The sequence below is a fragment of the Lygodium microphyllum genome, chromosome 7, assembly GCF_053477565.2.
Source record: "Lygodium microphyllum isolate KBCC chromosome 7, Lygodium_microphyllum_v1.1.10, whole genome shotgun sequence".
Lineage (NCBI taxonomy): Eukaryota > Viridiplantae > Streptophyta > Polypodiopsida > Schizaeales > Lygodiaceae > Lygodium > Lygodium microphyllum.
In genome coordinates, this window is record NC_141141.1 from 92,895,810 (window position 1) to 93,039,988 (window position 144,179).

General features: G+C 41.4%; 3 protein-coding genes across 3 annotated transcripts; 1 reads left to right on the top strand and 2 right to left on the bottom strand.

Annotated features, from left to right (window-relative positions):
* The first annotated feature begins 21,440 nt into the window (after positions 1 to 21,440).
* On the top strand, positions 21,441 to 119,839 carry NUP155 (nucleoporin 155). The gene is made up of 14 exons (XM_087681680.1): positions 21,441 to 21,739; positions 60,370 to 60,539; positions 60,666 to 60,792; positions 61,077 to 61,339; positions 61,430 to 63,053; positions 63,144 to 63,356; positions 64,025 to 64,272; positions 65,872 to 66,292; positions 99,275 to 99,489; positions 99,682 to 100,045; positions 117,321 to 117,539; positions 117,635 to 117,963; positions 118,094 to 118,226; positions 118,524 to 119,839. The coding sequence occupies exons 1-13, from the start codon at positions 21,584 to 21,586 to the stop codon at positions 118,200 to 118,202; spliced, it is 4,458 nt and encodes a 1,485-aa protein (XP_087537806.1). The 5' UTR covers positions 21,441 to 21,583; the 3' UTR covers positions 118,203 to 118,226; positions 118,524 to 119,839.
* On the bottom strand, positions 55,183 to 58,647 carry LOC148033709 (uncharacterized). Its single transcript, XM_087682252.1, has 3 exons — positions 58,271 to 58,647; positions 57,324 to 58,206; positions 55,183 to 55,299 (listed from the first exon to the last, which is right to left on the bottom strand). Exons 1-3 carry the CDS (start codon positions 58,645 to 58,647, stop codon positions 55,183 to 55,185), a joined length of 1,377 nt encoding a protein of 458 aa, XP_087538378.1.
* On the bottom strand, positions 67,010 to 69,774 carry LOC148033710 (uncharacterized). Its single transcript, XM_087682253.1, has 2 exons — positions 68,082 to 69,774; positions 67,010 to 67,077 (listed from the first exon to the last, which is right to left on the bottom strand). The coding sequence occupies exons 1-2, from the start codon at positions 69,406 to 69,408 to the stop codon at positions 67,010 to 67,012; spliced, it is 1,395 nt and encodes a 464-aa protein (XP_087538379.1). The 5' UTR covers positions 69,409 to 69,774.
* Positions 119,840 to 144,179: the final 24,340 nt, after the last annotated feature.

Sequence of the window (144,179 nt, forward strand, 5' to 3'; positions counted from 1 at the left end):
TGAATCATGCAAGGGTTCAAGTGATGGCTATGCTAGCCATCCATTGGGTCATGCTAGGTGTTAGGCATGGTTTCACACTCCATGTATAGTGCCCTTAGCATGGTTTTACCTTAGTCATGTTAGTTCTATATGTGAGGTAGCCCTTACATGCATCATGAAGTTATGGTTATGATAGCCAGTTTTTAGCGTGACCTAATGAGGAAAATTGGTATCATTCTTGTTTTGGGGATTATCTCTGATGTTCATGACATGTGTATGATGGATTCTCATTATTATATAGCAGATCTGATAGTTGGTGCCATCATTTATTATGTTCCTATTTTATTCTCAGCATGTTCTCTATATTCTACCTCTCATTCTTTGATTATTAGTGTTGAAGTATATGTTCTTATGTATCTATGTGATTATCTTACGATTTCTATGAGTTGCATGATATAAGATTATGTGTTCTTTCTATGAGGCATTATTTGTCCTACTATGCATTATATATAGATTAGAGCAGCAACACATCCGCAATGGATAGTTTGATGTATGCCATGATGGCCACTCGTCTTGACATAGCATTTGCAATGGGGATTGTGACATACTATATAGCTACGCCCAGGTGGCATTGGGATGTCATGAAGGGCATCATGAGGTACCTTATGGGCACTACAGATATGTGCATATGTTATGGTGGGTTGAGATACAAGATTTATGGTATATACTTTGATTATGTAGAACATGCAAATATAGTAGGAATTCCACCTTTGGTGATATATTTACCTTTACTAGAGGTACTATTTCTTGGATGTCCAGGGTGTAGAAATGTACATATCTATCTATTACTAAGGCAGAGTATGTTGCAGCCACCATAGAGGCTTGCAAGAGGCTCTCTAGTTAGGCCATTTGATTACAGACCTTGTATTACTAATGTGGTCCCTACATTGCATTTAAATTCTAAGTGTGGGAGCTCTCGCTCAACCGCCAAGACCTACGGACCACTTATTACTTCAAGTGTTCCAAGCTGAGCACTAATGACTACCTCTCACATAGCTGAAGCACCATCCATCTCTATGGGTGTAGTGAGCTTACCTCCATGCCCGATCGAGTTGCCTCCTCTCCCGAGCACTCCGGTAGCTCCATGATCCAAGTGCAAGCTTCATCCTCAAGCTCCACGCTCCAAGCTCCATTGCCGTGAGCAAGAGAAGAGAAGAGAAGAGAAGAGAAGAGAAGAGAAGAGAAAAAGAGAGGAGAAGATGGAGAGCTTCTCCTCCCCAATCCCTCATCCTCACACATTCACTTCCTCACACTCTCACACTCCCTCTCTCAAGCACAAGCTCAAGCAAGAAGAAGAAGAATAATAAGAATAAGAAGAAGAAGAAGAAGAAGAAGAAGAAGAAGAGAGCCACTTTGGCCACACACAAAAATGAGCTTCTCATTCACTTTTCAACGTTATATACAAAACCCTAAATCCCTTTTGGGTACTTATCACCCTTTTTACATGGTCGGCCATAGCCTAGGCCCTTTTTCCATTGTCTTCCTATCTTCCTAACTTCCTTTCTACCGTCCATCTACCTTTACAATTTACAAGGTGAGAGCTCAGCACTCTTAAAATAAATTGTGATGCACCTTGCGTTATTTTACAAAAGCATTGACTTGCACTTTTTCTTGTACGCCTTTCTCCTTGATCCATGACTTTTCTGCACTTCTTGTGTTTTCATATTTCTCGTGGCATGCCTTCGTCTCATGTTTCACTTTTGCCTTCACCTTATCTTCTGCTTTAGATTTTCCTGATTTTCTACCTTGTTTGCCTGAGAGTTCCCTCCTAGACGAGTGCCAGTCCCATGGCACTCATCGTCGTAGGTAGCAGGCTTTGGCATGCATCGAAGACGTGGATAGAAGGGACATCTGTGGTTTGCCTTGGAGGAGTTTTGGTGGTGGTGTGGATGAAGGTTGTTGGGGCACATTGTTGGCATGGTTGGCTAGTGGTAGGGTTGTTGGAGTGGGTGATAGGGTTGTTCTTTGTTGGCAATTGCACTGAGGGCTAGCACATGTGTTGTTTTTTGGGGATTCTAGACGTGACGATTCTTTGGTGGGTGTGCATGGTGATGAAGGATAAGAATTTAGAGTTGAGTGTTGACGAAGAGCTGACGGAACTTTCGTTGGATTTTTCAATACCTGCAATTGAAAACCTCTTATATGTGGTCTCTCCTTGGGGGTAGTGCTAGTCTTCTTATTGTGTACAAGACGTAGTTTGATTAGTTTGGGAGGCAGGTCAAACTCTAAGCAGGCTAAGAGTATTGCTCTACACTTGAGGACCCAAATTGTGTATATATTGTGGTGTAGATATTATGTGAGTGCATGTCCATACTTAGATATTACGTAGTTAGAAGGCTGCTAGTCTGTTTCCTCGTAGCAATGGGTGGATGAAGCAAGGGTTCGATGGGGTGGAAAAAATTGTCGATGTTGAGGAGAAGTACACTTGAAGGCTTCTTGAGACATCATTTGTGATTTTGACAACAGGATGTAGTATAATTGAGCACATTGATGCCTTAGCTTTAGTAGCCGGTGGCTACTTGTAGTAGCTGGTGGCTACTTGTAGTGATTGAAGAGTACAATGTACTTTCCATGGTCTTCCATGCCTTGCTTACCACTATTGATTACAATGGCATTGAGATGGAGTGCAAAAAAGAATGGGAGCTTTATGTTTCTGTAGTGGGCTTATTTGGTACGCCTATTAGGGCATGCACCTCTATCTCTGTCACACAGGTTTGTCAGTTTTGTATGCATCTTGGATGGTTGTGCATTGAGCTTCTTGATCTATCAGTTGTGCTTGTGCTTGGTCTCTTCTCTTACCTCAAGACCCATTATATGCATAATTTCTAGACCTATGAGATGTCTCTTGCGTGACAGGTTATTGGTTTAATAGTTCTTGGTACCTTCTTGCCCCTGGACACTCACTATTGGATGTATCTTGCTACCTGGCAGTTGTAGTGACATATGTATCAATGATTGCTTCATTTTGGGAGAGTTTTACATACTGATGCCATTTATTACAAGAAGCTGAAATCTGCAGATTTTGAGCACTTCGATGAGGGTAATGCTTACTATTTGATGTTATCTTGGTCATATTTTGTGGACAGGTGCTTCTCTTGGTGATATCCACTCTTTCATTCAGTTTTAGCAGTGGTTTTAGTGCGTTTTTCACTAATTACAACAACCTGTAATTTTACTTTTTTGCTTTGATTTGGGACAGTATGGCTAGTCATTTGAGAGACACAATTCTCTTTAACATTGCCAAGTTGGATGGTACCAACTATGGGTAATAGAAGTCCCAAATATGGCAGGTTTTGGTGCAGAATTTGCAAATTAAATCCTTGCGTTTCAAGGGTGTTAAACCTGAGGATATGGATGATGATATTTGGATGGAAGTTGATGAGCTATGCAAGTCTACCAAGATTTTGTCACTCTCAGAAGAGGTCCATCATAATGTTGTTGAAGATGAAAATAAGAGTGCATGGGATTTATGGGAGAAGATTTAGGAGCTCTATGCGCAATAGAGTCCTGTGTCACAGATGTATTGGCTGAAGCAGTTAATGGATCTTCGCATGAAGGAGGGGACCTCCCTTTCATCTCATTTTAATCAGTTTCATGCTATCACGAAGAGTCTGTTGACACAGGGTATTGAGTTCAAAGACAACTTGCACCCATTGTTTTTGCTTGGTACCTTGCCTGAATTATGGGATGTCTTTCGTACTGCCATATGCACGAACAAGCTTGATGGGTTGAAAATCAAAGATGTTGAGAGTTCTTTATTAACTGAGGAAATCAATAGGAGAAACAATGATGCCTCCCACTCTTCACACATGCATTGACCATTAGAGGTGGCAAACATGGCAGGCATGATAATGATCATAAGGGCGTGGACTCTCAGAAGTCCAGGTCCAAGTCACTTGGTCACAGTAAGTCCCATGGACTAAAGTCTGATCTTACATGTCATTATTATGGAAAAGCAGGATATATTAGGCCGTAGTGCCATAAAATGCGCGATGATAAGAGCAAGGAAAATGGAAAAGAAAAAGTGCAAGAAAAGTCTTCTGAGCACAATATTGTACCTGCAAAGTCCACTGTGAAGATAGAAGAGGTGAATATCATGCATGCCACTGATTCAGATTATGATTACATGCAGCTTCTTCATGCGATGCCTTACAGACTTCTGAGATACATTCTATGTATGCATAGTGCTGGCTCTTGGATTCGGGTGCGTCCTTTCATGTGACACCTTGTAGAGATTGGTTTCATACCTATTGTACCATGTCTGGTTCTGTGCATCTTGATGATGATAGGTCTCTTGACATTGTGGGCATTGGAGATGTTAGGGTGCAGTTTCCTTTTGGCAGTTCTTTTGTTTTGCATGATGTACGCCATGTATCTTCGTTGACTCGTAGCCTTATGTTAGCTGGACAACTTGATGATGCAGGGTATTTTGTGTCTTTTGGAGACTCTGCATGGAAGATTACTCGTGGCAAGCTTGTGTTTGCAAGAGAGGTGTCAAGTTTGGAAGCCTCTATCCCTTACTTGTATCTAGAGCTACATTGGATCATGTTTTGTCTATGGGTTCTATCCCCCATGTATCCCTTTGGCATGCTTGTTTGGAGCATATGTCTCTTAAAGGAATGAAAATGCTCCGTGTTTTGCAATATCTTCCACCTTTTGACTCTTCGCATTTTGATTCTTGTGATCATTGTTTGTATGGCAAGCATACTAGAAATACGCATAAAAAGTCCGGTAAGAAACGCATGGGTGAGCCCTTGGCTCTTGTGCACTCAAATGCATGTGGGCCCATGCCCTGTCAGTCACTCGGTGGGGCAAAGTACTTTGTTACTTTCATAGATGATTACCCATTTAAGGTTTGGGCTTATCCCATAAAGAGAAAATCCAATGTCTTCAACACATTTCAACGTTGGCTTGCATTGGCAAAGAACCAGTCTGGGAAAAGGCTAAAATGCCTAAGGTCAGATAATGAGGGCAAAAATGTATCATGTGCTTTTGAGCAGTTTTGTGATGAGTGGGGTATTAAGCGTCAGTTGACGGCCCCTTACACCCCTCCCCCGAATGGTATGGCTAAATGCATGAATAGGACCATTTAGGAAAGGGTCCGTAGCATGCTTAGCTAGGCTGGCTTATCGCAACACTTTTGGGTTGAGGCAGTTACTACTACAGTGCATCTCATTAACAGGTCACCTAATAGTGGCATTGACTTTTTGGTTGTAGAGGAGGTATGGGCAGGCAAGCCCCTCTCTTATGATCATTTGTGCAACATTGAAGATATCACAACTACAATGTGTCTGAAACCATACATGTAATAGGCATGGACGTCATGCATAGGTAGGTCTCAACAATAAATGAAGAGAACTACCAAATGCATAACCCATTGAGCAAAAGCTCAATACATAACCTAAAAGCATATAAATACCATTGACAACACCATGACAAACATAAGTACTAGGTTCAAGCCAAGAGATCAAATTAGTCGATGATAGTATAACTACATCCAATAAATATCAAGAGAGCATGTACATGTCACAATTAGTCCCACTATCTTACTGTAATAAGATCAAGCTTAACTACATTAACCTAAAATACTCTATAGTACATCAAAGTGCCAATGTGGCCTCGTACATAAAGTTGAGTAGCTCGCACTGAAGTAAAAGTCGAATGCCAAATGAGCAAGAAACCATCATGTGAATGATATCCGAGTATCCAAGATACATGAACCATAAGCTAGGAGCATAAAACCTAATAGATTCTTCAAGCCTCTAACTGCATAAGCCACTGAAAAAGCCAAGCCATGTAACCACAACCAATATCAATATAACAAAGCTCAAATCTCAACTTAAAAGCATGCCATAGCATGTCTCGAAGTATAGATAGCAATCAAAGTAGTGGTACATCCACTAAGTATATTGTAATGCACTAACAAGCACTAGGCATAAGCTTTTCACTGATGAATACTTGTTACCCTATAATTATAGTATTAAAATGACAATGAAATCTGAGCTAAACCATACCATTTGAGCATCAAAATGGCATCCTTGAAGCATAAAACATATATTATGAAAGTTATTATTTGTTGTCCAAACTTCTGTGAAACAAAGAATAGAAAGTGACACACAATCAACTCTATGACTACCTAGATTTGTAGCTCTTATCATGCTCTTCATTTTTAGCTATAGAATGTCTAAATCTGATACCATATGCAAAGTTATGGACAAAATATGATAGTGCTATCAAGTTGCCATAACTATCCATGACTTCTATAGCAAGCTCTGTATCCACTCAAAATGGATAAAATGGCTACTCCTCGATTCAATACGCACTCAACAAGGCTCTTGAGAAGCTTTTCAACAAGCTCAGAGCAAGCTATAACAAGCCGGAAGAAGGAAAGACTCAATACATACCTCGAGAGAGAAATAAACAATGGTTGCCATGAAAACTTGAGTTGAAGCTTTGAATTTGGGTTGAAGCAAAGGATGAAGAAGCTCCTTGAATGGTTGGCTCTAATACCAGTTGAAGGGAGTGAGCTTGGAGTGGAAGCACACAAGTAGAAGCAAGAGCTATGGTGGAAGAAGAAAGAGCGAGCGAGAGAGAGAGAGAGAGAGAGAGATATATATATATATATATATATAAGATTTGAAAACTCCTACAGTCACAATGTGTGACTGGCCTTTCCTTTATTCAAATGTCACTAAATGAATAAATAATAAAGTGATGATGATGGGCGCCCACCAACCTACACTATACAAGTGTGCGAGCACTATCAGTATAGTGATACACATGCGGCTAAGCACAAGTGCCTTTACCCCCAACACATAGAGGGTGCAAATTGATCAAGTTGACATCTATATCTAGTAGACCACTACAAAATAGATTGTGGGGCATGTACATCATATCTAACATCAGGGTCCTGGGACACTAGAGTGTAGATATTGTAGGCTATCTAATTGGTTATACAGTAACATGAGACCCCTCCAAAAATATCACGATGTGTACGTCAAGAATATGCTCATGCTGCTTATGCATTTTCTCCTCTTGAAAAACAACATCATGGCTGTGATGACCTTCCAAGCCTATAGAACTTATAGATGATAGCCCATCTCACATGTATACCCATAATCAAGAAAGATGCATTTCATAGACTGAGAATCCATCTTATTGCACTTGTCCTTAGAAACATGGTAAAAAGTCTCCCAATCAAAGACATGCAAATGAGTATATGAGTTTTTCAAACCATACCTTCTCACAACCTAATTATCAAGAGCAGTGTATGGGGATTGATTAATCAAGTGTATGGCAGTAGTAATTACCTTGATCCAAAAGTGATATGGTAAGCCTGCTTGGCTAAGCATAAGAGACTCGCTCATGAATCGTCCTATTCATGTACTAAGCCATACAATTTTGGGGTGGGGTATATGGGGCGGTCAACTGATGCATAAGACCCCTCTCATCACAAATTTGCTCAAAGGCTTTAGATACATACTCACCCCCATTATCAAATCACTGGTATTTCAGCCTATTTTTGATCAACAAGAGCAAGCCAACATTGAAATGTAGCTAAGACTTTTGATTTCTACTTTATGGAGTATACCTAGACCTTATGTGAATAATCATCAATGAAAGTAATGAAAGGTCTAGGTATACTCCATTAACATCAGAATGAAAGGCTCACCCATACGCATAAGACACAAACATTAGAATGTAGGACATAGGTCCACAAACATTAGAATGAAAGGCTCACCCATACGCATAATGCCAAACTTCTTATGCAAACTACGGGTCTGCCAACCACCATTAAGACAATGATCATAATAATCAAAACATTTGTACTCAAGGTGTGTAAGATACTAAAAACAGTTAAGCATTTTCATTCTTTTTAACGACATGTGCCCAAGGCGACAATACCATAACAATACATCTGGTATTGCAGCCACCACCAAAACATGATTGATAGACCTAGATATAAGTAAGGTATACAAACTGCCAAACTTGGTACCTCGTGCCATGACAAGTTTGCCACATGTAATTTTTCATGAGGAATCCCCAAAGGTTATAATATAATTTACATCATCCACATGTAATTTGTCACGAGGAATCCCCAAAGGATACAACATAACTTACATCATCCAACTATCTAGTACAAAGTAAGCTTTTAGTCAAAGCTGGAACATGGTGAATAACATTCAAAGTAAACATATTGCTTGAGGAAAAGTACAATTGGATATCTCTAATGCCAAGTCACTACCCAATTTGAAAAATCTGTCACATTATGATAGGAGTGGAATCATTCTCAACAAGGGATAATGTGAAATGAAGCCCCTGAATCAATCAGCCAATACTGAGCATAGGTGGACGAGGCATCAGTCAATTGCGAAACATCAAGAGAAGAAACTACAAGTATGTAATCATCATAAGAATTAGTCTTCATGACATCAATCTCTTCTATCTTAATATTGGATGGTTTGCTAGGGACAATGCTGTGATCATTTGTTTTTTCTTACACTTTGCCCTTTTAGTTTGCCTTGTACTTATCGTCATGTATTTTATGGCATTGTGGCGGAATATGATTCTACTTCCCACAATAATGACAAGTCAATGCAGACTTATAGCCACATGACTTACTGTGAGACTATCCACGTGTTTGAGAATGAGACTTTTGAGAGTCTCTCCCATGGCATTCATTACCACTCTTACCATTATTGCCTCTGACTGTCAAAGCATGAGAACTACGGGAAGGATCAACTTTATTTATATTAACCTCTTTATTCCTCTACATTGCAATTTCAACCCATTAGTAGGCATATCTACACACATAGCAATATGGAATGTGTCTCATGACTCATGCAATATAACCAACAAGAACAAGGGAGGAAGATTCTCCTTAAAGTTAATCCTCTACAAAGACAAGTGGTTGAAAATAGAATGAACTCATTCAAGTGGGTGGACATGAAAATCCCCTCCTTCGTACAAATATCCATGAGTTGTTTGAGCCAATACATGTGTAAAGCGGGACTTTACTTGTCATAGATATCATGAATCTTCTTCCATCATTGTTAGGCAATCTACCCTTCAAATATAACATTATAGAAAACTTGCTTAGAGAGTGACAAAATGATTGTATATTTACACAACTCATCCAATTCAGCTTAATGCTCTACATCAAAGTGTTCAATCTTTACACTCTCATGTCGCAATGACTTAGTCTGCAATTTTTGCACTACCAGTTTTGTGCCTTCCAATAGTTTTAATTTATGCCATCCAACTCGCCAATGTTAAAGATAGCACTATCATTTGACCCACTAGTCATCATAATGCAATGAATTAAAGCATAAAGATAATGACTAGATACACATTTGATTGAGCAAGTGCAAAGAAGCCCAATACATAACCAAGCAGGATGAATACATCATTGACAACAACTTGATAGAGATAGGTACTGACTCAAAACATGAATCAAACCAATCCTCTAGGCAACAACTGTATCCAAATAGTATCCAAAGAGCATAGACATAACTCAAGTGAATCCTACGGTCTCATTGAAGTAAGCTCAACTGATGCAAAATAGCTAAATAGCTCAAGTGACTCCCACTAGAATAAAATAGAATTACAAATTGAGCAATTCAAGCTCAAAACATCAAGTACATTGCCATAAAAAATCCTAGATATATCAAGCATAGAGCTAGGAGCATAAAATCCAAGAGAATATTTAAGTTTGTAATGTTAATGATAATTGTAGCAATTAGCCAAAGCTCCAATACATGTAACAAAAATCAATGAGAAGCTCAAGACATTCCATAAGCATATCTAGGTGCATAATATTAATCTCATACATCAATGCATCCATCGAAATATCCGAATATCTATTAGCCCTTAGACAAATAAGGTGGAAAATCGAGAAAATCTAAAGCAGAAGATAAGGCCAAGGCAAAAGTAAAATGAAAGACGAAGGTGCGCCAAGAAAAATCTAGAAACACAAGAAGTGCAAAAAAATCCAGGAGAGAGGCGCACAAGAAAAAGCGCAAGTCAGTACTTTTGTAAAAGAGAGCGAAAGGTGCACCACCATGATTTATTTTGTAAAAGAGTGTTGAGTTCTCGCCCGTGCAAATTGTAAATGGTTAGAGGCACGGGTTGAGGCCATACCAATAGGGAAGAGGAGGAGAAGGGTTGGAGGAATGGGGACTAAAAAGGGAATGATCGACCAAAGGGAAATAGGGTTAGGATTTTGTATATAAAGTTGAACAGTGAATGAGAAGCTCATTCTTGTGTGTGGCCAAAAGTAGCTCTCCTCTTCTTCTTGTTGTTCTTACTTGCTTGAGCTTGTGCTTGAGAGAGGGAGTGTGATAGTGTAAAGGAGTGAATGTATGAGGACGAGGAACCGTGTGGTGGAGAAGCTCTCCATATTCTCTTATCTTATCTTCTCTTCTCTTGCTCGTGGCAATGGAGCTTGGAGCATGGAGGTTGAGGGATCGAGCCCACTTGAAGCTTTCACTTGGATTGTGGAGCTATCAGAGTGCTCGAGAGAGGAGGCAACCTGATCGGGCATGGAGGTAAGCTCACTAAACTCGTAGAGAGAGATAGCGTGTCAACTATGTGAGAGGTAGCCATTAGTGCTCAACTTGAAATGCTTGAACAACAACCAATCCGTGGGTCTTGGCAGTTGAGCGTCGCCTCTATATTTTGGTTCTGTTCCGAGACCAACGGATTCAAGCCTCGAGTGCTTGCGTGCTCCGAATCAAGCATTGAAGTAGGGTTTTTCCTGAACCGATGCTTGACGTAGATAGGTAGGAAGTGAGTGAGTTTGAATAGGTGTTCAATCTCTTTAGCAAGTAAGTTTTTGGTTTTTTGGATTTGGAAAAGTAGGTTGGAGTAGTGTAGGTATTTGCTTTATGATTTGGATGCATTAGGGTAGGAAAAAAAAAGAAAAAAAGAAGAAAAATAAGCAATAGGGTTTCTGATGTCATAACAGGGCAAGAGAGTTTGATTTGTTTACCGATTTGTATTTTGGAGTTTATTTGCTATTCCAGGTATATACAATCCTTCATTAGGGTCTATTCTTACATTCTGGAAGTTTGTACGACCCCTCATAATCAAAATCGTTAGAATCGAGTTGATTTTCGTCACCCCTAAAAACTCATCTGCAAGAATCAGACATTGTTACTAGAGTCCGATTCCCAGAAATGGAATCGAACCGGTCCGATTTTCAAACCCAAATACCCTAAAAACCCATCCGATCGAACACATATGACTTGTCCGATTTTGACACTTAGACAATCAGACAACTAGACGCTCAAAATCAAACTACCTAGGAATTGGATGCATGAAAATCGGACATACAAAAATTGGACCAACCAGGCCACTTAGATCTGATCGGCCAATCGGACCAACCCAGAATTGGACTGTCCAATTTTGATAATCAGATCTCTGAGAATCATATAGAAAACTATCAAAATGAGATAGGTGAAAAAAATACAAATTTGACACATCTAACCCCTGAAACCGACCCAGAGAGTGTATAGAGCCGAAAACACATCATAGATCTATCACTGGGTTGAAATCTCGAGCAAGTAGTTCAAAACTTAGCTACGAACGGTCCTTCATATCACACATGGTATTTAGCATAACGGCCGACTGCCCCCCCAGACCTCCACAGAGGGGGCTCTGCCCCCCCTCTGCATCTCCCCCAAGTAGACTGGAGAGAAAATGCGTGCCGTGACAGGTCCTTCAAATTAGATCCTAGTGTAGTAATGGCTCTACATAAGCATAAATTCTCACTTGCAAAACAACAACCAAAAGTCCATACCTGACAATGACAAATAGAGACCCTAAAACCTCAATGGGCCAATCTAGCCAATAAGGGCAAAAAGGCCACACCACAAAAATATGTATGTGTTGCATTCAGACTGTATCTATTCAAAGTAGAATGCAATAACATCAAGCTACAACTGTGAGGATGACTAGACATGATAGTCTTGATAATAGATGCACCTTGAACGGCACTACACAGACAACCCAAGATATCAGTAGAGATTCCACATTTGGTTGTGCAGTCAGGGACTCAAATGCATATATCAGAAGGCTTGAACTTATAAGCCAAGACCCAGAAGATGAAAACATAGTATTGCCTGCTTATCTTAGGGTCAAACTCACCACAAAAAGAGAGTACAATATCGATGCTCTCATTGATGTAGGAGCATATTTTAATATCTTAACCTATGAAGTATGGACCCTACTAGGCCAACCAGAGCTCATACCGACTAATGCAACTCTTAATCCTTACGGGGGACACCCACAAGCACTTATAGGGAAGTGCAAGATCCTTGTAACTGCTGAAACAGAAAGCTTGTCTATCCTATTCCATGTTCCTCCAAATAGTGCAAATTGTGGAAAGGAAACCCCCCTAGGAAGACCCTTCAAAAAGGGCAACGAAGTGTAAGGCTGATTATGTAGCACAAAGGATATACTTGACACTACCGGGTGTGAGGATAATCACAACTTTTAGTAAGGGTGACCTCATCAAACCTCGAGGGAAAGACAAGGAATATTCTGACATACCAAGCAAGCCTAATAATGAGAGCAAGGACTTGTTAAAAGAGATATACAAGCACATGTTGAACAGAGAGAACCAGTGAGCGAGGCCATGCTTGAAACAATAAGGTTAAGAGACAATGCCAATGATAGGATTTGGACTTACAAATATCATAGAAGACCACAAAAGAAGCCAAAGACTTATAGACAAAGGTATTGATTGATAGCTAGTACAACGGCGCGATGGATATCCAAGTGTTGCTACGTGCTCAAGGGTATTATATAAGTAATCGATGGATTTGGATACCAAAACCCCCTACTAAACCACCTCTGTCAACTGAAGACCACATTGTATCAAAAGTGAAGAAGCGCAGAAGGAAATCTAAATGAAAATCCAAGTCTCAAGTCAACAACATTGGAGTGACTAAGCCCCTTACGATTGAAATCAAGAAACCAAACATGAATATTTGAAAGGCAGATCCTCAACCTAGCAGGCTTAGCAAGCGAATGCCAAATGTAACCGTCAAGCATGCACAAAGACCACTAGTGCCCAAGGAGCCTTTGACTTCCCAAGAGGATAATGAGCACCACATGCACAACATTGCTCATAATAAGGCTAATTGCTCAACAAAGAAAATGGCAGAATCGTCTAGCAGCCTTAATAATGCACCTGGCTATGAAAGAGATGTTGCAACCAACATCCTTGACACCCCATCACTTCCAAAGAACCTAAAGCCTAGGCTTGAGGACAAATCCCCTGAAGATTTGGCCAAAGAGATAGCACATCTATCCAATGAACCAAAGATGAAGTGCATGATGAAGCTTGATCACAAGTTGATAGCCATCACACATGTGTACATCCGTGTGGGCATCGGAAGGCCAACACCAGAGCACACAAAGCTCATAGCCGAACCCTTGACTTGGGACGAGAAACAACATGTTTACTCTTACTATGTAGCTATCACTGAAGAAGTCATAAAGGACATCCCAAAAGCCACAACTAGAGAATTGTGCTTGATACCCTCACTCTATACTGCTCAATGCGAGTCAAACAAGAAAAAGCTAGAAGCAATCAAACAAAAAAAGAAAGGACAATGTAACTTTGTGTAGAAATGGTACTCAAACCAAAGTTTAGTAGCCAAAATTGGCCATCAACTAATGACACTCGGTGAGCAAAGGAAATCCCTTTAAACATCAGTACATGATCCAATGTACACCGGCCTCATTAAGAGTGTTGGCAACAATCCATGAGGTCTAGCTTTCTGCCACTGTCCAAAAACATCCCTTATATGATAAACTACTTTTAGAAGAAGATCTACATGTGACTAGCAAGTTAGGAGTAGGGAGCATGGTACTTGATGTTAGTGCATATGTCTTCTGCCTCACTCAAGTCCTTGCAATCCTAGATCTCTATGCTTTCTATCAATACAACACTCACTTCTTCACCTGGTTTCGTCCAAGCCTACATGATAGCAATCCTAAACCGTCTCTTGGTTCTACACTAGAGTCACCCAAACCTCCAGAGCAAGAGAAAAATAGCTCTAAACACAACACCTGCTATGATAAGAAGCAATGGAGGCATGTTTCAATGGGTAGGGATAACAGTCTACATCAAACGCTTGACTAGAAGCAACTGCCAATGCAATTGAATGAGGGGCTAACCGGAGGGGAATTAGCTGAAGAGCTAGACTCTCCAAAAAGAGAGGCAGTTGTATCCTCATAGCCTAGCAAGGTTGTTCACTAGGCCGCGGCCATGTCCCACGAGGACACACCAGAAAAAAAGAATGCTGAAACCCAACCAAGCACATCAATGTCTGACCTAGTTTAGGGCCTTGAGTCTTTAAAGGATACACCTCAATTGCCCAAGAAAAAGAGGAGAAAACAACGGAAACAACGGTAGTTGCAAGTGGCTGTAGACGCTGAGAAGATTGAGACCAAGAGTGTTGAAGAGCTAAGGAATAAAGCATCGAGTCCACCCACGAATGAACCCATTGCCATCTCTCTTAACGTCAATGAAACCTCAGACACATCCGTGTGTTATGATAAATCAAAGCAACCATTACCATCAATGATTGCTTGCAATGCTCAATCCATCGACATTAGAGCCTACATTGACCAATCAAGAGTGGATACAACATTGTCACAATAGGTTGACGAAACTATACCAATCACATCCGAGGAAAACCATGACACAAATGCAACAAAGCCTCATGAGAAACATGAAAACTGCGAGGACATGAGCAATCCTAGCATTAACCAATCTTGCTCATCTAGGCATGAGCCCCTAGCTATGCTAAAGCTTAGGGAAACTCCCAAAACCTTGCATGAGATAGCAACTGAGCAAGCCCTCGTAGAACATAGAAGTGTCACAGAGTGCTTGATCGAGTTGGATGCTAAACTCAAATTATTTGCACGTGCCTGCATCCTTGCGGACATGGGCACATTTCCTAGGGAGCAGTTTGAGGAATATTTGTCATATCCGCTATCCTAGGAAGAGCAAGAATATCTTAACGAACACTATGATGAGCTCCTACATGAACACATGCAACTCATCTTTGGCGAGGAAGCCGACAAACTATGCTTAACTGTGACATTCAACAAAGCGCTTTACCAACCAAATCTCTTAGAGATAGAGTAGCTAAAGTGACAATTAGAGGGTCTAAGTCAATTTGAAAAACATTGGTTTGAAAACCGCGCTACAATGACCGAAATTGGAGCCTAGATTATGACTGTCTCAGAGGAGCGACTGGTCCAATGGTGGTCTCAAAGAGACCCGATCTATGTGGCACCAACTTCCTTTCGAGTACTGACTATCGTTTGAGGTATGGACTTAGTTGGAACTAGCCAAGAGAACTCTCTGATTGATAAAAATCTCACTGAGGAGGAGCTACATGTTACTAGTAGACTCAGACAAGGCATCATTCTACTCGATATTGCAAAATATCTGTTGTTACTGAGTAGGCTGCCACAATTACTAGATATGTATGCCACACTCCAATACAATCATGAGTTCTACAATTGGTTCTTATCCTCACAAAGTGACATGGACTCATAAACGTGTACATAAATAAACAATGTGTTTTGTGACTGTGTACAAATAATACCAAAAAAAGCAAAGCCAGCACACACATAAGCAATGATAATCAAGCGTAGGCGATATGCATCGGAGTCAACACTATGGGATTCAGATAAGTGATGTCTCCTTGAGCTGCACCTGTTCATTATGGCTGAAGCATATGACTTGTATGTACTCTCATGAGTTGCCAAGTGAATGCAGGATGACACAGGTCTCTGTATGAAAGCATTCAATGTCCAAGTCACCGCAAGATCACCAACCCCACAAAGAACCATTATGGAGAAAATAATATAAATACCAATAACAAAGAGCCATGGCGGAAGCCCTACTGCTGGAAGAGGAAATTACCCCTGCAAAAAACACACATTGCATTTGAGCATGGCCCAAAGCATAGTCATTGGCTACTCTCTCTTTCTTGGCCAAACTCTACATCCAGGCAGGAGCCACACTCTCAACAATAACAAATATTTTTTCATCAATCAGGATTCAATTCGCTAAATGCTTTATTCCTTCTCCATGCATCACTCTAGTTGCTATCTCAATTGTTCTGATGTCTCACATCTTACAAAGAGGTTTGCAAAATCTCCAAGTGTATCTCTTCATCTCAACAATTGTTCCTCTAGCATTGAGGCTAGTAGCACAATCATCTTTGTAATATCCATTTTTCATAGCCTTTGGATCTCGACATTGCTCAATCCAAATGAAAGGTTGATAGCCTCAACATATTGCATTGACTGTATTCATTTATCCAAAAAAATAGAAAAAAAAGAGAAAAGAAAAAGAAAAAAAGACACCCATGATCACACCACAACACCTAGGGGTTCGCAAATTAGGTATGTATAGGACCTTGGTTGGCTAGCTCCATCCCTAGTCCCCTAGCCCTTTATACATCTCCCACAATTGTTCAGGGCACATCAAGGGCAAGACATACCTAGGAAGCTCGTCTCACCTATGATTAGACTTGTCACCTTGAACCATTTGCACAATTCCTTTTCGCACTCCATCTCAATCAACAATGGTAAGCAAGGCAAAAAGACCATGGAAAGTACACCATACTATTCAAACAATACAAGTAGCCACCAGCTACAAAAGCTAAGGCATCAATGAGCTCAATTATGCTAGATCATGTTGTCAAAATCACAAATGATGTCTCAAGAAGCCTTTAAGTATACTTCTCCTCAACATTGACGAATTTTTTTACCCCATCGAACCCTTGCTTCATTCACACATTGCTATGAGGAACCAAACCAATAGCCTTCGAACATGTATACACGTGCACTCACATAATATTTGCACCACACTCTACACACAGTTTGGGTCCTCAAGTGCAAGACAATACTCTCGCCCGACCTATCTCCCAAATTAATCAAACTATGTATTGTGCATGATAAGAAGACTAGCACTAACCCCTAGGGAGAGATCATATGAGAGGTTTTCAATTGTAGGTATTGAAGACTCAAACAAAAGTACTGTCAGCTCTTACATCAACACTCAACTTTGAACTCTTATTCTTTATCATCATGCAAGCCCACCAAAGAATTGTCATGCATAAAATCCCCAGAATATCAATACCTGTGCCAGTCATGAGTGCAACTCCCAACAAAAATAGCCCTATCACCAACTCCAACAACCCTATCACTAGCCAATCAGGCCAACAACATGCCCCCAATGACCTTCATCTACACCACCACCAAAACTCCTCCAAGGCAAACCACATTAGTTACTTCTAGCCACATCTTCGATGCATGCCAAAGCTTGGTACCTACAATGGAGAGTGCCATGGGACTGGCACTCATTTAGGAGGAGGATAATGTTAACCCTCAAATGAACAAGGTGAAAAATCTGAAAAATCTAAAGCAGAAGACAAGGCCAAGGCAAAAGTAAAACGGAAGATGAAGGCGTGCTAACAAAAATATGGAAACACAAGAAGTGCAAAAAATACCTAAATCAAGGAGAGAGGCACACAAGAAAAAGCGCAAGTCAATACTTTTGTAAAAGAGCACAAGGCGCACCATGATTTATTTTGTAAAAGAGAGTTTACACGGGCTCTCACCGATGCGAATCGTAAATGGTTAGAGGCACGAGTTGAGGCCATGCCAATAGGGAAGAGGAGGAGAAGGGTTGGAGGAATGGGGGACCAAAAAGGGGATGACTGTCCAAAGTAAAATAGGGTTAGGGTTTCATATATAAAGTTGAAAAGTGAATAAGAAGCTCATTCTTATGTGTGGCCAAAAGTAGCTCTTTTTCTTCTTCTTCTTGCTTGCTTGAGCTTGTGCTTGAGAGAGGGAGTGTGAGTGTGGGAGGGTGTGAGGGTGAGGGACCATAGTGGAGAAGCTCTCCATCTTCTCTTCTCTTCTCTTCTCTTGCTTGCGACAATGGAACTTGGAGTGTGGAGCTTGAGGATCAAGCTCGCTTGAAGCTTGTACTTGGATTGTGGAGCTACCGAAGTGCTCGGGAGAGGAGGCAACTCAATTGGGCATGGAGGTAAGCTCACTCTACTTGTAGAGAGAGATAGCACGTTGGCTATATGAGAGGAAGCCATTAGTGCTTGGCTTAAAATGCTTGAAACAATAAGCGGTTCGTGATCCTTAGCGGTTGAGTGTGAGCTCGCCTCTACAATATCATCGAATGGCAATATGCATAGACTTTCACAATTAATTAGCTTGTTGTGATCGTATACACCAAGTATATCCCGAATGGTAGTTAATAATAGGTCTATCTTGAACACAATATTTAGTAGGTCTGTCCTCAATGCAGTGAATAACGGGTCTATCTACAACATAGTGAACAATAGGTTTGTCCTACATAGAGTAGACACCAGGTCTCGCCTGCACATAATAAACAACATGTCCATCTTACACAAAGCAGATAGCATGTATGTCTTCAGTAAATAACATGTATGTCCTGCACAAAGTAAACAACAAGTCTGTTGCCATGCATAGAGTAGATAGTAGGTTTGTTTTGCACATAGTAAACAACAAGTCTATCCTGCACAAAATAAATAGCAAGTCTATCTTGCATAGAGTAGACAATAGGTCTATCATGCATAGAGTAGATAGTAGGTTTGTCATGCACAATAAAGTAGGTTTGTCGTGCACAATAAATAGCAAGTCGGTCGTGCACAAAGTAGATAGTAAGTCTATCATACACAGAGTAAATATTAGGTTTGTCCTACACAAAATAAACAACAGGTCTATCTTGTTTGCTACTATTGCTGACCACACTGCAACACTTTTTGAAGCTCAATCAAGTCTACTTGATGCTAGGAAGGAGCCTACACACAAGTCAAGAAGAGGCATGTGAAGCATAGGTCTGATGCATACCTTCTTGAGGGGTAGCCATTAAACCTTAAGTTGTAGGTTTCAAATTTGAGCTAAACTACACTAAAAGGAAGCTCCTTGAACCAAAGCTCTAATACAATTGAAGAGAGAACCCTAAGTGAGAGCACAGGCAAGTGAAAGCAATGGGAGGAGTGAGCTATGGTGGATGGAGCAAGAGAGTAAGAGAGCGAGACTCAAGATGTGGAAACTCCAACAATCACAATGTGTGACCAACCTTCCCTTTTTCAAATGTCATTGAAAGAATAAAAAATGAAGCGATAGTGATGGGTGCTTACCACCTGCAATGTACAGGTGTGCAAGTATGTCAATGTAGGCACAAACACATTTACCCCCCAAAGGATTGCTTGGTGGCTAACTTTTTAAGATGGAATGGCTATGTCAAGGTTGCTCTCTTATGATGGCAAACATGAGGACCGAACCAAATTTAATCATATGGCATGTTTGGGCTTGTCTTCTGTTATTGCTAATACCATTGGTTAGTCACCAAAGCCAAATGGGGCTTGCATAAATCTAGGGCTTGGTGAAAACAGACTATTATGGAAGGCTAGCTAAACAAGACTCTATTCAAATACAAGGTCTTTCTTTGGAGAGTATTGATTAGTGAGCTTCCCCCCCTTGTCTTAGGTCTTTCAAAGCATTGAATCTCATCGGCCAATTGCTTATTTTGCACTACCAATGTGGAATCCTCTTGTTACATGGATTTATTTATTGCCATGTAGACAATAAAATTTGGACCCTCCTATTTGATATTTGGAGACTTATGGTTGGCCCATCGTTATATGCCCCTTTGACTGGGTCTTTGCTAAGGCAAAATGTCCCAGTTAAGCGTAGTTAGATATGAATATTTTATTCCACTTTGTCGAATTTTGGTGTTAATGACATAATTAGGTAACTTGAAATGTATTTAATTTGGACTCGGTCATTGGTGTCCAAGGAGACAAAGAGCACAAAGAGGAGAGAAAAAACAAAGATGAGAGACATAAAAAAGAATATGCAAGTGGAGAGAAAACATCAAAACAAAAAGAGTAAAGAGAGAGGAAGAGACAAAGAAAAAGAAAAAATAGAGAATAGGTTGCTTAAGGGTAAGTTGTTTTCATAATATACTTTTATAAGGGTGGTTGTATACAATGGCTACATGGCACTACTTGAGTATGCAATGGTAGTAGGTAGTATAGAATGGTACTCAATGGCACTAATGGTAATGGCGAAAGGGATTAAAGTTTGTTTTCTTTTCCAACCACACCACACATCTTTAAGTGTCAAAATAAAAATAAAATGAGAGAGGAAAATATAAAAAGGGAGTGGAGCAGAGAGAGAGAGAGAGAGAGAGAGAGAGAGAGAGAGAGAGAGAGAGAGGTGGGGAGAGAGATGCCACACCACAAAGCGACAAAGAGTTCCTTCTTGTGCATGAAGCACATAAGGAATGCTAGTAGCTCTAAACCAAGCTCGAAGAAGGGATAATGCGAAGTGAATCACATGCAACTTTATTTCACTCACAAATGAAATATTGCTAATGAAGCAATGAAGCCTTGCATAATAGCTTCACACAACAATGTATACGGGCAAGTACTTAACTATTGCTCAAATAGAAAATCATGATGTTTCCTACACATTTAATATTCCATATCATGCATCTACGATGGAACAAGAAGTTGTCCAACTTACGATAATTCGTTATAGAAGAAGATTCTCAATCATTCCCATGAAGACAAAGCTACTACTTTTGTGAGAGAGTAATTTTTGTTGCATGCTTCACACCATTTCCTAGGATTCACTCATAACCTAATAAGAGCTAAGCATGGTAGAACCATAAGGGTGTTTCCTTCTAGATCACAAGAAGTTTTAGACAAATTCCCATCATCATGACAACATTATAAGCTTTTGCTTGGGAGTGATTGCCCATCTAGCTAGGTGTGTAACTGGGGTGACTCTACCCCTTGCCCCCAACTACACCTTGCTTTTGCTTAGAAGGCACTGTACATCTAGCTAGGTGCAGTTGGGGGAAGCTTGGCTCCCTAGCCCCAATTGTACCTCGCTAGGTTGTAGTGTCTCTAGAGTAGAAGCTCATGATGTTGAATAGTGAACGCTAGAGGGAAAAATAAAGAAAAGAGCCCCTTCTCTCACATGGGGGAAGGTAAAAAACTTATTGTGAATGGGAGGATTGTTTTGTCGCTCTCTCAATGTTCATAAAAAACCAAGGTATAATGCAAAGTGAACTGTAAAATTGTCAAAAAATCTTCCAAAATTGAAGGAAGAAGGTTTAACACCTTAAACATTTAAAAAACTTTTAGTTCTTAGAATAAAAAATATATGCAAACTGATAAAAAAATCTCTCCAATATTTTTTTGTTATCTACTAACATAAAGGTTTTTCGTAAACAGTGCGCCGCGCCCTCTGTGTCACGTGCCTTGAGAGCGTCACGTGCCGAGTGATGTGCTGCTACCCTTTCTGTGTGTTACTACCTTCAACGTCAAACGTGGTGGTCTTTTCCCTCCATGCCAGGTCCCCCCCGTAGAGAAAAAGAAGCTCGCGTCCGTTCATTTTCCTGCTCTGTTTGTGTGCGCGCGCGCTCTGGGGTTGCTGCAGGACTGGGACGACCGCCATGAGCTGGGACGACGAAACGATCGGCCCCGACGTTGCGGCAGCTGGTCGCCTCATCACTGAAACCATCTCCAGGGATTTGGCCACCTCTGACCTCTATGACGCCCTCGACTCTGCCCGTTACTCCAGCAACCCTTATTCCTCCCCCCCAAAAGAGGTGAATTCTCTCTCCCTTTTTTTTTTCTGTGGCTGCCATTTTTACTGTCAAACTCATTTTTTTTGTGAGAATTCTGTACACTGACTTCAGGGTAGCCGTGTTTAATGCTCGTTTGCCATTCACTTTGGCTGTCGTTACCATTTACATGCGGCCGATTTGCAGTGTCATCTTGGGAGAAATGTAAACGACCTCAATAGTCAGAGCACCTTGTGCCCCGTTCCATAGGTGAAGCTCATCAATCGAAGAGGGAAATCAGTTGTAGAGAAGTTTGTAGAAGCATTAATTTCCTGGCATGAATCCTTCTTAATTGAAATAAAGTGCATGCTGTTAAGTATGCCCGGATGATAACATTAAGATTCATTTACCAGTTGCTTTAAGCACCCATTATATAGCTACTCAAAACATTGGCTGCAATGATGAGACAAGGAGAGAGCACAATACTATGTGGCAGGCACCATGCAGGTCACGAGGTGTGGCAGTTGCACTTCAGCAAAAGCTAGGCAAATATGAAGCACTGATATTTCACAATTGGCCGACAATGGGCCTGTTATGGCTGAAAATCCTTGTGAAACTTTGCAAGTTGAGAAATGTAGTCCTTCTCAAAATTTACCACAAAATTTTGTATCTTGTTGCATGTTTAGCAAGGTTGCACTAGGCTAGAGACTGTAGGAGAGCAGGGGACAACATTATGTTGGCTGTGTTCAGCTGCTTGTCCACTTGGAACAACCTTAAGCCATCCTCTATTCCATTGATTTTTTGTTTGGAGCAAGAGGGATCAGTTTCTAGCATTGAACAAGCTAGACAAGCATTGAGGGCTATAAAGATATGGCATGGCAAGCTGAGAGGAACACAAATTGTATGACAACTTGATGAATATGGTATGTAGAATGCTCAATGAGAACGAGTAAATGAGAATATAAATAATACAATGAAGAGGCCTTGAACCTTTATGTCTCAAGGACTACGGGTAGAGGTGAATGGTGTTGAATTGTTTGTACTTGTCTGATGGATCCCAAAATGTAGTAGTAATAGTAGTCTATTGATGATAATGATGTTGGGGGTAGTAGTGGAGGGGGCAAAATGTAGTCTTCTAGGCAATAGGATGTCAATGAATACTCTAGGTAGCAAAACGCAAAGTTAGGTAGCTAGAGAGTAGGTCGGTGAATAATGGATGAGTGACATGATGATGTCAACTAGCAACCCTTGAAATAGTACAACATAGGTTAGAGGATGAAGAATGTAGATTTCACTTCTCTGAGATTGATGGTGATTGTGTAGATTAGTAGCGCGGCAGGTGGTAGCTAGGAAGGTTGACAAAGTGCTCTAGATGGTTGGTGATGACTCCATACAATCGAGGATGATACCCAAGTAGTCAGATACCCCACCTAGGCAAGTGGATAAAGCACTCTAGATGGTTGGCCCAAATAGTTGACGATAACACCCAAACTACGAGAGTCCACAATGAAAGAGGAACATGAATACTTAGAGAAAAGAAGAAGAGAAAAGACAATAGGAATGAAATATAAATTTGCATAGAAACTAGAAAGAATGCTGAATACTATGATGGATTGGTTACTCCTTGCACGTAGTCTAAAGTATTAGTGCGGGCACTGGATCAAGTTAAAAAATGATGACAACATTAAAGACAGATATGGGGACGATGGAATTGAAGACAGTGTGTGTTGGCTGCCCTTACAAGAGGCGAAAGAGAATGCTAAAGTTAGTGTGTGCACTTGTAGAAGAGAAGGAAGAATGATGTGTCCCAAAGTGGTGATCTAAATAGTCAAAATGTCCCTAAGATGATTGAGCAACGTATAGTACCACCGCGGTAGTTAGCTAGCAAAATTTGGCTGACTAGCACCTAGAAAGGCCGAAAATGCTGACACAGCAAGCAATAAATCCTGATAGCGGATGTGGAGTTGATTGTAGCTTGGCAAGGTTACGCAAGTTAATCGGTGCGTGGCAAAATCAAGAAATGCACATTTACAAAGGAAGTGCTTACTAATCTAAGTGGAAATGACATTAGAGCTCCAATGTCTCCGTTAGACTTTTATTGAGCTCATGAGATGATAGACTAATAGAATAAAATGGCAAGCTAACACCTCCTCAAATCGTGGGAGTCTTTGAATACCCAATGATCTCATATAATGTAGCATAGAAGAGCATGTGGAAGAGGCTTTGTGAAGATATTTGTCACATTGTGAATGTGGGATAATAGGCCACAGCTAACTCAAAATCCGCGATTTGCTCTCAAACAAAGTGGTACTGAACCTTGATGTGCTTCATGCAAGCATGAGATATATGGTTCTTTGTATGAGCTAAGGCATTTTGGTTATCCACGTATAGTTGAGTGGGTCATGTTTGTGGAAAGCCAATCTCTACCAACAAGCGATGGAGTCTAATTGTCTCCTTAGTTGTGGAACAAAGTGCATGATGCTTAGCTTTTGTAGAAGTTAAGGCCACAGTAGGCCGCTTATCGTCGCTTTATGAGATAGCTCTCGAGCAAAGGGAGAAATTGAATCCTGTAATGGAGCATCTTGACTTTGCCGGAGTGCAACGATGCGGAAGCATAGGACAAAGACTGAGAGAGAGTGAACACAGAGAGGAGAGAGAGAAAAGGAGAGTGTAATGCAGAAAATCTGCAGTGTAATATGCTGTATAAGAGTGCAGAAATATACAGGGGGCAGAGGAAATATTTGCGTGTGTCTCCGTCTTGAAGACCTTGATCTCCGTCAGCCCGAGCACAGTCAGTCTCAGCCAACAGATTTCAAGATCAGAATGAATCTGAATACTGGAGTGTGCCACAAACTGGCTATAAATAGCCAAAAAATAGAAAATACCAGCACCAGGTCAGCTGCATTAAATGCAGCCGACTGTAGTAAAAACTGTCCGACTGCAGGCAGTAAACTGTTCGATTGCACTACTGATGTGGCGCTTGTTGACGTGTCTTCTGCTGTACTGTGCTGACATGGCATTGCCGTACTGTGCTGACGTGTCCGACTGCCTCCAAGCGATGACTCTACCTCTAACACCCCCTCTCAGATCCTAGACGAGGCATCAGACTAAGGGATCTGAAATGTTGACGAAGTAAAGCCTTGGGATGCGCCTTTGTAAACAAATCTGCAAGATTATCTTCCGTCTTGCAGTACTCCAGGCATTGATTTCCATGATACTTTTGCCCCCACTACTTGTATGGCAACTATTCGAGTTGTTCTGCCTTGGCTAGCCATAGGAGATGGCCTGTCTATCAGTTGGATGTGAAGTCGGCTTGGAAGGCTACTTCACACTCAGATTCTCCCTTGACAGATGCTTCTCGCTACCGTCAGTTGATTGGATCCTTGATTTGGCTTCTCAACACTCGTGTTGATCTTTGTTTTGTTGTGGGTCTTTTGGCAAGGTTCATGAGTGAACCCAAACAAGTGCATTGGCAAGCTGCCCTAAGGATTCTTCGGTATTTGCGGGGGACCTCTGACTTAGGGATTTCTTATCCAGCAAGCACAGATACTTTAGATCTTGTTCTTGCAAGTTGGAGTGACTCAGATTGGGCTGGCGATGTGGACCACCGGCAGTCTACTATAGGCTATTGTTTTATCTTGGGTACAGGTGTTATCTCTTGGAGTAGCAAGAAGCAGCCCACGGTAGCCCTTTCTTCTACTGAGGCAAAGTACCGGGCTGCGACTTCCACCACATGTGAGGTCATGTGGCTTCGGAGATTGTTAGAGAATCTTGGCTGCCCCCAGACTCGTCCTACTCTTCTGTGATGCGACAATGAGAGTTGCATTGCCTTGGTACGGAATCCTATATTCCATGCCCGGACGAAGCACATTGAGATCCAGCATTACTTCATTCGGGAGAAGCTTCTGGATGGGACCCTTTAGCAACAAGGCGAGCCTTGTGCTTGTCCAAAGAACCATCTCTAAGGTACTTGGTCTTGAAGATCCACTTGATGCCAATCACCTTCTTGTGAGAGGGACGAGGTACAAGAGACCAAGTGCCATTCCTCTCAATAGCCTCCAACTCGACTTCCATAGCCTTCCGCCAATGGCCAGACTGCAAAGCCTCCTTCACTGAAGTGGGCTCACGATCTTGCATAACACTGGTCATTTTGACCCTAAGTTAGTTATTTAGCCATTAAGTGTCAGTGGTGACCCTAAGGATTGGGCATTGATTAATTAATTAATGCTAGCCTAAGGGTCAATAGAGATTGGGGACCACTTTAGGTTGCAAATGACCTAGCCAATTTAATTATGGATGGGCATATTTAATTTTGGGTAGGGTTAGAAGGGTTGAAATTAAATTTTATTAATTTTAAAATTTAATTTAATGATTGGATAACATTGAAAATGGGATTTAGAAGGGTGCCACCTTGCACAAATACCCATGTAAATCGAGAAAACGTTCTTTAGGTCTGGTTTCAGCCATTTAGTCAATTTTCAGCTTGTGGGAGAGAGAGAGAAGATTGTTGAGAAGAATTTGCTGCTGTGGAGACATTTAGGAGGTTGTCAATTGTTGCAAGAGACCCGAGTGATGTAGCTGACAACATTTATCATGCCTACAGATGTAGGCGACAGCAGCTGGGTGGTCACTTTCGTGGTAGTAGGCGGCATCGAGTTTTTGGACTGATTGGAGTAGGAAGCAGTCAATTGTCAATTTCAGCCATTTCCTGCGTGCAAATAGGGAATTTCTCTCTCCTCTGTATTCTCTCATCTTCTCCAGTCAATTCTCAAAAGATCTCACCATTTCCCAATAATTTGGAGTAGATCTCAATCAGATTTGGTGGATAGCAGAGGGGATTCGGTTGTAAACCCTAAATTTCTACAGAAAGTAGGGTTTAGCAGCCACCTCGGGACTTGTGCTATCAGTAGAAGGCATCGCATACTGAAATTAGCACCTGCAACTTGTGGAATTGTCAGGGATTTTAGATGCTAGCCCATCCATTGTGAATTTTGGGAAGCATTTGGCCACTTGGGGTTCCATTAGAGTAAGTCCTTGGTAAAAATCAAGGGGCACATTGCCCAATTTGTTTACTGATTGTTGGAACAAGAAGGGGCTTTTGGATTAGCCAAGGAGATAGTGGAATCTTGGCTTGTAATCAATCCATGAGCAATTAAAGTTGAAGAAATAGTGAAAGGGGCGCCAGTTTTGGGGCCAATAAGGTGTCCATTGTCCAAGAATTTTAAGATAAAGTGTGCTTTTCAGTTTGTGATTATTTATTGATTGTTGTAATTAAGTGCTTAATCAAGTATTACCACCCTATCCGAGAAGGAAGGTGTGGGATATGGAGAATTGAAGCTTAGCTGAGAGTACATAGTTGATAGTGGAGAGTGAGAGAGTGAAGACACAATGCGACTTCCAATGCAATTACCAAGAGTATATTGAAAGTACAAAGTACAACCCTTAAACCTTAGGGTTGTTAATGTGCGTTCACACTTGAAAGGTGTAAAACATGTACGCGAATTGTGTAATATAAGCACATAAAATAGAAGATAATATAAGTGGGGAAAAAAAACTCTCATAAGGAGAGTAAAAAGTGCCCCAGTGTAACTCTATGAGCGTAGGCGTGAGCCAAAACCCAACAACCCCCCCTAGAGTGAAAAGTGATTGTCATACAAGGATCGTCCACCAAAGGAGATTAAATTTAAAGCATTGTGGAATGCTTCAAATTTGTTGCGAGGAAGAGCTTTGGTAAAGATGTCTGCCACATTATTGGCGGCAAGACAATCAACCAGGTTGATGTCTCTTGCATGTAGCCTCTCTCTAACAAAGTGATAGTGAATCTCCGTGTTTTGTACATGTATGAAATACTGAGTTTCGTGCCACTGCAATGGCACTGTGATTGTTAGTAAACGAAGGAGTAGGCTCCATGACAAATGCATCAAGATCAGCCACCAACAAATGTCTCAGCCATACACATTCAAGTGTGGTAGTGAAGGCTGCCTTATATTCAGCTTCACAAGATGATGGGCAACAATGGATTGTTTCTTTCTATTCCAAAAGATACAAGATGAGCCAAGAAAGAAACAATTTCCACTCGTAGAGTGATGTAAATCAAAATCACCAGCCCAATCGGAATCGTTGTAAGCATGTAATTGTAGTGGTCTCCCCTTGGCATAAAGCAGTCCAAGAGTCCTAGTATCCTGCAAGTAACAAAATGCACGCTTCATAACTTGCCAATGTGACATGCGTGGGCTGTGCATATATTTGCTTAGGGCTGAAACTGCAAACTGAATATTTGGCCTTGTGTTGCATAATGAGACATCCAATTGTTGGAGCATATGTATGAATGTCAAACAAATCACTATCATCATGCAAAGACAACTTGAGTCTAGTCTCCATCGTGTGCTAACTAGCTTGCAATCCTGTAAGCCAAACCTCTCAACAAGGAGCCTACCAATATGTCTGGATTGTGACAATCCAATGCCTCTTGCATCATGAATGAACTGAATGCCCAAATAGTAATGCAAAGGCCCCAAATTTGACATTTCATAGTTTGCTGCGAATTTTTCTTGAATGCTGAAATTTGATTAGCATGTGTCCTTGTGAGCAGAAGATCATCTATATAAAGACATATGACCAGCAAGTATCCCCCTCTTTGCACATGTAAAGAGTAGACTTTGATGGGTTGTTAATGAATCCTTGGCTGAGTAAAAATGCATCAATTTTTGCATACCAAGCTCGTGGAGCTTGCTTTAAACCATATGAAGCCTTTTTCAGCTTGTATACCAAGTGTTCGGATTCCTTAATTGCAAAACCAATGTGCTGCTGTACATACACTTCTTCTTGAAGTTCCCAATGTAAAAATGTAGTCTTAATGTCAAGTTGGTGCATAGTCCAACCATGATGGGCAACGAAAGCAACCATAGACCGAATGGTAGTCATACGGGATGTAGGAGCAAATGTCTCCCCATAGTCAATGCCCTTCTTTTGCCCGTAGCCTTTGGCCATAAGCTTGGCTTTATACTTATCAATGGATCCATCCACGCTTCTTTTTAGCCTGTAGACCCACTTTGTACCAATGGCTTTCTTTCCAACAGGCAATGTCACTAAACCCCATGTTTGATTCTTTATGATAGAAGTAAATTTAGCTTGCATTGCTGTTATCTAATGCACACTTTGTTGTGCATCCTCAACATTCAGGCTCCTCATAATCAAGTGTGTGTGCTGCCATAACAAACTCCATTGTATTAGCATGATCATGCAGATGAGCTTGTCTTCTAGTACGACCAGCAATAGGAGCATCCAAATGACTATCTTTCATAGTCTCCAAGTACCATCTAGGTATCTGCCTACTAGCTTATTGATTATGTACATACTGAACCTCAAATTTAGAATCTTTTAAATATTCAGATTAGCCATAGGCTGAAATTTTGCATTGCTCAAAGGAGCAGTTGGCTGAACATTGTGTTCATTTATTGAAACTTCAGTTGTATCACCAAAAGAAATGGGCAACAACACTTTAAACACATCATTTGCAGCCTGATATGTATCAAAACTAGCAAGAGACAATTTTGATTTTTCATAAACAATCACATTCCTATTGATAAAGATGTTATTGGAAATGGGATCATATAGTCTATATCCTTTGCTCTCACTGTTGTACTCTATAAAGATGCATTTGATAGCCTTGTTGTCCAACTTCTTTCTTAGTACTTTGGGAATATGAGCATACACAAGACACCCTAAGGTACGAAAATGGCCAACTGAAGGTTTTCGACTATTCCAAGTCTCAAAAGGTGTAATATTATTTTTTAATGCCTTGGTAGGGCATGTGTTCAAAACATGACAAGTACACATAACTGCATCCATCTAAAAGCCATGTGGCAAACTCTTAGCTTTCAATATATATCTGGCCACCTTCATGAGTGATTGATTTTTTCTTTTTGCAATCCCATTTTGTTGTGGAGTATACGCAGTAGTATATTGATATACTGTATTTTTGCTTTAAAAAATTATTCAGCAAGGAAGACATGTATTCCCCTCCTCGGTCCAAATGGAGAGTCTGAATCCTATAGGCAGATTGATTTTCAAGAAGTGCAACAAAAGCCAAAAAATGCATTGTACACCTTTGACTTTTTCACCAATGAGTAGACCCTAACAAAAACGAGTAAAGTCATTAATGAAGGTGAGTAAATAATAACTTTCACCCAATGACTTTATTTGCATAGGTCCAGATACATCCGAATGCACAATTTATAATTAGGTTGTTGCCTTAAAAGCACCATCACAAAGAAACGAAAAACAATGCATTTTTTCCAAAATTCATCCCTCACATATATGCTTAGGTGGTCTCTTCAAGAGAGGCAAGTCATCTAGCATTTGAATACGTTGCATAATCATTAAACTCCCATAGTTGACATGCCCCATGTGAGCGTGCCATAACTCTCCTTGTGATATAGTAGGAGTGAGAGTAGATGCTAAATAGATTGGCTGATCAATCGAATAGGTATCTAACTCATAGAGTCCATGACATAATGTGCCAGTCAAAACCAAAGTCAAGAATTCTTTATTCCTAACTATACATTTGTCATCATTAAATGTGACTTGCATACCACACTTTGTTAAAGAAGAAATGGACAACAAATTCTTCTTTATGCTTGGCACATATAATGCATCCTGTAAAAAGAGAGTAGAGCCATCAATGGCTTTCAAGACCATAGCAGCTAGAAATGTCAGAAACGTTTAGAAACAAAACATTAGAAATGTGCTTCAGAAGTTTCTTTCAAGAGGGGGTAAAATAAGAAATGTAGGTTTTTTTATATAGGGATTTTTGATAGTTTTGACTAGGGAAAGAGGTTCTAAACCTCTATGGAACTCTCTCTTAAACAAAGAATGGCCAATTGAGCTTGAGTGATAATAGAGTCAATTGAGAATAATACGTCACATATCCATGATCCATTATTGACTTATCACTTATGTCAAAGTTAGAGCTATACTATGGTTTAGAACTCAAACATTATGATTTATATATATCATACAAAGAAAATTGAAATAAACATGTAAGTAGCCTATCTACAATATGGACCGAGTCAAGTTGTAACATCATGATTCTCATTTCAAAATAAACCGATAAAATATCAAAATCGAGGATGAATCATAGTATATCATAGATAACTCATAAATGAGACTAAAGTCATATAATAATCAACTCTCAAGACAAGAATAGATACTAGATTGATAAAGTCCGATAACTAGACAAAATCACAGAAAAATTAGTCTTTCCTTTTCCCCCCCTCCCCCCACCTTTTTTACTCTCAAAAACATTTTGTACTTTAGGAAATGTTTTGTAAGTTTCAAAGTGAAAGAAACTCATTTCTCAGCTGCTATGTTTAAGACAATCTCCTCAACACCTCTAATAGGATAAGATACATTGTTGGCACATTGCAGACTTGCCAATAGGAGCTGCAATAATAGAAGAAAACAAATCCCCGAGGGATGTAATGTGGTTGGAAGCACCACTTCCAAAGAACCAAGTGTTATCATTCTTAGTAGAGCTAAATGCTCTATTAGCCGAAGAAGAGTCATAACTGCAAGTGTAGAAATAGTACTTACAGTCTACAACGAAAGTTGCAGACTTTGTAGCAGTAGAAGGGGCATCAGAAACAGACATCCCTGACTCCTTTTTCTTCTCCTTGGCAATGCACCTCTTACATTTCGTGATTTAATGACCTGGTTTCTTACAATATTGGCACTTTCCCTTCTTGGCTTTCATGTCCCCTTGTTTCTTGTTGCTTTGTGAAGTACTTGAACTTCTAGAACTTTGCGAAGCATTTTTAGACTGTCTGCCCTTGCCCTTTTACCTTGCCATAAAAGCTTGTGCAATGGCTATAACATCCATCCCATTGTTCTTTCTTCTTTGTTCTTCTTCTAGGAGCAAACTAACCAATTGAAGAAAGGTAAGTGGCTATTGAGAAATTCTCATGGTGAAATTTAGGGCTATATGAAAGTCCAAATAAGAGAGCGGCAAATAATTTAGAGTAGTAGAGATCAACTGTGCATTCAAATAATACTCATCTACATTCATTAATTGGTCACGCAAGTCCTGTTTTTGTTAAGATGATCCTACATGGCATCACCTTTATTCATCTTTACATTTTCAAGCTCTTTCTTCAAGAAAGATCCATATCTCATTTTTTCTAGCAAACATTTGCTTAAGTGTGAGCCATGCTTCTCGTGGAGAAGCTGCAGACCGTATATGCGGGATTATAGACTGCTGAACTACCAATGCAATCAGGGGCAATGCTTGAGCATCCTGTTTGTCCCAAGCCTTTTGTGCTATTGATCTTTGGGGAAGTGGTTGAACTAGAGTGGGCCTTTGACCAAGTCCTCTTGGAGGAGGTGTTGCAGGAGCCATAACACCAAGAAGGACTTCTTCACCACTAACATAATCCCAAAGCTTTTTTGCAATCAACACATTCTTCATCATTAAAGACCATAGAGAATAATTATTGCCGTCCAATCTATCCTCCTTGCTTCACATCTATCCGTGATTGCCCATAGTAAATGTCATTGTTTCAAAGAGCACAAGAGCAAGAGCTAAAGCTGAAACAACTAGGAAATTTGGAAATTTCCAGAAATGACAGTATGCACCATGTTGTAATTGACAAATCTGTGTCACACTTTGTCAAAATTGTTCAATGCACAAATAGTGCTCAGTAACACAATCAATGCAAAAGCCCCAAAATTTTGTTGTCCAAAATGCACAATTTCAGCGTATTTCAGATTGAACCTGTAGTACATGTGCTAGTGTGTGCACTAAACCCAAAAGGCCCAAATTTTTGGGCTCGCTTTCAAAGAAATCTCTACAATAAGTGTGTCCAAGACATGTCCAAGAGCAAAAATAGGTTGCTTGGGCAAAAACCATTTGCTGTGATTCGAGTTTTTGAATAAAAAATAGATCAATGTCTCCTTTTACCTTTTGTGTTGGTGGTCTACTGGTGTTGATGGCCTAGAGGAGCAGCAAAATGCTAGCGGGCCTAGCGGATAGGAACGTCAACGCCTAGGTTGCGCAGGGCGCAAGGCAGAGAGTGCTGGTGTTGGAGGTGACTGGGACGGATGTGCAGGCTCTGCAAGTGGTGATGACCAAGCGTTGGCTGTTGGCGAGGCTGAGCTAAGCTAGGAGGTACAGGTGCTACAAGTGGCCGGGCTGAGTTGGTCTTGGAGGAACAAGCACTGCGCAGGTGGTGCTGGACTGAGGCTGAGCTCAAGATAGAGGCTGAGGAGCCTGAAGAGTTGGGCCATACAAAGCCTGAGCTCTGATACCAATTGTGGGATATGGAGGATTGAAGCTCATATGAGATTATACAATTGATAGTGAAGAGTGAGAGAGTGAAGACACAACATGAGTCCCCATGCAATTACAAAGAGTATATTGATAGTACAAAGTACGACCCTTAAACCTTAAGGTTGTTAATGTGCATTAACATCCGAAAGGTGTAAAACACGATAAGTGCCCGAACTGTGTAACATAAGCACATAAAATAGAAGATAATATAACTGAGGGAAACAAACTCTCATAAGGAGAGTAAAAAGTGCCCTAATGTCCTACTACGGATCACCGACACTCCTCTGTGAGTGTAGGCGTGAGTCAAACCCAACAGAAGACTAGTTTTAGTTGTTCATAGAGTGTGGGCACTTGGGCTTAGACTTCTTCTTATCTTTCTCCTCATCCTATTTATTGTTGTTATTTGCCTTCTTGTTTCCCCCCTCTTGTATCTATAGTAAAAACTTTAGAAGAGCAGGATTCAGCGGCTCCCATCTCTTTATGGTGCTCATTATGCTCCAAGACAAGTGGGGCTAACTCCTCTTAAAGAAGAGTCTCATGCACTCTCGATGTTAGAAGATTGGTGTCGAAGACATCGTACTTAGGAAATGGCAATTGGGTAAGAACCATGGCCATACCCTTCAAAGATATTGTCCATCCAAGGGGTGCAAGCTCATCCTTCACATCCTCCATTTTGTTGATGTGGTCTTTCATAGAAGGAGAGTCATCAATTGAGAGCATGCTAAGTTTCTTCTCCAGGGTGATGTGGTGGGCAAATGTCTTCTAACGGTAGAGTGAAGAAAGCTTTGTCCACACTTTTGGCGATGTCTTTAACTTGCACACACGAACAAGGATGGAATCCCGAATGCTCATGAGGAGAAAGGATTGGGCTCGAGAGTTGAGCCTATCCCATAGGGTCGCATGATCCATCGAATAGCCAATAGCGGGATTCTCCACGGGCATAGGGGTGTCAAAAGATGACGTACCAGCAAGACAGTAGGGTTTGCGGGGAGGAACACAGAGTGAACTCGGCAAACATGGAGAAGAGAAGAGAAGAGAGAAGAAACTCTAATGAATGGAATGATGAAGACAGCCACGAACCACGAACCACAATGTCCTCGTGAAGGGGTGTGAGGGTAGTGGAGAGGTTGGAGAGAAGAGGTGACGGACTGAATGAATCAGCCGTGAGGAATGAATGAGAGAGTGGCCTATAAATAGGCACAGTCAGTCAAGGATGGCGCCCCTTTTTGGGGCTGCAAACCCTAAACGCACACCCTAAACGTAAAACGTAGAAAGGCAAAAACGCAAACTGCGGGTGAAGGGTTTCTCAACAAGGGGTAGTTACGAAAGCCCAAAGGTCAAAGGTATCAAGAATACACCCCACTTTGCAAGACCAAAGGGGGTAGTTTGATTTGTCTAAACCTTCTTCTTTGGGTAGAGAAGGAAGAATGGGCACCTCTACAAAAGGTGCCATCATAAGCATCCTAGGGCCAAAAGGATAGGCCCTATGGGAGACATGAAGAGAGGGAGGAGGAGATTTGCTCTAATCTATGTGATCGATCAAGAGAGGGTTTCCATTTAGAAAATAGCTTGGACCTCTAATCTTTGTGATGATCATGCCGCCTCTTAGAGGGCGTATTAATAAACACCTCATTTGAGTCATCAAAGCCTTTTGTGTCTCTAAACCTGCAAACACACTAAATCTGCTGCATTTGGTTGTAGAAGAGCCCAAATAGAGAGAAACACCTACAAGAAAAGAGTTGTAGATGTTGTGTTTTTGTCGAAAGCACCTATAAAACACAAAAAATCTGCATTTTCTGCAGCAAACAGCAGGTTGGAAATTTGGGTTTTCAGTAGTAGGGTGCTCTTCTCTAAAGGAAACCTCCGTATCCTCACATAGGTGATGATGTCATGTGAGTGTGCAATGGAAGAGGAACACAAACAGGGAGAGAAAACAAGAAGAGAGAAGACAACAGGAATGAAAGAGAAATCTGCACTGAAATTGGAAAGAATGCTAAATACCATGATGGACTGATCAGTCCTTGCATGCAGCCCAAAGTGTTAGTGAGGGCACCGAATCAGGCTGGAAAATGATGAATACAATGATGGATTGATCAGTCCCTGCATGCGGCCCAAAGTCTCAGTGAGGGTACCAGATCAAGCTGGAAAATGATGACAGCATTGCAGATAAGAGGGAGACAGTGACGGAGTGTGCAACCAGCAGCCCCTACAAGAGATGGAGGAGAATGCTGAAGTCTGAGTGTGCATCTATAGAAGAGAAGGAAGAATGATCTGCCCCAAAGTGGTGATTGGCTATAAATAGCCAAAATGTCCCTAAACAGGCGGACCAGCCTGTAGTGCTGGTAAATGTGGCAGTTGGCCAGCCAAATCTGGGTGACCAGCACTGAAAAAGGCCAAAAATGCTAACATGGCAGGCAATAAATGCAACAGGGGAACCTGGAGCCGATTGCAACCTAGCAAGGCTGCACAAGTTGATAGGTGCCTAGCAAAACCAAGAAATGCATACTAACAAAGGAAATGCACATTAGTCTAAGTGGAAATGACATTTAGAGCTCCAATGTCTTCATTAGACTCTAACTAAGCGTACGACCAAGAGATGATAGACTAACAGAACAAAATAGCAGACTAAAAAAACGAGGAGTAATGACCTTCAACTTGAAAGCATTTGCACTTATGGATACCAAGTGTGTTGGAGACACTTTCAATAGTACGGGGCAACTCCAATTGATGGTGTGGCAAGTTGGAGGGAAGAGTGAATTGATGGTTGAAAAAGCAAGCATGCAGGGTGGAATGGGTTTTGGGCATTATTCCTACTATTAATAAAGCCTTCTATTTTTGGAAATCCTAGATATATCTACTACCTTTGTGTGTGAACACATTGGTATGTATTAGTGTGTGAACATACCTAGGTGCGTGTAGGCTAGGATTAGGTTTGGGAAAATCTCAAGGCTACAAATAACCCCTATGCTTGTACTTTCATTTCATCACCTATTACATCAACCTATTCAACGTGTTGTATGTATAAGGACTCACTTACACACACACACACACACACACACACACACACACACACTCTATCTCTCTATGCCATCTTTCTTCTATTCTCTTTTGGTCATGGAATTGGATCACTTTAGCTCCACACCTTACACGAGGGTGTGCAACCCTACAATGAAAAAGTCACTTTGTTAAGGAACATGCTACTATCTAAATATTTTCAATTTCTTGCCACAGATTATCTCACAATTCGAGTTACCCACCTTCTATGAATTTGAATTTCAACTTTTGCATTCACAAGGTTGTTCGATCAAGTTTATAAGAAATCCCATTTTGCCACATTTAGAGGGAGCCTTGACTTTTAGCATGGAAAAGTAGGGGGTGAAGAGAATAACCACAAGACTCAATCAAGAACTGAGGAGCAAAGTATCTCTCCTCTAGGATTAAAATTGGGTTAACAAAATGTCCCTAGGAATAATATGTACTATCAACATTGTGAAAAGTGTAGCCATTTTGACAATGAGTATCGCTCAAAGGCCAAGGGTAATCCGCCCAAAACTTGACCCTTGTCCCTACTTGAAAACTTGTGCTAATTGGGAGAGAGCACTTTTGCCCCTTCTCGGTAGCCAAGAGAGGGTCATTCTTCAATACCTTTTGGCTACACACTAGATGTAGATGGCTTCAGAACCAATCCCTCAACTAGTGCCTAGCATATCCAAGGGGTTCTTCGATTTGTTCGCCAATCTTGCCGTGGACTTTGGTCTTAGGTGCTCCTTGTTTTCCTCAAGAATAGATTGGATGGAATCTTGTCCTTTATTTTTTAGTCACCATTGACATCTTGCATGTAGGTAGAAGCAATCAATCCCACTTCCCCAAGATACCCTCTCATCTAGAGGATTGTGGAGCCTCATGCCTTACTCGGTTCAAATGTTTGTGACATTGATTGAGATACTATTACTCTTTCCACTTGTAAATCTTCAGATTCTAGGAGGGCTAGCTTGGGTGTGTCTTTTATATTTCCTAACCTCTCTAGCTTGCCTTTTCTTTGAGAGTGGGAAACCAACTTATGCTACACTAGAAAAAAAGGCAAACATCTTTGAAGATTTCCTTAGCGAGAAGGCTTTTGAGACAGATGGTATTATGGCTGCAAAGGCCTATCTTAGCATGAAAGGTATCAATGTTATTGATGCAACTAAGTCTATGAAAGGTAACATATCACCTATTATTTGAGGATCCACCCAAGTGGTGACTTCAATCATATACAAGTTGCCTTCTCTTGTTTCAAGAATCCCTCCATGGAGAAGAGCAAGGTGAAAGTCAAAGAATTAGCTATTTCTATGGTAGTTGAATCTCTAAAGATGCTTTTAGCAAAGGAAAATGATGCTAAAAGAGACTTTAAGCCTAGAGAGAAGGGTGTCAAGTTTGATGTTTTCTATGGTAAGAGAGATTCTGAGAAAGTTGTGTCTTTTATTAGACAATTTGATGTTGCTTTTGGTGGTGAAGATTATACATAAAAAGGAAAAATTAGGATGGTTAAAATGCATATAAAGGATGCCACTTTAAATTGGTAACTCAAAGTTTTTCAAGAGGGAAAGAAACACAAGCCTTGGAAAGAGTTTAAGGAGATGTTTAACAAGAAGTTTTTGCCTTCATTCTTTGAAGTTGATGTGCAATAAGAATGGGATGAGCTAAAGCAAAGCCATGGAGACAATGTTGAAACATATACCAACAGGTTTGCAGTTGTGTTAAATTTTTTTTTACATCTCTTAATGAAGTTTATTCCAATATGGAGATGAGAAAGTTTATCCATGGATTACATCTGACGTGACGGTGAGCTGTGAAGATGACAAAGCTAGATACTTTGGAAGTAGCCCAAGATGCGGCCTTAGAAGTTGAAGGATTGCTTGTGCTATGGATGCTTGGTAAAGCCTCAAAAGAAGAACCACAAAGAAAAAAGACCAAGATGTTTGACCAAAAGAAGTCAGATAAACAAAAACCAAAGCATAAGCATGGATGTAGATCACCTTTGCTATCCAGAAAGAAGCTAACACATCAACAATTAGTAGAATATACAAAGAGTAGGAGGATGTTTCTCTTATGGAAAAAAAGGACACATGGCTGGCCAATGTCCTAATAAGGCAAAGAGGAAGAACTAGTCCCAAAAGATACCTCAAGCAAATGTTGTACTTAAGGAATCCTTGCAACAATATGAAACTTCGTTGGAGAAAAGGAAGCTTTTTATGGCTTAAGTTGCTAGTCAACTTGTTTTCATTCATTTTGATATAGTAGCTATATATCATTATATTCATCCTTGGATTGTTGAAGCTCTTTATCTACCAAAGGAGAGCTTTGGAACACTAGAAATGTGTTAGAGATTGACATTCCTTGGACAGGAGGTGTAGATTTGAGTAGTTTCCAGCACCTGCATCAGATAGTCCATGTGGCAAGAGCGAACGTCAGTAGGCGATAGGACACATGGCAAGTCTACGTGGCAAGTTGGATAGCTAGAGCAGATCAGACTACAGTTGTTCGGACAATTTTTGTTTAGTCAGTTGTATTTAATGCAGCCGACCTATATTATTCGATGTATTATTTGTGGCCTATTTATTACCTCGGTCCTCAGTCTCCACACTCTTGTTGAGTTGTGCTTTGAGTTTTCAGGTTGCAAACTGTGGAGATTGCCCTCAGGGTTCACGGAGTGTGAGATCTTCGAGGTGGAGACATATGAAGAAATACTCTTTGCACCCGTGTACATATCTGCATCCTTATAGAACATTCTTCACTGCAGATTTTTTGCTTTTTACTGTCTCTTTTTCTCTCTCTAGTCTTTATATTGTGGAGGGTCAGCCACCTCTTCCTGACCCACTTGAGCCTTGTCGAGAGATCACCACTTTCTTTACAGAAAGTAGGGTCCAAGAGGCCATTGACAGACTTAGCAGAGGAAAGGCACAAGATCATGATGGATTAGTAGCTGAGCACTTAATCCATGCTAGAGATTTGGTGGTAGGATTTCGAGCTTACATATTTAACAGAGCCATGTGTGAAGGCCTACTAGAAAGTTGGAGCACGAATAATATTATGCCTATCCTCAAGTCAGGAGACCCTACTCTACCTAGTAACTATCAGACTATCATGGTTGGACATACACTGTCTAAGTTATATGCTTCCATCCTTGAGCATGAGTTAAGCAGGTGGGCAGACATGTGGGGTCTTAGAGCACAAGGACAGGCTGGCTTTAGGAGAGGCTTCTCCACATTGGATCACATCCTCACACTCAGAGCGATCATTTAGGAGGGAAGGGCCCATGGCCGATGGACCTACTACTGCTTTGTGGACTTCCACAAAGCCTTTGACACAGTACTGAGAGACAGGCTGATAAATAGATTGCATACCATGGGAGTACTGAAAGAGCTCAGTTGGGGTATTTTGGCACTGTATGAGAGAGTTGTGGACAGAATCCGAACACCTGCTGAGGGCCTTTCGGCACCTATTTACTCCACCATTGGGGTGAAGCAGGGATGCCCCCTCTCTCTGACATTATTTGGCCTGTACATTGATGGGATTGTTGATTACATTTCACAGGAAGGAGATAGAGGAGCTCCACTAGCTGTCACTTGGATACCTCTCCTATTGTATGCAGATGACATTGTATTGATAGCTGACTCTCCAGAGGGTCTACAGAGACACTTGGATGCACTACACTCCTATACTTTGGACAGTGGGCTTTCAGTGAACCTTGGTAAAACCAAGGTGATGGTATTTAATACTACACCACAGTGGGTCAGGAGATCAACACCTAAATTCACGTATGGATCTAAGGAGCTGGAGTATGTGGATTCTTATACATACTTGGAAGTCTTATTCACAAGGCCCACCTTTTTTATGCGAGAGGCAACAGATACTAGACTGACTCGCGGATACATAGCACTAGGTGGTTTGGAGAGGATGTGCTCACAAGTGCAATTCCAAGAACCCCGCACCAAGCTATGGCTCTTCGATAAACTGGTCACATCCACACTACTTTATGGAGTTCAGATATGGGGGCCTAGTCTTGACCATCTTTGCAGATTAGGGCACTCTTATGACGGATGGAGTTCGATGGAGAAACCCCTAGTGTCCATGATATCCCGGACGATCAGATGTAAGGCCTCAGTGCCACATGAGATTATCAGAGCCGAGCTAGCAGCTACACCGATTGTGGTAGAGGCCCTCGCCCGATCGGTCGCATACATACATAGCCTATGGGACTTACCCAGACACAGATATGCACGGTTGGCCCTTGAGTCCTCTAGGCAGCTTGCCAAAGAGAGTGATACTTCATGTTGGTATGCACAGATGTCGGCTTGGTTTGAGCTGCATGGCTTTAGCATAGACAAGTTACTCCCCTTCTAGTACTTCCTTGATGCACCATCTCTTGATCTGAGCAGGTTAGAGATCCGCAATATCATCAGGATGGATCTGTTGAGATATCGAGCTCCACTCGTGATATGCCAGGGTGACCGTTGTGCATTTATGTCACCGACGTGTCAGTTGCAGACGCGGTTGGTACACCGCCCATGAATAATAGCTACATGATAGCTATCCTTATCTACTCTAGTTCGTGGCTCAGTTAGTATGCCACCTTAGTTATTTGAGTTTGGTTTGAGACCCATATATAGGGTTCTTCTATTTCTTTGTATGAGAGTTCTTTTGGCTTACACAACTAAGAAGAGGAAAACTGTTTTCAGCCTCCACCCTTGTGTGTATTCCCCCATTGTGCAAGCAAGAAAGCTACAAGTGAGACTCCTTCCTTCTCTCCCACAATCTTGACATGGTATCAGAGCCTTGTTCGTGGTAAGGAAAGAAAGCAACCCAAGCTCGCGGTGTTCTGGTAAGAGAAGCAGTGTTGCTTTTATTTTCTGTTTTGGGAGCAGATCTCTGCAGGTAGCACAGCCGGAAATTGCAAGAGTGCATTGTCTCAGGTTGAGACGCCCTTTGCGGTGAAGCAAGAGGGCAGTATATGCTGCGGGAAAGAGCTTTAGCTCTTGGCGACCCTGTTTTTTTGATTTGAGGCCATTTCGGGGCCTGTTTTGGAGGCAGAAGTTTTCTGCACGCACTCAGGAAAAGGCTCAGTTTTATGCTGTGCAGTCACTGTTCTACAGGTCGGTGAAAAGTTACTGTAAAAATTGCATCGTATGCTTGTGCGCAGAGACATTGGGAGTTACAGAATTATCCCTGTTGCCTGTTGATGCAAAATCGTCACTAGGAAGTGATTGTGTGGTCAAATACCACTTTCGTCAGTTTTGCAGATTTGCCTTTGTGAGGCTGAAGCTGTGTTTTTTGCAGTGACAGAATTGTTTGCAGTGTTCTGTAATGGCGTCTGATTCTCTCTCACAGATTGTCACTGAAAAGCTTGACAAGAACAACTTCCAGGCATGGAAGTTTAGAATGACGAATTTCCTTATGGGAAAAGGATATTGGGAATTTGTTGCAGGAAATGAAGAAGAACCAGTTCTTTCTGATGTTCCCAATCAAAAGCAAACGCAGGCATTCAAAGCATGGCATGAGAGAGCCAGGAAAGTTATGTACTGGCTGTCTATCAGTATTTCAGACTCTATGATTGTGCATATTCAGGATGCAAGTACGCCAAAGGAGGCATGGGATACTTTGTCAAAAATGTATAGCACAAATACGCAAGTCAGGAAAATGCAGCTCAAGCAAGAGTTGCATAATGTGCAAAGAGAAAATATGAGCATCAATGACTACCACATGAAGGTGAAGAAGATTGCAGATGCACTTGCTTCCATTGGGTCGCCAGTGGAAGATGATGATTTAGTTTCTGTGACCTTGAATGGTCTAGGAAAGGATTATGCACAGTTCCGAACATCCATTTCCGTCCGTGAAAGATTTCCTGATTTTGAGGAGTTGATTGCTCTTCTAATTTCTGAGGAGCAGAGAAATGGTGGTGCATCTTCTTCAGGAGGAACTTCAAAAGAAGCTGTCTTCTACTCAAATGCTGGAAGAGGTAGAGGCAGAGGTAGAGGAGGCCGATTTGGAGGCCGTGGTAGAAATCAGAATATGCAGCAATCTCAAGAAAACCAGTCCTATGGAGGAGGACGTGGTAACTCTAGAGGCAGGGGGAGTCAAAGAGGTCGTGGTGGATGGCAAAGAGGCCAAAATGCAAATATCAATGTTGAATTCTACTTCTATGGTAAAATGGGTCATATGGCTAAAGATTGCTATAAAAAGTAGAATGACATCATGAATGGAAAATTGCAACAAGGGAATTATGCATTTTCTAGTAGACAGAGTGATGACAGAAATGAGCATTTATTTATGGTGCAGCACATGACCAATTCTGTGACAAGTGTAGAAGAAAGCAACGATGTGTGGTATGTTGACTCGGGTGGATCAAACACATGACAGGTCATGCAGAATGGATGCAGGATGCAAGGAAAATGGAAAAACCAGGATTTGTGGAGACTGGTGATGATACTGCACATCCTATTGTGCAGATTGGAAAAATTCCCTTGTCTATGCAGGATGGGAAAAAGAAATACCTGTCTGATGTATTTCATGTCACGAATATCACCAAGAATCTGGTTTCTGTTGGTCAAATGGTTGAGCAGGGCTTGCAGGTCAGATTTAATCCTCATGGATGCTTTGTTGAGGATATGAAAAATAGAGGTCGCTTGATAGCAAAAGGAAAGAAGAAGGGCAGAATGTTTACGTTGGATGCAGACATGTCTGAATTAAGTGCAGCAATGTTTGCACATGGGACCGGTGTAGTTGCAGATATTGATATCTGGCATAAACGCATTGGTCATGTTAATGTACAGCGACTTAAATCAATGCAGGCCCAAAATATTGTTGCAGGTTTGTCTAAATTCAAGGTTGCAGAAATGTATAAGGTATGTGAAGCCTGTCAGTTTGGAAAACAGGCAAGGAAACCATTTCCTAGACATGTTCAAGAGAGTGAGAAGCCATTGGAATTAATCCACTCTGATGTGTGGACTACTAAAGCTGCATCTCTTGGAGGCTGTCATTATTTTGTCACTTTTATTGATGACTATAGCAGAAAAGTTTGGGTGTATTTTATGAAAAAGAAAAGTGAAGTTTTTGGGCATTTCAAAACTCTTAAAGCTATGGCTGAAAAAGAAACAGGTCTGCAAATAAAATGCCTAAGGTCAGATGGAGGGGGAGAGTACCTCTCAAATGAGTTTGCAAGGTTCCTGCAGGAGCATGGCATAAAGCAGCAATATTCATGCAGTCATACTCCACAACAAAATGGAATTGCAGAAAGGAAAAACAGGCATATTGGAGAGGTATCTCGTGCCATGCTCAATGAAAAAGACCTGCCAGATTTTTATTGGGCTGAAGCAGTTGCTACAGCAGTCTACATAATGAACAGGACTCCCACTGCAGCAATACATGGGATGACTCCAGAGGAGAGGTATACTGGTAGGAAACCAGATATTTCTCATTTGAAAATTTTTGGTTGCATTGCCTATGTACATGTGCCAGATGAGTTGAGATCCAAGTTGGATCCAAAAGCTGAGAAGTGCATCTTTATTGGTTACTCTCTGCAGCAAAAAGGGTATAGATGCTATAACCCTTCTACTCGTAAGTTTACAGTGAGCAGAGATGTTGTTTTTGATGAGATGAGTAGCTGGTATAAACAAGTAAATGTGATTGATGATGTAGATGCACAAAATGGTAATGCTGCACAGAATTCACAGCAGCAGTCACAAAATATTAGTGGACCTGGAGCGTCCTCTAGCAGTGGTTCACATTCTTCACCATGGACAGGCAGATTGAGATCAGGAGAATCTTCTCAAAGTAATGCAGATAGTGGTATGCAGGTATCACGAAAAGGAAAAGAGAAGGTTGATCAGCCCATGTTTGATGTGAATGCAGGTCACTCTTATGTGGATGGTGAATCCAGTGGCTCAGAACAGAGCATTGATGATGAGTTGGGTATTCTTTCTATTGTTACATCTGGAGTAAGGAAGACCAGGGATGTTTTGAGAGCACCTGGGAGTGAACCTACTTTGCGCAGGTCTACCAGAGCTAGGTATCTTGTGGATAGGCTGAAATATGATGGATTTACAGCCATTCACTATGCATATATGGTCAAAGTGATACAGGAACCAGAACCCACTTCTTTTGAGCAAGCCATGGGAAAAGAAAAATGGGAGAAAGCCATGGATGAAGAAATGGATGCCTTGGAAGCAAATGCTACATGGGAATTGGTACCTTTGCCTAAAGGTAAAAATGCAATTGGCTGTAAGTGGGTTTATAAGGTGAAGCACAATGCAGATGGTTCTGTGAACAGATACAAGGCAAGATTAGTAGTCAAGGGGTATGCACAAACATATGGCATTGACTATGAAGAAACATTCAGTCCGGTTGCAAGGATGGCAACCGTAAGAGCAGTCATTGCTATGGCTGCATCAAAGGGATGGTCTTTACATCAGATGGATGTAAAGAATGCCTTCTTGCATGGTGATTTGCAAGAAGAGGTCTATATGGAGCAGCCACCAGGTTATGTGCATGCTGTTCATCCTGAGTTTGTTTGCAGGTTGAAGAAAGCCTTGTATGGCTTGAAGCAAGCACCTAGAGCATGGTCTGACAAGATAGGACAGTATCTTGTCACTATTGGCTTTCAGATTTCCAAGGCAGATTTCTCACTTTATGTGAGAAAAACAGAGAAAGGTATTATGCTACTTGTCATTTATGTTGATGACTTGATTATGACAGGTGATAGTGATGAAGATATCCTTCATGTGAAAATGCTATTGAAGCAGAAGTTTGAGATGAAGGATTTGGGAGAGCTGCGTTATTTCTTGGGCATTGAGGTGATTAGATCACCAAGTGGGATACAGCTCTTGCAGAGGCAGTATGGATTGGACATGCTGTCCAAATATGGGATGACAGGCTGTAAGCCTATTTCAGTTCCTTTGGAGCAGAATGTGAAGCTGAGCACAGATACAGGTGAGCTTCTAGAAGACCCTACTATGTACAGACGCATAGTAGGAAGCTTGATTTATATGACTATTACCAGGCCAGATTTGAGCTATGCTATTGGATTGGTAAGTCAGTTTATGCAGGCTCCAAGGAAACCGCATTTGGATGCGGCTAGACGCATACTCAGGTATGTGAAGTCCACATTGCAGTATGGACTATTTTATGAGACTGGGGTTCAGATACAGTTGCATGGATACACTGATGCTGATTGGGCTGGTAGTATTTCTGATAGACGATCTACCAGTGGATATGTGTTCTCTTTTGGGAGTGCTGCAGTCACTTGGAGCAGCAAGAAACAGCCTACAGTTGCCTTGTCGAGCACAGAGGCCGAGTACAGGGGTGCAGCAATGGCTGCATGTGAGGTAGCTTGGTTGCATAAGCTACTTTATGATATGCATCAGTCTACAGATGGACCAGTTGTCATTTATTGTGACAACATGAGCAGTATACACTTGGCAAATAACCCAGTCTATCATGCTAGAACAAAGCACATTGAGGTGCATTATCACTATGTGCGGGAGAGGGTTTTACTAGGTCTTATTGATCTAGTTTATGTCAGCACAGAGGATCAGGTAGCTGACATATTCACGAAGGCATTGGGCGCAGAGAAGCTGCGCAAGTTCAGAGACCTGCTTGATGTGCAGGAATTGGGATTGAGCTCGAGGGGGAGTGTTGAGATATCGAGCTCCACTCGTGATATGCCAGGGTGACCGTTGTGCATTTATGTCACCGACGTGTCAGTTGCAGACGCGGTTGATACACCGCCCATGAATAATAGCTACATGATAGCTATCCTTATCTACTCTAGTTCGTGGCTCAGTTAGTATGCCACCTTAGTTATTTGAGTTTGGTTTGAGACCCATATATAGGGTTCTTCTATTTCTTTGTATGAGAGTTCTTTTGGCTTACACAACTAAGAAAAGGAAAACTGTTTTCAGCCTCCACCCTTGTGTGTATTCCCCCATTGTGCAAGCAAGAAAGCTACAAGTGAGACTCCTTCCTTCTCTCCCACAATCTTGACAGGATCTTACCCAGTTGGATATCAGGCGGACATGGTTGATGCCAGGGCAGGAGCTAGGGACAAAGAGGGCTTTCTATCGCGAGCATTTTCTTCATACTACAGATGATGGATTTATTGCTCGCCCGAGATACATGGACACCCACCTTTCCCATGGGATCAGATGTACTATTGGCAAGTTGCACATCTCCTCACATCAGCTAGAGATTGAGACTGGTAGATATAGATCCATCCCATTAGAGGAGCGCATATGCTAGATATGCCAATTAGAGCTAGAGACAGAGGAGCATTATATCTGCTGCTGCCCAGCGTATTGAGGCCCGTGGTCGTTTCCACAGTCTCTTTAGAGACGGATTTGGACCACTATCCAGAGTCATGGATTTTACCGATGAGCGATGCCTTGGCCTCTTTCTTCTTGAGATACGACGGCTTCGTGACATGTGCCCAGGAGTATAGCTACTCCAAGACATCGAGGCCCTTCACAGAGGCAGCTCACGTACTTCTTTGCAAAGGAGTCTCTGAAGGCTTCAATACAATTACAGCCACAGTCCACACGAGAGCCTCTCTCACCACCACAGTCCACACACAGACAAGGATTATTGATTGGTCGAGCCATTCAGTCTAGTTGGTCCAGACGTCCTAGGCCTCGACATAGACACCGACGACACCTTCATAGGCGGATACAAGGGATTATTGCTCGGAGCTAGGCCCTCCATACCCACATCAGATTGTACCATTTGGAGCTCATTGTTACTAGATAGAGCTCTATGTTTTACACATAGCCATAGTTAGTTTCCTTTCTTATTTTGCTTTGTGCTACATACATATTTTGCCCAGCCAGTTGTACTATCATACACATGATTGTAACTCATGTCTCATAGGTCATTTTTGCCTTTTGTAGATGTTAATATATCATTTCATTTCATTTTATTTCATTTCTCTCTTTTCTCTCTTCTCTCTCTGTTCACTCTTTATCTTGGTCATACGCTTTCGGACTGCTTTACTTTGACAAAATGTTAGGTGCTGCTTTTTAAGGAATGGAGTCTAAAGTTACTCTCATTCTTGGAAAACTATGAATTGAGATAGGAGATTATGTAGATTATGAGAGTTTTGTCATGGGAGATCTTAGTCATTGTGATGTTGTTTTAGGAATACCTTGGCACAGAAGAATAGATCTAGCTATTGATTGGAACCAAAGTAAGTTTAGATTTCGTTTGAAGGGTAAAAATGTATCTGTTGATGTGGAAGTGGAAGGAAACTCTATTCCCATCTTATCCCATATACGAATTTATAAAGCAATGAAAAAGTCTATTTTCTTGTATTTGATTTTTGTCAAAGATTCTGACAAAGAGTCTAGAATTGAAGAGTCCATCTCAGATATAAACGAGGATTGAATGAGTTTTAAAAGAAGTATGAAGAAATTGTTTTGCAGACACTTGAGTTGATGAGTTACCCAAAAAGGCGGGAAGATCATCACATTGATCTCATTCCTGGGAGCTCACCTCCAAATAGGCCACTCTATTGTGTGAGCCCAACACAAGAAGAGGAGATTATGAAGCAAGTGAATGAGCTCTTGAAGAAGGGTCTAATAAGACCCAGTTCCTCATCTTTTTGCTTTCTAGTTCTTTTAGTGCAGAAGAAAGATTGATCTTGGCGTATGTGTGTGGATTACCGGACCCTCAACAAAATTACAATTTGGAATAGGTTTCCCATTTCAAGAATTGGTGATATCTTGGATAGTTGGATGGATCGAAAGTATCCAGTCAGATTGACTTGAAGAGTGGCTACGATCAGGATTGCTTCTCAATATATTCATAAAACAGCATGTAAGACAACTTTTGGTTTGTATGAGTTTCTTGTGCTATTCACAAATGTAAACTTTATGTGAATGAAGTAAATTTTTCCTAGAAGAGATTCACTACTTGGGCCATATTGTATCCAAGGAGGGGATTCAGATGGATTTAGAAAAAGTCAAGGCTATTGTAGAATGACCTGAATTGACTAATGATCATGAAGTTCGAAGTTTCTTGGGATAATGGTCTTATTACAGGAGATTCATTAAATGGTTTGCAGTGATTGTTGGACCATTGTATGATTTAACCAAGAGAGCGGTGACATTCTGACAGACCAATCTAAAGAAAGAAGCTTTTCAAGCTCTAAAGTTCTATGTCAGCAAAGAACTTGTTTTAATTATACCTAATTTGTCAAAACCTTTCTTTGTGGAATGCAATACTTTTAGGAGACCGTATTGGTGCAATCTTAAACCAGGAAGAGCATGTAGTTGCTATATATAAGTAAAAGGTTACAAAATGTAGAAGAGAATGCTACTATCTATGAAAAGGATTTAATGGTCATTATTCAAGCTTCAAAAGATTGGAGATACTATCTTTTAAATAGAGAATTTGTCATCAAGATAAAGCATGACTATCTGAGATATTTTCTCAACCAATCAAAGATTTTTAAGAAGCATATTCGATGGGCCAATTATTTAGCTCAATTTAACTTTCAAATACTGTATATTCCTTGAAAGCAAAACAAGATAGCTAATATCTTGTCAAGAAGATCTTAGATTTATGTAGTGTCCATGATTTATTATACAGATTTCACTTGTATGAAGGGACACATATACTTTTGATGAAGATTTAAAATCATTTGGGAGAGTTTATAACTTTGTAAAAGGATAAACTCTTATATTATGAAAGATGGATTTCTTTTGACGAAGTTTTTTTTTTTGTTGCAAATAAAGTGTGGCCAATTATATTACTTCAGAAAAACCTTGAATACAAAGAAGTGCTCCTGCTCAACAGACTAGCTGGAGCTGATACAAAGTCACAGAAATATCAAATATACAGGCCTCTCAAGGCGGTCTAGGGGGAACGAGGGCAAGAAGCCATGGAGGGGGGGTGTATCGCCATTTGGGGCTACTTGCATGCATCACGAAAAACAAGTCTAGACAGCTCGAAGTGCGCATGAAGTGAAAACAGAGCTCTTGACGAGGTCGAGACTCACCTTGCACTTGGTCCCATTGGTCGCGAAGGGAGTGGATGATGGAGGTTCGGAGCTCTGCCAAAGTCACATGTACAGAAAGTCTCTCTTCTCCAAAAACTTCCTGACACCACACCTTTCAAATATGCCATCTAGTGAGACTCCCTATGATCTCCCATACCTCAGAGCCGTCTGCTGTGGGCCCTAGTACCTGGCAGATGGGTAGAGCCTCCAAGCTGGCTACTGTGCACGACCGAACCTCAATAAGGAAGATCGTGTCCTGCATCCCAACCTCATATAGAAGATGACGACCGTGGCTGACTGCCTACCAGTAGAAAGCTCCCCATGAGATACATCCAATGCTGGGTGCTATGCGGCAGAGGATATGGCATGCTCCTCTCCACACTAGCTGCGCTGCCTCACACGACCAAAGGCAGTGCTTTGGAGTTTCGAGAAGCTTTTATGTGCAATGCTTACATCCTTCATTCTTTTGCATCTGGGCTAACCAACACCCTATAGCCAAGTCTTCATGTTCCACCAGCCATACGAAATACGATACCGTCCTCGGTCTCTAGTTGTCCCATAGGCGGTGCTAGAAAGTCCATTGAAAGCATTCGTGATGCTGTGCTCCACCCAGTACCTGCTACGTGACGGTGCCCAATCCATGTCCTGCATTAGCACGTGTTTGCCAATCCTGGCTGTGTACTCTAGGAACCTCAGTGGCTTCTTGGCGACCGCAGTGGCCGGCCATAGCCACTCTCCTGGATTCCACTCCAGCTCATCAAGCGGTTTGTCCTCTCAGATCCAAAGGCGCCACTCCCTGAGCTCCTTCTAGAAAACATAGGGGTCTAGTCGCCATGTCTTCCCCTGAAGGCCCACTATCAAAAGGCTCCTTCACGAAAGGGCAACTATCCCCTCATCCTGCTGCCCTTTGTCAAGGGCCAGATGCTCCCCTCTTGAACGGTGAAGAAAGTCCCTTGCGGGGCACCACCCACTCTGTCTGCCACCTCTAGGGGGATACCTGTCGATGAAAACTTAGCGGCCCATACCTCCTCGAGCTCTACCGGCTCTTGTGCCAAGGGGCCAAGCCACTCCTGAGGTATTGCTACGTCAATCTCCCTTCTCCTCAACTCGATTTCTCTCTGGCAACTTGATGCCCGGTGTAACATCTCGTCGTCCACCAACGTGTACACCTCTTGCCAGGTCTTGATGGTGTGAGCCGGGCCGGCCTCCCAACCAGCCCATTGGATGTGGGGGAACTCGCCGATTTGTACCCCCTCCTGATCTCTAACCTGGGGGTTCCAGATCATCGGCTGACGGTCTATCTCCTCCTGGCAACCTGGGGGGACTCTTAATTAGGGCCTTATGGAGCCCTTGCCACACATGAAGTAAGCTACGTAGAACGGGGAATCTTGGGGGGCTGATCTGGGCCGTCATGAAGATCCATCTCAAGGATGGTCTCCAATCCCCGCTAAGCCTTGGTCTGCACTCCTCCTGGAGGCCCTCTTGCAGTAGGACCTTCCAGGTCTGCCCTTGTGGTGTGAGACCGTGGACTACAAGCTTGCCCAAAAGGGCCATACTCTGATAATCTGCATCAATGATCCCAAGCTCTCCCTCTGACCGATGCCGGATGATGGTCGCCTATACCACCTTGGCCCGAGAGTCCCTGGAACAGTCCAACCCAGCCATAGAAAATTCCACACTAGGCAGAGAAGCTAAGCATCACAGGATGAGAAGAAGCACCAACATGAGGCGATGTACCAAGCTGTCGCTAGGAGGACTTGGTTGATCACCAAGGCTCTCGGCCCCCAAGGGAGAGGTGAGTAGAACTCCAATAGGTCAGCTTCCTCCAAATAGAGTCGAGGACTGGGAGTAATTGTTGGGTGGGGGTGATGTCGAGTCCCACTTAGAACCCTAGGTAGCGGACGATCTGCCCTCTGCACACCCATCTAAATCCCAAGTGGATGCCCCACTCCGTACTAGAGTCTGGGTTTGTAAGGAAACCAACTGACTTCCACCAGTTGATTTTCGCTCGTGCTACAGTACAGAACACCTCGAGATCTAGTCTCACCCTCTCTAGCATCAACTCATCGTCCCCTATGTAAAGTGCTGTATTATCTGTATACTTTGAGTCTAACAACTCCATCTTCTCTCTCATTGGAAGTCAAAGGCTGCGTAACCCACTCACACGTGATTTGAGGAAGTGAGACATCGCCTCTGCAAAGTGTAGGAACAGATACGGGGCTAGCGGACAGCCTTGCCGTACCGATCTCTCCAACCGAAACTCCTCTCCTCTCTTGCCATCTATGAGAACCTTGCTGGTGGCCGATCTATAGAGTGCAGAGACCCCATGGATCCATGCCTGGGGGAAGCCCAACCTCTCCATGGTGCCCTCCAAGAAGTCCCAGTCTACCTTGTCATAGTTTTCTCAAAATCCAGTAGTACCGCCAATCCCTGACCACTGTGCTGGGTCCACTATGTTGCCTCAAAGAAGGTAAAGACATTGTCTAGGATGCTCTTAACCTGGACAAAGCTTGTCTGTGTGTCATGAATGATGTCTGGAAACACGGGGCGGAGTCGCCTATCAATTATCTTTGCCAGTGCCTTATAGGCAACTGGCAACAGAGTGATCGGTCTCCATTGGGATAGCTCCAATTGGTCTCCCCTTTTGGGGAGGAGACTGATAAGACATGACGATAAACTCCCTGGCATCCGACTTGAACTGAAAATCTCTTGAAAAGCAAGCAATAAGGGGTCCTTCACTACTCCCAGAAGGTGGTGAAGAAGGCCTTAGAGAGGGCATACTCTCTTGAGCATTTCTACCGGTCCTGTGTGTGGAAAGCCTCCTCTAATTCCTTCTCTGTGAAGGGGGCTAGGAGGGAGCGTCCCATCTCCTTTGTGACGAGGGACGGGATGTGATCCTAGACTTGCTGTCTGCAACGCTGTCCTTTGGCTGAGGTTGTCTCTTGTTGGAAAAGGCGTCTATAGTAGTCAGTGACAATCTCCATCACCTCGTCTGGGCTAGAGCGAATGCTCCCATACTGATCTCAAAGGTTGCGTATCTGCTCTCCTGAGGTGCGGGGCTGGTGTGCTTGAAAGAACTCCTTGCACATGAAGGTTGCTAAGGTGCGGAATGAGAACTTCGAGCGCCTATCCTCTAGGCCGGTGATGGCTACTTGTGCGTGCACCTCCTGTGCGTGGAGGATGGGATCCCTTGGTGTCTCCTGTAATAATCGCTACGTGGCTGCTAGGTCTCACCGGAATGCTCTCTCCTCCTCCCAGCACTGTTGCGTGGCCTGTAGGGTTGCCTCTTGGTAGATACTACTCGACTCGGCTAGGACCTTTGTAACCTCCTCTGTGATCTGGTCCCTCCTACTCCACTCCCTAGTCTAAATCTGCTCTATCTGTCTCTTCAACTCCTCTCTTCTGTAAATCAAGTTAGGGATCCGACATGATTGTGTACTTAGGGAAGATGCAAGGGGATCAAGTGTCAAGAGGGCCAAGCAGTGATCCCCTGGTGTCTCCTCTGCGTGGCTGCTAGGTCCCGCTGGAATGCTCTCTTCTCCTAGCACTATTGCCTGGGTTGATGCGAGGATGATGTAGGTGTGTGTGGCTCATCATTTCCTGTGGGAGGAGGGGGGGTGGGTTTGGGGGGGATCACTTTAATCGGGTGCGGATCAGGGGGGTGCTCGGCAGAGGAGGTGGTGGGGGGAAAGAGGATTGAGGGATGGTCGGAGGCACGTGGTGGGTGTGGGGGGGTTGGTGGCCGCGGAAGGGGGGGCTGTGGGCCAGGGTCAGTGGGGGGGGGGCCCATGGGAGGTGAGTGTGGAGGTTGTGGGATCTCAGGTGAGGTAGTCTGTGGTGCAGGTGGTGGATGTGGGGGATTGCGGTCCTGCTAGGTGGGGCGGGTAGGGGGCATCGCTCGTTCTCCAGCTCCTTGCTATCGAGGTTGCGTATGAGGAGTTGGCTGCAGCCCCCCTCCTACTGTCTCCCTCTCTGTCATCTCTGGACCCATGTGAAGCCGCTAGCGTCCACCTGCGGGCCTGTCAGTGGAGCCGCCTTGGCTCCGAAACGTGTGCAATCTGCTACATGATGCCCAAAGTCGTGGCAGTGCAGACACTGCCCTGGTTGCCCAGTCACAATGACCTACTGTCTAAAGGAGTGACCTCTTGCCTCAATCTCTAGGAACTTTGGTATACTCTTTGTGTCTTTTATGGCCACTCGTATCTTTGGGACTCCTGCAGCTGTCACTGTATCCGCGAAGGAGGCAGGAAGAACTGTGCATAAGAGCCGTCGAAAGTGCTTCACTAACTGACGGTACTCTACCGCCAGTCCGAGGAAAAGTAAGGTGACTGGATGTGTGAGAAATTTGTTATGGAGCGCAAATGTCTACACTGTGAAGCCGCTATATCAAGGAACTGTGTAAATGATTCTCTTCGTGGAGGCATAGGATGTGCTCTCTACTAACTTACGAGCTGCGTCCGCAGAGGTGAGTCAAACCATGAAGATCCCTTGGTCCATGAGGATTGCCTACGCGATTTACATTGTACCAATGCGCAACACGGAGTGGAGCCAATCCGACAGCTGGCCCTTCGATGGGGAGTGTCCAACGAGCTAACCAAAGATCACTGTTTCTTTCAACTCCAGCTCTGTGGCACGGACGGCTAAGATCCTCAGTGAGGATAATGCACAAGGTGTTTGTGATTGGGGGGCACTCGCAGAATGCGCCGGCGTTTGACTAGAGGTTTTCATTGCGCGTCCCTGCTGAGAACCTACCTATCTCGTTGCTGTGCTACCGGAGGGGGAGAGTTGTTGCAGGGGGAGCAATTGGAGGGGGGGAGAAGTTGCTGTTTTCCAATCAGGTGGTATGTTTGCCTCGTTGGGCCTCATGGTGGACGAGGCGGGGGTAGCGCTCGGGGGGGGGGGGGGGAGGGGGGGTCTAGTGTAGGGCCTTGCTTGGCGGGGGGAGGGATAGTAGGGCGACATGCCACGAGGGGGGGGGGGGGGGGGAGTTGGTAGGGCGGATGCGCCACTGGGCCACAGGCAGGATGACGGGCAGGGCAAGCATCACTAGGCTACTAAAGTTTTCAAGCCTAAAGTAATCGAAGAATGTCATGTGGCTCCTTATATGGCTCATTGTAGTATTTTGGCCACAACCAAGGCACTTGAAATATATTTCTTTTAGCCAAGTTTTCAACAGAGACATTGTGATTGGACAATTTATCAAAGAATGTCTCGTGTGCTAAAAGATTTAGTTAGATCGCCAAAAGCCTTCAGGGCTTTTGCAACCATTATCAATTTCAAGCCAACCTTGGGAAATCATTGGTATGGATTTTATTTTGACTTGCTTAAATTAGCAAACAACAATAATGACATATGGACTACTATTGATAGGTTTAGCAAATCGGCTTATTTCAGTCTAGTGAAGAAGACTATCAAGTCTCAACATATAGCTATAATATTTATTCAACGGATCCTTAAGTATCATGGGTTACCACAATCCATGTGGGTGATAGAGATCCACGAACCACTCGTCTTTTTTGATGAGCTCTTTTTGAAAATTTGGGTATAAAGCTTACTTTTTTTTTTCTTGTCTTCCTCAACGAGATGGTCAAAGTGAGATAGCCAATCTCTTAAGATTAGATATGTTGAAGTACTTTTGCCATGTAGCCAACCAACAATGGAAAAAGTATTTATCTTTGATAGAATATGCATGTAACAATATAGTTTACACTTCTACAGATAAAACACCATTTGAGATCATATATGGAAAATCATTCTTACTACATTTTCTCGAAACAATGAAGTATATATTTTATGCTAATGAGTTCATGCGTGATATGGATATAATTGTTACTGAAGTTAGACGAGCTATTCAAATATCTTAGGAAAAAGCGAAAGAAAGCAATAGATAAGCATTAAAGACACTTTATTTTGCAAGAAGAAGATTGGGTGTGGTTGAAATTTAACAAAGCTCATTTAAGAAGCTCTAACAAGCTTTCATTCCAAGTCACTAAGCTCATAGCAAGATTATATGGGCCATTTCAAGTCACTGAAAAGATTAATGATGTTTGTTATAGATTGCAATTTCTAGAGCATTGGAGAATTCACAATGCTTTTCATATGCATCTTTTAAAACCTTATGAAAGGCCTCCATTATTAGAACTTGTAATAGAGGTTCCATTTGAAGTAGATGAACATGAGAATATCCTTTAATTTGAGTAAATAATCTTTCATATGATCAGGAAACAAGGAAGAAACATTTCGAGAAAATACCTTTTGAAATTTAAAAATGGCTCACATTAAATTTTAAATGGATGCTATAATAGTATTTTAAAGACTATTCATAAATACTTGTAGCTTATGAAGAAGCTCAGGATCAGAATCTTCAAGCAACATCTTGACTCTTGCAGATGAGATAGATTTCAAGAGGGAGGGATATAACCAACCTCTTGTATATCAATTGTTACCAATACATATTGGCTAAATGGTTTAAATTTATTTGATACTCATGTACTTTAAATGGCAATTTATATTATTTAAGTATTTTAAAATATGAATAAATGTTAATCTTTCTATTTAAGGATAGCCAATGGCTAGAACGCCCTATAATTATACTTGGGTCGATATTGACGAGATGCCCAAGAGAAATTAAAAGTTTAGTCGGGTGGTCAGATTGACCAAAAAGCTTAGATGACTAAGTTTTAATACTCGGATAATCACATTGACTAGAAGCTCATATAATGAGTGGTTTCAGAAAGTGAAACTAAATGCTCATGATCAACGAAACAAACCATGATCAAAGAAACAAACCATGACTTGGTAAACCTATATAATTAAGTATTCAGAATCTAAATTTGGTGACTCCCAAAATTTAGGAGATTTACTATTTTGGAAGTTGCTCAAATGGGAGTAATGTTTGCTTCAAAGGCTTCGGAATCTCTCAAGAAACAATTTTGTTTTCAATGACTATCTCAAAAGTTTAACCATTTGAGAGATTTTTAGAGTAGAAGATTTTGAAGCTTTTTTCTTTAGAAAAGTGACATGTGGCATCTAGAATAGAACATGTTATTTTGAAGAGACAAGTGTCTCTACTCTTGTCATTTTTAGTAAACACTTGTCATTTTCAGCAAACACTTGTCATTTGTAATCTCTACTTTTCACTTTTGAGCATCCAAGCCCCAGATCTATATATTGAAGGTCTCTCTATTTATTTGGAATAAGCTCTCATGCTGAAATTTCAGCCACATGCTTTGTACTCTCCTCTCTCTCTCTCTCACATCCAAGAAACACTTTCTACTTCGCTTGATCTAATCCAAGCACTAAAGAAGAAAATTAGCTTGTTGCTCGGAGTTTGTAGAAATTAGGGTAACCCTAATTTTCATAATTGCAGTAAATTAGTCCTTTTGTATATGGTTTAAGTACTCGATGTTGATGGTTTGTTTCAATAAATTGCTGTAAAGGGGGAGGGGCCGGTTTCCTTCTGAACGTCATGTGAACTTCTGTCTCTCTCTCTCTCTCTCTCTCTCTCTCTCTCTCTCTCTCTCTCTCTCCTCCCTCCCTCCCCAAAAAAAAATCATGGTGATAATTGATCGTGTTGGTTAAGATCAAAGTATTGTCATTCTCATGTTCTTTCTCGCACTTACACTTTGTAAGATTAGATTTGCATGTTAGATGTTACGAGCACGTGAAATTTTGCTTGCTTTACTTAACATTTGGATTAATTTTTAATCAAAGGTCTATTTGATTGAATCGGTCTATCATGCAGAGCATTTCCTCTGAGAACAGAGAGAGAGAGTTGACCAGAGGGAGCAAGCTCTACCTCCGTACATGAGTGAGAGACAAAGAAGTACTCTCCATAGCTGATGTACTTGCAGCAATCTGCTCTCAGCCGCATGAATTTTTTTTTACGTTCAGATCTGCCCCTCTAGTATTCAATGTTGCTGCTCTCTCTCTTTTGGGAATTTATGCCCAAATTGTGACATATGGCATACACGTAACAATTTTTCCATTTAAACCTTCTAGTCTAAAATTCTCCATGATCAGTGCAAAAATTGACCTCGGCACATACTGGAGAATTAATCCTCGTGCAAGGACGAAGATAATGACACGAACAGATTCTAGGGTCCAAAAATAGTAATTCTCTAAATTTTAGGGATGGTGACCCTAAGTTGTTATGAGCAACTTTCATCATTGCAACCACATCGAAAAGTGTAATGTGGCTCAATTACGGTGACTTTTATTCCGTGGGCATTCTCACATGCGCATCTTCTGTCTTGGCGAGACTCATTGTTTTGCACCATTTCCAGTCGTGAGATAAGATCTCCCACTATATCAGGCACTAAGCCGATGTTGGGCTTCTTTTTACTTGGCGTATCTTTATCCTCCGCATCTTTAGAAGATTGATGTGGGCACTTAGAAGCAATATGGCCTTTCTGTTCACATATAAAGCATTTCCCAGCCATCATTAAAGGCTTTCTTTCTTCTGATGATTTGCCAAAAAGGGGCCTTTTTTGTCCTTTGCTCTGTTTAAAAGAAGTCTGAGGTTGCTGCTGGAAACTTTTCTTCCAAAAAGACTTCTTTGTAAAGCTGGTCTTTTTTGGAAATTGCTTAAATTGAGATTTCTTTTTTTCAGTACCTTTAAAGCTGTTAGCTTTTCCTTTCAACAATGCATTTGCCACATCAGCATTTTCAATTAACTGTACCATATTTGTAACCCTGGTCTTGGTACAATAATCCCTGATGGCTGTGGGCAAACCGCAACAATACTTTTCAATTTGTTCTGACAGGGGCACCATCCTGTAAGAACTCACGGGCAAAAGTGCTTCCCAAAATTTCTTATTGTACTCTTCTAAATCCGCACAATTTGCTGCGTCCAATTTATGCCATGTAGTCATGACATCTACTTCAAACGTGTTGGTTAACCATGAAGCTGCAAACAATTGTTTAAAATGGAGTGAAGTGGCAGGTGCATGTCCTTGCATCAACAATATGTTCCACCATTGCAAAGCATTACCTTTCAAAAAAGTTACAACCTTCTGCACCTTAGAAGTCTCAGTAAAATTCCCTCCAGTGTAAGCTGCATCAAATTGCTGTATAAACATCAAAGCTTTCAGTTTATCTTGCATACCACTGAAGTTTTCAAACTTTAATGCCTGACCACCCTCTTTGTAAGTCTTTAGGCTTGGTACTGTTTGGTGTTAGGTTGTCATAGACAGGTGGGTGTAAAAAGGGGAGTCTCTTAGGCGCATTATCAGCATTAATTTCATTTGTCTTAGTTGCCATATACCCACTAGAATGAGAAAAACCAGCCACTGCATTTTGTACTCCAAGCATCAAATAAGGACTATGCAAAGTTTGATAACCGGGCTGTAGACCAATATTAGCATAAAGTGGGTTCACTGCCTCAATAGGCATCATTTCTGGTGGCCCTCTGGGCAAGTATCCTTGATAACTAGTGGGTAATCCAGCCATTGCTTGAAAAACTGACCCATCACCAAAGTAACTAGGATAGGTAGCAAAGTGAGGAGGAATAGTCTGCTGTGCCACTTGTGCATTACTGCCTTGACCATTCACTCCTTGGTCTTGTGCTTGTGCTTCTTGTTGCACTGGACTTGTCTCCATGTTTGGTGTCTTTTCCACATGCTCATGCACATTAGAGGTTTGCCTTTTTGAGCGCTCCATGGTATGATGTGATGACTTAGCCTGAGAATCCTCATTATGTGACTTCAAAATTTTTTGCATCCGAGGATTCTTTACAAGCTGTTCGAAAGAGCCAACCATACTGAGGGGTTGTGCCATAAACAAGTCCTCCTGTTCTTGCTCCTAAACCTGTGGTTCCATCTCGGTTCTAGAAGGTGCTGACACCTGTGTATCAATACTCTTTTTGGTGTCTATGAGCAGAAGAACTCTCTTCTTCATGAGGGAGTTTTCCTTTGCATTTGTCCATGCATGCTATCTCTCTAGTCCTATATCCAGCAAATACTGTATCCAAGAAAAATCTCATAGTCTTTCTCACTTGTAATCTCTGTAAAACCTGTGTGTATGGCCTTTTCACCCAAAACTGTTCGAGATTAAATTATTACAGAAAAGAATTCAAATCTTGGGGATGGAACTATGAAACCAATCTATGACTCACATAAAGCGGTAGTCCCTTCAATTAATACCTGGTCTTTTCACATACACACACAAACATAGACCTCACTCCCTCGCTTAACACCAGATTGGCCTCGAAGTCCCGTGCTCCTTCTCACATGTGCATCTTTTGTCTTGGCTAGGCTCATTGTCCTGCACCATCTCCAGTGGCTAAGCACACCGTCCCAAACCACTAGCATTCTATTCTTCAGTGCCCATTCAATCAGGTCCCAAGGCTCAGACAAACCATTAGTCCAATTTGTCCCAGTGGCTGCCTCTTTTGGCCATTCAAAGATCTTGGCTTAATCCAAGAGAACTTTGGGGGTAAAAAGCAACAACAACTAAAGAAAAGAAAAATAAAATATTTATATAAGTAAATAAGGAAAGCAACTACAAAAAGTATCACGACTTGGTGACAGGAGCAGTCAACATTCGAATTTGGGGCAAATTTCATTTCCCAAGGAGTCAGTGAAGGCCAATTGCTGGAGTAAATTAAGGGGAAAAGCAATTTGAAGACTTGGTAGTTGTTATTGACAGCAAGGGGCTTTGGATTGTGAAGGGGATTGAAGGAATTCCATTGTATTCGAGTTCAATTGCAATTAAAGATAAAGAAATCTTGAAAGGGGCTCCAGTTTTGGGGCCAACAGGGTGTCCAATGTCGAAGATTGATTGGTAAATGCATGTGTTTCAGCATTTCAGTAATTATTGCTTGCTGTAATTAAGTTATAATCAGGTTATTACCATCTCTACATGGAAGGAAGGCTGGCTCCATTAGATTTTTGGCTTAGTCCCAAAAAACACATGCTTTTGAATTTTTAAATCAAAAGATTATTACCTAGAAAGAATCAACTTAGGTGAAATATGCTGGATCTATGCTTACTGTATGCATTGAGACTAGAAAAGTCATGTTTTTACAGAAGTGTTGAACCTTCAAAAATGTGAGATTTCTAATGGCATGACCCTCTTATGTTGCCACACTTGGGTTATAGAAGCATGAGTTTGTACTTGCAGGTGATTGTTTTGCAATACCTCCTTTTTAGAGATTAAAATGCCTTGCACAGTGAAAGACTGAAACAAGCTTCAAGATCATTGAAAATTAGCAATCTCAGCGTCGTTAGATATATTGTACGATTGAATTGGTTTTGTTAGTATATCAACAATTGAACTTTGTAGTTTCCCCCCCAAAGTGCATTAATTATGAGTATGATGCAGTGGCCACCACTTGTGGATATTGCAAGCAATAGAGAACTGCCTCCAGTTCTCATTGAGAGGTATAATGCAGCTGGAGGTCAAGGAACAGCTCTGTGTGGCATCTTTCCAAGTATCCGTAGAGCTTGGGCAACTGTCGACAACAGTCTCTTCCTATGGAGATTTGATAAGTGGTGTGTTCTTTATTGTTACAGAAAATGAAAAATCAGAGCTTTTGACACTTGTAGCTAGTTTAACTTTGAAGGGTTCAAGGCTATTTTGTATCACATCTTAACTACAGGTGATCTTTATCATTTCAGGGATGGGTCCTGTCCAGAGTACAATGGGGAGGAACAGGCAATCTGTGCTGTTGGTCTGGCCAAAGCAAGGCCTGGTATATTTGTGGAGGCAATACAGTATCTTCTGGTGTTGGCAACACCGGTGGAGGTGACTTTTGTTTTTTTCTTGAAAACTTAAGAAGAGCAATCGAATGGTTATTTTATGTATTTGTGGCTGATTTGTGAAGCTCTTAACTGTTGTGGTTATAAATATTCTCTCTTTGAAAGGCTGTAGCAGAGCAAGGCTGTACATCACCTTCTTAGAATAATTTAATCTAGGTAAACAGTCCTTCAACCGTTTAGAAGGGGAAGGTACCTAGAAATACTGTGGGTCTTTATTTGGCAGCTTGAAATGGCTATAGGCCAGTAATCAATCTTCTACATAAAATGCAGATTGTTTTGCTTGGTGTCTGCATATCGGGAACTGGTGATGGTTCTGATCCATTTGCGGAGCTATCAATGCAGCCCCTCCATGATTATACAATACCCTCTGATGGTATCACTATGACATGCATACAAACTACAGATAAAGGACGTATATTCCTTGCTGGCCGAGATGGACATATATATGAGCTGCTTTACAGTTCTGGTACAGGATGGAAAAGTCGATGCCGGAAAGTTTGCCATACTGGTGGCTTAGGTAGCTTACTAACAAGGTGCCATTTGTTCCTTTTCTGTTCCTATCTGTCTCAGAAATGATCAAGTCAGCCTGTGGACATGATCTGATTTTATCAGTTGCTATCCAGGTGGGTCTTGCCAAACTCCTTTACCTTTGGTACGGTAGATCCAGTTGTAGAAATGGCAATCGATGATGAGAGGAACATTCTTTACTCACGAACACATGAATCCAAGATACAGGTCTTTGATCTTGGAAAGGGTGGGGACAATGCACCCAAGAAGATTGCCGAGGAACGAAATCTGGGTGATCAGAGAGATGGCCGCTATGGAGGTGGACGTGTCTCTGGAAGGCGAGCTGTATCCCGTGCACACAAGTCTCCCATAGTCTCAATCTCTACAATATCTCCAATAGAGTCCAAGTTTTTGCACTTAGTTGCAGTTACCTCTGATGGTCGCAGGCTGTATCTTACAACATCTACTTCAGTTGGAAATAGAGGACTGAATGGTTCTTCTGGGATGTCGCAAAGACCATGTACATTAAAGCTTGTCACGAGCCGGCCAGCTCCTTCAGTAGGAGCTGGAGGCATTGTCACCTTGGGTAGCTTACCTCTGACTGCTCGTCCTCAAACAGAAAGCCTTGTTCTGAAGTTGGAAGCTGCGTATTATTCCAGTAGCTTACTTTTACTCTCTGATGCATCACCTCCTACTGTATCGAGGTTACTAATTACAACTAGAGACATGACAATCTCTTCAGGAGGTTTGACTTTAGGATCTTCAACAACAACAGGAAGAAACTTTCGGGCTCTGAAAGAGGCAGTCTCTGTTTTGGGTGTTGATGGGAGGACACTTGCCATGTCGGATGTCCTTCCTCTGCCCGATTTCATAACAACAGTTGAAGCTGCTGCTTGGGAAGCTGGTGACCTCAATGTTACAGAAGGAGAGTTAATCAGAGCAAAACGACTGTGGGCACGGGGAGAGCTGGCAACACAACATACTCTGCCAAGGCGGAGATCTATCATTTTTACTAACATGGGTTTGATCGAGTTGGTATTTAACAGGCCTGTTGATTTGTTGCAACATATTTTGGAAAACAAAATGTCACACACCCTTTTGGAAGACTTTTTCCAACGGTATGGAGCAGGAGAAGCTGCTGCAATGTGCCTGCTGCTTGCTGCACGGCTCACTGTAGGGGAAGGTAAAGCCATTCCATCAGCTGTTGCTGAAAGAGCTGCAGAAGCATTTGAAGATCCCAGGCTTGTAGGTGTGCCACAGATGCAGGGAGGAGCTGCAACTCCTAGTACAGTAGCCCCATCAGGCATGGCATTCAACATGGGACAAGTGGTTCAGGAGTCTATACCGATCTACTCTGGGGCACATGAAGGGCTTTGCTTGTGTGCAGCTAGGCTGCTTTGGCCAGTGTGGGAGCTTCCTGTTATGGTGTTGAAAGGAGAATCAAGTTTTGATGATAAGGATGGTGGCATTGTCTTGTGCAGGCTTCCCATTGAGGCTCTACAGGCTTTGGAAGATAAGGTAAGGGCATTGGAGCAGTTTATCAGAGCTAGAAGAAATCAAAGAAGAGGACAGTACGGACGAATTTTTGGTGTTGGGGATCTTCCAGGCTTTTTTGGTAATGGTGGCCTAGATTCAGTGACCAAGAATCTATTTGATGCACCTCGAGGGACAGCCACCCAGGGAGCACTTCACAAAAGGCAAAGGATGCCTTACAATTCTGCAGAATTGTCTGTCATGGAGGTGCCTTTCTATTATACTTGCTCTGATTTGCAGTTCCACTCCATAGTTGTTTGATGCAAGTCACAGTTCTTTGTTTCCTTCTTTGTGTAGGTAAGAAGTATGGAGCTAATCAGGAGGCTGCTTAGAAGATCAGGCGAGGCACTTTTACTGCTGCAACTGCTGTCTCAGCATCATATAACACGACTAGCACAGGTTTTTGATGGTAATATGCGACGCAAACTGGCCCATCTTACATTCCACCAGCTGGTTTGCTCTGAGGAGGGGGAACAAATGGCTACACGGCTTGTAGCAGCTTTGATGGAGGTGATTGATGGTTTTCATTGTTTTCAAGAACGTGTTCTTTTCTGGATTACAAATAGTTGTTACAAATTTGAAAGATCCAGTTTAGCTTTGGTCAAAGTCATATATTCTGTGAACTAGTAAATAAGCTTTGCTGCTGTACAGGGCTGATTAGCTGGTGTGATCCCAATTAGGAATCCAACTCTGCAATAATATCTTATGTGATTGTGGACTGTAGCTTCTAGTTATTTCGAGTGGAATTGTTCTCTTTTTTATAATCCTATTTATGATTGAAACCATCCTTTTCAGCTTACGTACTACAGATGCTTCCTCATTTTATTGATTCTTTATGTGATTACATTTGGTAAATAAAACAAGAACAAGAGTGTTGGGCATCTTGTGGATGAGGGTAAATAAAGCAAGAACAAGATTGTTGGGCATGTTGTGGATGAGGGTAGCTGTATAAGTGTCCTTACAAATAAAAAGTTTAGTTTGGCAAGTGTATGATTTGTGGCTGACATATTCTACGGTCAAGTAAGGGTGTTGGGCATTATGTGGATGAGGGTAGCCGTATAAGTTGCCTTGCAAATAAGAAGTTTAGTTTGGCATATATGGTTCGTGCCTGACATATTGTATGGTCAAGTAAGGGACTGTATTACATATAATCACTGGCTACATTTTTGGTAATGCAGTACTACGTTGGACCAGATGGCCAAGGCACTGTAGATGATATCAGTGTGAAATTGCGTGATGGTTGCCCAAGTTTTTACCAGGAGACTGATTATACATTTTACCAAGCAGTGGAATGCTTGGAGAAAGCAAGGGAAACTACAGATGCAGAGCAGAGGGAAAAGCTAGCTAGGGAAGCTCTTGAGCTACTTGGTAAAGTTCCAGAATCTGCAGATCTTCTCAGTGTTTGTCAGAGATTTGAGGAAATCAGGTATAGAGGAGACACTTTGATATTGTGTTATTTATCAAAAATCTTTTCAGGCATCATGTGAAACTCTGCAGATGTCAATAAGTAGGTCAATCCATGACTATATTTCTCCAGGGCATTAGTTCTTTTTGTGTCCAATGATGGTTCAAAGTCATTGACACTTGAATATAAACAATATTAGCTGTCCAACCACAACGAAAACACATTTCAACCTTAACATAGCAATCAAGATGGGACACTTGAATTTGAACAATATTAGCTGTCCAAACCACAAAGAAAATACAATTCACCTTAACATGGCAGTCAAGATGGAACTGAAACCCTACAAATGTCCAAGTAGGTACTAGGATGGCTTTAGCTTTAGCATCAAGTTTTGTCCATCAGTTCTTTTAGTTTCTGATAATGTTCTTGGGTCATGTGCATTTGAATATCAACACTCCTTGAAGCAGCTGTTTAAGGAACATACTTCAGACATGCACATGAAAATAATCAAGGTGGAAATGAAAACATTGCCATAATTTGAATGACCATCCTGAACCACTTAATTATAATCTAAGGCAGCTTCACCAATTATTTGTTTTGGACATCACAACTTGTCTATCCTGAGCCACTTTAAGTAAGGTCTAAGGTGGCTTCATTGGGTGATTGATTTGGGCTTTACAGCTTATCATACTTGCGACTATAAAGTCAAGAGAGGTCAAATTTTGCAACTTAAATGGAAGGCTTGAAAAAACGTGATTTATACCACAAGAGAAGTTTCAAATTACAGAGACATAAACACTTTGATTTGAAACGAATTTCCAGTTTTTCGAATGGCATTGACATTAACCCTTTTGAGAGGAAACATTGCTTAGCTCTACCAAAGTAAGTCCATAGAAAGTACTGACATCATAGAAGGCTAGAGACAGAGATTGTCCAGATGATCATTATATTTTTATACACGTCATTCAAAGGAAACATTGTTCTAAATGACCTTGCTTCAAGGAGGAGGTGCTAGGGATGAAAAACTATCTTGAGTTCTCTACCAATGAAACTTCCCAACTTAAACCACGATGTCATTAATTGTGTGCACTTGGTATGCTGTTAGATGGATCGAAGCAAAAGCTCAGCCATGAATTTAGACAGAAAGAACTGTCCATAGGCCAGATATAGCGCGTATGAGGTGAGCAGTGATGAAGTGCCTATGATGCAAATAATTTTTACCCTTCCACACTTTCCTTAATGTGTAATCTTTCCTGCTCATGGCGTTGGGGCTTGAATGCAAGCCTTTTGATTGTGAGACTTTACAACTTATGTCCTTTCCACACTACAAGCAAAATTTAAGATGCCCCATCACTGAATTTAATTTTCACATTACTTTCGTGCTCTTTAAACATCAGTATGTCCTCCCTTCCTCCAGTTGTCAGTCAGGGTAATTTTTGAGTACGGAATTTTCGATTTTATCTATTCATGATTGATTCTATGCTACAAATTGAAGGCTTTAAACATTTGTATTAATGTGCTAACATTTGAGTCTTTGTTATGTACAATTCTTAATTATTTATTTCCTCAATATTTTTTGGGGGTTGATTTTCACTGATAATTAATGGTCATAAAGGACAGGTTCTATGAAGCAGTGGTTGAACTGCCTTTACGCAAAGCAAGGGCTCTAGATCCAAATGAAGAGGCTTTTAATGATCACATTGATGAGAATCGACGTGGAATGGCCCTTCTTACACGTCAGCAATGCTATGAGGTTGTCAGTAACGCACTGCGGAATCTGAAGGGAGAAGGTGCTCAGAAAGGTCCTCGTTCAGGGTTTGGTTCTCCACAGCATCCTTCTGGCTTAGTCTCTGATGCAGCTTCGAGGGAAAAGTATGTCAGACAGATAGTGCAGTTAAGTATGAGGTGGCCGGATAGAGCTTTTCATGAATACCTTTATCAAACAATGATAGAACTTGGCTTGGAGTCTGAGCTGTTGGAGCTTGCAGGACCAGATTTGGTTCCTTTCTTGCAGACTGCTGGGAGTAAAAATTTTTTGAAGGTATACACGAATCATACTCAATAGGTGCAGATAAATAGGGTTGCCCATCCTTTTCGTTCAGTAAGGGAAAGAATGCATAACAAGAAGTAAAGTTTCTAGCATTAGATGCCTTGTGCTTACATTTGAAACGACAGCTTTCCATGATTTTGTAAAATTGATCAGAGGGATCAACATGTTTGGAGATTACACTGGTGAAAAGCAAATATCATACCTCCCTTTGATGCCCAGGCAGCAAAAAGATGTATAAAACATTTTCGCAGGTGACAGTTCATATGTATGTGTCTGTGTTTTTGTGCTTGGAAGGGAGGCCGCATGCATGTTTTTTTGGGGGTTTGGGTGCATGTGTGTAGACGTGTGCATGCATGCTTACATCTGTCCTTGCTTTCTTCTCATGACAAGGTAGGAGGTGTGACCTTTATATTTTATGCTTCACTTCTGGATACAATTGTCCTTGGGGTTTCAACATGTTTGGGTTTCCCACCACTAGTATGAATTATTAAAGAGAGAGTGTGTGTGGCCCCTCCTCTGCTTCTGCTTTTGACAATCTATGTGTGAGTGAGTGTGTGCACATGTGTGGAATTCTTCTAAAGCATTGAGCTTTCTCACTACTAGGATGACTGTTAAATATGTGTGTGTGTGGATTCTGCTTTTCCTAGCCTGTGTGACTGGCACGTGTGCATATGTGGCATTTTTGGTCAAAAACTTTAACAAGGGAAATCAATCTGACAGTGATGTTGTCTGGTTGCATTGCAGCATGCGATGAAAAATAAGAGAAGAGCAACTGACTGCTGAAACAAACACAGGAAGAGTAAACTGATAAGCATTTGCCTCTACAGATTGCCCAACATGGAAAAGAAGTTAGCCCAATGTATACATGAGATGCTTGAATCTTGCCGATAACTTTTGTTTAAGTTATTAATCAAATGTGCAAGGTTGTTTAGTACATGTACTGCACATGGCAGCTATTTCATGGTAGTAGGCCAAGGACCCCGAGGATGCACTGGGTGTCAAAGGCAAAAGTTGTGCTGAGTTATGCCAAGTGGGTTTTGGTGGTCAATTTGGTGTCAATTTTGACCCTAGGATAGTTTTTTGGCCAATAAGTGTTAGTGGTGATACTAGGGACTAGCATTAATTAATTAATTAATGTTAGTCTAAGGGTCAATAGAGGTTGGGAACCACTCTAGGTTGCAAATGGCCTAGTCAATTTAATTATGGATAATCACATTTAATTTTGGGCGAGGTCAGAAGGGTTGAAATTAAAATTCAAAAATATTTAATTCTAAAAATCAATTGAATGTCTAGATAATGTTGGAAAATGGGTTTAGAAGGTTGCGACTTTGCAAAAATACCCAGGTAAACTGAGAAAACGTTTTTGGGGGTAGGTCTCAGCCATTCAGCTAGTTTGGAGACTTTGGGGGAGAGAGAAAGAAAGAAGAAAGTTATATTAACGTCTACAACAGGCCAAGTTGGCCTATGAGACCAAAATGTTGTATACAAATGTCTGGGAGATTTCAAAAGTCCTAGTGAAGCTAACATTTATGCTATGTTGAACTAAATTGAGTAGGTACAAAATGATATCTGGACTAGATACAATCTAGAGGTACTCCCAGTGCGGTGTGGAACTGCTCCTGGGGTGTTCATCCTAAGATGTCCCGCATGGGTCGGTCTAGCATGGAGAGGCTAAAGCGGCGGGGCAGGGCCCTCCGATGGCGGCGTAGTATCCCTTGTATCTTCGACCAGTGTCTTCTGCGGTGATGGGGGCCGGCGGGGCGTGGGCGCCGGGCTTTACCTCTCACTGTGGCTATTTCTAAGGTGGTCCCCGGGGGTCGGGAGGCCAGTTGGGCTGGTGGGGGCTCGGTGGGGAGGGTAGCTGGTATTTGGTAGAAGTCGTTGAGTGTGCGTTGGTTGGTGGCTCCTTGTCTTTGTTCCGTGGTTCGTAGGAGGTGGTCTCTGTGGCGTCGTATTTCCAGTAGAAAGAGCCCCAGGCATCTCTGGTCTTTGAATTCCATTACCTTGGAGAGTGGTCCGAATCCTTCGTTGAATAGGCAGTGGAAGCGTCCCCGGATTTCGTAGTACACTGGGCATCTACAGATATGGTGTTCCTCTGTCTCTGGCTCGAGATGGCAGAGCTGACAGATTCGGTCTTCTGGGGGGAGGGGGTTGGCCCCGTATCTGCCCGTTTCGACCCGTAGTTGGTGTGAGGACGTGCGGATCTGTCCGATGGCACTTCTGACCCCGTGAGACAGGTGTGTGTCCATGTAGCTTGGGCGGGTGATGAAGCCGTCCGGGGAGATATGCAGGAAGTGTTCTCGGTAGAAAGCCTTCTTGGTTCCTAGTTCCGACGTGGGGGTCACCCATGTCCTGGCGGTGTCTGTCTGGATGATATCCATTCTGGTGATGCGATTTACCTCCTCTTGGCTGAGCTCCAGGTGTGGGCAGTCTAGGCTGTATTGTAGTGGGGGGAGGTGATCCATGTGCAGGCCATGGAGCCGTAGCCAGGTCTCTGTTCGGGCATACCAGCACTCAGTGTCCCCTTGTGTTGCTAGCTGTTTGGATGACTTCAGGGCGAGTCTGGGGTACCGGTGCCGAGGCAGGTCCCATATTCGGCGCAAGAAGGTCACAGTCTGGAAGAGGGCCTCAGCCACGAGGGGCGGTGCCCCTAGCTCTGCGTGGATGATCTCGTGTGGTACGGAGGGCTTGCTTCGGATCATCCGTGAGATCATAAGTATTAAGGGTCTCTCCATCTGCTCCCATCCCTCATAGGTGGCCTCCTCCTTAGGCAGTGGCTGATCCTGTGGGGCCCTCCGCATGTGGTAGAGATTGGACCCCCATATGGGAGCCCCGTACAGGAGGGTTGGTGTGACCAAGGTGTCAAAAAGCCAGAGCTTTGTCCGGGGTTCCTGGAACTGTATGCGGGCACATTGGTTCTCCATTGACCCGAGGGCTGCATAGCCTCGGGTTAGTCTATCTTCCGCGGATTTTCTCAGGGTAAATCTCGGTCCAGAGAATGTAATCCCCAGATAGACGTATCTTTGGACCACGTCCACGGTTTCTCCGCCGTATGTGAAGGGGGGTACCGACCGTCGGAGCCATTGGGTTGACGTGTTGAACACCATGACCTTGGTTTTCCCCAGGTTCACAGTTAGGTCTTTGTCTTGGCAGAAGGCCTATAGTGCGTCCAGTTGGTGCTGTAGCCCTTCGGGTGTGTTGGAGATGAGGACTATGTCGTCCGCATATAGTAAGATAGGTATCAGTGTCCCTCCCAGGCTCGATCCCTCCTCGCCCAATCTATCTATGTACTCTGAGATCTCATCAATGTAGAGGCCAAATAGAGTGGGCGAGAGTGGGCATCCCTGCTTGACTCCGATGGTGCTGGTGATCTCCTTTGACAGCCCTCTCGGTGCCCGAACTCGGCCCGTTACTGATTCGTATAGTGCCAGTATCCCCCATCGTATTTCGGTTGGTACCTCGAGTTCCTGTAGTCTTTGTGTGAGCCTCGCTCGTGGGACTGTGTCAAAGGCCTTGCGGAAGTCCACGAAGCAGCAGTACACTCGTCTTCCATGTGCTCTGCCCTCCTCTATGATGGCTCTCAGTGTGAGGATATGGTCAAGGGTGCAGAACCCCCTCCTAAACCATGCTTGTCCTGCTGCTAGGTGTTGGTGTTGCTCTGCTCACTTGCTCAGCTCGTGGTCCAGTATGGATCCATAGAGCTTGGCTAGTACATGGCCAACCATGACTGTTCGGTAGTTCGTAGGGGTCTCCGGCCTTCAGGATAGGTATTATGGTGTTGGCTAACCAACTGGCTGGGAAGCCTTCGCATAGGGCTCTGTTGAACATGTGTGCTAGGAGAGGTGCCAGTATGTCTCTAGCATGGGTCAAATGCTCTGCTACCAAGCCTTCGTGGTCTTGGGCACGGCCATTTTGGAGTCTATCAATGGCGTCCCAAACGCGCCCCGTGCTGAAGAATGTGGATGATCCGGGTTTGCTCCCTGGGGGCCGGGGTAGCTGGGGCTGCTTGGGTACTTGGTATAGTGAGGTTGCATATGCGTGCCAAGTGTCCGGGGAGGTGATGGGCATCTGAGCTCGGGGTTCTTGAAACGCCTTCCATGCCTCTTTGCTGTCCTGTCCTAAGAATAGCTGGTAGAATTCGTGTTCCACTTTGGAGAGGTAGGCTCGTTTCTTCCGTCTTTTGGTGACGGAAGATCAAGCGTGCCTGTTTATGCGTGTGTACTCCCCGTGCTTCGTCCTGTTGAAGACGGAGCTGGGTTTCCATGCACTTTGCGTCGTACCAGCTATTTTGTGGGACATTCTTGTTCGGAGGGGTGGGGTGGGGGGAGGGGGATGTGTGGGGGAAGTATTCGATAGCCGAGGTGTGTAGTGTGCCCGCCAACTGTGCTGTGACCTCCTCCAGGGGTGCGTGGGGGTTCATTTCTCGCAGGCTCCAATAGAGATGGTCGGAATATGCGCTCGCAGTTAGCCTAGTAAAGTGGTACCTGGGGAATCTTGGGGGGTTGCTCGCTGGGGGGGTTAGGTCATGCCTGCAGGTTATGTCAAATTGCAGGTATGCATGGTCGGCAGCCACTGCGAGTGGGCGAGGTGATATTTTAAAGGACTGGACGTCGGGGATAAGTGATAGAGGGCCGAGGATATAGTCCACTGTGCTTGCTCCCAGTTTCTGTGTGGGTGCTCCATGTGCCCCCCGTCCGATGCAATTGGCCGCGTGCTTGTGTGGGAAGCATGTGAGGGCATCCGACCCGGGCCATCTGTCGAGACTGTTGAGGATGGCCAGTCCGTGTGCCCCCCCTAATGCCAGTAGGTGTTCGCCATGTTCGGTGCATTCAGTTGTGTCCTGTGATGCCCGGTTGAGTCCTATCTCCTTCGGTGCGATCTCTTTGTACATGTGGTCTTCGCTCTCAAAGAAGGGGGTCTGCCTTTGTACTGTGCGTGCGTTCTCCAGCCAACATGACATCCCCCAAGCTGGAGTAGTGCATGATATCTTGGTACAGTGGTAGGTATGGTGACTCGCCCTTCGGTGGTGCATATGGGGAGTGTGCTGGTGGGAAATAGCACACCGCCATGTATATGTCTCGGGGGCGATCTGTGTGTATCCGGATCCACAAGAACCAGGCTTCCTCATCTTTCCGCATGACTTGCACCATGGGCTGTAGCTCCTCCCTGTACAACACAGCCACCCCTCCGGACCCTCGGGTCCCTTCTTTTGTTCGGGCTCTAGGGTGGCATGCCGTCTCCCATCTATATCCCCTCACTTATGGTAAGTAGGTGCCTGGGCTTTGGTGGGTTTCTGTGTAGAGGACGATGTCCTTGCCGGTGAAGGTCTCCTGGAATAATCCTGCATCTGTTTTCATAGCTCCGTTGCAGTTCCACACTGCAAAACTCAGGTGGGTCTCATAGGCCGCGCCCCGTCATTGGCGCTTATTTGTGATGATGACCCGACCATCTCTGTATACTGCCCATTTTTCCGCTTTGCGAGCCTCTAGGATCTGTGGCATGCATTCTTTACGGTGTGCGACCTGTGTGGGTGTGAGGTCATCTTCCAGGTAGACTTTTTCCCCTTTTAGAGCTGTCCTTTTAGAGAGGAAGGCTCGTCTAGATTCTAAGTTGGCAAATTTGAGGAAGTTGCTAGTTTGATTTCTTATTGTGTAGACATTGAGGAGGTTGCCAATTGCTGTAGGAGACCTTGGTGTTGCAGGCGAGAGAGAGAGGAAGTTGCTAGTTTGATTTCTTGTTGTGTAGACATTGAGAAGGTTGCCAATAAGTGTTAGTGGTGATACTAGGGACTAGCATTAATTAATTAATTAATTTCAGTCTAAGGGTCAATAGAGGTTGGGGACCACTCTAGGTTGCAAATGGCCTAGTCAATTTAATTATGGATAATCACATTTAATTTTGGGCGAGGTCAGAAGGGCTGAAATTAAAATTCAAAAATATTTAATTCTAAAAATCAATTGAATGACTAGATAATGTTGGAAAATGGGTTTAGAAGGTTGCTACTTTGCAAAAATGCCCATGTAAACTAAGAAAACGTTTTTGGGGGTGGGTCTCAGCCATTCAGCTAGTTTGGAGACTTTGGGAGAGAGAGAGAGAGGAAGTTGCTAGTTTGATTTCTTGTTGTGTAGACATTGAGGAGGTTGCCAATTGCTGTAGGAGACCTTGGTGTTGCAGGCGACAACATTTTGTGAGAGTGAAGGTAGGATCGAAGCTCAGCACAGAAAACAGTAGACAATAGAGAGTGAAGGACGACACCCAATGCAATAGATTGAAAGAGTGTAAACTGAAAGTACAAGGTACAACCCTTAAACCTTAGGATTGTAGGAGGGTATTCACACCCGAACACGGTAAGTGCCCGTAACTGTGTGTCATAAGCACATACGAAATAATACCATAAGTTTGGGGAAAAAAACCTCTTCTACTAAGAGTAAAAAGTGCCCCAGTGTCCTACTGATTACCGACACTCCGATGTGAGCGTAGGCATAAGTGAGGCGTGAGTGAAATACCCAACAAATCCCCCTGGAGTGAAGAGTGATCAAGTGTACAAGGATCATCCGCTACCAAAGGAGATCAAATTTAAAGCATGGCGAAATGCTTCAAATTTCTCACGAGGAAGATCTTTGGTGAAGATGTCTGTCACATTACTGGTGATAGGACAATAGACAAGACTGATATCACCACCATGTAGCCTCTCTGACAAAGTGATAATGTATCTCAATGTGTTTTGTGCGTGCATGAAACACTGGGTTCCGTGCCACTGCAATGGCACTCTGACTGTCAGTGAACAAAGTAGGCTCTGTAACAGATACATCCAGATCAACAAGCAAGCGTCTAATCCATACGCATTCAACTGTGGTAGTGAAAGCTGCCTTGTATTCAGCTTTACATGATGATGTGGCAACAGTGGACTGTTTCTTGCTAAGCCAAGATATGCAAGACGAGCCAAGAAAGAAACAATTGCCACTAGTGGAGTGATGTGAATCATAATCACCAGCCCAATCAGAATCACTGTAAGCATGTAACTGCAGTGGTCCCCCTTTGGCATAAAGCAATCCAAGAGATCTAGTACCTTGCAAGTAACGGACGACACGCTTAACAGCTTGCCAATGTGACATGCGTGGCTGATGCATATATCTGCTCAGGGCTGAAACTGCAAACTGTATGTTTGGCCTAGTGTTGCATTTGTAAATAAGACATCCAACTGCTGGAGCATATGTGTGTATGTCAAACAAATCACTGTCATCATGTATTGACAGTTTAAGTCCAGGTTCCATTGGTGTACAAATTGGCTTGCAATCTTGTAAGCCAAACTTCTCAAGAAGTTTACCAATGTATCTTGACTGTGATAACCCAATACCTCTAGCATCATGTATGAAGTGAATGCCCAAGTAATAATGCAAAGACCCCAAGTCTGACATGTCAAAAGTTTGCTACAAATTTTGTTTAAATGCTGAAATCTGATCAGCATGTGTCCCTGTAAGCAAGAGATCATCAACATAAAGACAAATGATCAGCATGGATCCCCCCTCTTTACATACGTAAAGGGTAGACTTAGATGAGCTGTTTATGAACCCTTGGCTAAGCAAGAAAGCATCTATCTTTGCATACCAAGCTCTAGGAGCTTGTTTCAAACCATACAAAGCTTTTTTCAGCTTGCATACCACGTGTTCCAAGCCCTCAACTGCAAAACCAATGGGTTGCTGTACATATGGGCTGCTGTACATATACTTCCTCATGAAGTTCCCCATGTAAAAATGCAGTTTTAATATCCAATTGATGCACAGTCCATCCATAATGAGCAGCCAAAGCAACCATAGACCTGATGGTCGTCATACGGGAGGTAGGAGTAAATGTCTCCTCATAGTCAATGCCTTTTTTTTGTGTATAGCCTTTAGCTACAAGCCTTGCCTTGTATTTGTCAATGGATCCATCTGCATTCCGTTTTAGCTTGTAGACCCATTTTGTTCCAATGGCTTTCTTCCCAAATGGCAAAGACACCAAATCCCATGTTTGATTCTTAGTGATAGAATCCAATTCAGCTTTCATTGCTGCCATCCAATGCACACTCTGTTGTGCATCCTCAAAACCTTCAGGCTCCTCATCATCGAAGGTGCTTGCTGCCATAACAAACTCCATGGTATGTGCAGTATCATGCATACGAGCTTGCCTTCTAGTACGACCAGCCATGGGTGCATCCAAATGACTATCTTTCATAGTTTGTAAATACCATCTAGGCATTTGTCTTGCCTCCTGATTGTGCATAAGCTCTTGCTGAATTTCAGTTTCAGCACTTTGCTGGATATTCAGATCAGCCAATGGCTGATTTTCTGCATTTTCCAAAGGAGTAGCTGGCTGAACATTGAGTTCACTTGCTGAAACTCCAGCTGAATCACCAAATGTAATGGGCAGCAGCCCTTCAAATACATCACGGGCAGCGTGATATGTATCTAAACCAGCCAGGGACAATTCAGATTTTTCATCAAATAGTATATCCCTACTGACAAACACCTTTTTAGAAATAGGATCATAAAGTCTGTAGCCTTTGCTCTCACTCCTATATCCCATAAAAATGCATTTGACAGCCTTGTTATCCAACTTTTTCATGAGTACCTTTGGAATATGTGCATATGCAAGGCACCCAAAGGTACATAAGTGTCCAACAGAAGGTTTTCGGCTTTTCCAATCCTCAAAAGGTGTAATTTTCTTCAATGCTTTGGTGGGGCATCTATTCAAAACATGGCAAGCACACATGGCGGCTTCTATCCAGAAACTATGAGGCAAGCTCTTTGCCTTCAGCATACATCTAGCCATCTCCATGAGTGACCGATTCTTTCTCTCTGCAACCCCATTCTGCTGTGGAGTATAAGTAGTAGTGTACTAATGGACAATGCCCTTCTGCTTCAAAAAAGAATTCAGCATAGAGGACATGTATTCCCCCCCTCAGTTCGAACGGAGAGTCTTTAATTTTACAACCAGATTGGTTTTCAACAAGTGCAAGAAAAGCCAAGAATGCATCATACACTTTTGACTTTTTGACCAAAGAGTAGACCCAGCAAAATCGAGTGAAGTCATCAATAAAAGTCACAAAATAGTAACATTCTCCCAATGACTTTGTCTGCATAGGTCCTGGCTGTTGCTCTAAAAGCAACATTACAGGAAAACGAAAAACGATGCATTTTTCCCAAAATACATCCTTCGCACAAGACGCTGTAAGAGCATTAAGCTGCCAAAGTTCACATGCCCCATCCTAGCATGCCATAACTCTGCCTGTATCATAGCAGGAGTAAGAGTGGATGCTAAGTACGCTAACAGATCAACTGAAAGAGCATCCAACTCGTATAACCCATGACATAAAGTGCCTGTCAAGACCAAAGTCATGTGTTCTTTGTCTCTAACCATGCATTGGTCATCATCAAATGTGACCTGGAATCCACAACGTGCCAAAGAAGAGAGAGAGAGCAAATTCTTCTTTATGCCTGGCACAAATAAAGCATCCTGTAGGCGGAGAATAGAGCCATCAATGGCTGTGAGCACAATCTCCCCAATACCTCTAACAGGGTATGATGCATTGTTGGCACACTGTACAGACTTGCCAATTGGAGCTGCATGAACAGATGCAAATAAATCTTTGCAAGATGTAATATGGCTAGAAGCACCACTGACAAAAAAGCAAGTGCCTGCATCCTCAGTAGAGCTAAATGCTCGATCTGCCCAAGAGGTGTCATAAGTGCATGTGTAAAAACAATAGTCCCTGTCTGCAACAAAGGACGCAGACTCAGTAGCAGTGGAAGGAGCATTAGAAACAGACATTCCTGACTCCTTTTTCTTCTCTTTGGCAATGCGCTTTTTGCACTCAGTGATGTAGTGGCCTGGCTTTTTGCAATAATGGCATTTTTCCTTTTTGGCTTGCGTGTCCCCTTGTTTTTTGTTTGCCTGGGATGTGCCAAAAGTCCCAGAACTCTGCGGAGCATTCTTCACTTGGCTGCCTTTGCCCTTCTGTCTAGCCATAAAAGTATGCTCAGAGGCTATAGCATCCACACCACTATTCCTCTGTGTTTGCTCCTCCTCTAGAAGAAAATTGACTAATTGAAGAAAAGTGATTGGTTGCGTGGCAATCCTCATTGTGAGATTTAAGGCCGTATGAAAAGCCAAGTACGAAGGAGGTAATGAGTTCAAAGCGGTGGATATCAACTGTGCATCGGAATAGTTCTCATCAACATTCATGAGTTGCTCTCGCAAGTCCTGAATTTTGTTCAAGTGATCCTGAATAGAATCACCTTCATCCATTTTCAATGTCTCTAGCTCTTTCTTTAGGAAAGAGATGCGAGTCTCATTCTTGCCTGCAAACATCTGCTTCAAAGTTAGCCAAGCTTCTCGTGAAGAAGCTGCTGAACGAATGTGGGGGATGATTAACCGCTGAACTACCAATGCAATCAGCCACAAAGCCTATGCATCCCGTGTATCCGATGCTTTTTGAGTTGCTGTTCTTTGGGGAAGTGGCTGAAGTGGAGCAGGCTGAGGTGCTCGTGGTGCACGTCCTCCTGGAGGAGTAGCTGGAGCCACAACTCCAAGCCGAGCTTCTTCTCCATTGACATAATCCCAAAGATTTTTGGCCACAAGTACATTCTTCATCATGAAGGACCAAAGTGAATAGTTATTTCCATCCAATCTGTCCTCCTTGGATACATAGGTGAAAACATCTCCTCCTTGATTTGCCATGATTTTTCAATTACCGAAAATGCAAGAGAGCAATGTCGAAGCAGAACTTCACTGGAAATCTGAAAATTTTCAGAAATTGCAGGATATAACTTTCTGCAATTAGTGTACAGAGGTGCACTCTGTCAAAACTGCCTGTTATGCACGCAGTCCAATGTGCAATCAGTGTTCAGCAACACTGTACCAGCAAAATCCCCAAATTTTGCTTGGCTCGAGTTTGTCAAAACAGTCTGTCAGTGACTGTAACTGCAATGCGTATGCCAATGTTCCCAGTAAACATAAATGCCCCGAAAATTTTGATGACTGTGTCCAGAAATTGCATTTAATGTGTCCCAGACACGTTTCTGAATGTTGTGCCTATTGTGTAAGAACCCTTGTTTGCAGAAATTGCAAGAGATTAAAAATTTTAAAAAATACAAAAAAAACGTAGAGTTGTCAGGCACGTTTTTGACGGGTACAGGTTGATTGGCATCAGGCGTCACAGGCAAGCTGATGCGCAATGCTGGCGACTGACAGGTTACGAGCGGCGCAGTAGTGGCGTGTCGGGGCGTCTGACGACTGATGGCTGACGGCTGACGTGGCGTCGTCTGACGGACGGGTAGCGTGATTGACAGTCGAGGCGTGCAACTGTTAGCGGGACGTGCAACAGGCGAGGGCTAAGGCAAGCAACGACCGATTTACTGGACGTCTGGTGGCTGTTTGACGACTGTTGATGGGCAGCACTGGCGAGCTAGATACTGGTGGGGTAGCAGCTGACGTTTGGCGCTTCAGACTGAGCAGAGAGTCCCGAATGCTGAATAGAGTTGAGTTCAACAGAGCCAATGTTGCTCTGATACCAAATGTGAGAGTGAAGGTAGGATCAAAGCTCAGCACAGAAAACAATAGATAGTAGAGAGTGAAGCACGACACCCAATGCAATAGACTGAAAGAGTGTAAAGTACAATGTACAACCCTTAAACCTTAGGGTTGTAGGGGGGTGTTCATACCTGAACACGGTAAGTGTCCGTAAGTGTGTGTCATAAGCACATACAAAATAATACCTTAAGTCCGGGGGAAAAAACTTCTCCTACCGAGAGTAAAAAATGCCCCAATGTTCTACTGATCACCGACACTTCGATGTGAGCGTAGGCGTAAGTGAGGCGTGAGTGAAATACCCAACACATTTATGATGCCTACAGATGCAGGTGACAACATTTAATGCAAGTGATAGCAGTTGGGCACTTCCCTTGGCAATAAGCGACAATAATCTAGATTGATTAGAGCAAGCAATAGTCAATTTCAGCCATTTCTTGTGTGCAAATAAAAAATCTTTGTTCTTTGGCATTCTCTCACCTCCTCTAGTGAATTCTCAGGAGATCTTAGCATTTCTCAACCATTTGGAGCATATCTCAATCATATTTGATGGACAATAGAGGGATTTCTTAAATTTTTTGCAGAAATTAGGGTTTAGCAATCACCTTGAGATCCGTGTCAATAGAAGACATCATATACTGAAATCGGGCACTTGAAATTTGTGAATTGTCCTAATTGGGCTAGCCAAGGAGATTGTGGAATCTTAGCTTGTAATCAATCCATTGGTAATCGAAGTTAAAGAAATACCAAAAGGAGCGCTAGTTTTGGAGCCAATAGGGTGTCCAATGTCTAAGATTATTAAGATAAATTATGCATTTCAATCTATGTTTATTTATTGATTGCTGTAAGTGCATGCTTGATTAGGGAATTACCACTGTCTCCAAGAAGGAAGATTGGTTTCATGGTTCCTTTGTAGTGATATCACTCAATCCCTTGACTTGGTGGGCCTCAATTCCTTGACTTGGTGGGTCCGAGGCACTTGATTGCAAGCCAAAGCTTTGTGCTAGGGTTGATTTTTGCTCTCAGCTGAGAAATTACAGCAATATGTCTTCATATAGTGAGATGGAATCAAGCAGTGATGATGCCTCTCAGTATAGACACTCACATAGGGAAGAACGAAATGCAATGCATAATCTTGTACAAGGCTCAGATCATGGATAACAAGTTGAAAATGTTGTTGTTAGGCAAGATGTACGGCCTTCAAGGCAAAATGAGGCTGATGACAAGCAAAGTGAAGAGGAATTTGATGACCAATTCAATAATCGAATGAGAATAGTAATAAATCTCTTTGCTGAATTGGCAAAGGATCCTCAGTCCATCCGATTTTTGAATACTCCAAAGAAGGATAGCACGGGCAAGAAGAAGGAGTTATCTTTCATACATTCGAGACAGCAAGGTGCACCAAAGGTAATGTCAAAGCCTTCATTTGAAGCTCCCAAAGATGCTAATGAAGCAAAACAATTGGTACTTATAGGTCAAGGAATGCAAATGCAAGGCCATCATGGAAGTGCCAATCCAGTGGATTTGGACAACGAGGCATTTATGCTATGATGGGGCAACCAGGATACTTTGGTGATAACACGAATTTTCATGCTACGGTTGGACAGGGACCACATTCGGGAATGTATGGCACAAATCCGTATGGTATGTAGCAACCAATGCATGGTATGCAAGGCTCAATGTATTCGGGTATGGCTGGAAATGTGCAAAACCCTACGTATGGTAGCATTGACTTGATGCTTGGGACACAAACTAGCATGTTTGGTAATGCATTTGCACCCTCGAATGTTTGTGGGGCTCAATGAGTATTGGTCATGCAAATGCTTCATTTAGTGCTGGTTTTGATGTAAATTCAACAAATGCATTCTTTTTGTTGTAGGCAATGTATGACAACTTGACATCCAAAGGGTCAGCAAAAGACTATGATGAGAGTGGAAAGGCAGTGAAGTTTGAGTTCTTCAATGGTACACAAGATTGGCTGAAGCTTTGACTTTCATTTAGCTGTTTGATGTAGCCTATTCAAGGGATAACTTCATCGAGTTCTCAAAGATTTGAAAGGCAGCTATTTTCTTGAAGGGGAATGCATTGCAGTGGTGGTTCACTCTTGTGATGCAAGGTAAAGCATTGTCAATATGGGTACAATTCAAGCAAATGTTTGCATCAAATTGGTTGACAAGTACCTTTGAGGTGTGCATCATGATAGCTTGGAATAAGCTAGATGCTAAGGAATGTAAGAATTTGGAGCAAATATAATAAGAGGTTTTGGGATGTATTGTTGCTTGTCACTTCTTAGCACCCTGTACCCCTTCATGAGCAAGTGGAAAAATGTTTGTGGGCTGCTTAAAGGAATCAAGAATTTTTGCATTCAATCCACTGTCTCTAGTATGTCTTAGCTCATAGAGACTTTTGCTATAGCTGATGCTTTGTTGTGTTGAAAGGATTCAGGCTTTTTAGAGAGTGGATAGAAGTTGAATAAAAAGTTTTTAAAGGTTGAGAAAATGGGCATATTTGAAAATCAGCCTAAAAAGAGGCCAAAACAGGAAAGAAAGGGCTTCGAAACATTGGTACAATGTAGGGAATTGAGGGCTGTAAATAAATGTTTCATTTGTGAATAGGAGGGTCACATTGCAAGGGATTGTCCTAATGGGCAGCAAGCTAGAAAATTAGAAAATCAGGGAGATCCCAAGGAAAAGAAGCCCAAAATATCAGTAGGATTGGTGTTCGATGTTGGTATTGACCAGCCCAATGATTATGCATAGTGAGTTATGCAAAGCATGGGGCAAAATTAGGAATTAGCATGCATTGATTTTCTTTGATAATGATGTATGAGCCAACTTCATCTTTTTGGACACGGTAGGCCGTCTATGCATCAAAGAGGATGAGATGGGACCCATGGGGGAAGTTGGAATGGAATGTAAAGGCCGTGGAGAGCCTATTACACCACTCATTGGAATGCTTCGATTGCATATACAGGGATATGTGGTTAGCAAAGAGTTCTTTATTGCTCCACTTTAGGGTTGTGATGTATTGCTTTGTATGCCATGGTGTCACTGCATGCATGCAGTGATTGATTTATGTGCAAAAGATATCACTATTCAACATAAGAGAAAGACTTTCACAATTGATGTATAGTTAGAAAGGGACTTTGTCCCTGTTGTATCTGCAGTTGCCATTTCTAAAGTAATGAAAATTTATCTTTGAGCGTACTTTTTTTTTACTAAGGACAAAGATGATAGTGAGGAGAATGTTGGGAATATGTCTAAGTTAGAGAAGAATCCCATGTCATTTCTGAAGATGTATGCTGATTGCTTTTCTTAGTCACTTCTAGGGTAGCTACCACTTGAAAGGCCTGAAGATCATAGTGTAGATCTTATCCCTGGAAGTAGCCCACCTAATAAGCCACCCTTCAGAGTCAGTGCAGCCCTGTAAGAGGAGATTATGAGTTAGGTGAATGAGCTATTAGTAAAAGGGCTGATTCAGCCCAACTCATCTCCTTTTTGTTCTCTTGTGCTATTGGTGCAAAAAAGAATGGTTCATAGTGTATATGCATTGATTATTGTGCTTTGAAGAAGATTATGATAAAGAATCGGTTTACCCTCGGATCGATAATATCATGGATAGATTGCAGGGGCAGCCATATTCAATGGTATAGATTTGAAAAGTGGCTATTATCAAATATGCATTATATCGGAGGATGTGTCTAAGATAGCTTTTAAGTCATCTTTTGGATTGTATGAATTTCTTGTTATGCCTTTTGGACTTACGAATGCTCCTTTCACTTTCAATCGAATGATAGATCACATCTTCAAGCCACATAGAGCATTTGTGGACACTTTCTTTGATGATATAATTGCCTATTCAAAGAATGAGCCAGAGCATAGAATGCACTTGGACATTGTATTCAATGAGCTGCATAAGCATAGGCTGGTTATCAATGACAAGAAAAGTGAGTTTTTTTTGTATGAAATTATCTTTTTGGGGCATATTGTATCGGCTATCGGCTAATGGTATTCGTATGGACCTTGTTAAGGTTGAGGAAATATGTTCATAGCCACCTTTGAAGAGTGTATATAAGATCCACAGCTTCTGGGGTTTATGTTCTTACTACAAGAAGTATGTATACGGGTTTGTTGAAATTGCATTTTCATTGTATGCTTTTCTATGCATGTGGTAATAGCATTGGGGTTGTTATCATGATATGTATTTTTGAAACCTCACTTAACATGTGGATTAATTTTTTATCACATGATTAAGTAAATGATGCATATGGAGGTGCAACTAGGGTTAAAGTAAATTTACGAGCGTGGGACCCGAAGAAATCACGGGATGTCAAAGGCAAAAGTTGCTATAAGTTATGCTGCCCAGGTACTTGGTGGTATTTGGTGTCAGTTGTTGGCCTAGGTTATCCATTTGGCCATAAGTATCAGTTGGTGACATTAATGAAGCGGCATTTAATGGTACCTGACGTCAATTTGATGGTCAAAGACGGCGCAGAGACTCTCAGGAATGGAAGTTGCCTAGCTAATTTAATTATTGACTAGTCAAATTATTTTTAGCACCGAAATAATTATTAGATTAATTTTCAGTATTTAAAGGCGGAAAATTAATATTTAATTATGAAAAATGTTGGAAAAACCATTTGGGAAGGTTGCCACCCGTAAAAAATGTCCATGCAAGATTGAAAAATGTCTTTAGAGATTGAAGAGAGACATTTTTATAAATTCAGCCTGCAACACAGAGAGAGAGAGGAGGTTGCTGGTCTGATTTGCCTCCATTGGAGGACTTTCTGAGGCAGCCAAGGGCAAAAGAAGACCAATCAATAGTAGGAGACATCATCTACAGGCTGTTGAGACAGGGCAATAGTAGTAAATGTTACAACTCTATAGAAACGAAATTTGTATAATTTTTTATTAATTTGTCTATATAATGATTTATTAAATTTGTTTCCTTTGTACTGATTAGATATAAAGAAAAGTGCATTGGAGCTGGCCATGATGAGTGGTTACAGGTTATGGTGGACCCACGCGGTGGGTTAGAGAAAAGATAGTTTACACTTCCATCTATATGGCCCGATTGAGCGCCTGTGACCAAAACTCATGCATATCAGGGTTAGACTCACACACAGAAAGGATTGATGCCTTGAAGTGTGGGCTAGATCCGCTAGAATAGATAGTTACAATCAACAAGATGGCATGATCATGAAATGCTTGTACAATGTGCATGTGTGGGCTGAAAGCTTGAAATGCACATTTCTTTGCATAGAAAAGTCACATGAAGATTCTGATATCGTTTTTGCGATGTACACGGAAAAATCTTTCATATGACACCCATATTGGGGGGGAGGGGTCCCTAAATTTTAGGAGATCCCTAAATTTTAGGAGGTCCCTAAATTTTAGGAGCCTCGAATTAGCCTAAAAATGCTAGTCCTAAAAAATAGGGATGTCATTCTAAAAAGAGTAAATTCTATACTCTGACTATGCTTACTAAATTTGGTTGTTTCTATTCTTGACAGTATTCAGCCCAACAAGGAAGGCCATAGAGAAGAGACAAGTGTCAAGACACTTGTCACACAAGTTTCCAAGTGTCCCACCACTTGTCACATCTCATGACATGTGGCTGGACACTTGTCTTGTGCTACTCTGCTTTTTCCTTTTGTACTAGCTCTTCCCTCTCCTATAAATAAGAGCTCGTTTTTCTTCATTCAGCATCATTTTTCTTTGCTGTGAACTCATGTACGGCACCCACAGATAGCCAGAAACTGGCCATCCATTCCCATCATCATCCCCCACTTCTTCATTATCAAATTCCTCCATATTCCCTCTTCTATCACTGCTGTTTTACAGGATAGCAAGCCTGTAAATTCATTACAACACCTCCTTCTTGAGCTCTTTTTTCCATTTTAGCAACAAGAAGCAAGCCCTATCCATGTACTGTTGATCAACGATGGAGAAAGGTTGATTTCCCCTTTTTCTTCACTCATATTGTAAACAAATCAGTTTTCATCATTGCATTAATAGATAATGCATGTGTGTTTGTACATCTTTGCATGATCTTGTGAGAGTGAGAATTACTTCTCCTCACTCTCAGGTTGATTGTAACTGAGCTCTTCCCTAAGGGACTTGGGTTAAGCAAAAATACATTTCGTCGGGGGGGGGGGGGAGGGTTGTCCATCTTCAACCCTCAATCTTATCTCCATTACTTTTACATTTTCATGGCTGTAATTTTGTGAGTAATTTTCATTTTCAGCTTTAAGTGTTCATTCTCTTTTATATTAAATCTCGTAAACAAGCGAATATCATAATTGTTAAGCATACTACGTTGTTCGGGGCGTTTACAGTGGTATCAGAGCTTTGGCTCGGTCATCACCCCAACACTGGTAGTGCTTACAATTAGAAGTTTGTTTGTTTTCAGCCCTTGCATTGAGTGCTTGAGTATATTTTTCTTAGAGTCTCAATGGATCAATCGAGTGCTATCCTTGCTATCCTTCAAGTCATTCAAAGTCTTAGAGAGGAGAATCAACAAATTCGTGAGCAACTTCTCAAACTAGAAAAAGTTGAGAATCCCAAAGAATTCAAGGAAAGAAGCCCATCTGCTTCAAGGAGACAAAGCCATACCAATGAAAGGAGCCGATCAAGAAGTCCAACTACTTCTAAGAGGCAGTCTCATTCAACTTCAAGACAAAGAAAGAGATCGCGTCGAAGCTCATCCTCTTCTTCAAAGTCATTTGGCGCCTACTCTGATGGACCCTCTTCTAGTGACGAAGAGTCACACCCTTCTAGGTGGAAGACCTCATCATCGTCAAAGGCGTCGACGTTCTTCACCCTCGTCTCCATCAAGCACTTCATCATCTTCAACCTCAAGATCCGGGCATGGACGAAGGCATAAGAAGAAGAAGACTAAGTCACTATCTCAACTTGAAAAGAAGATCAAGTTCAGTATGTATGATGGTTCCTTAAATCCTGATCTTCTTCTGAAGTTTATTCATCAATTTCAAATTTTGTATGGTCGTGACAAGTATAAAGAAAAAGAAAATACTAAGTTTGCAGCTTTACATTTGACCGACTTAGCCGATACTTGGTGGACGGGGTTGGAATATGATCATGCTGCCCGAAAATCATGGCGGTCCTTTGTCCACATGATACAAAGCCAATTTCTTCCTGTTCATTTCAAAAGAGATGTAAAAATGGAATGGGATCGGCTTTGGTAAAGGAAAAATGAGTCACTTGGTGACTATACCAAGAGATTTTGGGAGCTACTTTTAAAGGTCCAACATTTCAAGAAGATCAGCAGTTCGGAAAAGCTTAGGAAGTTTCAAGGAGGTTTGCATTTTAAACTTCATACTGCTCTTAATCATTATCATTGTTCTAGTCTCAGGGAACTCATTGACCATGCTGAGTCATGGGAAATGGAGCACAATGGCAACAGATCATTCCAAAAGAATGATAAGAAGAGAGTAGCTGATGATGAGGAGTATTCAACCCCAAATGAAGGACAAAAACAGTGGCAAAAGCAGCCATCAAATCAAAAGAAGATGAAGCCCTATGCACCTCCTAATGCTTCTCAATTTCGCTCCAATCTATACCCACAAGCAAAGCAACTTTCCGAAGAAGAAAAGTAGTGCTTCATAAAAGAAGAGAAGTGCTTTAAATGTGGACAAATAGGCCACATAGCGAAGCAATGTCCAAACAAAGGACAAAGCAAGGTTTCTGACAAGTAGCCTAAGTCGCCAGTGAAAATCAATGCTATCAGTGATGTAGTTGCAAATACAACTCACAGTCCAGAGATGGGCAAATTATTAAAAGCTTGGGGACAGTTGCAAGGTAAGCAAGCACTATTCTTGATAGATCTTGGGGCGAATGAAAATGTCATTTCCTTTCAATTAGCTAAAGAGCTTGGATTAAAGAATGAAGAGTTGGACACTCCGACAGAAGTTCGCCAAGCTTTAAATGCGGATGAAGGTGACACAGTGAAGATTGTGACACCCTACATTGGCAAGCTCAAGTTTCAAATTCAAGGCTACAGTGACGAAGATACCTTCTGTATCGGAGATCTTGATGGTTGCGATGTGATTCTTGGCATGCCCTGGAATCATAGAGTAGATTCAACCATCTTCTCTCAGAAAAAGAAGGTAGAACTCACCAACAAAGGCAAGAAGTACGAGATCCAAGCTAGAGTTTTTGGAGACACCATACCTATGGTAAGCCATATGCAAGTCTCTAGAGCAATTAAGGATTGTGTTCAATGTTGTTTGCTTTAAGTCACTGATGTAAAAGATAATATGAATGGTGAAAACCAAGAGCGACTTCAGCTCTTGGAAAAGTATAAAGATTGTTTTTCGGAAGATCTTCCTTATTAGCTTCCCCCAGAAAGGCCAGAAGACCATCATATTGATATTATTCTGGGCAGTTCTCCTCCTAATATAGCTCCATACCGTGTGAGCCGTCCTCAACAAGAAGAAATCAAAAAATAAGTCGAAGACCTACTCAACCGTGGGCTAACTAGGCCAAGTAGTTCACCATTTTGTTCACCGGTTTTTCTTGTTCAAAAGAAAGATGGCACATTCAGGATGTGCATTGATTATCGAGCCCTCAACAAAATCACTGTGAAGAATCGGTTTCCTATTCCCAGAATTGACGACATTTTGGATCATCTAGGAGGCTCAAAGGTTTTCAGCCGCATTGATCTAAAGAGTGGTTATCATCAAATTAGGGTAATACCACAAGTTGTACACAAAACTGCTTTCCGCACTTCATACGGTCTTTATGAATTCTTGGTGGTTTCTTTCGGATTAACCAATGCACCAGCCACCTTTAATCGAATGATGGAGCGCATCTTTAGAGAGCATCGACAATATGTTGGTACTTTCTTTGATGATATTCTTGTCTTTAGCAAGAATGAAGAGGAGCATCATCAGCACTTGGAGATTGTTCTACAATTACTTCAACAGAATTAACTCTTAGTAAATGGTAAAAAGAGTAAACTTTTCATGTATAAAATAAATTACCTTCGGTATGTTATATCTTCTGAAGGGATTCAGATGGATCCTGAAAAGATCAGGATAATCCAAGAATGACCTCATCTTCATGATGTACATGAGGTGCGATCGTTTCTTGGCTTATGCTCTTATTACCGCTGCTTCATCAAGCATTTTGCACATATGGCTTCTCCACTTCATGACCTTACAAAGAAGAATGTCTCTTTTCAATGGAAGGAAAAAGAGAAGGCAGCCTTCACAAGGCTGAAAACAGCTCTTACTTCTGGACCTGTTCTTATCATTCGAGATTTGGTAAAACCATTTGTGGTGGAAGCAGATGCTTGCGGTGATTGTATTGGTGCAGTGCTAAATCAAGAAGGCCATGCCGTAGCCTTTGAAAGCTACCGTCTAAATGATGTGGAGAAAAGATATGACATTTATGAAAATGAGCTCTTAGCAGTGGTTCATGCTTTGAAGATATGAAAACATTATCTTTTAGGCAATGAATTCCTTATTAAAACAGATCATCAGAGCTTGAAGTATTTCAAGACTCAAAAGCATTTGCAGGAGAAACATGCAAGATGGGAAAATTTCTTGTCTATGTTTCATTTTCAAATTATGTACACTCCAGGGAAACAAAATGTAGTTGCTGATGCACTTTCTAGAGTGCCTCGCATTGCAACTATTACAGTGGCTCATCATGAAGATTTTCAAACGATGAAGAATACTTATGATGAAGATACTGATTTTGCAACAATTTGGTCAAATTTACAGCAAGGAGGTTCTCATCCAGATTATTCCATCAAAGACGGTTACCTTCTCATGAACAATCGCCTTTGTGTCACTCTTCCTGTTCGACAAAAGGTGCTTAAAGAAAGTCATGAACCCCCTTATGCAGGGCATAGAGGGAGGGCAGCCACTATAAGTGCAATTGAGCGCTACTTTTATTGGCCAACATTACGAAGAGATACACATAACTTCATTGAGGCTTGTCTAGTATGCCAAAAATCCAAGTATGATAGGCAAAAGACTCCAGGATTGTTGCAACCTCTTCCAGTGCCCAAAGATCCATGGGAATCTATCACAATGGATTTCATCTCAGGTATTCCAAGAACACCTCAAGGTCATGATATGATTTGGGTCATAATTGATCGATTCAGCAAGCAATCACATTTTATTCCATGTCATAAAACATTGAAATCCGCACAAGCTACAAGACTTTTCATTCAGCATATCTTCAGATTATATGGTATGCCTTCTGAGATCATTTCAGATAGAGACTCCAAATTCACAAGTAACTTTTGGTGTGCTTTATTTGAGAATTTGGAAACCACTTTAAAGTTCTCCTCAGCTTTTCATCCTCAAACTGACGGTCAAACAGAGGTGATGAATCTCACTCTTTTGGATATGTTGAAAGCTTATGTTAGTGAACATAAGTCACAACGGGAGAAATGCCTTCCATTATTGGAGTTTGCTTACAACAATACAGTGCACTCATCCACAGGGAAAGCTCCAAATGAAATAGTACAGGGTAAAGTGATCCCTCCTCCAATTATTCACACTAAAGATAAGATTTTTGTTGCTGATGAGTTTGCTTCAGATTTAAAAACAACAATGGATCAAGTTCGAGCCACTATCAAAGTTGCCCAAGAGCGACAAAAGAAGCAAGCGGATAAACGAAGAAGATCTTTGGCTTTTGAAAAATGTCAATATGTTTTGCTAAAGTTTGATAAAAGCAAGCTCAAACAAGGTTCCGGTCAAAATTCATCTTTTCCAAAGCTCTCCAGTAGATACTTTGGACCCTTCAAAGTGATTGAGAAAATAAATGAAGTTTCTTATCGACTTGAGCTTCCTGCTCATTGGAAAATACACAATGCTTTTCATGTAAGTTTGCTAAAACCTTACATAGGACCAGAACCAAAGGAACCCATTCTTGAAGATCCCCCAGAAGTTGAAGAAACAAAGCAACTCTTGGAACCTGAACAGATTTTGTTTCACAAGGATCGAATCACGAGAAGTGGCCTTGTGACACGAAAATTCTTACTAAAATTCAAGAATCTATCCACAACAAATGCACAGTGGGTAGATGAAAAATTCGTGAAGGATTACCCAGACATTCTTCAGCCATATCAAGAAGCTTTTCAGCTGAGGACAGCTAAATAAAAGCCAGAGGGCTGTTACAACTCTATAGAATCGGAATTTGTATCCTTTTTCATTAATTTGTCTATATAATGATTTATTAAATTTGTTTCCTTTGCACTAATTAGATATAAAGAAAAGTGCATTGGATCTGGCCACTGATAAGTGGTTACAGGTTATGGTGGACCCACGCGGTGGGTTAAAGAAAAGATAGTTCACACTTCCACCTATATGGCCCGATTGGTCACCTGTGACCAGAACTAACGCATATCAGGGTTAGACTCGCACACAGAAAGGATTGATGCCTTGAAGTGTGGGCTAGATCCGCCAAAATAGACAGTTACAATCAACAAGATGGCATGATCATGAAATGCTTGTACAATGTGCATGTGTGGGCTGAAAGCTTGAAATGCACATTTCTTTGCATAGGAAAGTCACATGAAGATTCTAATACCGTTTTTGTGATGTACAAGGCAAAATGTTTCATATGACCACCATATTGGGAGGGGGGGGGGTCCCTAAATTTTAGGAGATCCCTAAATTTTAGGAGCCTCGAATTAGCCTAAAAATACTAGTCCTAAAAAATAGGGATGTCATTCTAAAAAGAGTAAATTCTGTACTCTGACTATGCTTACTAAATTTGGTTGTTTCTATTCTTGACAGTATTCAGCCCAAAAAGGAAGGCCATAGAGAAGAGACAAGTGTCAAGACACTTGTCACACAAGTTTCCAAGTGTCCCACCACTTGTCACATCTCATGACATGTGGCTGGACACTTGTCTTGTGCTACTCTGCTTTTCCCTTTTGTACTAGCTCTTCCCTCTCCTATAAATAAGAGCTCGTTTTTCTTCATTCAGCATCATTTTTCTTTGCTGTAAACTCATGTACAGCACCCACAGATAGCCAGAAACTGGCCCCATCCATTCCCATCATTATCCCCCACTTCTCCATTATCAAATTCCTCCACATTTGCTCTTCTATCACTGCTGTTTTATAGGATAGCAAGCTTGTAAATTCATTACAACACCTCCTTCTTGAGCTCTTTTTTCCATTTTAGCAACAAGAAGCAAGCCCTATCCATGTACTGTTGATCAACGATGGAGAAAGGTTGATTTCCCCTTTTTCTTCACTCATACTGTAAAGAAATCAGTTCTCATCATTGCATTAATAGATAATGCATGTGTGTTTGTACATCTTTGCATGATCCTGTGAGAGTGATAATTACTTCTCCTCGCTCTCAGGTTGATTGTAACTGAGCTCTTCCCTAAGGGACTTGGGTTAAGCAAAAATACATTTCGTCGGGGGGGGAGGGTTGCCCATCTTCAACCCTCAATCTTGTCTCCATTACTTTTACATTTTCATGACTGTAATTTTGTGAGTAATTTTCATTTTCAGCTTTAAGTGTTCATTCTCTTTTATATTAAATCTCGAAAACAAGCGAATATCATAATTGTTAAGCTTACTATGTTGTTTGGGGCGTTTACAGTAAATGATTGATTTTCTTTAATTCTTTGCATCTATATGCTGTTGCGGTAGGACATTAGCTGCACTTGACTGATTTTCAGTCATTCTTCGTGACAAAACTCTGTATTTTCTCTCTCTACAGCTTTCCCTCTCATCTCCCAGCCATTTCACAACCTTGCTTTGAAGATCTCAGCATTTGGACCCTTGGAGGTTGAGAAATTGCAAATTTCTCTGCTGTAACTCCTAATTTATAGCAAAAATTAGGGTTTACCAGCAGCCTTGGGAAGCATGTCAGAAATTGGAAGCTTCAAGACTTGGATTCAACAAGGCTGAAGGTGAATTTCAGCTGAATTTAGGTGGAGGACTAGCCAGCCATTGAATTTGGGGAATTTCCATCGTCTATGAAGTGAGTGAAGGCCAATTGAGTGCTCGAATCAAGGGGCAAAATAGATTGAAGGCTTGTTGGTCACTTTGGACAGCAAGGGGAGTTGAAATACCGAAAAGGATTGGGAGAATCCTATTGTAAATCAACTTTTTCTTCAATAAAGCTAAAGAAATATCGAAAGGGGTCCCAATTTTGGGGCCAATCGGGTGTGCATTGTCCAAGATCAGTAGGTGAATTTGTATTTTCAGATTTGCATTTATTGTTTGTTGCTGTAATTAAGTTGTAATCAGGGATTTACCACCCTATCCGAGAAGGAAGGCTGGTTACAATTGTTCTTACATATGATGGCCAAGTTATGGCTTATGAGAGTCGAATTTTTCACGATGCAGATAAGAATTTGCAGGTCTATGAGAAAGAGAACTTGGCTATAATTTATGGACTATTTATGTGGAAACATTATTTGTTGGGGATTGCTTTAATAGTGCAGACATACCATTAGACTATGAGGTACTTTTTGACGTAAATAAAGTTGTCATAGAAGGATATGAGATGAGAAAATTTCCTCTCTGTTTCATTTTCAAAGTGTACATATTGACGGCAAAAAGAATATCAAGGCTGATGCATTGTCACATAAGCCACAAATTTTAGTTTTCAAACGGTTTATCTCATTAAGTTGGATACTATGAAAGAGCAATAGACTACTAATTCAGACTTTGCGAATGTTTACGATCAGCTTTTCTGTGGCTAGAGATGGATTTTTGATGATGCATGGACGACTGTGTGTCACAAAGCATTTGAGGCCTAGAGTTATCGCTAAAAGTCATGCTCCTTTATATGTAGGACATAGAGATATTGATGCCACAGTGAAGGCAATGGAGCATTTTTTTTATTGGCCAACCTTGAGGCATGATGTAGAGTAATTTGTCAAGACAGGCATCGTATAAAAGGTAAGGTATGATAGACAAAAGATGCTGGGCTTGTTGTAGTCCTTGTCTATTCTAGATAGACCTTGGCAAAGCATTGCAATGTTTTTTTTTTTTTGTTTTTGAGTTTCCTAGGATACTGATAACAAATGATGGATATGGATTATCATTTTCAGGTTTAGCAAATAAGTCCATTTCATGACGGTGAGGAAGAAAATAAAGATTGATCATATAGCACAATTGTTTTTGCAACACATCATTAAGTACCATTGTATGCCGGAGTGGATCGAGACCCTCTGATAACCAATTTATTTTGGAAGGGATTGTTTGAGAATATGGGTATCACATTAAAATTCTCATTATCTTTCCATTGGTAGATAGATGGTTAGTGTAAGGAAGCAAATTCCACAGTATTGAATCTTTTGAGATGCTATGTTTTAGACCACAAGATACAGTGGGAGCTGTATTTGCTATTGGTTGAGTTTGCTTACAACAACACAATGCATAATTTTACTTGCAAAGCTTCATTTGAGGTGGTTGAGGATGATAAGAGGATACCACCTATCTTGCAGACTAAGGATAAGATTGTTGAGGTTCGTTATATGGAAAACTTGGATGCAGTCTATGCAAAGATAAAGCATACACTTTATTAAAGGAAAAGCAAAAAAATGCAGCTGATTGCCATAGATGTGCTTTGCAGTTTGTAGAGGGAGATTATGTATTGCTATGTTTTAAAAAGGCAAGGCTAAAAAATATGAAAGGAAGAGAGAGATTGTATTTGAAGTTAAGTATAAGACATTATGCGCCCTTCAAAGTGTTGGAGAAGATTAGTAATGTGGCATATTGACTGAAATTACCTCCACATTGATGGATACACAATGCTTTTCATGTCAGTTTGTTGAGGCTTTTTCATGGTGATGTGCCAGAGGATGAATCTGCTTAAATTTGTCTTGAGGTTGATAAGTTGGATGAGATATTGGTACCCAAGTAGATTTTGGTATATGAGGAAAGAAAGGTCAGAGGTAAAGTTTCTAGAAGATATTTGGTGAAGTTTTAGAACTATTCACCAATGGATGAAAAATGGATGGAAGAGGATGACTTGGTAGACCATCCTTAGTTGTTGTAGCTTTACCTAGATGCCTTTTAGTTAGAGCCAACTTCTATTCGAGCTTAGTCAGGTTCAGCAAAGCAGGGGTCTGGAGTATCCCTAATGCTCAAGGGGGAGGTAGCACTCACTCCTCCAGTTGTGGACAGCTCTCGTATGTGGTGGATGTATTTAGCATGCATCCAAGGTACTATGTGTGACGAGATACTCTAAACACAAAAACGCTATACCAATCGTACAACAAAGCACAAATTGATAATACAAGACGCAGTTAGGGTTGGGGTAACTCAGAGACAATGAATACAAATATTAATGAAATGAAATGAATGATTGTTGAATATATAATACTCATGCAGTAAACACACTATGCAAAGAGTGAGTATCGTACCACAAACTCCCATGTCTTAAGGATTAGGGCAGGGATAATGAGCTGGAGAGTATGTTTTGCTTTGAACGGAGCCCAAAACTCAGCAAAGCAGCCTCCGGATGTCGAACATGAGCAAACACAGTGAAGGAAGGTTGGATCTAATGCAAACGGCAGTGCAGAAGAGAGAAAGACTAAAAACGTAGGTGAGGAGACCAACAGTAGCAGTCAACAAGCTGAAATCAGCTCCGAATAGTGTGTGGTAGGCTGGAAATAGGTGTCAGATTGTTATAGACAGCAATGGCTAGCTTGGACCGCGATGTTCTCCATGTCCAGGGTGTGGGCAGTAACAAGCTGAAAGACTTGAAATCTACAAAAACGAGATTAAGGGAGAGTGGTAGCCTGCGTGCCTTTTTTTAGAAAGTTTGGGGCACCCAAATTAGGGTTTTGCATGCGGGACACAATAACTCTCTAGGATCGCGTTTTTTAAATTAGTAAAAGGTTTTCTTCATTAAGTATGTTTTGGGATTGTTTAAGTCAAGCTAATGCATTTTTAGCTCAACATTGTGCTGATAGTATGTCTGCCATGGGGTCACTACTCACTGTACTAGTCACTGTAAGATGTATGCAGATGAGTATGGTTGTTATCGTGGCTCTGAGACTATACTTTTGCATCGTTTTGGGACCAATTTATGATTAGTTGGGTTTGAGGGTTTTGTGATCAAATTTTGATCAGTTTCAACTCAGTTTTTGATCACTTTGAGAACCATTTATGGTCACCTTTGGGATAGTTTTATATAAGTTTTTGCATCAATTGCTTATTAGTTTTTGCAATCAATTTGTGATCAATTTAGGCTTGCAATTGTAGCAGTTTGTGATCGGTTCTCAGATCAAGAAGTGATCAGTTTATGCTCAGTTTTTAATGGTTTATAGCTAGTTCCATGGATAGCAACATGTTATTGAATGCCATTGACACCTTCAGCCATGGTTTACTCTGAGAATATACTTCACTATGGTTGTGAAGTTAGAACAGTTGAGAAACATGAGTTATTTTATTGTAACAGGCCAAACAACTCTGAGGGTGTAGTGGGTGTCAAAGGCATAAGTTGTGTTAAGCTATGTCAATTGGGTTTTGGTGGTCAGTTGGTGTTAGTTTTGACCCTAGGACAGTTGTTTAGCCAATAAGTGTCAGAGGTGATACTAAGGACTAGCATTAATTAATTAATTTATGGTGGATTAAGGATCAACAAAGGTTGGGGATCACTTTAGGTTGCAAATAGCCTAGCCAATTTAATTATGGATGGGCACATTTAATTTTGGCAAGGGTCAGAAGAGCTGAAATTAATTTTCAGAATGATTTCATTTTGAAAATTAATGTAACAGTTGGATAATGTTGGAAAATGTCTTTAAAAGGCTGCTACTTGGCAAAAATGCCCATGCAAATTGAGAAAACGTTTTTGGGGGACCAGGTCTGAGCCATTCAGTTAGTTTGGAGGCTTGGTAGAGAGAGAGAGAGAGAGAGAGAGAGAGAGAGCTGTTGGTCTGATTTTCTTATAGTGGAGACATTTAGAAGGCTGCCAATTGCTGTAGGAGACCGTGGTGCTGCATGTGACAACATTTATGATGCCTACAGATGTAGGGCGACGACACTTAATGCAAGTGACAATTGTTGGGCACTAATTTGGGCTGATCAAAGCAGTCAACAATCAATTTCAGCCATTTCTTGCGTGGAAATCAGGAATTTCTATATTCTCTGGCATTCTCTCACCTTGTCCAGTCAATTCTTAGGAGATCTCATCATTCCTGAGCCATTTGGAGTAGATCTCAGCCGTATTTGGTGGACAATAGAGGGATCTCTGTTGTAAACGCTAAAATTTTACAAAAATTAGGGTTTAGCTTGATTAGGAAATTGCCTCTCCAAGAAGGAAGGTTGGTTTCACTGTATGCATAACAAAATCAGCTTGTAGTAGGTATTGTTTCCAAGTGGAAAGAGCATGAATTGCAACAAGAAACTCTTTCTCATAAATTTCTGAATTTTTTTCAGAACCCCATAAAATTCTACTCTCAAATGCGACAACATGGCCTTCTTGCATTAGAACTGTATCAATGTTGCATCCCACATGCATCATATTGAACAACGAACACTTTTTTGAGATTTGGCAGGATTAACATCGGATCTGAAGTAAGCTTTTCTTTCAGCTTATATAATGTTGCAATTTCCATCTCAACCTATGTGAATGGAACTCCCTTCTTTTGTAATACACTACAGGTACCATCCAAAAAGCTGCATACATCATGCAAGATTCTTAAATGAGGCTAATTGTGTATTGCTTTCACTTTTGCAGGATCCAATCTAAAATATTCTTTTGAGACAATATACCCTAATTAGTGAATTTTTGACATGGAGAATTGACTCTTTTTTGCATGAATAATCAGCTTGCGTTTTTGAAGTTCTTCAAACAAAGTAGTTAAATGCATACGATATTGTATCTCATTCTTTGAGTGGACTATGATATTATCGAAGAATGTGCCAATGAAAGGCTCATGGGGTTGAAATATTTGATCCATTGTGTGAGATAATGTTGTAGGTGCATTTGTAAGCCCAACTTGGCATGAGCAAGAACTCATGTAACCTACAACTAGTCCTCAAAGCCATCTTGTGCACATCTTTCGGCCTTATATGTATTTGATGATACCCACTTTAGGGTTTATTTTGCTAAAAATTACACTTTCTTCTAATCAATGAAGGATATGATCAATCTTCGATATAGAGAATCTATTTGTGATGATGTTCTTATTCAAGGCGTAGTAATCAATACACATTTGCTATGAAGCATCCATTTTTGATATGAGGAGTATAAGTGAGCAAAAGGTTTATGAGCTAGGGAGAATCAACCCTTTTCCTAGCAGCTCATTAACCTGACTTAATAATCGTGTCTGAAGGACATATATTTTTTAATGCTGGGCTTTTGTTATTATTAAGCTATGCACATGTGTGTTTGCAGCCCTAATTAACACAAATTTTGTGTTATTAACAATCAATGTTTAGAACAAAGGTTGTACCTTTGAAACAGAGCGGCAAAGTCTTACCAACAAGCACAAGAGTAGGAGTGTTTGGGTTGAAGATAGTCTATGGCAGATCATGGTTGGTGTAGAAGACTTGTCAGAGATAGGATAGTGAGGCAACTTTGATGATTTGAGTGCTAGATAAGCTTGGGCTAGTTGCTTGATTACTTTATAAAATCTAGGTAATTTTTATATTATAATACTTGATCACCTTTTGTGTTATCCCATCTTGCGAAATTGGTTGAGTGAGAACTTTGTGCATTCCACTTTTTAAAAATTGAGCTTGCCTATTTTGCGATTTCAATTCATGGTACGTTGTGGCTTACTTACTACATTCAGTTTCTTGGAGAATACCATTCATTAGGTTGTATAATGGCATGCGAGAGGGAGCCAAGTGAAGAAAAAGGGACAATAGCCCTTACTAATAAGCATCCCAAAATAGTGTCAATGAATGTCCTATCTCTTTGAATGATGTGGACCAGTGTGTTCTCAATCTTAGACAGGTACTTAGTAAAGTATTCATTGAGACTTGGGCGGTGATGACAATATTATATGTGACTAGAAAATAATCATTGCTATATGGTCTATCTTGTCAAAGATGGCAATGGTGGTTGGGATGTCAAGTAGGCTGGTGGCAAGTGCCACCTCAAAATGCTTGCTGAAGTTGAACCGAAGCATGAAGAACCGCTCTCTGGAGAGGTACTGTCGACAAAGTCTAGGTTGGGTGCTCCTGAGAGTCACTTGAATTGTGTCTTTCAATAAATGAAGTGAGGCAAGTGCCACCTCAAAATGCTTGCTGAAGTTGAACCGAAGCATGAAGAACTGCTCTCTGGAGAGGTACTGTCGACAAAGTCTAGGTTGGGTGCTCCTGAGAGTCACTTGAATTGTGTCTTTCAATAAATGAAGTGAGGCAGTCACCCACCACATGAGTCTTGATAGACTAGAGATGATGCCTCGAAGGGCATTGTGTCCTTAATGAAAAGCTTTGTGTTAGGAGCAAAATGGATGACTTGGAAGTTGGGTAGCATTGGTTGAGGGAGCCCCTCGGGGGGGGGGGGGGGGGGGGTTTATTGTCTCGAGATCTATGTCTGTTCTAGGGGTTAGCATTTGCCAAGGTGTCCCTTAGCAATAGTCGAAAGATCGATTACTCCTTCGTTTGTTGTGAAGATTCCATTGCTGAGGTGTAGGAAATTGAAGAATGAAAGGAGAGATAGTGTGTGTGTGTGTGTGTGTGTGTGCATAAAAAATGCTGCGCTGTACCACCTATGCCACATGGCATCTGCACGGCCTGCATGGCCAGCCTAAGTTGCCTGGCAGTGCTGAAAATCACTAGAAGACTGCAAAAAAATTGTCTGACCTACGCACAAGAAATGTGTAACTGTGCTCAAGAGTGCTAACTGAATGACAGTAAACTGCCAATGCCTCTCCTTTCAGGCAAATAGAAGTTGTAGAGGCTTGAGGAATCTAGTGCTTCTCAGCCTTCTTGCTTTCTAAATCTAAGGTTGCTACCTTAAGGAGTCGAGTATGGGTTTTAGGGACATGTTCATAAGCTGAGGTCCTTTGATAAGGACTCCTCTAAGATTTATTACTTGTTCTAAGAGCATGCTAAATTCTTTGGAATTGGGCTTTTTTGTCTGGGAGGCATAGTAGTGTGTGTATTTGCACAATGAAAGATCGACTTCTTTGCAGAGCTAGAAAAGCATACCATTTGACAGATTGCAAGTTGAGGATTGGATGTGTGCAAGAGATCTCAAATGGAGAAGGTTTTTTGTCTGATTGGTGCATTGGCAACATTGACTTAGAGGCATTGTCACAAATGGGGGTTGATTGCAATCTTTGTTGCTTAGTTCATCTGGATTGCAAGGTATCGTCACATCATCGACTTTCAGGATGTCTTCATTGTAGAGGTCCTCTTTAGGATTTGGACAGAGATTATTCATTCTCTCTCCTGCAGGAGATGGGAGAGACTATAGGGCAATTCCAAGCTGATGAGGAGGAGAGATGCTTTTATGTGGACATGGGAGTCTCATTCTTTTATAATAGCCTCATATGGTTTGGTGTTACAACACACCAGATTGGTTCTTCACTCAGCCATTGTATTTATGATGTACTTAGCAGTCTCTCACATAACTTTTTGTTCTTTGTATTTTACCTCAGGTTTTTCTCCGAGGTGTCATTAGTAGAATCTTCTTTTCCTGGGAAAAAGAACTTGGGAGGTGAGCCCGGTACTTGGATAGTTCACTTTGTTGTATAGTGGGTAGTGATTGGTTATTTAAGGTTTGGTAGGCTCCACGAGAATGTGAACACATTGCTCAGTAGTGGCTCAATACGAGATGTGTCCATGGTGCAAAGAGGATGGAAAGGTGGGCTTTGTTGCCATAAGAGAATACTTAGGGAGTGTTGACCTTCTAGAGCTTTTTCTTGAGTTATATTCAGGAAATTTTGAAACATAGTTTAAAAAAAGCCAGCAGAAATACTAGGGCTTGTGGATGAGACTAGAAGTTGGAAGAGGAACCATCCTTTTCAAGGTGTTAGTTGGACTGTGGAAGCCGTATACTATCCATTGTATTTAGTGGTCATAGATAACAATTTTCTATTGAGAATAGATCTAGTATCCTGTATGGGTATCATCACTGATCATCTGCCATGGACTGGGCTTGGCAAACCTTACCATGCCCGGGTATTTGAGATGACTTAGTATTAAAGTGTTTCTGAGAAATGGAGGGTGCTTTAACTGAGGTTTATGCATTTTTGAACTTGAATTATTCTGTTTTGTGCGTATTGTTTAAGCTTGATGTTGAGCCCAATAAATCAAATTTTGCCGGTACTAGACTTCTATATCTGGTTAATAAGTGTGGAGTAGCACTTTTGATGTGTGATAGGTTGTATTGAAGTCTTAGAAGGTTGTAACCTTGGAAGTTGCACTGTCTCACACAATTTTTTAAATTTTGGTCAAAATTTTTAACAATTGGAGAATTGCTTGCAGACTGGATCCGGGGGTAAGAAACTCTCAATGCCTTCTGCACCACCATCAGTTGGCCATTTGCAGCATCCAGTATCAGAAGAACAAGCAAAGTATCTGGAGCTGCTAGCACGCTATTATGCTCATCGGCGCCAGCATTTGCTGGCTGCCCATGTCCTGTTACGCCTAGCTGAAAGAAAGCCAGCAGAAGGAGGGGGACAGTTAACTCTAGAACAGAGGTATTACTTCACTTTTCAAAGCTAGGAGAAAATGGTTTCTTATGTAGGATGATCTTGTGAAGTTATGTTTTGTTTGTTGAAAATGTAATCTGTCTCTCTGCAAAATCTTGCTGAGTGTAACTGTCCATCTGTTGATATCTTCAATGGGAGTCTTTCCTTTAAAAAAAAAATGCATTTGGATGGTGAATTCAGGTATCAGTATCTCAGTAATGCGGTCTTGCAAGCGAGAAGTGCATGTAGTGGTGTCGGCACATTGACTTCAGGTGCTGATATGAGTGATGGAGGCTTATTGGAATTGTTGGAAGCAAAGCTGGCTGTGCTTAGATTTCAAATGAGGATAAAGGCAGAGTTGGAGGATCTCATTCTTAAAAGTGAGACTGCTAAAGGTCACTCCATGGATGATGCTGCTCCAATGGATGCTTTTCCTGGCAAGAACCTTTTGGAAGAAGAGGCTGGTTTAGTTGCTGCAAAGGATAAGTTAGATGATCTTGCAAATGACCTGAAAAGTATATCACAGCTATATAATGATTTTGCAGTTCCATTTGAAATGTGGGAGGTATGTGAATACTATCTTATAGCGTGTAAATTTAGTGGTTATGTTATGTAGGGTGTTAAGTTGGACATTAGGTGGCTGAAGGAGGGCCAAAATGTCTTATACTTGTTTTGTTGAAATTGAGATTTGATTGATGTTGGATGTGCCTGAGATTTTCAGAAGTGGGAAGTTGTGATTCATCAAGTGATAAGATAGTAGTTTATGCAGAAAATTTTTTGAGTGAAAGAATGCTTCTGTCTGGTCATAGTTGCTGTTTTTAGATATTGTAACTAGTGGTTCTTGTAGGTTAGGTGGAATGTGTATTTATATGGTTAAATATAATGCTTCTTGTTAGGTGGAATGTGTAACTAATGGTGCTTGTAGTTAACGCTTAAAGCATTTGAACAAATTGGCTTATCCTTTCCAATGCCACTGCCTGTTAACCATTGAATCAAAGTTTCTTTATTTTGCCCTTTTAACACTGGCATAGTTTGCATTTTAAAGACAGAAGATAGGATGTGCTTGACATGATTAACATTACTTTGACATAGGTGCTTCAGAGTTTGGTCTCTGTGTGTGTGTGTGTGTTGGCTTATCCTTTCCAATGCCACTGCCTGGCTTATCCTTTCCAATGCCACTGGCTGTTAACGATTAATCAAAGTTTCTTTATTTTTCCCTTTTAACATTGGCATAGTTTGCATTTTAAAGTCAGAAGAAAGGGCCATACAAAGCAATGAACCCAGTCTTGATAGGATGCGTTTGACATGATTAACGTTACTTTGACATAGGTGCTTCAGAGTTCTCTCTCTCTCTCTCTCTCTCTCTCTCTCGCTCTATATATATGTGTATATATACATATATACACATATATATGTATATATACACGTGTGTGTGTGTGTGTGTGTGTTTTGGTTTTTAATAATTTTGTGGTCTATGCTTCCTTATGAGATGCCAGGGCTATTTTGAGGTCCACACACACACACACATTGAAGGGGACCGGTGTGTTTTTGGGTGATGATCTCATACCAACCCAACTAGACCACATGAGGGAGTGCATGCCAAAAATTAAGGCAGCCAGGGAGGAGGGCAAACTCGCCTTCTATAGAGGAGGGAGAGTGGTAGTCATGGAGAGGCGCCACAAATGATGGCGTGAGACCTATGGGACCAGCCTTGCAGTGGCAGTCTGGAACTGTAATGGAGCCCTCTGATTGGATGTGGGAGCTTTTGAGGAGACATTCAGAGGGAGAGATATAGTGTTCTACTTAGAGACACATCAGGGGCCACATACTACACTTCCACGGGTGACAGGCTATAGGTGGGAGTTAGCTTGCAGGAAGGAGACACACACAGACCACAGTAATCGTGGTCGGGAGGAGTGGTAGTGTTTCAGGAAGGAGCTACAGTAGATGATCCAGGTAGTCCGCGGAGATGAGTAGGCCAGATACATGTGGGTGAGAGTGCGGGGTGAGGAACATACTTTGTATGTTGCCATATGCTATTTCCCCCCCTATGACGTCCCGATACGCCCCACCCAAGGAGCAATCACCATATGTGGCTTTGGATGAGGATATTTGGGAGTTCTCGAAGGAGGGAGGGATTATCTTACTAGGAGACTTTAATGCCGGGACAGCCTCCCATCAGGTGTCTTTCTTTGATGCATCTGAGGAGATGCTACAGGAGCAGGATTTGTCAGAGCTATAGCTGGAGAGGATATATCAGGATATGGGTGAAGTCATCGAATATGGGAGATACCTTGTGGAGATGGGCACATCACACAGGTTGTGTTGGAAGCGATAGGGATGCAGCTTGAGTAGCAGGAGTGAACGAGTGAGTGTGACGGCTTGAGAGAGCGTGAGCAGAGTGAAAGTACGAGACGATAAGAGTGTACCAACAATGTGTTGGTACACAAAGAATAAAATGTATTTATACTTAGGGCACGTAAAGGATGTGTTCACATGTACAATGTGCGTGTACTATACACGGAGGTTACTGGGCCTTTATATCCCAACAACCTCCCACTGAAAGGTCCGATATGAACCTCTAGTTAACCAACTCCCACTAGTTGAATGCAATGCTCTTTGCTTAGACTTTTAGTGAGAACATCTGCAGGGTTATCTTGTGTTTTAATCTTGGTCAATGTGATTTGACCATCTTTCAGAATCTGTCTGATGAAGTGATATCGCACATCTATATGCTTTGTACGTGAATGATACATGGCATTCTTAGCCAGATACACAGCACTCTAGCTATCACATCCCAAAACTGCAGTACCCATAGACATGCCGAGATCATCTGCAAGTCTGCTCAACCAGATAGCTTCCTTAGAAGCTTCAGTAGTTAGCTGATATGTATTCAGCTTCAATGGTACTCAGTGCAACAATATTCTGCAACCTAGAACACCAAGAAACAACCCCACCAGCAACTGTAAAGACATACACGCTGGTGGACCTATGTGTGTCCAAGTCACTTGCCATGTTTGCATCACAATAACCCTGCAAATTAAGTGCACCCTGCCCATAGCAAATACTTTTTCTTTGTGTACCCTTAAGGTATCGAAGAATACACTTGATAGGCTCCCAATGTGCTTTGCTAGGATTTGACATAAACCTGCTAACAACTCCCACTGCATGAGCAATGTCTGGACGAGTAGCATTCATAGTATACATAAGATGCATAAGGAACTCCCTTCATAGCATTTTCTTCCACGTCATCTTTCGGGCTGTTGGCTTTGCTAAGCTTGAGATAAGGAGGTAAGGGTATCCCAAAAGGCTTAGCTTCAGCCATGTTAAATCTGTCGAGAACCTTTCCAATGTACTTTTCTTGAGATAAAAACAACAATTTCTGCATTCTAGCTTTACGAATCCTCATGCCCAAAATATGCTCTGCATTTCCTAAATCTTTCATGGAGAAAGCTGATTTCAGCTGATTTTTGAGAGCATCCAAGCTAGTCTTTCTTTTCCCAGCTAGTAACATATCATCCACATACAAAACAAGTATGATGGGGCTGCCATCTGTATTCTTTTTCATGTTCAAGCAATGATTTGCATGGCTGTGTGTAAACTCATGAGATAGCATAAAAGTGTCAAACTTTTTGTACCACTGCCGTGGTGCTTGTTTCAGCCCATATAGGCTGCGTTTTAGCTTACATACCATTTGCTCTTTTCCAGGAACTACAAAGCCCTCGGGCTGTTTCATGTAGATTTCCTCATCAATGTCACCATGCAAGAAAGCTGTTTTTACATCCATTTGATACATCTCTAAATCCAAAACAACAGCAAGAGCCAAAAGCACACGTAAAGTGGTCCATCTTCACTACATGTGAGAAGACCTCTTGGAAGTCGATCCCTTCCTTTTGTGCATAACCTTTGGCAACTAGCCTTGCCTTGTACTTGGGTTTTCCATCAACTGTCTTGACTTTGTACACCCATTTGTTTGGAAGTGGCTTCCTTCCCTTTGGCAATGTCACAAGATCCCAAGTATCACTTTGCATATAAAGATTTAATCTCTTCCTACATAGCTAGCTCCCACTTATTGCTGAACTCACATGACTTGGCCTCTTTGTATGTAAGAGGCTCACCCTCATTTGTAAGCATCACACAATGCAAGGAGGGGTCAAATCTATGTAGTTGCCTTCTTACGCGTGTAGACCTGCGTACCCAATAATCAACATTTTCAGGAATCGGGTCTACATGTGGAGGTATATTATTTTCAGCATTCATTTGCTGCTGTAAACCATTTTCAGCATGCTGTTCATGCTGTACAGCACCTTCATTTTCATTTTCAGCGCCTGCATTTTCATAATCAATAAGCCTATCTTGCTGTCCATGACCTCCTTGTGCTTCTATTTGCTGTCCATCGTCTTCTGGCTCAAAAATAACTGGTTGATCATCAGTTTCAGCCTGTGGTACAGCACCTTGAGGCTCATTTTTTGAAGTAATGGGTGGTTGCAAACTTTGAAATTTCACGTCTTCCAAATCTTCATTAGAGACTAAAGAGCCTTTCAGCAATTTTAGCTCATTAAACACAACATTATGGCTGCGAATAATTTTCTTGGACTGAGGTAACCACACTCTGTAGCCAAATTCACCCTCATCACCATAGCCCATGAAAATGCCTTTGGTAGATTTTGGGTCAAGTTTATTCCTCAGCTCATCCCTAACATGCACAAAAGCATCACAACCAAGTATGTGTAAATGGTCATATGAGGCCGATTTGCCAGACCAAACCTCCTTAGGGATGCCATTATTTAAGGACCGATTTGGAGAGCGGTTGCAAATGTGAACTGCGGTTTTGAGTGCCTTTCCCAAAATGCATGAGGGAGATTAGCAGTGGATAGCATGCACTGCACTCTTTCACATAAAGTTCTGTTATATCTTTCAGCCACCCCATTTGAAGAAGGGCTGTAAGGGGCTGTAAGTTCCCTTTTAATACCATGCAAGTCACAAAAGGACTTGAATTCAGTTGATGTGAACTCACCCCCATTATCAGTTCTCAAGCATTTTGGCTTTCTACCTGTCTGAGTGGTCACAAATGCACGAAATGTTTTAAAAACAACAAACACTTCATTTTTCTTTTTCAGCAAATACACCCATATCTTCTTGGAACAGAAATAAAGGAGACAAAATATGCAGCACTACCCAATGATTTCATGGGCATACTACATATATCAAAATGCACTAAGTCCAAGACATTGGACTTACGTGAGACACCAGAGTAAAAATAAATTTTTATTTGCTTTCCAAAGTGACACTCATTACAAAAATCAAGTTTAGAGCCTTTTCCATCAACCCTCTTTAGAGAGGTAAGGACATCAAGTTCTTTTTAGCTCATATGGCCTAATCTCTCATGCCATAACTCCAAGTGGCTGCAAATTTCAGCAACATCAAGAAACTTGCCATTCAAGGCTTTATAGTGCAAACAATACAAAGTGCCCTTCTTGGTTCCTTTTGCAATCAGCATGGAACCCTTTTTCACTTTTCACAAACCACTACCAAACAGTATGGTGTAGCCATGCAAGTCAAGGTGACCAACAGATAGTAAACTCTTTTTAATGCCAGGCACATATCTGACATCTTTCAACACAAGCTCTTGACCATTGTCTAAAGACAAGTGTATTGTGCCAATCCCATCAATGCTACAAGCATGGTTATTTCCAAGATATACTTTTCCATAACTGCCTGAATTGAACATAGCAAAACACTCCACGCAAGGAGCTATATGGAAAGAGGCACCAGAGTCTACAATCCAAGTCTGAGTGACACCATCATCAACTGACAAGAGTGCATCGAACACATCAGCCTTGGTAATCTGCATATCCTGTATGTCACATACAAGGGCATCATAATCAATTGCACATAATACATCAGCCTCTGTATCTGAAAGCTCTTCTATGACTACACTAGAGGCCACATTGGCCTTCTCTTTGCCTTTGGTTGTCTTCGATGCATCTGTCTTTTCTTCCTTCTTCTTTTTATTTCTTGCATTTTTCTTTCTCTCTTGTTCCTTCTTGTAATACTTGCAATCAGGTTTCTTGTCGCCCTTCTGACCATAGTGATAGCAAGTAATGTCACTCTTATCCTTTCCTTTGCTCTTGCTCCTGTTTTTGTGCCCTGTATTTGCATTTTTCTTTTCAGCCTTGCCTCTTACATTATAAGTTGAGTTGCTGCCTTCTCCACTAGACATACGTCTAATTTCTTCATTCAAGATAGAACCCCTCACCCCATCATATGAGAGATTGGGGTTATTGCTAAGTGAAACCACCAAGGTTTCCCAAGAGTCAGGCAGTGTCATGATCAAAAAGATCGCCCTTAACTTATCATCAAAGTCCAAGTTTGCATCTTTGAGCTGATTTAGAATCCCTGTAAATGCACTCAAGTGCTCAACTGCAGGCTTTGACTCATCCAGTTGCATATTCACCAACTTGCGCATTAGATGCACTTGATTAACAAGTGTGGTGATCTCATAAGTAGTTTTCAGCTTCTCCCATATTGCATAACCTGTGTCTAAACCCTTAATGTTTGTCAGAATGTCATCAGTGACACCCATCTTTATGTAAGCCACAACCTTTTTATTCACTCTGGCCCACAATTTGCATTAGACATTAGTGCGGGTTTATCTTCTTGCAAAGCATCCTCACAATCCTTTAGGGACAAAATGCCTTGCATATGGTCTTTCCAAAGGTCAAATCCATGACCATCAAACCATTTAATCTCCATCAAACTCTTGATGTTTGAACTAGAAGAAGTTGCAGCCATTTCATCACGAACACAAGAGTAAATGCACTAATCTATGGAAGCACAAGCTGAACCAGCAAAATACCCTGTTGTTTTTCCTCAACCAAAAATAAATCTCTGCTGTTTGTACATTAGCCAGCCACTGCACGGGCAAAAGATGCAGAAATTTACCAAATTCTATGTAAATCCCCAAAATTTGAAGTCCAAAATTGCATGAATGTCAATCAATCTGACCCAGCTGAGTAAAGCTTTACCAACACATGAAAAAGCCCAAATTTCTGGGATCCAATGTCAGGAAATTTTGCCTAGAAGAGCGAAAATCCATCAAATTTGGTAAAATCCCCAAATTAATTTAGGGTACCACTCGCAATGTTAGCAATTTCTAACATGAATGTCACTATCAGGCCTAGATGAGATCAAATGTGGGAAAAGCCCCAAATTTTCTGACTCGAATCCTTATAGATCTATGATTTGTGCTTCTGGCATGTGAACTCCCGTCAAAGCCAAGTGGTAATGAGGGGATTGGAGAAAAATTTGATTTAAAAAAAAAAACAAAGGAACTGACGGGGGGATCCGTTGATCCCCATCACGTCACGTCACGCTTAGACGTCGCCCTCCTGTCCAGTTGCGAACCGCCCGCAGAGGTCGCCTACCTGTCGCCTGGTTCCCAGTCGCATTCTGCTTGGAGAAGTCACCTGATTGTCGCGCAACCACCGCCAGTTTGCATTTCGACGCGCGTCTTTAGTTCGGTCAGCTGTCACGCCTTTTGCCTGCCGTCAACTACATGTCTGCTTGGTCACTTTGAGCAATATTTTGCTCGTCTTCTGCATGGCTGCTGGTCTTCTTTACGGAAAGCGTGCACAAAAGTCGGCTATGATACTAGTTGTTGGAAGCGATAGAGACGCAGTTCGAGTAGGAGTGAACGAATAAGTGTGACGGCTTGAGAGAGTGTGAGCAGAGTGAAAGTACAAGGCGATAAGAGTGTACCAACAATGTGTTGGTACACAAAGAATAAAATGTATTTATACTTAGGGCACGTAAAGGGTGCGTTCACATATACAATGTGCGTGTACTATACATGGCGGTTACTGGGCCTTTATATCCCAACAGGTTGGCCATTCTCAATGGCTTTGGCTAGATACCCTCTATTCGGCACCTTCACATATTATCCTCATTGACACGGTGCCGGCATAGTAGACTATGTTCTTGCCCCACCGACGTTGACATCTCACATCCAGGACCTCTCAGTATCCCCACTCCTTCTCGGAGTTACAGTGGATCATGTCTACCTATCATTCACCATCGACCTCCAATCCACTGATACGCAGACCCATCATGCAGCTCACCGCCACCCGAGATACCTCTTTTCCAGAGAGACAGAGGATACCTATGAGGCGGAGATCCTTATACTCTTGCATGATGCAGACCCGGACGTTCCATTACAGGAGCTGACTCAACAGTTCAGTGAGGCCCTACACATTGCTGCAGGTGTAGCCTTACCACACTCGACCCACACAGAGAGCCTCCACCAGGGGGACACCTCGGAACAACTGGTATAATGATGAGTGATGTGAGACCAGAGCACGGCTACAGAGAGAGATAGCTCTGGAGTCCACTACCCACAAACAGACAGATATACTCTTTAGACACCTCACACGGTGGAAGAAGAGAACATTCTTGGCCCAGTTGGAGCGAGACCTATATCAGTTATTCTTGAGCTAGGAATCTAGAGAGGCTTGGAGGCTTTTCAGAGCATTGCCCGACCACACCTATTACGTCCACCGCTGTATGGGAAGAGTATGCAATTAGTCTCTATACTGTGGAGGGTCAGCCACCTCTTCCTGACCCACTTGAGCCTTGTCAAGAGACCACTACTTTCTTTACAGAAAGTAGGGTCCGAGAGGCCATTGACAGACTTAGCAGAGGAAAGGCACAAGATCATGATGGACTAGTAGTCAAGCACTTGATCCATGCTAGAGATTCGGTGGCAGGATTTCGAGCTTACATATTTAACAGAGCCATGTGTGAAGGCCTACTAGAAAGTTGGAGCATGAATAATATTGTGCCTATCCTCAAGTCAGGAGACCCTACTCTACCTAGTAACTATCAGACTACCATGGTTGGACATACATTGTCTAAGTTATATGCTTCCATCCTTGAGCATGAGTTAAGCAGGTGGGCAGACATGTGGGGTCTTAGAGCACAAGGACAGGCTGGCTTTAGGAGAGGCTTCTCCACATTGGATCACATCCTCACACTCAGAGCGATCATTGAGGAGGGAATGGCCTATGGCCGACGGACCTACTGTTGCTTTGTGGACTTCTGCAAAACCTTTGACACAGTACCGAGAGACAGGCTGATACATAGATTGCATGCCTTGGGAGTACCCAAAGAGCTCAGTTGGGGTATTTTGGCACTGTATGAGAGAGTTGTGGGCAGAGTTCGGACACGTGAGGGCCTTTCGGTACCTATTTATTCCACCGTTGGGGTGAAGCAAGGATGCCCCCTCTCTCTGACATTATTTGGCCTGTACATTGATGGGATTGCTGATTACATTTCACATGAAGGAGATAGAGGAGCTCCACTAGCTGGCACTTGGATACCTCTCCTATTGTATGCAGATGACATTGTATTGATAGCTGACTCTCCAGAGGGTCTACAGAGACACTTGGATGCATTATACTCCTATACTTTGGACAGTGGGCTTTCAGTGAACCTTGGTAAAACCAAGGTGATGGCATTTAATACTACACCATAGTGGGTTAGGAGATCAGCACCTAAATTCACATATGGATCTGAGGAGCTGGAGTATGTGGATTCTTATACATACTTGGGAGTCTTATTCACAGGGCCCACCTTTTCTATGCGAGAGGCAGCAGACACTAGACGGACTCACGGATACACAACACTAGGTGGTTTGGAGAGGATGTGCGCACAGGTGCAATTCCAAGAACCACGCACCAAGCTATGGCTCTTCGATACACTGGTCACATCCACACTACTTTATGGAGTAACACTTGGGCCAAGTCTTACAACCGCTGAACTAGGCCAATGGCATGTTGATTAGGTCGATGGAGCAAGATACCAAGTGTCGTCTACTATTCAACATGTTACCAAGACTAGTAGGTTAACATTGCCACATGAGATCATTAGAGCCGAGCTAGTAGCTACACCGATTGTGCACCGATTGTGGTAGAGGCCCTCACCCGATGGGTCACACACATACATAGCTTATGGGACTTACCCAGACACAGATATGCACGGTTGGCCCTTGAGTCCTCCAGGCAGCTTGCCAGAGAGGGTGATACTTCATGTTGGTATGCACATATGTCGGCTTGGTTTGAGCTGCATGGCTTTAGCATGGACAAGTTACTTCCCTTCCAGTATTCCCTTGATGCACCATCTCTTGATCTAAGCAAGTTAGAGATTTGCAAGATCATCAGAATGGATCTTACCCAGTTGGATATTAGGCGGACATGGTTGATGTGAGGGCAGGAGCTAGGGACAAAGAGGGCTTTCTACCGCGAGCATTTCCTTCATACTACAGATGATGGATTTATTGCTCACCCGAGATACATGGACATCCACCTTTCGCATGGGATCAGATGTACTATTGGCAAGTTGCACACTTCCTCACATCAGCTAGAGATTGAGACCGGTAGATATAGATCCATCCCATTAGAGGAGCGCATATGCCAGATGTGCCAATTAGAGCTAGAGATAGAGGAGCATTATATTCTGCCGCCGCTGCCCAGCGTATTATGAGATCCGTGGTCGTTTCCATTGTCTTTTTAGAGACGGATTTGGATCACTATCCAAAATCATGGATTTTACCGATCAGCGATGCCTTGGCCTCTTTCTTCTTGAGATACGACGGCTTTGTGACATGCGCTTCAGGAGTACAGCTGCTCCAGGACACCGAGACCCTCCACAAAGGCATCTCACAGACTTCTTTGCAAAGGAGACTCAGAAGACTTCAATACAGTTACAGCCAGAGTCTACACACGGACAAGGAGTACTTATTGATCGAGCCAGCAGCTTAGCTGATCCAGACGTCCTAGGCCTCGACACAAACACCGGCGACACCTTCATAGGCAGATATAGGGGATTATTGCTCCGGCTAGAGCCCGGCCCTCCATACCCACATGAGATTGTACCATTTGGAGCTCATTGTTACTAGATAGAGATCTATGTTCTACACATAGCCATAGTTAGTTTCCTTTCTTATTTTTCTTTGTGCTACATATTTTGCCCAGACAATTGTAGCATCATACACATGATTGTAACTCATGGTCTCATAGGTCATTTTGGCCTTTTGTAGACGTTAATATATCATTTCATTTCTCTCTCTATATATATATATATATATATATATATATATATGTTTATATATATATGTCTACACACACACACACACACACACACACACACACACACACACACACACACATGTATGTATGTTCACATACATACATTTTATATATGTTTGTATGTATGTATATGTGTGTTATATATGTGTGTGTGTGTGTATAGTATATATATATGTGTGTGTATATGTGTGTGTGTATGTATGTATTTTAAAATAATTTTGTGGTCTAGGCTTTCTTATGAGATGCCATGGCTATTTGGAGGTCCATTCTTTGTGGTAGGATCTACACAGAGGTTTCAGATAAATTGTCGGTCATTAAACCAAATCTCTGATTGGATTAGATATATATATGCTTCTGTCATGGATGTGGAGATACACTGGTAGTTTTAGAGATAGGTGTTGAGATGTCAAGCTCTACATGAGTTGGCATCCACTACATGTCTTAGTGATGTGACACAATATTATTCATTGGCGTATTAGGTGACTGACATGAGGATATACTAGTGATTTTACAATCGGATTACACCCACGTAGTTCATCTTTGGTTATGGCACATTCATTGGGTCACCTCTTCTTTCCTAGCAAGTTCACACTTGGTGACAACATGAACTTACGTTGTGGTACTTTCATATTAGTCTTTTGTCATGTTGTAGATTTAGTTCTTTTGCGTGGAAGAATAAGAAAGAAAGAAGATTTCAGCTCTATCTCTTTGTGTTCTCAAGTCTCCATTGCTTTTGTGTGTGTATGTGACCTTAGGTGCTTTTCTTCTCTCCCCTTTTGTCTATTTTCATGGTATTAAAGTCGTCCCATAGTTGCATAGAGCTCAATTGAAGGCTAAGGCGAAGGTATTGGAGCACGAAAGCAAGCAAGCAACCAATGGGTAAGAAGCTCTTTCACCTTGCTTGATTTGCCTTAGATTATAGCTGCGAGAGAGGCTCCTGAGACTGATAGGGTTATAGTCTCCGCTTGTAGTGAAACTTGGTGAACACAAAGAACGGTGTATATGTTGTAGAAAAGCCCTTTAGGGCTTGCCATTGTGATATTTGGCATTTGAGGTCATTTTGGCCTTTGTTCTAGATTTGCAAGTGGTCTCGGCAGCAATTTTTGGGTATATTATTGTTTCGGCTGTGTCCATCGTTTACAGATACATGTCATAGATTTTGAATTTGTAAGGTTTTAGGTGTTTATTGGGTTGTAGACACAAAAGGTATGTGCATATAGATTGTAGATTGCAGTTATTGTTGTGTAGTCAGTGAAATAGACTGCGTGTTTAGTTATGGTGTGTTGGGAATAAAGAGCCACTGTGCCTTTTATACTTGCTCGGGTGTTGAACGCACCCTTAGTGCTTGTACTTTATATATATCTATTACAAAAAGAACCTAAAAGGGATACAACTCATTGTATCCACACATCATGCATCTCACACTCTACTCTTTATTGTTGTTGCTGCTCTCTCTCTCTCTCTCTCTCTCTCTCTCTATCTCTATCTCTATGCCATTGCCATTGTTGAATATCGCATTTGCAGCGTGCATCCATCACTTAAAATTGGTATCAGAGTTGAAGGTCATTGCAAGCGTGCCTCTTCGAGCCAGTCCGAGCTGTGCCAATAGCAGGTTGTCTTAGTTCTGTGCAGGTTACACAAGGTGCATACACACGTCATGTTGACTAGGCACAAGAGGTAGGTGGAAATCAAAAGCAGGTCGCAATTGTCTTTAGTCGTTGGTTGCTGCAGACAGTTGTATGGTACAGGCGCAAGTCATTGGGCAGGCATCAATGAGTATATGAGTAGGGTTCCATGATGGAAATCTTTCACACAATCCTCTTATTACTCAGACTTTGGGGTAGATAATACCCTTGATATATTCCTTGTGTCAATTTTGCTCTTGGTATGTACTTGCAGTGCAATTTCTATGCAAATTGAGCACATTGGACCTCAGACAAATTTGGGGCTTTTGCAAAATTTGTGAAATTTTGATAAAATTGGATTGTGGAATCTACTCAGGAGTTATGTTTGATGCGATTTGAGTAGATAAATTTTGGAGATTTGGACTGTGTGAGTCAAATCTGTGCTCGAGGATTTATTCGGAGTAGAAATTGCAGCTAAAATTTGGGGCTTTCTCATGCAATTGATGCATTTCTCATGAAGGGCTTTCCAACAGAGTGGTTTGCTCATTGCCGACAGATAATGAGAGTTGGATAGTATATATATATATTTAGCTTTGTACATACTTAGACTTAGCTGATTCTTTTCTTCAACCTTAAGGCACGTTGCCTTTAGGTGGTAGGTTGTTGGGAATAAAGGGCCATTGTACCTTCTATATGCGCTTGGGTGTGAATGCATCTTTAGCACTTATACTTTAATATATCTATCACAAACAAACCTAAAAGAGATACAACTCATTGTACCCACACATTGTTCATCTCACACTCTCTGCTCTCTACTATTGCTCTCTCTCTCTCTCTCTCTCCCTCTGTGTGTGTGTCATTTTCATCATTGAACATAGCATCTGCACTATGCATCCGTCTCGTCATGATACAAGTGGTAACAACTTGCTTCAGATTTCAGTTTTTTGTAAGGTTTTCTGTTTTGTTAAAATGTTTGACAACTTCAATCAAATTATCAACGAGAAGCTTGATAAGAACAATTGTCTTGCATGGAAGTTTAGAATGACAAATTTCTTGAAGGGTAAAGATGTTTAGAATTACATTGAAGGAGACATGCTAGTAGTACCTGAAGTTCTTGCACGAAATACTGCTATAGAACAAGTAAAGGCTAAGAAAGATTGGGAGTAGACATAAAGTTATGCGTTGGCTATTTGTTAGTGTCACTTATAGCATGATGCACTATTTGCAAAAATCTGAAATCCCTACTATTGTATGGAAGAATTTAGCAAGGTTGTTCGAAGTAAATACAAAGGCTAGAAAGCTTCTGCTGAAGTTAGAGTTGAACCAAGTAAAAAGAGGAAACCTGTCCATTAATGATCATGCCTTGAAGATCAAGAGTATTGTGGAAGCTCTTGGATCTATCAGTGTGGTGGTTGATGATAATGATGTTGTGCGTGCATACTTAGATGGACTTGGAGATGAATACAAGAGCTTCAGGTTATCTATGAATACAAGGGATGATATCCTTGACTTGATTTCTATGTTGATACTTGAGGAGAAGAGGCTTGTCTCAGCTTTCTCTTCTTATCAAAGCAAAAAGAGGTTTGAACATGTGGTTTACTCTACTAGCAGAGGTAGAGGTTGTGGCAGAGGCCAAGGTGGTGGTTGTGGTCAAGGTTATGATGCATAGCAAAATAGAGGGCTGTCTTGAGGAAGGGGGAGTTAAAGAGGGCAAGTTGTAGATTCTAACATGCAACTAAATTTTGGTGATAGCAGAGAGTGCTGGTGTTGTGGTAAAAAAGGCCGTATTTCTAAAAATTACTTTAAACAAAACATTGAAATTAGAAATAGAAAAAAACAGTTAGGTAATTATGCATCCAGTAGCAGAAACAATGATGACAGAAGCAAACAATTGTTTATTATGTAGCACTTTATAAATACTATGACTGCTAACGGTTCATCAAAGAATGATGCATGGTATGCAAATTTAGGTGTCTCTAACCATACTTCTCATAGAGAGTGGTTTAGAGAGAGACACAGTTTGGAGTCTCCGAGCTATGTGGAGACAAGGGATGATATAGCTCACCCCATGACTCATGTTGGAAATATTCATTTAAATGTGCAAGATGACAAAACCAAGTATTTGTATCGAATATTACAAAAAACTTGGTTTTTGTTGATTAGGTGATAGAATAGGGATTGCAAGTTTGGTTCACATTTGATGGTTATTATGTAGAAAATCTAAAAAATGACTGCAAGTTTATTGCAAAAGGAAATCGTGTTGGTAGATTGTTTACTCTTGATATAAGTTTGCTTGAAATGGATGCTGCCATGTTTGCATAAGGTTTAGGTGTTGTGGTTGATATTGAAATTTGACATAAAAGAATTGGTCATATGAATATGCAACAATTGAGAGATATGCAATCAAAACAAATTGTGGATGGCTTGCCCAACTGGGTTTAGGGTTAACTGGCATAAAGTATATGAAGTATGTCAATTTGGAAAGCAAAGAAGATGTGTTTCGACATGAAAAGCATGTATGCAAGAAGCCACTTGAATTGATACATTCTGATGTGTGGGGTTCTACAAAGATTGCAACTTTGAGTGGTTGCAAGTATTATATTTTCTTCATTGATGATCATACTCACAAAGTATGGGTTTACTTTATGTGTGCAAAGTAAGGTATTCACTCATTTTAAAATCTTTAAGGCTTTGGTTGAGAAGGAGAGAGGGTTGTGTATTAAATGCCTAAGGTCAGATGAAAGGGAAGAATATCTCTTCAATGATTTTTTTTGATTTTCTACAGAAAAATGGTGTATAGAGTCAATATACATGTAGATATACTTCGTAGTAAAACGGAGTTGCTGAGTGGAAAAACAGACATATTGCAGAGGTGACTCGTGCATTGATGCTAGAAAGAAACTTGCCTCATTACTATTGGGTTGAAGCAATTCTTATTGTTGTATACATTGTGAATAGGACATCCGGTGCTATTGTATATGGTATGACATCCAAAGAGAAGTTTACGAGTAGAAAGCTAAATTTGTCCCATCTGAAAGTATTTGGATGTATTGCCTATGTGTATATTTTTGATGAGTTGCGCAGTACATTGGATCCCAAAGTAAAAAAAGTTGTGTATTTGTTAGATATTCTCTTGAGTAGAAAGGATATAGATATTATAATCATGTTGCATGTGAGTTGAGAGTTAGTAGGGATGTTGTTTTTGATGAAATGAGTATTTGGTATAGTAATGTGTAGAATATATTTAGGGTTGATAAGCATGAGAGTTGGTTGTGTAGAAAATAGGTTAGTAGTCATAGACATTGAGTGGACCATAAGAATCTCCTAGTCATGGTTTTGTTGATAGACATTGGAGCGACAGATTAACATCATAGGTTACTCCACCAAGTATGTCACATATATCAAGAAAAGGTAAAGAGAAAGTTGGAGACTCATCCATTGTGACAGATGTATCATCAAGTTTGTGATAGATGTATCGTTAAGTTCCTCTCATGTTAATGTTGATTCGGATGGCTTTGAGCAAAGCTTGGATGAGGAGTTTGGGATTTCATCTATTAAAACACCTGATGTGCAGAAGGCACAAGAGGATGCTAAAGCACCTGGTAGTGATCGGTCCACATAGGTCAAGTAGAGTGAGAAAGCCAATGTAGCGATTGATATATGATAGCTATGTAGCTCATCACTATGTATACATGGCTAAGGTTATGCAATATGTGAAATCCACTTGTTTTGAGGATACAGTGGGCAATGAGTATTGGGATCGTGCTACGGATAAAGAAACGGTTGCACTTATGGATAATGACATATGGGAGTTGATGTCCTTACCTGAAGGCAAGAAAGTTGTTGGCCGCAAATGGGATTGTAATGTTAAGTATAAATTAGATGGATCTATTGAGCTCTATAAGGCATGATTGGTTGCTAAAGAATATGCAGAGACTCGTGGTATTGATTATGAGTAGACCTTTGCTCCAGTGGCTAAAATGGCCACTATAAGGGTTGTTATAGCAGTGGTTGCATCAAAAGATTGGATTATGCATCAAATGGATGTTAAGAATGACTTCTTGCAGGGCAAGTTGCAAGAGGAAGTTTATGTGGAGTAGTTGCTTGGTTATGTGAATGAGAATCATCCAAATTATGTATACAGGCTTTGTAAGTGTATGGGCTGAAGCAAGCACCTAGGGCATGGCATGATAGGATTGCAAAATACCTTGTTTGTGGATTTCATAGAGCACAAGTTGATCACTCACTTTATGTATATGAGAGTGATGCAAGTATTGTGGTCATTACTATATATGTGGATGATTTGATCATTGTGGATGATTGCAGATGATACTTAGAGATTGAGAATATGAAGGGTCTTTTCAAGGTTGAATTTGAGATGAAGGATTGGGAGAGCTGCCCTATTAGAGATAATCAGGACTCTAGAGGGTATATGGTTGTCACAGAGACAACATGCGTTGGATATGTTGAAGAAGTATGGTATGATTGATTGCAAGTCTATTTCTATACCTTTGGATGTTAATGCTAAGCTTAGTGCACATGAGGGTGACTTGATTGAGGATGTCACTATATATTGGAAGATTTTGGGTAACCTTATCTATTTGACAATCACCAGGCTAGACCTAAACTACATAGTTGGTTTGAAGAGTTAGTTTATGCAACTTCCGCAGAAGTCACATTTGGATGTAGTGTGGTGCACATTGTGCTATGTCAAGTCCACATTGGACTATGCTTTATTCTATGGTGTAGGTGTACCATTGGACTTACATGGTTACATAGATGCAAATTGGGCTGGTAGTATTTCAAACAGGAGATATACCGATGGTTTTATGTTTTTCTTTGGGAGTGTTGCTGTTAGTGCAGGGTGTTTAATTGTGTTGTGCTGTCAGTGCATTTCCATTGTTTCTGTTGTGTGTACATGTGCTCTAGAAACTACCTGTATGCTGCTTCTACACCTTTTTCTGGTGTAGACGGTATTAAAAGAGAATTATTTTCTGTGTGTATCGTTTTTATAAACTGCTTGGTTGAGAGTCATCCATGTTTTTGACATTAAGAAAGGGTGCTTTTGCAGATCTGCTTAGAAATATTGCACTTTTCCAATTATACGCGGGATCCAGAGAATAATGTGATGAAAGATACATGGGCAAGGCTTATTGAAAAGGCTTTAGATGCTGGAGGAGTAGCTGAAGCTTGTACTGTGTTAAGAAGGGTAGGACCCCGATTTTTTCCTGGTGATGGCGGAAGCCTGCCGCTTGAGACAATTTGCCTTCATCTTGAGAAAGCTGCTCAGGTACATTATTGGGAAAATGAACTGACATGTTCTTCTTTTGTTACACGGCCACTCTCTGGGTGGGTTTATTTTACAGTTGCTTGCTTTGTTTTTAGGAGAGAGTTGTGTCAGGGAATGAAGCAGTTGGAGATGAAGACATCTCAAGAGCACTATTAGCTGCTTGCAAAGGTGCTGCAGAACCTGTGCAAAGGGCATATGATCGTCTTCTTGCCACTGGATCTATTTTACCTTCTCCTTCTCTCCGAATACGAATGCTTCGATCAGTCTTAACTGTCTTGAGGGAATGGGCAATGACAGCTTCTACAGAAAAACTGGGAACTAATTTAGGTGGTAGTACTCTCATGCTTAGAGGACCTCCGAACTGGGAACAAACAGCTTCTCTTCATCAGGGGTTGAAAGATAGACTTTCTGTAGCTGCTAACAGGTGACATTGACTAGCCCTGTTTAATGTGAAGGAGTTTATTCTGCCTATAGGGCTTTCTGAATCATGACATATTTATTGCTCTACCACGCAAACTCTCTATCTGTCTACTTATTCCATTTTTGCAAAGCAGATACATGACTGAGGTTCGAAGGCTTCCTCTTTCACCCAGTCTGATGGAACCTGTATATCAGGGGTTCAAAGAACTGGAAGAAAAGCTTGTTGGAAGCTCACCATTTTGAGATGCCATTTACCACACCTTGCAGGTATGGTTTGTGTATGCTAAGGATGCATAGACCTTCAGTTAAAAGTTGTGAATCATACCACATCTTGCAGCATGATTCACCTTTGCACATGCAAAGGATGTGTAAGCAATTTCGGGACATCACAGATTTATGGGGTAAACATAGTTCAAGAAAACCTGGTGTTCCCTTTTTTTGTCATTTTTGGAGCTTAAGAAAATGTTCATGTATTTTCTAGACAGTTTTGAATGTTAATCTAGATATATGTATCAACGAGAGGTGCTGAAACACCTTTTTTTTTTTCATTTTTGTATGATGCAGTTCATTCGATTGATATTTGGATGTAGCATGATACTGACGGTGAGGATTGACGTGGGAGCTGTGGAAGAAATGTAATGAACTAAGTGAATACATGATGACTTCAATTATAAGGGGCAATGCCACAAATGACACATTTTATTATCAGGCATTGCTACCTCATTAGAGGAACTTTGATCTATTTTCTACATAGGCTAACCCTAGCCAACTGAGGCTCCTATCTGAGAAGTACCTGATCTTCTCAGGAATGGCATTGCCACTGCACAGTAATGCTTGTGTTTGAAAAGTTTCTGGGAACCATGTGATCTAAAGAGGTGGATAGCATTGGCTGTGGAAGCTAGAACACTCCTTGGCTTGATTGTATGTGACATCTCAGGAAAGTTCATTGGTTGTGTCACTTCTTAAAGTTGTAGGTGGATGGAGTGAACTGTGACACTCCTAACAGACACAGGCTCATGAAACTTAATTGCATCTGCTGCTCCATATGGCTGTTGATGATGATGGATTTTGAAGCAGTAAAGTGCAGGGATGGCTGAACTTGTAACCATGCATACATCGTCATCAGCTCTCCATACATACATCATCAGAAGCTCTCCACTTAGGAGGCCCTTCCCGGAAACTGGCACATTCTGGAACCATTGGAATGTGGGTTACTGGCAACAAGCACTTGATACATCTACAATTTTTACATTAGTGTACACAGGTCTCTTTTACATGTAATTGCAGATGAAGGCAACACGTCTTGCTGCTATCTGTCTAGCAAGAAGAGCTCAGTTTGTTTTGAGATTCGGGTAGCATTGCGATTGAAGTGGTGTTTGGCCGTTGTATCAGGATATGCTGAGTTCCATGGAAGATGGAACAGGGCTCATTAGGGTTCACAAATGGGTAGGATAGAAAGGACTTGTTTTTGATTGTAGTTCTGTCTGCAATGGATTCTCTTGTATAACTTCCCTGAGCATGCATACTGGCCCACACAGAAAATTTGTGGGTCTTTGTCAGCAGAGCTAACACAGGACATCTACTGAGCGTTTCTGAGGTACACATTATTGGCCTGGCAGGTAGTCTTCCATGGACAAATGTATTTAGCCCAGTTCCACTATCTGTATGTGTAAACCATAACAACTGATCCGGGTACTGTGTAAAATGATAAGAGGCAGGTGCATGAAAAAGTTATGATGAAGGATTTATATTATTTTGCAAAATCAAATTTGCTCAACCTGTGGGGTTCTGGTGGTCTCAAAACTTTTTTGAGACTAGTGTCCTGTTCAGAACTTCGGTAAATGGCCTGATCTGTTATGCTACCCTATGAAATTAATTTGTTGTGTCTTGGGAATAAGTAATCAAATGATGATGCTGCACATTCATATGGTCCACAAGACTGGTGTGCTGTAGGAATAGGAAACTTGTTTTTGTTCCATGTTCTATGCTATCTTCTCTTGGACAGCTTTGGGTAGGGTATATTCAACAGCATCCTTCCCAGCTTCTGAGAGTTGATATAGAACCTTGGTGCTCAAGTTCAGGAATTCCACATGCCTTGAAACTCCCCATATCATGATAGTAGGCTGCAGTACCTGTCCAAAGTCAAACAAAATTGTTAATCATTTGAGGAAAAGACTGCTGCAGGGAAACAGTAGACAAATGCAACTGCTGATGTCAGGTTAAGGTGTGGTAAAAGCAGGCCAGAAATAACTCACATAGCTTTGGAAGGTATTTAGGCCCGAACCTTCTACCTGTCAAGACTAAGAGAGGAAAGGGACCTCATCAGTCGTGTGTATGGCTGGTGACGGTAGTGTCCACTAATTCAGGAAAACTGTCAATGAACAGATACTGCGATAGCGGGTCCAGAGGCTTCAGTGCTATTTATGGTGGTTTCAATTGGCAGTTTTATGAGGTGGACAAGTTACTAGATTTGTTGAATTTTGAGTGTAGTTTTTGGAATTTTTGGTCTTAAGCAAATTCGACTGCCAATGTTTCATCTTACACGCTTACAATGTCAGATTCTGATGACACTAGATCCATGAAATGTAACTTTGATGAACCGCATTTTTTTCACATGCAAATGCACAATTAAGCAAATTCGACTGCCAATGTCATCATCTTACACACTAAGCATATGTCAGATTCTGATGACATTAGATATGAACCGCATACTTCTCACATGCAAATGCACAAATAATCTCTTTTTATCCCTAGTCCAGCTTCTTTTTGTGGGGGTGGCTGCCTGTGGCACCATCTTCAATGATGATATTCAAGACTTTGAACCCGTTGAATTCTAGAGGGAGAGTCGCACATGCCATTATTAGTTAGGCATCGTGATTTAGTGTTTACCAGTATTGGGTCAGTTACTACGTGTTCAATGAACAACCATCATCTTCAAACATCGAGAGGGAGCTCCATAAGTTTCCGTTAGCAATGTGTGGGTATCATATACTAGACACCGCTTCTCTCTGTACATGCGATGACCAGCAAGGTCTGCTAAAAGTTCATGATTAAGCGATTTACTTGTATTGGAATTTGGGCTGACTGTGAATGGGTTGGATGTGATTAGTTAACCATCTTGTGGAATCAAATGCCATTGCAAACTAGGTTAAGTTATTCATCAACTTAACACTCTTTTGCAAGTCCTTGGTGACGATGGCACACAACAAGACAGAGGCTTCGAAACCTCCATATAGATGTCTGAATTGGTTGGGACGCTTGATGATGGTCTCAACATTAGCAACAATGACAATATTTCTGAATCTTGTTTTCGGGCCTCCACCCCAAACAATAAAGTTGACAATGAGCCAACTTCCAATGTTGACATGTTGGGTTGAGAAATGTATTTGGGCTTTTCATACCCTTGAAACACCAAGGCAAGAGCCACCCTTGGATTTTTAAAGGAATTGGGACTCTGGTAAATTAGGCACTAGGCAAGTGGTGCTTGCACAAGTGAAAAGGCGTAAAAAAGCAAGAAAGGGGTAGAAAAGTGAGAATGCAAGAAAGATAGGGCTTCAACATTCGTGTCGTTACTTGGACTCATGGTGGTGATGGAGCTTGGTGTCTATGGGAATATTGTGACGTGTGAATGCTCTCGGAACCCATCGAGGAACTTTGAAGTGTGAACTTGGATAGGCATTTTCAGTGAATTGCAGCAAGAAAAAGAGTTAGAAGAAACGCAATGTATTTCTTACTCATTTGCCATTTCAAGGCTAAATTAGATCCCCTAGCTAAGTTGCCTTCTTGTATGAGTTGTTCATAATGAGTTTTTATGCACAAGTGAGCTTTGCACTTTGAAAGAAAATAAGATGATTTTACGCTAAAAATTATTATCTAGTGAAAGTAATATTGTGGCAAGTTTTGGGAACACATTAATGTAAACTTGTTGGTTTGTGTTGATGTTGTTGATCATACCTACCTAAAGGTAATTTAAATGTATTTGTAGTCCAAAATCTTGCTAAATGAAAATTCATGATGTGGATGTCATCAATTTAGAGGATCGCCACTTAACATATTAGTTGATTATTATTGCAAAGAAATGTTGTTTGGGATCGTGTATAAAGCATCATGCCTACTTTAGCATAGGAAATGGGGAAAAATGAGTGATAGAAAAATAGGAGAATCGCAAGATCTATACAAGGCTTTTATATATTAAAATTATAGAGGACCAAACCTTGTAATGCTTTGATGTGTTAAATTATGTTGATACAATGCTTTTTGGTATCACATGTCAATTATAGTATTGTCCAAATTAAAGTTGGGCTACAACAACCACAATCAAAAGATGCAACACCATTTCCAATTCCCTCCAAAGCATAAGAGGGTATGTAAGCACATCTTGATTCAAATGCAATGTTTGAGGCACATGTTATGCCTAAGAAAATTGAAAAGTACCTCATAGACATTTGGTGATTGATGTTGGATTCTTCTTTTCAATAGTGCTTTCATTGTAATAGCAACTTATGTGAAGTACTCACTTGTTTTTAACTTGTTGTTTTCATAAAGGGTATTCTTCTACTAACACATACAACACATATACATCACACATGGATACTACTTTACCTAAGTTGCAATTTAGATACAGTTTACATATCACATCATTTGGATGTGTTATCTTTCTTTATATAAGTTTGAACTCTTCTACAAGTTTTCTATGAGTCTACCATATGGAAATGTTCTTGTATGGGCCTAATTTTCACTTTCCCTTTTGCATCACACATGGACACTAGTCTATAAGGAAAATCCTAGTTTGCTAAAGTAGTAGGATTTTTTAGTAGGTGGTAGACAATTTTTGAAATTTTCACCTTGGCAAGAAGATTACTAAGCTCCGCTATTTTGCACACTTAGATGCTTGATTGTTGCTCATAATTAATCAAGAGAAGGTTTGTTCAAAAGGAGTGGGAGATAACATTGTGATTGCATGATAATTGTTTTTCACCACTTTTTACATCTTACATAGCTTTCTTCATAGTTGGAGTATATACTAAGATGAGTTTCAAAGAACATTCTACATCCACATCAAAGGTGAATTTATCGAATAAGTTCTTAAAGACTAATCAATGAAAGGCATAATGCCATAAAATAGTTGCTAACACGATTTCCATTTATTCAAAAAACTTTCAATTCTCACATTGCAATATGAAAAAATTGGGCCATGGTGAGAACCCCTTGAAGGTTACATTGAAACCTCAACATGTGGCAAATAATGTGAAATAACTAGATGAGTAGGTTGTTCCACCAATCAATTTAGACTTTGAATTCTTAGGCAATAGAACTTGTTTGTTTATTTGATCTCCAAATTCCCAAAATTTTAAGGTGGCAGGCCATCCAGAGGCAAAATAATGAATAGATTACTCACTTGCGTGATTATCTATCTGACAGTGGTGAAGATCTAATTGCCATGGTCAAGCACTATGCCAAAATGGGTAAGCTGTTTACTTGATTTCAATACATTGGGTTTGGGTAAGTTGATTCTTGAGGCAATTGAGAGGAGGAAGCCTAGTCATTGGCATCCTTTGAGCATGCTCAACTTTGCCTTGTTTATAAATGCAAGTGCTTGTGTTTCTCTCAATGATCAGTTGTTATCTACTCCATTTGCCCTCCTCAAGAGGTTGATTAGGCAAAGCTTCCCACTGGCTCGCCATAGCAATATACCCCTCGTTGAATAAAGTGGACAAGAAGATCCAGGATGGAGTAGTTAAAGAGCTTCCACTACCTGAAATGATTGGCTGAGTCTACTTGGCTTCCAAACCATCAAGCTAGCCTGGCAGATCTGCTGCTATCCGGGATGTCCCATGGGTATTGGAGTTTTCGTGCAACAAAGATTCTCCTGGTTTCTCACTGAAATCAAAGACAAGGGCAAAGCTGACAGTGGAGAAGTTTTCTAGCCACTTTGACAGGAAGGTTTGTCTCATGGCATTGCAGCGCCTGTGTGTAGATATTGCGGGTGCTTGCCTTGATATTTCTCTAGCTGCATAGGAACTCTCTTGTCTTCCAAATAAGGAATTCATGTGATCCAAGTGAGCTGATATCTAACCTTGAGAATGTCACCCTAGCAAAAGCTTAGGAAATATGCCCATGTATTTAAGATAATGTACAAAAGGCTCTCCAGAGCCTAAGCCAACTACCTATGCCTCATGTGTCCCTTTTTTGTGATGCTTTATCACTTAGTTCTTTAATACAATGTAACTGCATTACCAACTTACCCAAAAGTGTTGCAATCATGTGGAGATACTACATTACAAAATAATATTTGAATACTTTTATGGTAGAAATACAACTTCAACAATTCTTAGGTTGGACGATCGAGTATTTGGCGTTCAATATGTTGTTCATAGAGATTTCTTGACCTAATAGTTTAGACGGTGATTCTAATTGTTGACATCAAGTTTATTTAGGGAACTTAACATGTCATCATAGAAGTCATTCAATCGCCATCTCATAAGTATGGAGAAGTAGGCACAAAAATCAATTTGCTTTGACTAATCATCTGACTTATTGACACTCGTATTTGATTTCTATAGTTGGTGTAGTGAGATTGGAAATTTGGCACCAAGTAAAATGAGTACAATATAATTGTTGGATTAAAACTAATAATCAATATTCACAACTAGCATTTGTTATTTCAACTAATAGCTCCTATGCTCTTGCATATAGCTTGGAAGCAATGATTGCCATTTAGTTGGAGTACAAAAAATAGAACCTTCTTTATCATGGTGTGTAAAATTTAGCCTATTATAGCATTGAAATTATGTAAAAAGGAATTATTTTACTTATTACTTACTAGCAGTTACATCTTTAACTAATTGTTTGGTCACGCAGATGAACTATTTGCCATTAAGTTAAATCATTTCATTTGAGAATGTTACTCATACAATTTACCAAACCTATTAATAAAAATGTTAATATTTATTATTTATATCAAGTTGGATTGAACATGTATTCAACCTAGTCAATTACTTGTACTTGATTTGATTGAATGCATCATGTATGAGTTCTTGCCTCATGTATGTATTGCAATCATGGGTAAGATAGATGTCAATAATCAATTGTTGTTTGTGCACTAAAGGTTGGCCTTACTTCTTTTTTAAACATAACACCATCTACCCTATCATTAAAATTGGCAAGTGAAGACCTTTGTGACACTTGAGTTTTTGAGTGGTCCACATGGTTCATTTGATTGAATCAAACATATGATTATTCAATGGTTCACACTATGAGCCAAATTTGGCGATTTTAATGCTTCCTCCAATAAGTTAGAAGTTTTAGGACCCCCAAAATGGATTTTGAAGCAGAAAATAAGAAAGCATAATACAATAGGTATGATAAGACTAAGTTGCTTAATTGTTGCAAGCAAACCCATTGGGGTCTTGAGGAACCATGGTGGGTAGGGATTACTCACTCCTTCACAGAATTATTGGGGTCAAGCTTTGGAGATTGGGTTTGACATTTTCTGCCTAATAACAATGTAAGCTTGCTAATGTATTCGCACAAGCCTGCTAACTCTTTGGGATGTATGATCATGAAAAATTGAAATCCCTAAGTGGGTTGCAGCGCTTGTGTTCTTTGGTTAATATGGTGCTATTTTCTAACTTGTGTGTGGGGTTATATCTCTTAATTTCAGACATTCTTGGTGATTCAAGGATTCCAAGGCATCTATGTGAGAGAGAGAGAGAGAGAGAGAGAGTGTGTGTGTGTGTGAATCTAAAGAAAACTAAGAAAGAGAGGAAACATTAGTGACATTAGATAAGTCAAAAGGAGAGAGAGAAGTGAAACTAGTAAGACTCACATACCAAGCCAAAGTGACTATCCACATTGCTATTAACCAAGTGCTCCTTAGTCACTTTGCTATATTTTTCCTTGAGAATATAGAGAGTGTTGTATAACTAGAGGCAAAATGATTTTATATTAATTGAATATCAAGGCTTATATTGGATACTTATAATCAAGGGATGCCCAAACCTTTGACCATGGATTTTACAAGTGGTTGGATGATAATATGCCTATCTTGGTGAGTAGCCAAGTGGAGCCATAATTAGCCTCTCACATCATGCATCATACAAGGTGCGGCACCACTACCTCTCAAAATGGAACATATGACCTTGGGTACGTTACACCATTTCACTATCACTTGAGCTAGCGGTTGCTCACATAATGTTCTATAACTAGACCCTAGTAGTTGATCCTTGTTGTATCCTCTTCTAGCATCATCACACGGGTCCCCAGCCAGCTTTAAACATCATGTAAATTGAGGCACCCCCTTGAACAACATTGTCTCTTACTAGCATTGTCTTTGGCATGATATCATAGGTAAAGAAGCTCACCATCCATCTTCATCTTTCGTTAGGCCTTGCGAGTATCGCTAGGCTTCAAGCCGGTATGGCTTGTCTCCTTCGTGCCGTCCGCCTTCTCTCTAACATTCGTAGCCCTTTCAGGAAGCACTTAATGTGCTGTGCCTCCTTTTGGATGGATCACGGGACGTGGATGTTCAATGAGATGCGAGCGCAACATGTGCCTACCACGAGCAGGTGGATAGGCTAAAGCTCTTGCCATATATAGAATGCCATTTGGAAAGGGCGCTCTTTGAGCTTTGAGTGTACAATTTTGAAGATTAAATAATAATGACACACTTGCCAGAGGCAAGCTATATTAACCTATTGGCAATTTTTGCTAGCCCCCCTCTCTTCAATCTTACCTAGTTTACATGCTACTTTCAAATATCAAAGTGCTCTATACAAAATTTGGTGCCAAGAGTTCTCGAGGAAGCAAATACTAAATCAACCCTAACTTCCCATGTAAACCTTAGTGTGTAGATCCTTTTATCCATGCCTCAAGAAGCCCTCCTACAATCACTCTTTAGAAGAATCCTTTGTCTTGCAGGGGGAATTTCAATTCCCAATTCTTACTCAAATAGTTTTAAAGGAAGTTGTTTGTAGAATTAATTCCCCATGCCTCCTTTCTATATAATGAGAGTTGAAAATCCTTGTCTCAATAGTTTCTTGATATGCCTAGTTTGTAGGTTCCCATAAATATTCTCTCTTCCAATGATTAAGTTGAGGCTTTCTAGGCAAGCACCTATCTTCTTCATTTCATTCTACTTTGCCTAGGACCGAGTTCTAGGGTTTGATCAATTCAACCAAAATTCCAAACTCTTTAGCAACTTTAGTAGCCTGGGAAAATATGATTTCCCTTCCAAAGAGGGAAGGGGTTCTATATAAGAGTTCGTTGTGTCGTTCCAACAATTAAATGACCATAAGGCGCCACCATTGTACTTGATTCCAACACATCTCCAATGGCTGGCTCGTTAGGCATGATCCATTATCTTTGGGGCTAGTAATTGCAAGGCACCTTTGTCCTTAGGATGTATGAGTATTTTCATTAGGAGAGGTACCAAATACCTTGTGTTACCAATCTTTCCCAAGAGGTAATTCCCAATCACGGATCCCATTCTTTTTGGTGCACATGTTTCCATTGATCAGGGGTAGATAGAAATTGATTATGGGGAAGAGGAAAATGTTGAGTAACTTTGGTTTGTTGTGTAATGGCTAGATGGTTTGACTTTAGCTTTTGAACTTTCTAACTTTATCCAAGACCCATTTTGTTATTGTTCCTTCATTTAGGTCTACCCCTAAAGGAAAGCCTAGATATTTGAAAATTCTTCTGCTACCAATCCGATTTCCTCCCTATGTTAGCTAATCCATGTTATCTTTTGACAAACTCGAGAAACCAACCATGGCATTGTAAGTGTTGGGCAAGTCTAAGGCAATATCCAATTACTTTTGTTTGGCCTTGAGGGATATGTGTACCCTTGCCCCACCAACTATTTGCCTCTACATTAAATGCTCTCTAGAGTTCCCTATTAGGCCATGTACTCCATCACAAAAAGAAGGGGTGCCATGATTGCAAATAGTAATGGGCTGAGCATGCAGCCTTGTTTGACCCCCCTTTGTAATTTAATTTCTTCTAATAACGTCCCATTAAATGATATGAATGACTACCCCTATCCACCCAATAAAAAATGAAGATAAATAATGCCAGAATGAAAGCCCATCTTCAACATTACGTCTTTGAAGTATCCCACCGTGACTTTGTCAAATGCCTTCTCCACATCAAGTTGATTGAGAATTGATGTTTTTTTCAAAGACTTAGCCTATTCAATTGCAAATAATGCATTTACGACATTTGACCAAGCCTGTTTGCCATGGCATTTGTGAACAACTTGAAAATGACATTCGTTAATGAGATAGGTCTCTAATGAGACATCATGGAGCAATAATGTTGCGTTGCAATGAGGATAATGACACTTCTTGACTAAGAATATTGAAAGAAGCGTTCATGTTAGTAGCTATTGGTCATGATTGATATATTGTCCCTTAATAAGGTCCCATGCATGCTTGATTAGTTCCACAACAATACCATCTTAGACTCAGGGATTTCTTTTTCCCAAGCCTTGGATAGCTTCTTCAATTTTTGACAAAGATCAAGGCCATTGTCGATCGTCCACCCCCAACTAATTACAAGGGCATTCAGTGCTTCTTAGAATATACAGGGTATTATTGACGGTTTGTGTTAAACTATGCATTGATTACTAGACCTCTATACAAGCTATTGATTATATTCGAATGGACCAAGGAATGCTAATGTGCATATGAGGAACTAAAAAAGGCTCTAATCACAGCACTGATACTACGAGTCCTAGATTGGACACTCACGTTTCATGTGCACATCGACGCTTCAAAATTCATCGTAGGAGCTGTGTTGTGCCAACCTGGTGAACACAACCTAGACTACCCAGTGAGCTTTACTAGCAAACAACTCACTAAGACTGAAATGAATTACTCAACAACAGAGAGAGAGGGAGAAATTTTGACATTATCTTCTAGCTACGCCTTTTACTTTCTTTGTTGACCATCAAGCCTTGTTATATCTGGTTAACCAACCATGCACTATAGGACGCATTGCTAGATGGCTTTTTCTGCTTTTGGAGTTTGGTGGAGTGATCGATCAAGATTTCATTTTCTTTCCTTGATATTACTTTTTCCACTTGCTATAGTAATTTCTTGATTGCTTCTACATTCAAATGCATAGGTTGATTTGAGTAAAGGGTCCCAAAGTGTCTTATGCATAACTCCCCCAATTCTTGCTGATCAATAATCTAGCTTCCCCCTTCTTTAAAGCATATTTGCCAGTATCTATCCCTGGCCCCCCATCTACTATTTTGATCACCAACTTAGTGGATCTTAGAGATAGTTTCTTCCATTCGATTAGATGTTACTTTTATGGTCGGTCACCCACACTTAGCACCTTTGCCTAGCACACTTGGTGCATTAATGTTCCAATTATATTGTTCATCTTCCTTGAATGTTGTTAAACGACATGTGGGATATTCACTCCTTGGCACTACAACTATTCAATTAGATTTGAGTGAATCCTAGGTTTTGTAAGCTCTCCTTAGCCTTAGGATTCAACCCTTAGCTTTGACTACATATTGACTTCTAGTGCCTCATTATAATGGGTTGGAGCAACTACAATTAAACACCCTTTAAACTAATATGTTAGATTGTGCTAAATGGTAGTGCTAATCCTTAACAAGGTAGTCGCTTGGCCCATCCTTAACAATATAGTTAAGGGCTAACCTAATTTCAAGGATAAGATAGATGACAAGGTATTTATGTATCTAGATTAGCACATTTATTTGGTCACACTTTAGCATCCTATGCTTAATCAAAATGGGCCTTAGTAGGTTAATTAGATAGGGTGTTGTTGTTAGAAATCAAGCTCCACCTGTATCTCTTTATGTCTGTGTGACTGACTGACACCAGTTGGATACAATTGGTGTGACGACCGACACCAGCTGGATACAACTGTACATGTGTGTGACGTTAATAAGTCGAGACCTAACCATAGTCAGATGATGGTTAGTGAAATCTAGTATAATACTCTCTCTTTCAGTTAGTAGACTAGGTGAATGGAATAATGAAGATGAGCTAAAGCTCATGGTTCTGCTCCACTCTCTATCTCTCCCTCTCTTCCAATATGGTATTAGAGCTATGCTAGGTGGGCTCTCTGGAGGAGGAGGCAATGAAGAAGACCCGAAGAAAGTGAAGATCCAGGGTTCTCTGAAGATAGGCAGACTGCCATTGTTTCTTGAAAGGAATGCATTGAGACATTGAGTTTGCCAACATTGTCTGTGGCTTGTTTGGGAGTGCACAAGGCTCCATTGAGCTTGTATAAATTGTCAATGAGCACCATGTGTTGCTGATCTGCTGCTGCAAACATAGCCTATTAGGTTGTGTGAAGTGCGCTTGCTAAAGGCTAAACTTCCTTGATTGCCAAGACATTACATAAAGTGGCTACTAAGTGGTTAAATGCTGGCCCATACCCTTTGAAAGGTGCTCAAAGACTGTTGTATGAAAATGCTTTGGAGAGGGCTCAGTTATGAGTTGAGACATGAATGTATAGATCTGAAATTAAATCTAAATTGATGTATACTTGAATGGACATCATTTACTTTGTCATGATTGACACACAAAAACTTTGTGACATGCTCATAAAGCATCATTGAAGCATAGGTGTATGCAAGAAGGACATACACACTTGTTCTTATGCCTTGGAGCTGAAATTTTGAGGTAAAAACATTTAGATCTGGAAGCCTTTCTCAGGCTGAAAACTATCACAAGTCTATGAGCAGCAAGCATTGTCTTTGCTTGAAGCATTACATGACATTGGTTGGTTCCTATGAACTATATGACTTGGGATATGTCTATAGAATGTCTGGAGGACTAAGATAAGCAATGAATGCTACTGAAAACTGAAGTGTGGATTTGAAAATAAATATAGTTACATCGTCTTGGCTAGGTACAAATTGTAAATGCAATCTAAGACTTGGCTTCTTGAAGACAGAGTGTCTATGGTTGTATGTATGGTCATGTATTGACCTCGACACATTGAAGAAAATGTATGAAGTGATTTGAAGACATTTTGGAGTTGGATAAACTTTGTTTTGTTGAGTATTTGTTGACTACAACTTGTAGGCAAGATATTTGACACTTGTACTTGATGCATATGCACTAATATGTGCCTGAATGATCATGTATGGAACCATATATGTAGTAGTAGATACTTTGGAGGTTTTGGAGCATGTATGAAATGTATACATCTCAGTTTTAGCTGTGAAGCTGTGAATCAGCTATTGGTCATCGACAATTTATAGATTTCAGACTGTATGTATGTACCCTAGCAGTAAGGTTGCATGATACAGAGTTACAACAACTACATGGTATATGTATTGATTGATGTACGTATGGGTTATGCCATATGTTGGTGGGTGTTTTTTACATGCTGATGGGCTGAAATACCTTGGTTTTAATAGTGAATTTGTTGCAGGTTAAAGACTGTAGTTGGTCAGTGATACTTGTTGGCTTGCATGTAGTGAAACATAGTCTGTTACAACATGGCAAATGCACAAGGCACTGATAACATTACCCAGATTGTTGGTGAGAAGTTGGACAATAAGAATTTTGCTTTGTGGAAATTTAGAATGAAGAATTTTTTGTTGGCAGAGGATATTGGGATCTATGGACTGGTGATGAAACTGAACCTGAATTGTCTGAACGGCTAACACATGATCAGAGAAGAGCTCATAAACAATGGACAGAGAGAGCATGCAAAGTGCTACATTGGTTTTCCTTATGTATATCTGATGCTATGGCAATACAGATCATTTGATGTGATTCCCCGAAGGATGCTTGGGACATACTCATGAAGAACTATGGAAATGTAACACATGCACGAAAGATTCAGTTGAAACAAAAATTTAACAACATGTTTAGGAATGATAGAAGCATCCATGCTTACACGATGGAGATTAAGACCATAGCAGATCAACTTGCCACTATTGGATCATAGGTATCGGAGGATGATATGATTAAACAAAGATGGTTGCTTTATTGAAGAATACAATAATGGCTGCAAATTAATTGCCAAAGGCAAAAGGGATGGCAGGATGTTTTCATTAGATGCGACCATTCCAGAACTTAAGGCATCCATGTTTGCACATGATGAGGGTGCTATAGGGGATGTTGAGATTTGGCATAAGAGGATTGGCCATGTTAAAGTTCAAAAGCTGAAATCTATGCAGCACAAAGAGGTGGTACTTGGATTGCCCAAATTCAAGTATAATGACTCTGGCCATGTATATCCTGTATGTCAGTTTGGAAAGTAGGCACATTTTTCATTTGTGAGACATGTGAAGAATAACTCAAGACCCTTGCAGTTGATACACTCTAATGTATGGGGTCCACGTCTCGTAATGCTTTGTTTGGAGGTGCTCATTACTATGCATCTTTCATTGATGATTTCAGCAACAAGTACATTTGGCTATATATATTGAAACACAAAGATGAAGTGTTTGATGCATTTAGAGATTTCAAGAAGCATGCTGAAAATGAGTTGGACTATTATATCTCTTGTCTTAGGTTAGATGGAGATAGAGAATATGTCTCTAAAGAGTTTGACAAATATCTTGCAAAGTACGGGATCAGAAGATAGCTTACTTGCAGCTATACACCACAACAAAATGGTGTAGCAGAGAGAAAAAATAGGGTACTGATGGAGTCAACTATAGCTATGTTGAATGAAAAGTGTTTGCCTAATGCTTACTGGGCTAAAGCAGTGGTGGTTGCTATATATGTGCTGAATGGAACCCCTACAGCACATGATGTAACACCTTGTGAGAGGTTGTATGGTCATAAGACTGACATTAGGCACTTAAAGTTCTTGGGATGCATTGCATACGTGCATATTCTAGATGAAAAGAGGAAGAAATTGGACCCCAAGGCTGTCAAGAGCATGTTTTTGGGTTATGCACAGGATATGAAGGCCTATAAATGCTATGTGCCGTCTACTCATGAGACGTTGATAAGCAGAGATGTCTTTGACGAGTTGGCCTCTTGGTATGGGAATCCAATTGCAGTGACTACTGATGGATTAGCCAGTACAAGTAATGCTAAAAATATCCTTGCAGTTAGTACATCTATGAGTGGTCTGATAGGTGATGTGTCATCTACAGTGAGCCCTTGGTCAGGACGGTTGCGGAATCACACTCCTACATCAGCTGACATGGACATGTCAGTGAGGGGGAGATTGGATAAGGGAAAAGAAGAGATGTTAGAGGATGTAATAGGTCCACTTACTGCAGGTTATGAGTCATCCAGTAGTGATAGCTTGGATAGTGGATTCCTTCTGTTATGACACCTAGTGCAATGTAGAATCGGTATGTAGTATCGCCTCATGAGAGGCAAGTTCAAAGTGAGCCACAGTTGAGGAGGTGGTTAGAAGACTAGTTGACAGGTACGCATACACTAGATATTCAACCCGTCGTTATGCCTATATGACTAAGGTGACATGTTTCAAAGAACCCACTAAGGTTGATGAGGCAATTTGCAGATGAGAATTGGTGTGCTACCATGGACGAAGAGTATTCAGCCTTGGCTGAAAATGGAACGTGGGATTTGGTTCAGTTGCCTGAAGGCAAAGTCCCGATTGGCTGCAAATGGGTGTGCAAGGTTAAATGTAAGTCGGATGGGTCATTGGAATGCTATAAGACTAGGCAAGTCACAAAAGGGTATGCAAAGTAGTATGGCCTTGACTATGAGGAGACTTTTAGTATTGTAGCTAAAATGGCAATAATCAAAATAGTCATTGCATTGGCAGTAGCTAAAGACTAGAAGCTATGGCAAATTGATGTAAAAAATTCATTTCTAAATAGTGACTTACAGGAAGAAGTTTATATGGAGCAGCCTGAAGGCTATGTGCATCCGGATTTTTCAACACATGTATGCAAGTTGAAAAAGGCATTATATGGACTGAAACATGCACCCAGAGCTTGGAATACTTGAATTAGCAATCATTTACAGCAGCATGGATTTAGATTGGGTGATGCAGATCACAATTTATTTGTGAAGAAGAAAGATAATGGCTATGTGTTTCTGTTGTCTATGTCAATGATGCTATGGATGCACCCCTAGACCAAAATGTCAAGCTACAAATTGATGTTGGGACTGAGATAGAGAATATTACCATGTATATGGGTAGCTTGATCTACTTGACTATTACTCGACTTGACTTGAGCTATGCTGTGGGGCTAATCAGTCAATTCATGTAGAAGCCTCATAAACCACATTTGGATGCAGTTAGGAGAATCATGAAATATGTAAAGGATATGATGGATTATGGGGTGTTTTATGCATATCGAAAACCCCTTGACTTGATAGGGTACATTGACGTTGACTGGGCTAGTTGTACCTATGATAGGAGGTCAACCAGTGGATATGCATTTGGATTGGGCAGCAGCATGATCATTTGGCAAAGTAAAAAATAGCCTACAATTGCATCGTCTTTGCATCGTCTAGTACAGAAGCTGAGTACAGGGGTGTGGCCTTAGCGGCATGCGAAGCTTTTGGTTGCTGAAGTTACTGAATGACTTGGGGATACACTTGGACAATAAAGTGAAGCTGCATTGTGATAATATGAGCAGTGTGATGCTTGCAAGCAATCCTGTCTACCATACAAGATCTAAACATATTGAAGTACATTACCATTTCATCAAAGAGATGGTACTAGCAGAGTAGATTGACCTGATGCATGTGAAGGATGAAGACCAGGTAGTGGATATCTTTACCAAATCACTTGGTAAAGAAAAGTCCATCTGTTTTAGGTAGGTACTTGGAGTATTGCAGATGGTTTGAGCTTGAGGGGGAGTGTTAGAAATCAAGCTCCACCTGTATCTCTTTATATCTGTGTGACTAACCGACACCAGCTGGATACAACTGTACATGTGTGTGACATTAACAAGTCAGGACCTAACCATAGTTAGATGATGGTTAGTGAAACCTAGTGTAATATTGCCTCTTTCAATTAGTAGACTAGGTGAATGGAATAATGAAGATAATGAAGATGAGCTGAAGCTCATGGTTCTCCTCCACTCTCTATCTCTCCCTCTCTTCCAATAGTTGTTAAGGTATTATTATATGAATCCATCCCACAGATGGTAATATATATGGTGTTCTTATTGGCACTAAAGAGGGGTGTGCTTATACTAGCTCCTACGAATTTGAGGGTGGTGGTCAGTGGTCTTGAAGTGATAATTATTAACATGGGAGTTCCTTATATACCTAACATGGGTTGGAAACTCATTGTCTACCACTAACCTATCCAACTTGAATTTTTTGAAGTGGGTATGTAGTAAAGTGTGACTTATGAATGAATTGATGATGATAACATGCAGAGTAACACAAAAAACATGCGTTGACATGTTTGGCTAGTATGGGTGTTTTTTCTCAGGATACTATCCTCAAAGCACAAAACGTACATTTGGAGGCTTTGGATTTACACAAAGGCTCCTCAACCATTTTCTATAGACATGTTTCACTAAGAATATGAATTAATGTAGCGATTTATTGCTTTCATGTACCTATAGATGTCCTTTCTATGGCAATCAATGTCAAGAATTTGAGTACTTGTGTTAGATTGATGAACGATTGGGGTACAAAGTAATCTTGGATATGTGCAAGAGAAAAAATTTGGTTTGAATGTAAATGGCCTTGGTACACTTGGCATTATGATTTAGGTTTTCAAGGTTTCTCATCCATTGATTGAGTTTTGTTACAATCAACTCATGCATCAACATGCAAGCAAATTCCATACTTTGACTTGCATAGTGTCACACTCCCAATATTTATAAAAGCATAGGGATATATTTTTTTAGTATATCACAAAATGATGAAGTAGATTTGGGATTGTAATTCATACAAGATTTGGGCTTAGGGATTGATCTAGAGTACAATTTTCTGTTGAAGCTCCTAAATTTCTGGTGAGGCACTTGGGTCACTCTTCCATATACAACTTGGCCAAGTCAAGGATTGGGCTATTTTTCTCATGAGTAATCCAATGAACTCAGAAGGTTGACATTTAAGGCCATTCTCATGGTTAAATAATACCATTACTCATAGTTCTCTAACACCAAAATGTTAAGGATAAGTGAGATTTTATGTTAGGCAATGCAACTAGGACTTTTACCTAATATAAATACATGCAAGTCCTATGCTTATTATCATGGTTCTAGGAATCACATATATCTTGAACAATTGTGCGAACTTGTATGTCAACATATTTTTGAGGACCAAGTTAGTAAACGTGACACTAGCAACCTAATTAAAGATGAAGGGGAACTTCTAGGATTTTGATCAGCTTTTTTTTGGTAAAGTTAACCAACAAACTTGAAAAAAAAAAGGTTCGCCCTATTTTACAACTTGCTTCAAAATTAATTGAAAATGGGTGTGAAGAAATTGAGAAAGGAGAAATATTTTGGCTTTGAGCATTCCCATGGAGCTCAATGCCTTTCTAATTGACAATGTGAGTGGGCTTTAGGGCTAATTTGAAAAGTGGAATGGTCTTCAAAGTGAAGTTACGTGGAATGTGTCTCAATGCCTTTTTAGTAAGACAAATTTCAAGAATATTTTATATACATGTTACTATGTTACTATGTTTGCAATTCTTTTTGGATAGTTGAACCTATAGTTAGAAGATTCATAAAGTTTTTTGAGGCATGTTTGAAATTTAGTGAGATTGGGGGGTAGATAGTCTAAACAAGAACAAACGGTAGAATCACTAGTTGTGAAATTGACCTTAAAAAAAGTTTTAGAACCATTGCATGATCAAATTGTGTTAATTCAATAAAAGAAGATAAAATTTGGGATACAATTGTACAAGGTAGATAAATGTTAATAACCTTGGGATATAGTTGTATAAGGTGGATAGATCTTAATAGTTTTGGGATATAGTTGTACAAGATGGATAGATCTTAATAGTTTTGGGATGTAGTTGTACAAGATGGATAGATCTCAATAAGTTTATTAATCAGTTCACCCCATTCCATACCAATTTGATCAAACATTAGAGTGGAAAAATTTGAAAGAAGGACAAATTTTAAGTTGTATAAGGTGGATAGACCTCAACAAGTTAATTACCCAATTTAAGTCATTCCACAACTTGCAATTAGTGAAGCCAATGCAAAAAAAAGTGAAGCATATGAAACAACAAATAGCATTGTTGCCATGAGAGGCTAGAGCTTTTCCCTCCAGTATCACTGTAATCCCATAGGATAGTGGCATGTTAACTGGTAGACGAATAAGGTGGGAAATCTGGAAAAGCTAAAGCAGAAGACAAAGGCCAAGACAAAGTGAAACGGAAGACAAAGGCACACAAGGAAAATCTAGAAACACAAGAAGCACAGAAAAGTCCTAAATAAGGGAGAAAGGCGCACAAGGAAAAGCGCAAGTCAATACTCTTGTAAAAGAGTGCAAGGGCATCATGATTTAATTTAAGGAGTGCTAGGCTCTCACCCGTGCAATTTGTAAAGGTAGATGGGCGGTAGGAAGGAAGCTAGGAAGATATGAGAACAATGGGAAAAAGGGCCTAGGCCACGTCCGGCCATGTAAAAAAGGGGATAAGGGGATGACCGCCCAAAATGGATTTAGGGTTTTGTATATAAAGTTGAAAAGTGAATGAGAAGCTCTCTTGTGTGTGGCAAAAAGTGGTTCTCCTCCTCCTCTTCTTCTTCTTGTTGCTTTCTTGCTTGAGCTTGTGCTTGAGAGAGGGAGTGTGAGGAAGTGAGTGTGTGAGGGTGAGGGACCGAGGAGGAGAAGCTCTCCATCTTCTCCTCTCTTCTTCTCTTCTCTTCTTTTCTCTTCTCTTGCTCTCGGCTATGGATCTTGGAGCATGGAGCTTGAGGATGGAGCTTGCTTGAAGCTTGCACTTGGATCGTGGAGCTACCGGAGTGCGCAGGAGAGGAGATAACTCGATCGGCATGGAGGTAAGCTCACTACACTAGTAGATATGGATGGTGCATCGGCTATGTGAGAGGTAGCCATTAGTGCTCGGCTTGGAATGCTTCAAACAATAAGCGGTCCGTGGGTCTTGGTGGTTGAGCAAAAGCTCCCAAATTTTGGTTTGGTTGTGCCGAGACAAACGGATTCAAGCCTTGAGCACTTGCACGCTTCGAATCGAGCATTGGAGTAGGGTTTTCCCCGAACCGGTACTTGAGGTAGATAGGTAGAAAGCGAGGGAGTTTGAAGAGGTATTCGATCTTCTTAGCAAGTAGGTTTTTGTTGTTTTGGACTTGGGAAAGTATGATGGAGTACTGTAGGTATTTTCCTTATGAATTTTTCTTGCATTTAGGAAGAATATGAGAAAAACATTGGAGCAAACAGTAGGGTTTTCTGTTGCTGTATAACAAGCTGAAACATGGAAAAGAAGGGCTAAAAATGAAAATTTGGGTTAAATGTTAGTAAGGGAGGCAAGACTAAGGTGAGTACATGCTTGGGTAGGGTGATAAGGGGCCAGGAGTGGCAAGAAAAGGCCACATTATGCATTGTAGGGTTTCAGGAGAGTAGGAGAGAGGGAGAAAGCTTCGTCGCGTAGATTCACTTCGATCAGGCCATCCGGGAGTTATTTGCCCAGCCCATGTAATTCTACACCTTCCCCTACATGAGTAGGTTGGATTTGGAGCTACTCGACTCGGGGGAAGGCCTCCAATGCTCGGCATGGCGAATTTCGTGAAGTCCGGCAAAAAAACGCACCGCGCTCGGCATGTCCGAGTGACGGCGATTTTGGGCCGAGTCCTAGAATCGGCCATCGGACTGCTCGAAAATTCGGCCCTCGGTCCACTTGACTCGGACACCCACCGCCTGGCCCGTCCGAATTGAGCATTCGGACCAACTTCGAAATTCGGCCTCGGCCCACTAGACTCAGCCCACTTGACTCGGCCCTCGGACAACTAGACTTAGATTGGCCAAATTTGACATTCGGACCAGTTACATTCGGCCCTTTCTACTCGGCCCTCGGGCGGTCCGAATCGGACACTTGGCCCTTGCAATTTAGACTTATTGGGCCGAATTTATACATACATACATACATACATACATACATACATACATACATACATACATACATATATATATACATATATATATACATATATATATATACATATATATATACATATATATATACATATATATATATACATATATATATACATATATATATACATATATATATATATATATTCAAATTTTAACCTGTAGATGGTGAAATTGATCGAGAGACCATCTAGAGCCAAAACCATATCATAGATCGATCACTGGGTTGAAACTTAGAGCAAGTAGTTCAAAATTTGGCTATAAACGGTCCTTCAAATCACATATGGCATTTACCGTAACGGCCTTGCCCCCTCCACACCTCCCCCGAGTAGGTTGGAAAGAAAACGCGAGCCATGACAGGTCCTCCAAAATAGACCCTAGTGTAGTAATGGCTCTATGCGAGCATGGATTCTCACTTGCAAAAGAGCAACCAAAAGCCCATACTCGAACAAAGAGAAGCAGAGACCCTAGAAACTCAATGGGCCAATCTAGCCAACAAGGGCAAAAAGGCCACATTGCAAAAACACGTACGTGTTGCATTCGGACTACATTTGGTCAAAGTGGAGAGCAACAACATCAAGCTACAATAGCGAGAATGACTAGATATGACAGTCCTGACGATAGATGCTCCTTGAATAGCACTGCACTGATGATCTAAGACACTAGTGGAGAATTCACATCTAGTCTTGCAGTTGGGGACTCAAGGGCATTTGTCAGAAGGCTTAAATTTACAAGTCAAGACCCGGAAGACGAAGACATATACCACCTGCTTATCTTAGGGTCAAACTCACCGCGAAAAGAGAGCATCCCATCGATGCTCTGATTGATGAAGGAGCAGATTTCAATATCTTGACCTATGAAGCATGGACCCTACTAGGCCAACCAGAGCTCATACCGACTAATGCAACTCTTAGCCCTTACGGGGGACACCCAAAGCACTCATAGGGAAGTTAAATCCTTGCGACAATTGAAACTGAAAGCTTACCTATCCTATTTCATGTTCCTCCAAATAGTGCTAATTACGGAAAGAAAACCCTCCTAGGAAGACCCTTCAAAAGGGCAACCAAGTGTGAGGCTGACTATGTAGCACAGAGAGGATACACCTGCTGACACTACCGAGTGTGAGTAGTCACAATCTTTAGCAAGGGTGACCTCATCGAACCTTGAGGGAAAGTCAAGAAGGGTTCTGACATAATAGTCAAGCCTGCTAACGAGAGCAAGGACTTGTTGGAAGAGTTGATACAAGCACAGGTCGAACAACGAGAACCAGTGAGTGAGGCCATGCCTGAAACAAGAAGGTCAAGAGACAATGCCAAGGACGGGATTTGGACTTATACATATCGTAGAAGACCCCAAAAGATGCCTAAGCCTTATAAACGAAGACATTAATGGAGAGCCAATACAATGCCGCGATGGATATCCAAAGCATTGCTACATGCTCAAGGGTATTACATAGGTAACCAATGGATTTGGGTGCCAAAACCCCCTCTAAACCTCCTCTGTCGATTGAAGGCCAGTTCATATCAAGAGAAAGAAGCATAGGAGGAGATCTAAACGAAAGACCAAGTCTCGAGTCAAAAACATTGGAGTGACCGAGCCCCTCACGGTCGAAATCAAGAAACCAAATGAGACTAATAGGAGGGTAGATCCTCAGCCTAGCGTGCTTGACAAGCGGATATCAGATATAATCATTGAGGATACACAAAAGCCACTAGTGCCCAAGGAGCCTTTGATTCCCCAAGAGGATAATGAGCATTAGAGGCACAATGCTGCTTGTGAGAGGGCTAATTGCTCAACAAGGAAAATGGCACAATTGTTTAATAGCCTCGAGCAAATCATTCAGCCAGTGCCAAGTCCATCTAAGAGTCCTAGATATCCTACACTCTCTTTTCCTAAACGGACATAGGAAGCACAACAACAATCATCAAGTGCAGCTCTATCTCCATCTAAGCTTCCAAATGTCCAAGAGGTGGGACATAACACCATCCGTAGCTCTCGGCCCAAGGATATGCCTGTGCAACCTAATGTTATTAGTTCAAATCATGCTCTATCTACACAAGTGAATTCTCAAAGGGCAACAAAAGACACGACCACTTCCGACGATCGCCCTAGGGACTTGACACTACAATCTACTAACAGTAGACAGTTCACTAAAATAGCCGCTACTACTTCCAATCAGGGATCACAACAGTCACAGCCCTTGTCCATGACAACGCCCCTGGCAGAGCATGTCCTTAGCAGTATATATGTGAAAAGGTGCCGCAACTAGTGTCCTTGATAACTCTAGCACTTTCAAAGCACCTAAATCTTAGGATTGAGGAGAAACCTCTCAAAGATGTGGCCAAGGAGATGGCGTATCTGACCAATCAACCTAGCAAGACTGTCCAACAAGGTGTAGCTACACTCCATGAGGACACACTAGAGAAAGAGAATATTGAGACCTAGCCAAGCACATCAACAACTGACCTAGTTCAAGGTCCTGAGTCTTCAACGGATACACCTCGATTGCCTAAGAAAAAGAAGAGAAAAGAAAGAAAACAACAACGGCAATTGCAAGTGGCTGTAAACCCCAAGAAGATTGAAACCAAGGGTGCCGAAGAGCTAAGGAATAAAGTATTGAGACCATCCACCAATGAACCCATTGATGTCTCTCCTAATAGCGGTGAAACCTCAGATACATCCGTGTGCTCTGAAAAATCAAAGCAGCCATTACCATCAATGGTTGCTTCCAACACTCAACCCACCGACAATAGAACTCGCATTGACCAATCAAGAGTGGATACAACGCTGTCACAACAGGGTGACAAATTTATACCAGTCACATCCAAGGAGAACTATGACGCAATAACAAAGCCTCAGGAGAAACATGGAAACCCCGAGAGCATAAGCAATCTTGCTCATCTAGCGTTGACCAATCTTGCTCATCTAGGCATGAGCCCCCAGCTATGCTAAAGCCTAGGAAAACTCCTGGAACCTTGCATGAGATAGCAACCAAGCAAGCCCTTGTTGAACATAGAAGTGTCACAGAATGCTTAACTGAGTTGGATGCTAAGCTCAAGGTGTTCACACATGTCTACGTCCTTGCGGACATGGGTGCATTCCCTAAGGAGTAGCTTGGAGAATACTTGCTATTTTTCCTATCATGGGAAGAGCAAGAACATCTTAACGAGCACTATGACAGGCCCATGCATGAACGCATGCGACTCACCTCTGACGAGGAAGCCGACAAACTACGCTTAGCTGTAACATTCAATGATGTGCTTTGCCAACCAAATCCCTTAGAGATTGAGCAACTAAAGCGACAATCAGAGGGTCAAAGTCAATTTGAAAAATGTTGGTTTGAAAACCGCGTTGCAATGGCCGAACTAGGAGCCCAGATTATGATAGCCAAACTAGGAGCCCAGATTATGACAGTCTCAGAGGAGCGATTGGCCAAATGGCAATCTCAAAGAGACCCAACCTATGTGGCATCAACTTCTTTTGAGTGTGCTGACTGCCACTTGGGGTACAGACTTAGCTGAAACTAGCCAAGAGAACTATCTGTTTGATAAGGTTCTCACTGAGGAGGAGCCACATGTTGCCAGTAGACTCGGATAAGGTTCCATGCTACTCGATGTTGCAAAATATCTATCGGTATTGAGTAAGCTGCCACGAGTACTAGATACGTGTGCCACACTTCACTGAGTTCTACAATTGGCTTTTATCCTCGTGAAGTGACAGAGATTCATAAATATGTATATAAATAAACAATGACTTTTGTGACCCTGTATAGACAATATCAACACCCACAAGCAATGATAGTCAAGCGTAGGGAGAAGAGTTGGGTTTGACAGGCTAAGCTCCTTAGGTCCTCCTCTCATCACACATTCAGAGATCGTGTGACCATTCCCACCTCCAAGTGAAGGGCATGCAACCCTCATTACTGCCATAGGAAGCCTTGATCAACAACTTTGATGGTGTAGATGGGGTACCATCCCTTTCTATACACCTTTCTCCCTTTCTGGTCTATCCTTCCAAGGATGAGCCCTGCCCCACTCCATGATAACCAGTCCACACAACTTAGCATAAGCCAAGATCTGCTAATGGCTGGAGGCAAAACGAACATCATCATGGGGGCCATCCCTCTACAACAAACACTGCATCCCTCATCTCTCCTCTCCTCATCATATGCACTTGATAACCCACTATATAATCCCTTCCATGCGAATAGTTTTATCCTTGGTTCACATTTTGCAGGTCCCCCTATGGTAGCAGCCATGGACCACATAATGCAGCTGGCATGGAAGGAAGCTCTCCACCGTCGGAAAGAGCATAAGGCACTAGTGCCCCCACCAGAACGCTACGTGCCTACTCTAAAGAGGTATGTGCCGAAAAGAGGCCCTAAACGACACCGCCTAGGATGTAGGCCAAAAACCCCCTAAGCCAAGAGGACGAGGGCTCAAGGGAGCACACGGGGTGTGGCAACACCAGCCGTGCATGCTTCCACCAGACGCTCAGGCACCAGTTGCTCGAAAGAGGAGAGGGCAGCTCGGGACAAGTAGGAATTTGATGCATTGTTTAAAAGCATTTCGGAAACAGTTGCAGCCAGGGACTATACCATTCGGGTCCCAACCGACATCTTTCCCGACCAGCCTCACAGGAGCCCCTCACCAGCGGAGCCTCAATCGCCCGACCACTCGGACTCGCCCCGCCTCATACAAACAAAAAGAAAAAAAAGAAAGGAAAAAAGAAAAGAAAAGAACGAAAAATAAGAAGCACCCACGATCACAGCACAGCATCTAGGGGTCCTCAAATTAGGTACGACCAATGACCTTGGTCGGTTGGCTTCATCCCTAGTCCCCTAGCCCTTTAGCATCACCCACAATTGTTCAGGGCACATCAAGGGCAGGATATACCTAGGGAGCTTGTCTCGCCTATGGTTAGACCTATCACCCTGACCCATTCGCACAATTCCCTCTTGCACTCTGCCTTAATACCATTGCAATCAATTGTGGTAAGCATCGCATGAATGGCCATGAAAAGTACACCATCCTCATCAAGTAAGTCCAATAGCTCCCAACTACCGAAAGTGCGGTGTCCATGTGTTCAATTAGGCTACGTCACGCAGTCACAACGCAAAGGATGTCTCATATACCTTCACGTGCGGTGTCCTTTATCGTCCTACAAGCCCGCCAAGAATCGTCATGTGTTAAATCCCCAA

Excerpts from the sequence above, each read along its gene's own strand:
- NUP155 (XM_087681680.1), top strand. The coding sequence starts at position 21,584 with ATGAGCTGGGACGACGAAACGATCGGCCCCGACGTTGCGGCAGCTGGT. Across the intron at positions 60,540-60,665 it reads CTATGGAGATTTGATAAGTG|GGATGGGTCCTGTCCAGAGT; the intron begins GTGTGTTCTTTA and ends TTATCATTTCAG. Across the intron at positions 64,273-65,871 it reads CAGAGATTTGAGGAAATCAG|GTTCTATGAAGCAGTGGTTG; the intron begins GTATAGAGGAGA and ends CATAAAGGACAG.
- LOC148033709 (XM_087682252.1), bottom strand. The coding sequence starts at position 58,647 with ATGGAGACAAGTCCAGTGCAACAAGAAGCACAAGCACAAGACCAAGGA. Across the intron at positions 58,207-58,270 it reads GAAATTAATGCTGATAATGC|CCTAAAGACTTACAAAGAGG; the intron begins GCCTAAGAGACT and ends AACAGTACCAAG. Across the intron at positions 55,300-57,323 it reads TTATCTCACGACTGGAAATG|GTATTTTCTCGAAATGTTTC; the intron begins GTGCAAAACAAT and ends AAATTTCAAAAG.
- LOC148033710 (XM_087682253.1), bottom strand. The coding sequence starts at position 69,408 with ATGGTGTTCAACACGTCAACCCAATGGCTCCGACGGTCGGTACCCCCC. Across the intron at positions 67,078-68,081 it reads AGAAATAGCCACAGTGAGAG|TCAGTTGCTCTTCTCTTATT; the intron begins GTAAAGCCCGGC and ends TTGTTTCAGCAG.